At 45.2% G+C, this 144,179-nt stretch overlaps 2 protein-coding genes across 3 annotated transcripts; one reads left to right on the top strand and one right to left on the bottom strand.

The window, feature by feature from the left end:
* Positions 1-68,662: 68,662 nt before the first annotated feature.
* pane1 (proliferation associated nuclear element) lies at positions 68,663-97,979 on the bottom strand. Of its 2 annotated transcripts, XM_063063330.1 has the most exons (6): positions 97,850-97,979; positions 97,242-97,321; positions 84,391-84,489; positions 73,520-73,599; positions 70,732-70,823; positions 68,663-69,268 (listed from the first exon to the last, which is right to left on the bottom strand). In XM_063063330.1, the coding sequence occupies exons 1-6, from the start codon at positions 97,904-97,906 to the stop codon at positions 69,128-69,130; spliced, it is 549 nt and encodes a 182-aa protein (XP_062919400.1). In that variant the 5' UTR covers positions 97,907-97,979; the 3' UTR covers positions 68,663-69,127. The 2 variants fall into 2 exon arrangements, with proteins under 2 accessions (XP_062919400.1, XP_062919401.1); XM_063063331.1 differs by lacking the exon at positions 84,391-84,489.
* Positions 97,980-105,380: 7,401 nt separating this feature from the next.
* On the top strand, positions 105,381-137,386 carry LOC134354368 (small integral membrane protein 45). The gene is made up of 3 exons (XM_063063329.1): positions 105,381-105,686; positions 122,120-122,400; positions 136,393-137,386. The coding sequence occupies exon 2, from the start codon at positions 122,122-122,124 to the stop codon at positions 122,326-122,328; it is 207 nt and encodes a 68-aa protein (XP_062919399.1). The 5' UTR covers positions 105,381-105,686; positions 122,120-122,121; the 3' UTR covers positions 122,329-122,400; positions 136,393-137,386.
* The last annotated feature ends 6,793 nt before the right edge of the window (positions 137,387-144,179 follow it).

Raw genomic sequence — 144,179 nt, 5'->3', positions numbered from 1 at the left:
GGTCTTGGACTATTTTTTTTGTGGCTGTATTTTACTGATATCTTGTATGTGTTTTCCATGTTATGTGTGCTTTGTACTGTGTATGACTGTTGGTATTGAGTTTTGTACCTTGATCCCAGAGTAACATTGTTTTGTTTAGCCGTATTCATGAGTATTCCCCTATGCTTGAATGACAATTAAACTTGAACTAGTGCTAAGTTTGTAGAAGAGTATGAAATTGGAATTGGTTTATTATTGTCATAGATACCAAGATACCTTGCATACAGTTCATGCAGCTGAGATCATTACACAGTGCATTGACGTAGAACAAGGTAAAACAAGAAAAATGCAGAATAAAGTGTAACAATTACAGAGAAAGTGAAGTGCAGGTATACAATAAGGTGCAAAATCATAACGAGGTAGATTGTGAGGCTAAGAGTCTATGTTATGTCAATGGCTGAGGCAAAGCAACGTGGACAGAAGCTCATGTACAGCACAAGCATTGGTGCAAAGTAGACCAGTCCATTGGGAGGTTCCTGTCCAAAGATCACAAGGAATACCACACAGAACCTTCCAAGGTGAGTCCATGGCCAGATCTTGTTGAATGACAGAGCAGGCTCAACAGGCCAGATGGCCAACTCCTGCTCCTATTTCTTATGTTCTAGTGTTCTTTCTTATGTTCTATTTTCAGAACAAAGGCTGTGGTTAAAAATCCAAACATGTCTCTTTAAGAAACAGAACCAAGCATTCATGATAAAGCCATGAAGCTGGTTGTAAAAGAGTCAGACAGTGTGAAAGTGGGCCCATCAGGCCACCAAATCAATGGCAACCACAAATCCACACTAATCCCCCAATTAATCTCCCCATATCCCATTACCACCTCCTCCCGCGCCAGATTCTACCATTTACCTATTCACTAGGGTCACATTATAGAGGCAATTAACCTGCCGACCTGCATGCCTTTGGGGTGGGGGAGGAAACTAGAGACCTTGGGGAGACCGGCACAGTCACAGGGGGAATTCTGGTCCATTTGTGGATGTGAGCATTTGTGATTACTTGAGCCTTCAGTGAAGCCTGAGAATGTTGGATGATGCTATGACTGTCGCAAGTGGATAGACGGGAACCCGGTGAAGTCTTCCTGTGTCGAGCATTATCCCAGCCCTCCAGCCAATCCCAATTGATATATGTTTTGTGGTCCAGAAGATTGCTTCATTTGGTTGTATATATGTACAGTCAGATGACGATAAACTTGACCTTGAACTTGAAACAAGTTGTGGGCTTTTCTCTCATGTGTCTGTGTTGGCCCTTGCTGTACACAGATTGCCTCTGGAATAATGGTTCAGGATCCAGCCATGGACGTGGAGGGGTGAGGCGGCCTCTGGGTGATGATGCTGGCACCTCCTGAGTTGTCACATTTTGGGGACTGAGCCGTTTTGAAGGTGATTCAAAGACAAATTCGAAGCCGTCTTATAGTTACATACACAAGTACATCAATGCACAGGTGCAATAAAACTTACTTGCAGCAGCTTCACAGATACACAGCGACAGGTAAGCAGCAGTCAATTATGCAGAGCACCACAGACAGATTGCAGGAGGAGTGGAACTGAATTAATAGTCGACGTTTCAGGCCGGGACCATTCTTCAGGTTATAAATTATACACAGTTTTTACAGGAAACCACAATTTAAAGAGTCTATTTTAGTGCAAAGTGGTCATTGTGTTGCTAAACCTGGATTAGGGCTGTGCTTGTTAGCTCAGAGACTGAATGGTCGAAGGGAAGTAGCTGTTCTTGAACCTGGTGGTGTGGGACTTCAGGCTTCAGCAGCTCCTGCCGGATGGTGCCTGTGAGAAGATGGTATGGTGCAGATAGTGGGGATCTTTGATGATGGATGCTTGCCTTCTTGAGGCAGCACCTCCTGTAGATACCATTGGTTGTGAGGAGGGATCTGACTGAAGTGTATTGAGCAGAGTCTGCTGTTCTACCTTCCTGCATTTTTGAATTGCCGTGCCAGACCACCATGTGACCAGTCAGTGTATTTCACATCTGCAGAAATTTGTCAGACATGCAGAATCTCCTTAACCCCCTACAGAAGTGAAGATTCCTCTATGCTTTCCTCGTGACTGTTTCTATATGCTGGGCCTAGGACAACACCCAGGAATTTAAAATTTCTGACTCTCTCCACTGCCAGTTTGCAAATGGAAACTATTGAATTCTGCTGGTTTTCTGGGCTGCAGATACATGACCGCAGATGAATGTTCTGTGGGAGGTTACACAGCAGCCTGTCTCTCTGGGGACAGGGGAGGTGGATCCTGGTGCAGGCCATAGGCCTCCTGAGGGGAATAAGGTTTTTTATTTCTGAAGTGTTCTCCTGTCCCACACTGTTTGCAGTCATTGCTGGAGTTTCTCATTGTTTACCAGCGAGAGATTCTGCACAACCCTGGAGTACAGGCCATCCTTGGATTCTTCTTCTACTGCCTGTTACACCACTGGCGTTTAGAGCAGCAATGAAGATCCTCCATCTCTAGATCAGGGCTTCTTTCATCGTGTCAGTAGCCTGGATTTCACCACTGTCAATCATGCAAGCCCCAGGTGGAGACTCGGGAATATCGTCGCACTCAGGTGTAGAAGGATTCTTCATTGCTGTTTCCGTAACAATTTTGCTTGACCAGTCAGGGTTGTTAGCCCTGAGCTGAACCCCAGAACCTGGAGGACTGGTGGACCACTCCTCATCTGGCCCCTACCTTTTGACCTACTTGGCATGGGTGACCCTGCCAAGAGCCAAAGCACAAGGCCCTGACTCCACCCAACATAGCTCTCCGGGTCATTGAGGCTCGCAAGCCTCCAAACCCTATGACAAGGTTGTGGTCCTCTTGGAGGCGTCCTTGGATTACAAATTTAATAATTCAGTACTTACATCAAAGTTCTGAATTAAATAATACTTATAGGAGCTCATCTCTTAGAATGGATGAGCTCCCATAAATATTATTAAATTCAGAATTGTCCCTATAAACAGCAGAACTGGTCTCTCTCTCTCTCTCTCTCTCCATTTATAAGTAGTTCCCTTGTTCCATCTGCTCCATCCCTCTGAAGACCTTGGACTCCAATTCTTTCTTATTGGTCACACAAGTCTTTTTTAAAAAAAACTGCTTCCGTGTTAGCTCTCCACAATAATCAGACGCTACTGTCTCTAAAAGAAAGCAGATTGTCAGGTTCACCTTGGGAGGCCACTGAAGAGAGTTTCTTTGGACACTGGAAAGATTTCTAATGAAAGTTGGCAAAAGCCACTGATACTTTGAACCCATTGAAACCAGCCACTGAGCATGGGACTCTGTGACCCTGCGCCATTGTAACCAGGCAGGGGCGGACGATAAGTAAACCTTCCTGTTAATTATAGACAATAGACAATAGGTGCAGGGGTAGGCCATTCGGCCCTTCGAACCAGCACCACCATTCACTGTGATCATGGCTGATCATCCATAATCAGTATCCGGTTCCTGCCTTATCCCCATAACCTTTGATTCCTCTATCTTTAAGAGCTCTATCCATCTCTTTCTTGAAAGTATCCAGAGACTTGGCCTCCACAGCCTTCTGGGGCAAAGCATTCCATATATCCACCACTCTCTGGGGGAAAATGTTTTTCCTCAACTCCGTTCTAAATGGCCTACCCCTAATTCTTAAACTGTGGCCTCTGGTTCTGGACTCACCCATCAGCGGGAACATGCTTCCTGCCTGCAGCGTGTCCAATCCCTTAATAATCTTATATGTTTCAATAAGATCCCCTTTCAGCCTTCTAAATTCCAGAGTATACAAGCCCGGTCGCTCCAATCTTTCAACATATGACAGTCCCGCCATCCCGGGAATTAACCTCGTGAACCTACGCTGCACTCCCTCAATAGCAAGAATGTCCTTCTTCAAATTTGGAGACCAAATCTGCACACAGTACTCCAGGTGTGGTCTCACCAGGGCCCTGTACAGCTGCAGAAGGACCTCTTTGCTCATATACTCAATTCCCCTTGTTATGAAGGCCAGCATGCCATTAGCTTTCTTCACTGCCTGCTATACTTGAATGCTTGCTTTCAGTGACTGATGTACAAGCCTCCATCAACATCACTGTCCACCACACAGAGGAGGAAGGGTCATAATACCAAGTGATTTTGTGCTCGCAAAGGGGAAGGCTGAGTTCTGCGGGGGTATGCCTGCCCCCTTTCCCACATGCAGTGAGAGGGCTGCTATCCCTGGTGGTGCACAGGCGGATGAGGTTTCCCTTTTGCTTCACAGCAGCGACGCCGCCGACCAGCTGTACCCGGGGCCAGCAGGGTGCTGGGGTGGACTTGCCTCCTGCCTCTACCACAGGATGTGCTTTTGTGGTCGCCAAGGGCTGTACCTCCATCCTCCTTGGGAGCTCCACATGGTATTAAGTGAAATCGGTGTGCAGAGAGTTTCGGGCAGTTCCTCTCGCCGGTACCAGGCCAACCAGCTGTGATATTGAACTGGCAACACAAACAGGTGTCTAATCTACTCCTCTCGAGCTTGCAACCACAACCCATCGAGTCAATGCCACTACCTGGGACAGTCCCCGACCATCGTACACTTCCCAGTAAGTGATTCTTGCTCATATGCCCACCAGCTATCCCCACCCAGGGCCAGCTACAAGAGCCAGTCAGCCTACTGGCTAACACATCTTCAGGGTGGGGGAAGCACTCATTGGTGGGGGGCGGGAGATCCCACACAGTCACAGGGAGAACGTGCAAACTCAGCGCCTGAGGTCAGGATCGAACCCCGGTCTCTGACGCGGCGAGGAGCGGCTTTGCCCCGTGGCGTTGTTTTACTGTCGCCTGAGGCCGCTCAGGGAGATCGACTACTCCCCGACAAAGAAGGGGGAGAGGTTGACGGGCAGCATGTTTATCAGTAGGGTCGAAATAATTTGTTTAACTACGGACTGGGGAAACCGGTGGAAACTTACTCAGCCCCGCAGTCAAAACCTGAAAAGGTGTGAGGGTTCCAAATCTGCTCTCCAGTGACGTAAGGAAACTGTCACTTCAAACCCAGTCCTTACGTAGGCAACTACAGCTGAAAGAGTGGATTATGGGAAGCACAGATAAGGAGGGTGGTAACAGTCCTTTCCCCAGGGTAGGGGAGTCGAAAACTAGAGGTCTAGGACATAGGACATAGAACATTATAGCAGAGTACAAGCCCTTTGGCTCACGATGCTGTGCTGACATTTTAACCTACTCTAAGATCACGCTAATCCTTCCCTCCTACGTAACGCTCCACCCTCGGTTTAGGGCGAGAAGGAAGGATTTAAAAGGGACTTGAGGGGCAACTTTTCCAAGCAGAGGGTGGTGAGTGTATGGAACGAGTTGCCAGAGGGACTGGTTGAGGCAGGTATGACATGATCACTTAAGAAGCTCATCACTCGGTAGATGGAGGGGTGAGTTGTGGAGGGATATGGGCTGAACACAGGAAATTGGGACCAGCTGGGTGGGCAGCATGGCTTGTCGGGCCTAAGGGCCTGTATTGTTGCTGTATTGCTCGAGGACTCTGTGAGTCTAACAGCTCCTGTCATCTTGGTTAACAGATCTTGGTTCTGTGCTGGGTTTAGTAGTGGTTGCATAGACCCAAGGACTGAGTCACAGGTGGCTGATGTTGAAACAGTGATCTGCATGTGGGCCCCCGTTCCCTGGTTAACCGAAGAGTTAAGTTCCCACACTGCTGAGCTCTCACTACTGGTGGCTCACTAACACCAGCGGCTGTAGGTGGTGAGAAAGCTCTGCTGCGGGTCACTCTGTTTCCTGGTTGTCTGCCTGGCACTGGCCCTGGGGACCTCTGAATGAAAGCAGAGGCAACATTGTTGGTGGAGAGCTCAAACACAGAGAGCAGCAAAAGGGAGACAGCACTTTTGGAATTAGTTTCAGAGGGGCTCCACGCTCTCACAAAAGTACAGAGATGCAAATCAGCTGGTATGCAAAAGGAGACAAAAACTGAACAGGAAGCAGGTAATGACTGAGATGACCACCAGCTTCACCTTACAACCAACGTATTCAAAAATCCATTGGTCCCTGAATAACCGACTGGTGAACTCACAACCAGCAAACTGACCGAGCCAACCGGTCAACAAGATTAATGTGCAGCCGACCATGAATGAACTAGTTAACAAACTCATCTTAACTCCAGCTTCTAGCAAGAGTTGTATAAACTACCTGAGATTACAAAACGAATCAGTGCCAACAGCAATTAGGCTTCCCATCAGAAAACTCGGGCTGAGGAAACCTTATTTTGTATTCATTCCAGATCCAGCTGAAGGGTCTCGGCCCGAAACATTGACTGTTTACTCTTTTCCATAGATGCTACCTGGCCTGCTGAGTTCCTCCAGCATTTTGTGTGTTTTGCTTTGGATTTCCAGCATCTGCAGATTTTCTCTTGTCTAGATCTAGTTCATCTTTTCACTCTGATGAGCAAAAAACCATGTATGTGTACGTGTGTATACGTGTGTATGTGTTTGTGTGTGTGTGTGTATAAGTGTGTGCATATGTAAGTGTGCATTGTGTGCATGTATTTGTGTGTGCCCACGTGCGTGTGTGTGTGTACATTTCCCTGTGTTGTGTGTGTGTGTGTGTGTATGTGTGTACGTGTGTGTGCATGTGCATTTGAGTGTGTGAGTGAGTGAGTGTGTGTGTGTGTGTGTGTGTATATGTGTGTGTGTGTGTGTATGTGTACATTTCCGTGTGTGTTGTGTGTTGTGTGTGTGTGGTGTGTGTGCATTTGAGTGTGTGTGTGTGTGTGTGTGTGTGTGTGTGTGTGTGTGTATGTTTGTGTATATTCCTTCAGTCTTAGTCACCTCTGCTACGGGGAAAGGTTTCTCACCATTAACACTATCTACACCTCTCTCTAAACAAGTCCAGCTTATCCAGTCTCTGTTTCTAACTGAGAAGTTCCATCCCTGGCAACATCCCAGTGAATCCCACCTCACCCTCTCCACTGCAATCACATCCTTCCTATAGTCTGCTGACCAGAGCAGGAAGTACTATTCCAGCCATGGTCTGACCAATGTTTTGTAAGATTGCATTAAAACCTCCCTCCTCTTGCATTCTGTACAAATGAAACAGAGCATCCTATAAGCCTTTCTCACCTTTCTATCATCCAGTGCTGCCTCCTTCAGGAATCCTGATACTCGTACACCAAAATCTCTCTGTTCCTCAATGCTCCCAAGGCCTGATCATTCACAATGGACGTAGTCCTCCCAAAGGCTATCACCTCACATTTCTCAGGATTGAATTCCATCTGGCACTGCTTGGTCCAATTTACTAGATGACCAATAACATCCTGCAGTCTGTGACTAACCCCGCACCCTGTATAACTCCAATCCCTCTGGCACACCACTGGGCACAGGCTTTCATCCTTAAAAGGAACTCTCCACATCACCCTCTCTGCCCTATTTTCAATATATTATTGGCTCCAATCTTCCAATTTCGCTTGGACCCCATAGGCACTAATCCTTTGAACCAGCTTCAATATGATACCTTGTCAGAAGCCTTTCTGAAGTCTATGTAAGCCACGTCAAGTGCAAACTTCTTCATTACGGGTTCAGAAAAGTTATTAAATTACATGGTTAAGAACTCCCGCCAACAAAACCAAGTTGACTATCCCTGATTATTCACGTTTTTCCAAGTGTTGATTAATCCTGTCTGTCAGAACATTTTTTAATAATTTCTATATTACTGATTTTAAAGTAATTGGCCTACAATTACATGGTTTATCCCTTCTTGGATAAAGGTACTATATTTGATTAAAGTCCGTCATGAGCCTTGTAGCCTATCAGGCCGGTGCCGGTTTCCATGGCGTGAAGTGACTGAGAGTACGAGACCCCCACCCCCCGGATAGGACACCAGTCTATCGCGAGGTTAACCCCCAGCATTTTTGCTGGTACCCATTCTCAGCTGGGTAGACTGGAGCATTGTGTGGTTAAGTGCCTTGCACAAGGACACATACGCTGCCTCGGCCGAAGCTCGAACCCACGACCTTCAGATCGCTAGTCCAACGCCCTAACCACTTGGCCACGCGCCACACACCATATTTGATACCACATTTTATGTCCTTCAGTTATCTAGCAACTCACCTATGACTAGTGGAGATTTAAATAGTTCTATCGAATCCCAGCTATCTCCACTCTTGCTGAGGTATACCTTATCCATCTCTAACGATTTATCCATTGCTAAGGCCTCTAAGGCATCAAATGCCTCTCCTTTTTAACTTGTTCTAGAATTTCACTGTACCCAAATGAAATCTCCAACTACACTAGCACATAAAATTACGAGAGGCCTAGTAGATAGTCCTTCCTCTGGGGCGGAAATGTCAAATGCCAGAGGGCAGAGGCTGATGATGAGAGGGGTAAAGTTTAAAGAAGATTTGTGAGGCAAAGTTTCTTCTCTGGGCATGGCATGTACACAGAATATGCTGCCAGGGGAGGTGTTGGAAGCGTTTAAGAGACATTTGGACATTTGAACAAGCAGAGAATAGGGAGGTATAGACCATGTGTAGATAAGTGGAGTGAGTAAAATTGACATCATAATCAGCATAGATTTGACAAACTGAAGCGTCTGTTACCATGGTGTACCGTGCTCTGTTCTACGTAAAATCTCTTTCTCCTTAGTGAATGCAGACGGGAATTAGTCATTTAACACTTCATCCACATCTTCTGGCTTCACGCACTGATTGTCCCTTTTGTACAAACTGGGCTGCGAATTACCCTTTCTTTGATAATGTATTTTTTAAAAAAATCCCTGGGATTTTCCTCACTCTGATCTGCCAGAGTTATTTCAAGCTCCTCGATACCCTGATAATTCTTTAAGCACACACCCAAGACTCACTCTTCTCAAGACTGTTTAATGTAATTTCCAGTAGGCAAGTGTAGAGGAGAATGAAACAATTGTTACTCCAGATCTGATACTGCACAAAAAAAACACAATAAGATCAAGAACACAATAATAAAAAACACAATAAACATAAATACATAAAATAGATTGATTGTAAGTCAATAAAATAATGCTAAACACTGTATATATGGTGGTTGACAGGAAATGAATGACACTTCCCATTTTCAGTACGCTTTAACTTCTCATTGCTTCCTTTTTCCCATTATCAAGCCCTCGTTAATCCTTGACATCCAGTGTTCCTTGCCCTTGCCTTTCACCAGTTTGACTATGAGCTTCACTGTTTCACTTTTAAAGGACTCCGACAGCCTGAACACAGGTTCAGTTGTAAGTGCTCCCAGTCTCTATTTGCCAGCTCCTGTCTAACAATATTCCTACAACACATGCACTCAGCTTTTAGCTTGCCTTTATGCATTTTCATAGCCACTGTGAAATTTTCCAAGGTATGATTGCTAACCCCAAAATGCTCCCCCATTGACACTTCTTTAAATGAGATCAGGAAGGTTACCTGCGGTGGCCTGACCATTGATCAAAAACAAGTACTAGCTTTATTTGTCACGAGTACATCGAAATAGACAGTAAAATGCACCTCAGTTAACACCTCATCCACAGCTTCTGGCTTCAGGCACTGATTTGGTGCCTAATGGGCTGCGAATTACCCTTTTTCTGTTAATGTATTTTTAAAAATCCCTGGGATTTTCCTGCCGAATGGTTTCGGGCCGAAACGTCAACTGTACTTTTTCCCATAGATGCTGCCTGGCCTGCTGAGTTCCTCCAGCATTTTGTGTGTGTGTTGCTCAAAGTTCCAGCATCTGCAGGTTTTCTCTTGTTAGTGAAACGCACTGTTTTGTTTCAACGACCAACACAGTCTGACGACATACTGGGGGTAGACTGCAACTGTCGCCATGCTTCCAGCACCAACGTAGCATGCCCACAGCATAGTAACCCCTACTAATCCATACATCTTTGGAATGTGGGAGGAGACAGGAGCAGCCGGAGGAATTCCACATGGTCAAGGGGAGAATGTACAAACCTCCCACAAACTGAGGTGGGAATCTAACCCACCTCGCCTGCACAATGAAGTGATATGCTGATTGCTATGCTACCATGACGCCCATCAAATTCCATCCTTGGTCAACCCGAGCTACTTGTCGGCACCACGTCCTCCATAAAGTGACTCCGCGGCTCAGCTGGTAGAGCCGCTGCCTCACAGCCTCCAGACCGACCCCCGGGTTTAATCCTGACCTCGGGTTCTCTCTGTGTGCAGCCCTCAGCCAATACCACAGGTATCACTGCTGTTTGTGGGATCTCACGGTGCACAAATCATCCACTGCAGTTCCTACCCTCCAGGAGTGATGAGCCTTCAAAGAACACTTTAAAGCAGCCTCAATTCAGCATCAGAATCAGAATCAGGTTTAATATCACCGGCATACATCCTGAAATTTGTTAACAGCAGCAACAGAACAATGCAATACAGGATAATGTAAAAAATAGTAAATCGAATACAGTAGGTATATATATGTATATTAAATAGTTAAATTAAAAATAGCATAAAAACAGAAATAATAGAAGTGTGTTAGTATTCATGGGTTCATTTCCATTTAGGAATCGGATGGCAGAGTGGAAGTAGCTGTTCCTGAATCTCCGAGTGTGTTTCTTCAAGCTTCTGTACATCCTTCCTGAGGGTAACAACGAGAAGAGGGCATGTCCTGGGTGATGTGGGTCCTTAACAATGGATGCTGCCTTTCTGAGGCACTGTTCCTTGAAGATGTCTTGGATATTATGGAGGCTAGTACCCAAGATGGAGCTGACTAATTTTACACCTTTCTGTAGCTTCTTTTGATCCTGTGCAGTAACCACCCCCCACCCCCCACATACCAGCTGGTGATGCAGCCAGTCAGAATGCTCTCCACAGTACATCTGTAGAAGTTTCCTCAAACTCCTAATGAAATATAGCCGCTGTCTTGCCTTCTTTATAGCTGCATCGATATGCTGGGACCAGGTGAGATCCTTCGAGATCTTGACTCCCAGGAATTTGAAATTACTCACTCTCTCCACTTCTGATCCCTCTATGAGGATTGGTTCATGTTCCCTCATTCTACCCTTTCTAAAGTCTACAATCAACACCTTTGTCTTACTGACGCTGAATGCAAGGTTGTTGATTTGGGAAGAAGCTATGTAAATATAGAGGTTTTGCAATTTCAACCTGCAATACTTACACTAATGCAAAACCTGACTTTGTGCTAAAGAGACATAGGCATCTCTTGTTACATAGAGCGAGAGATCAGAGGATGAAGACTGTCCTCATTTTGCCGAGTAATTATGTTGTCACAGCACATTCGCCTTGAAACAACGTTTGGGGAAACCACACAACAACTCACCAAGATGCAACACACACAAAATGCTGGAGGAACTCAACAAGGTATGCAGCATCTGTGGAAAAGAGTAAACAGTCAACATTTCCAGCCAAGACGCTCCATCAGGACGTAGATGCTGCCTGGACTGCTGGGTTCCTCCAGCCTTTTGAAAAGTACAAAAATTCAAAGTAAAGTTTATTATTAGAGTACATACATGTCACCACATACAACCCTGAGATTCTTTTTCCTGCAGGCATACCCAGCAAATCTATAGAATAGTAACTGTAAACAGGATCAATGAACAACAAATTGTGCAAATGCAAATGTAAGTAAATAGCAATAAATAGCGAGACCATGAAATAACAAGATAGAGAGTCTTTTAAGGGAGACCATTGGTTGTGGTAAGACCAGACATAGAATGAGTGTAGTTATCCCCTTCTGTTCTGAAGCCTGGTGGTTGAGGGGCAATAACTGTTCTTGAACCTGGTGGTGTGAGTCCTGAGGCACCTGTACCTTCTACCTGATGGGTTCTGCCCAACCATTGAGCACATCTACATGAAACTTTGCAGAAGGAAAGCAGCAACCATCATCAAAGATCCTCACCACCCAGGCCATGCACATTTCTCTCTTCTACCTGATGGCAGCAGTGAGAAAAGAGCTTGGCTTGAGTAGTGAGGATCTGTGATGATGGATGCTGCTTTCCTACGGCAACGTTTCATATAGATGTGCTGAATGGTCAGGAGGGCTTTACCTGTGATGTACTGGGCTGAATCCACTACCTTTTGCTCAGAGGCATTGTGTGTGTTGATTTGGATTTCCAGCATGGGCACCATAGATGCTGTCTCGCTTGCTGAGCTCCTCCATCAGTTTGGGTGTGGTGCTTTGGATTTCCAGCATCTGCAGAATTGCTTCTGTGTTTGGGACTCATCCAAATGCATGGTAGATGCAAACAGAAAGAGAGTGCAAAGAGGTTGTCTCTAGACTGCATGCACACTGATAAAGCAGCTCTCAGACTTTCCATCTTTTGAGTGCACTTACATACTTACTTTCAGCAGCCAATGGGAATCCTCCTGTGCCCTCGAGGGCAGGGGGCAAGCTGCAAGCTGCAGGTAGCTGCAGCTAGTTACTAGTGTGTATAAGGTTCATTGTCCCAATTTAGCACCAGGCCCGACAGTCTTGTGCAGCTGTTTCCTGAGCTTGAGAGATGGACACAGCATCGGTTCAGGAGGCTCCAGTTTGCCGCTAGACAGTAATATTGAAAGACGTAAAGACACCAGCTGTGGCAGCCTCAGATGGAGTGGGAGGGGAGGGAGAGGGAAAACTGTGGGGACTCTGTGCCCTCAGTCCCTGGCACAGACAGGGAGGCAATCCTCGAGCTGGAAAGCTCATTGGTGAAATTACTTTTGTGGGCAGAGCAGCAGGGTGGCACAGTGGCACAGCTGGTAAAGCCGCTGCCTCACAGTTACAGAGACCCTGGTTTGATCCTGGCCGCAAGGGCAGTCTGTGTGGAAATTGCCTGATCTTCCCATGAACATGTGGGTATACCCCTGGGTTGTTCTCTCTTTCACCCACATCTCAAAGATGTGTCCGGGCTGGTGGGATAATTGGCCGCTGTAAATTGTCCCCACTGTGTGTAGATGACATCCAAGAGGACCACAACCTTGTCATGGTTTGGAGACTTCCATGCCTCAATGACCCAGAGTGCTATGTTGGCTGGAGTCAAGGCTTTATGCTTTGGCTCTTGGTAGGGCCATCCATGCCAAACAGGTCAAAGGGTAGAGGCCAGACTAAGAGTGGTCTACCGGTCCTCCAGGTTCGGGGGTTCAACGCAGGGCTAACAAACCTGACACATAGAACAGAATTGTTACTGAAACAGCAATGAAAAGTCCTTCTGCATCTGATTGCGAGGGTATTCCTGAGTCTCCACCCAGGACTTGCATGGCTGACAGCAGTGAAAACCAAGAGGAAGCTACTGACATGATGAAGGAAGCCCTGAATACCACCAGAGATGGAGATCCTTCATTGCTGTCCTAAACGTCAGGGGTGGAACGGTCAGTAAGTCAGTTATCTTTATATCAATGTAAGTGTACGTAACTGATGTTTGTCAGGTCTGTAAGGCACTGTACTTCTACAATAAGTGCTAATTTTCACAGCATCTATGCCCTGGGTATGTATCCCTCTGACAATAAACCTGACTGACCTTGAATCAAAAGCCAATAGAAGATGGGTCTTTGACACAAATTTCGGTAACTTTGGGTGGAGTAGATGGGAGGCTCCAAACTGCGGCTCCTGCCCCGTCTCCCTTGCTGCAGCTGGCCCCCCAACTTCAGTCTCTCCCTCAAAGCTTGTTCCAGTCCCTCGAGCAGACAGTCTGCAGTGCCCGATCGTGGATGACACCTTGCTCTGGATTGGGGGTGGGAGGGGGGACCGCCTCGATTATACCAGGGGACATCCCTGACCCTGTGATTCTGTGTGTGTTTGTGTGTGTCTGTGTGTGTATGTCTGTGTGTGTGTGTGTATGTGTGTGTCTGTTTGTGTATGTCTGTGTATGTCTCTGTGTGTGTGTGTGTGTGTGTGTGTGTGTCTCAGTGGCAGCAGCCCACACATGTCAGGGGTTCTGTAATATACAGAGCACAGACCAGTCTGTGTTTTGGTGTTCTGGGGTGAAGGGGGAAAGAGAGAGAGGAATTGTTGATGTCTTGTTTTGAGAGCCTGCATCAGAACAGATGTGTCTCCTGTATTATACAGCTGTTTGGAGTGAGCCCAGCCGACGACCTCTCCACCTTTCCCAGTTCTTTCTCACAAAGCTGCTGTCTTGAAGTAGACTGTCATCAGGATCAGGAGGCAGAGCGTGCTTTGACTGTTTTGAGCTTGGCTGATATCAGTAAGATGTGTCCATCTCGGGATATTGTTTGGCCACATCACTGGGCTCCCCACCCCCACGGTGCAGTGGATTGCTTACATGGCATGTTGTGCGTCTCTGCTAGCAGAGCGTTCCACACACTTACCACTCTGTGTGAAACACCCTGCCTCAGACATCCCCCTATATTTTACTCCAATCACCTTAAAATTACGTCCCTTCATATCAGGCATTTCTGCCCTGGGAAAATGTCTCTGGCTCTCCATTTGGTCTAGGCGTCTCATCACCTTGTAAACTCTATCAAGTCGCCTCTTACCATCCCCTCTCTCACTCTCCCATTGCTGGTCTTGGCCTGCCTTCTCTCTCTCCCCCTCCTGTGAAACCCTCCACCTCATCGGCTTGGTTTGTCTTTTAACATCTCTTCTCTCTTCGAGTGGGCTAACACCAAACTGCATCGGCACAGTCCCCAGTGCATCGTTCCTCCATGAAGGGTCTCGGCCCGAAATGTCGACTGTTTACCCTTTTCCACAGATGCTGCCTGGCCTGCTGACTTCCTCCAGCACTGCGTGTGCGTGTTGCTTGGATTTCCAGCTTCCGCAGATTTTCTCTTGTTTGTGATAGGATCCTCACATTGTAACTGGGGGAGGGTGATACCTTCAAAAGGCTGCCTTCATCATTAAGAACCCCTGTCCCCCAGGACATGATCCCCTCTCATTGCTACCACCAAGGAGGAGGTACAGGAGCCTGAAGACACACACTCCCTGTTTCCCTCAGCTATCAGATTCCTGAATGGACAATGAACCCATGAACACTACATCAGTATGTTTCCCTTTCTTCTTGCATTATGTATTTCATTTAATTTTTATATATGCTTCTTACTGTAATTTACAGTTTTAAAACTCTGTATTCCAATGTACTGCTTCAGCAAAACTACAGAATTTGCGACATATGCTGGTGATATTAAACCTGATTCTGAGTGCCCCATCTCTCTGTTACCTCAGCCATTATGCGCTTTCTCGTGTTGGCCCAGAGAGATGTGGCACCCAACTTCACCTCTGAATATCATGGGGACCCTCAACCCAAAACACTAACTGTGTTTGCCTCCCCATAGAGGCTGCCTGACCTGCTGAGTTTTTCACGGATTTTATTCCAGACTTCCAGCATCTGCAGTTTTTATGGATTTCCAGCCCATGATTCTGGTCTGACCATGTCGGTGGACTCCAGACAGCTGGCTGCCGCCTCACGGAGTGGGTTAGGGTTGGTGAGTTGTGGGCATACTCTGTTCACCTCTCACAGACTAGGGCATCTGTCAGCAGGCCACCAGTGAGTAACTATGGGCAAGAGGAAGGTTGCCCACAACTGTCATTGCTCTGTTGTGGGTACAGAGGCTGGGCAGTTCGGATTGTGATCGGGATCCCTGGTGTCAGAGATGTGTGGGTGGTTATGAAAAAGTTTATTTTATGTGGTTAAGTGTGATAATCACTATAATGGGGTCATTAACATACTAAGTGGGACACTGTACTAGATAATACTCAGATGGCTGACAACGTGTGGTTACAGTAGCCCAACTGTAAGCACAATCTCTGTCAGCGATCACAGGCTGGGGTTCAATCCTGCTACTGTCTATAGTATATGAAGGTTATACGTCTCTCCCCGCCCCCCTCCCTGTGACTATGCTTGTTTCCTCCGGTTGCTCCCGTTTCTGCCCACATTCCAAAGGTGTACAGTTAGGGTTAGGGTTGGTGAGTTGGGGGCATGCTATGTTGGCACTGGAAGTGATAGCCCCCACCCCCCAGCACAATCCTCGCTGATTTGATTTGACGCTAGCAACACATTTCACTGGGAGTTCCGATGTACCTGTGACAATATAGGTATCCGTTAGTCTGATGGGACCATGGATTTGCGCCTTGGAAGGTTTCCAGGGTGCAGGTCTGGGCAAGGTTGCAGCAGTTTCCCATGCTGCAAGTCTCCCCTCTCCACACCACCGATGTTGTCCAAGGGAAGGGCATTAGGACCCATACAGCTTGGCACCGGTGCCGTCGCAGAGCAATGTGTAGTTAAGTGCCTTGCTCAAGAACACAACACGCTGCCTCAGCCAAGGCTCAAACTAGCGACCTTCAGATCACTAGACGAACGCCTTAACCACTTGGCCATACGTCAACAAATAAAGCTCACCTAACCTTTATTTATCTTAAACGTGGAGAGTGAGACAGGACGAATGAGTGGTTTAGAGAAGGACTGCGGCCTTAGAAAGTGAAATTAGAAGGGAGGGATGATGAAGGTCAAGAAACTCAAGAAATAAGACCATAATATATAGGCAAGACACACACAATACTGAAGGAACTCAGCAGGCCAGGAAGCATCTATGGAAAAGAGTACAGTTGATGTTTTGGGCCAAGACCCTTAAGCCGTCCTGCTGAGTTCCTCCAGCATTTTGTGTGTGAAACAATCTTCAAATCTTGATTCAGAATCTCCCAGCACTTCCCACAATCTGCCCTCAGAGTTTGTGCTTCCAGCTGGAACTGGGAAACAGGACACTGGAAGCAAACTGCTTCTCTTTGATTCATTCGATCACAGGCAACGCCTGCAGGTGGTGCAATCACCCCTGGACTGAGGGATCCAATGCACTATGTCTGCAGGCAGATACTGGTCAGAGCAGAACGGCACATCAGTAATCTCCTTACTGCTTGCAAAACCAGATACAACCAAATCATCCTTTACTGACGACAGTAACACTCACATGTGGGACAGGGTCTGGTACAACAACATTGGGTAGCAGGGTGGAGATACGTCTCTACCAAAGGAGGTGTAAGGCTCTCCTTCCTTCCACTAGCCTGCAGGTTGCCCTTGGGATAGGTGTAGCACCTGCTTAGCCCCCTGATGAGAGTCACACAAAACCATGGGAGCAGGCCGTATGAGCAGCCGGTGCATATCACAGGTCCTGGTTATGCAAACACAGGCAGGCAATCTCTGAAGAGTATTGGTAATGGCTGGGGAGACCCATCTTGTAAAGGCACTGCCCAGAAGAAGGCAATGGCAAGCCACTTCTGTAGAAAAATTTTCCAAGAACAGTCATGGTCTTTGACCATGATCGCCCATGGCACAGAATGATGAGGTCATACTACATGGCACAGAATGATGATGAGGGGTGGTACAGATGATTCTCAAACCTTTATATTTAAATTCAGTTTACGGTTTCCCCTACAAAAAGAAAATGAACCCTGATGTCCAGTCCCTAATCAGTGGACACCTCCAAGTGTACAACTTTCATGTGCTAAGCACGTTGGCTGGAATGTCACTTTCCAGTGTTGCTTGACTCCAGGCTCTGATCCCCTCCTACACCACCATCACCACTTCACCTGACAGACGACCCTCATGCCCCTTCCTGCAGGGAAGGTCTGGGTGGTGACCCCATCTTGTCAGTTGTCAGTGGTATATCACCATGGCTAGGTTGCAGCTGGCTACCAACAGTGAAGTGGCCAATCCAAAGGTCATGCATTTCACCCCTGTGCAGTCTGTACACAGCAGTGAAATGTCAGCCAGAAACCTCCGAAACCACAGAGATGACATTCAGAGCCGTGTTTATCACAGAGGGTGAGTGTGCAAGAATTTACATGTTGGCCAGCTCAAAGCTGCCTGCATCGCGTGGGTGAAAACATACCCCATAACTAATGGATGAACCAGTGGTAATTGTGACAAGGTGCCATCATTCTCACTTCCAGCAAAGACACACAATATAGTTTTGTGCTGCGTGGCATATTAGCCCTCCACTGCACCTTTATGCACTGCACCGTTAGGGTGGGAAGCCCAGTGATGTGGCCAAACAATATCCCGAGATGGACACATCTTACTGATATCAGCCAAGCTCTAAACAGTCAAAGCACGCTCTGCCTCCTGATCCTGATGACAGTCTACTTCGAGACAGCAGCTTTGTGAGGAAGAACTGGGAAAGCTGGAGAGGTCGTCGGCTGGGCTCACTCCAAACAGCTGTATAATACGGGAGACACATCTGTCCTGATGCAGGCTCTCAAAACAAGACATCAACAATCCCTCTCTCTCTTTCCCCCTTCACCCCAGAACACCAAAACACAGACTGGTCTGTGCTCTGTATATTACAGAACCCTGACATGTGTGGGCTGCTGCCACTGAGACACACACACACACACACACAAACACACACAGAATCACAGGGTCAGGGATGTCCCCTGGTATAATCGAGGCGGTCCCCCCTCCCACCCCCAATCCAGAGCAAGGTGTCATCCACGATCGGGCACTGCAGACTGTCTGCTCGAGGGTCCGGAACAAGCTTTGAGGGAGAGACTGAAGTTGGGGGGCCAGCTGCAGCAAGGGAGATGGGGCAGGAGCCGCAGTTTGGAGCCTCCCATCTACTCCACCCAAAGTTACCGAAATTTGTGTCAAAGACCCATCTTCTATTGGCTTTTGATTCAAGGTCAGTCAGGTTTATTGTCAGAGGGATACATACCCAGGGCATAGATGCTGTGAAAACTAGCACTTATTGTAGAAGTACAGTGCCTTACAGACCTGACAAACATCAGTTACGTACACTTACATTGATATAAAGATAACTGACTTACTGACCGTTCCACCCCTGACGTTTAGGACAGCAATGAAGGATCTCCATCTCTGGTGGTATTCAGGGCTTCCTTCATCATGTCAGTAGCTTCCTCTTGGTTTTCACTGCTGTCAGCCATGCAAGTCCTGGGTGGAGACTCAGGAATACCCTCGCAATCAGATGCAGAAGGACTTTTCATTGCTGTTTCAGTAACAATTCTGTTCTATGCGTCAGGTTTGTTAGCCCTGCGTTGAACCCCCGAACCTGGAGGACCGGTAGACCACTCTTAGTCTGGCCTCTACCCTTTGACCTGTTTGGCATGGATGGCCCTACCAAGAGCCAAAGCATAAAGCCTTGACTCCAGCCAACATAGCACTCTGGGTCATTGAGGCATGGAAGTCTCCAAACCATGACAAGGTTGTGGTCCTCTTGGATGTCATCTACACACAGTGGGGACAATTTACAGCGGCCAATTACCCCACCAGCCCGGACACATCTTTGAGATGTGGGTGAAAGAGAGAACAACCCAGGGGTACACCCACATGTTCATGGGAAGATCAGGCAATTTCCACACAGACTGCCCTTGTGGCCAGGATCAAACCAGGGTCTCTGTAGCCGTGAGGCAGCGGCTTTACCAGCTGTGTCACTGTACCACGCTGCCACTCCGCCCACAAAAGTAATTTCACCAATGAGCTTTCCAGCCCAAGGATTGCCTCCCTGTCTGTGCCAGGGACTGAGGGCACAGAGTCCTCACAGTTTCCCCTCTCCCTCCCCTCCCACCCCCCACCCCGAACCTGGAGGACTGGTGGACCACTCTTACTCTTTGACCTGTTTGGCATGGGTGAGGAAGAAGCTGGTGTAGAACTCTGAAGTGTATGTCTTCAGGTTTCCGATGGCAGCATCGAGAAGAGGGTACAGCCTCAATCATAATGGCAATGGATGTTGCCTTCTGAGACATCATGCCCTGTGGATGGCCTCGATGGCGGGGAGAGCAGTACCCATGATGGAACTAGCAGAGCTCACCACTCTCTGTTGTAGTAGTAGTAGTAGTAGGCAGCCGTCAATCCCAGGGGATCATGGGTTTGCGCCTCTGGTGGATTGTGTCCTCTCCAGGGCACAAGCCTGGGTGGGAAGACTTGAAGAACCGGCTGTTGCCATGAAGCAGGTTCCCCCTCTCCATGTCGCTGACATAGTCCAAGGGAAGGGCAAGCGCGATTCAGGTTGGCACCAGTGTCGTTGCAGAGGTTTCCAGAGTGAAGTTCTAAACAGCATCAAACTGCCTTAGGGACGCTGGCTCCAGAGTTTTTCCTTGGGGTTTAGTCCCGAAGCCTTCCCCATTGGTGGGTATGGCTGCAAGCCAGTGGAGGTCTAAAATCAGAGTTTTCTTCTCCCAGGCAGGCTTCCATCCAAGGCTGACGAGCCCCACCAGCCCGAAGCAACTAGTTTTGAGGCGCCACTGGTCCACCTTTGACCCTTCCCTTGTCAGTAGAAACAGTTTCTTCAGGCGTAGTAGCTAAGCCACACATGCAAGCCAAGAGTTGGACAGAGGCTGTTAGAGATGCATGCCAGTTGGAGCACTTTATAGGTAGTGGGAGCTTGTTCCCAGCACCACCCCCGGCTATGACAACCTTAGGAACCCCACTCTCGTTAGCATCTTGCATCCCTCTGCATTGGAGATTCCATACCATATGATATTTCCAGTGTACATGTGTACAGGTTTCTCTGTCTTCATTTACATTCTGAATTTCTTTAAACTTCTAAGAAAGAACGAAGAATGAGAACTGATGATATACTATCGACCTTTTATGAAAATATTCATCTGAATGCCCTATATTATGTTCTGCTGAATTCTAATATGAATAAAATTTATCTGGAATTTTAAAAATAAAAGCAGACCCAGTCTTCAGAAAGAGAATCAATGATACTGCTGCTCACCCTACACCCAGACTGATGAAACACTCTTATCTAACAGGCTCCCTGATCTGTCCAAGCAACCCCATCCATTGCCTGCATGGGACTAAAACACACAAGATCCTGTGGGGTCCCAACAGGGTGGGTGTGTTTCCTCTAGTGAGAGAACGTAAAACCATAAATGTTCAATATCTGGCATTGCCCAGTTCACTCAGAGATGAGCAAATCGTTCTCTGGGGAGTGAAGATGTTGAACTTCTTAAAACAAGGATAGATGAAGTCAAAGCCCCAACTTCAGTCAACATAGCCGGCTGGGTCATTGAGGGGGTGAAAGGTTATTGTCATCCATGATATTAAGTGGCAGAGCAGGGTTCAAGGGACGAAATGGCCAGCTCCTGCTCTGGATTTGTATGTGTTGAATCACTGCTTAATTTCTGCTCCTTAGGGATCTTCCGGGAGTCAGGAATGATGAGTAGTCTTAATTCCAAGATTTCAGTTTATTTTAGTGTACAAACAAAAAGGCAAATACTCATCAAACCAAGTAAAGAGCTGAAAAACGATGCTAAGAGTGGAATTAATGTTACAGGCTTTGAGACAAAAGAATAAAAGATGGTGCTTCTGAAAAATCTATCACTTTTATAGATAAGATATTCTTTAGATACAGATAAATTAATTAATAGTCTACATAATTAAAACAGTTACATCATGTTGGTCATGTGCTAATACTCAGCCAATGAAAGATGAGAAATGATAAATTCAGCAGGCCAGATGAAGGGGTCACAAGTTCTGCTGAAGGGTCTCGGCCCAAGACATCCACTGTTTACCCTTTTCCACAGATGCTGCCTGCCTTGCTGAGTTCCTTCAGGATCCTGCGTGCGTTGCTTTGGATTTCCAACACCTGCAGATTTTCCCCTGCGGGTGATAAACCGTTAGTTTAGCTGCTATACCGCTTTCTGCCAGTGAGTGTGAAAAATACACCAGTTTGTTATAAAAGTACAAATCTTATTAAAAGTATTATTTAAAAAAGGTCAGTGGTTTCCAACACGTTAGGAGCTGAGGGGTGACTTTATAGAGACGGGTATATCAGGAGGTGGCATAGATAAAAGGGGATGGTCACAGTCTCTTCCCCAGGGTAGGGAAATCTAAACCTAGAGGGCATAAGTTTAAGGTTAGAGTGAAAAGGTGAACAGTGGGGTAGGTTTCCCCACATGGAGGGTGGTGGGTACAAGGAATGGGCTGCCGGACTACATTACGCGGAATTAATTACAGTGATAAAAATTGAGCAGGATGCTCCTGTTTTTCATGTAATGCCTGAGAAGGCAGACAGGGCTTCAGTTTAATCTGACCATAAACCCACCTTCATTGAAGAAAGTAGAGCGGTGGATGTACTGTATATGGATTTCAGTAAGGCATTTGATAAGGTTCCCCATGCAAGGGTCATTCAGAAAGTAATGAGGCATGGGATCCAAGGAGACCTTCCTTTGTGGATCCAGAACTGGCCTGCCCACAGAAGGCAAAGGGTGGTTGTGGATGGTTCGTATACTGCATGGAGGACGGTGAACAGTGGTGTTCCGCGGGGATCTGTCTGGGACACCTCCTCTTTGTGATTTTTATAAATGACCTGCATGAGGAAGTTGAATGGTGGGTTAGTAAGTTTACTAATGACACAAAAGTTGGGGGTGTTGTGGATAGTCTGGAGGGTTGTCAGAGGTTACTGTGGGACATCAATAGGATGCAGAACTGGGCTGAGAAATGGCAGATGGAGTTCAACCCAGATAAGTGTGAAGTGTTCATTTTGGTAGGTCAAATTTGAAGAAAGAATAGAACATTAGTGGCAAGACTCTTGTCAGTGTGGAGGATCAGTGAGATCTTGGGGTCCATGTCCATAGGACACTCAAAACTGCTGTGTAGGTTGACAGTGTTGTTAAGAAGGTGTATGGTGTGATGGCCTTCATCAACTGTAGGATTGAGTTCAACAGCCATGACGTAATGTTAAAGCTATATAAGACCTTAGTTAAACTCCACTTGGAGTACTGTGTTCAGTTCTGGTCACCTCACTACAGGAAGGATGTGGATACCATAGAGAGAGAGCAGAGACGATTTACAAGAATGTTGCCTGGATTGGAGGGCGTGCCTTATGAGAATAGGTTGAGTGAACGTGGCCTTTTCTCCTTAGCGCGACAGAGGATGAGAGGTGACCTGATAGAGGTGTATAAGATGATGACAGGCATTGATCGTGTGGATAGCCAGAGGCTTTTTCCCAGGGCTGAAATGGCTAACACAAGGGGCATAGTTTTAAGGTGCTTGGAACTGGGTGCTGGGGGGATGTCAGGGGTAAGTTTTTCACACAGAGAGTGGTGGGTGTGTGGAATGCACTGCCAGTGACGGTGGTAGAGGCGGATACAACAGGGTCTTTTAAAAGACTCTTGGATAGGTACATGGAGCTTAGAAAAATAGAGGGCTATGCAGTAGGGAAATTCTAGGCAGTTTCCAGAGTACATTACATGGTCGGTACAACATTGTGGGCCGAAGGGCCTGAAATGTGCTGCAGATTTCTACGTTCTATGGACTCTTCCCTCTTGCTGGGTCAGAGCAAGGGGACTGACTTTGATCATATGTTCCCAGGACCAGGGCTTGAAGGCACAACTTCTGATTCAAGAAGTAAGGGCGTCACTGAGCCGCTGTTGGCATATTCTGACCGCTGAGTTCTTGTTTACTTGGTAAAATAAAGGTTACAGTAGGATCTGTTTCCTGGTAAAGTTACAAAGCATTTTCATAATCTGTCAACTTTGTGCTGAGATCAGTCAGTGATGCAAAATCTGGCATTTTTCCAGGGGTTGAGGTTTAACAATGCTCTGCTGCCCCCCACTGCCCCAAGGACTGGACTGGGTGTATCAGGTGTAACATTACAAACAATTCCTGAGGCTTACAGACAAGCCCTGACATTTCTATAGGGGTCCAGACATGGAAAGAGTTGGGAGGAGACATGGCAGGACACTCCCACGCATCTCAAATTAGAACTGGGACCCCTATAAACATCTGGACCAAGCAGATCAGGTCCGTTTTTCCACCCCAGAACTGCAGATACACATATCATGGCATTACACATTCTGTGAGTGGGCACCCCGGGTGAGAAGGCAGTGTTCAGCAGTGTTGAGTCAGTGTCAGGGCTCAGTGTGGGGTGTTACAGTGGGGGGTCTTACAGTGCGGGGTGTTAAGGTCTGGGGTGTTACAGTGTGGGTGTTACAGTCAAGGTGTCACAGTGTAGGGTGTTTCAGTGAGGGTGTTACAGTGTGGGTATCACAGTGAGGGTGTCGCAGTGAGGGTGTCTCAGTGAGGATATTATACTGAGGGTGTCATAGTGAGTGTATTATAGTGAGGGTATCACAGTGAGGGTGTCTCAGTGAGGATATTATAGTGAGGGTGTCACAGTGAAGGTATTATAGTGAGGGTGTCACAGTGAGGGTATCACAGTGAGGATATTATAAGGGTGTCACAGTGAAGGTATTATAGTAAGGGTGTCACAGTGAGGGTATCACAGTGAGGATATTATAGTGAGGATGCTACAATGAGGAATGTAACTGTAAGCTGATACAGTGATGTGTGTTTTGCAATTCCTTTGATGAGTGAGTAGAAAAATTCTGACCTAAAGTAACCTGAATGTATAATCTTATTATTGATGTAAATGTTCAAATCAAAGTTTAATATTTTGCATCCTTACATTTAAGACACCTGTCGAGAATATTAAAAATTGCAAATATTTCGCAATTACAATGCAGAATGAAGTGGAATGTGTGATCCTTGAAAGTAATGAACGTTGGGGCATATCCCAATCAATTCTTCTTTGCATTGATCCAAGCAATATTAATAGTGAGTCCAGTAAGTATTGGCTGAGTTCGGCAGCTGTCTGCAGTCTGCGGATGATTACCGTACACAGTAAGGGGTAGGATCACATGCTGATCTGCACATTTTAAGAACGGTTGCAATCTGACAGGGAAGGATCACAGAATCTGATGAGTGTTGCCTGAAGTGGAAGCAAGATGTTTGTTACAGCTGAGCACAGTCAGTAAAGCCCACTGTAAGAGACAGTAGACAATGATGGGGTGTCTAGAACTCAATGGAGGTTATTGGGCTGGTTAGCAGGAGAGAGCAGCGACCATCAGCAAGATTTTTCAATGGAGAATAGGACTGGTGTATTGTGCAAGCTTCAGTCTTGGGGCCCTAATTGTTCACTGCGTTACTGATGACTCAATATTCAAATATCCAGTAGCCAGAGAGAAGAGGGATCACTGAAAACATCTTCATCAGCATACAGGAAGCAGACTGAAAATTTGGCTGAGTGGTGTAATAACAACAACCTCTCACTCAATGTCAATAAGATCATGGGACTGATTGTAGACTTCAGGAGAGGGAAACCCAGAGGTCCATGAGCCAGTACTCATTGGAGGATCAGTAACTTTAAATTCCTGGGTGTCACTATCTCAGAGGACCTGTCCTGGCCACATTACATAAATATAATTGCAGAGGAAGCACGGCAGAGCCTCTATTTCCTCAGGAGTCTGCAGAGGCTCAGCATGTCATCAAAAACCTTGGCAAACTTCCATAGATGTGTGGTGGAAAGTGTGCTAACTGGCTGCATTATGGCCTGGTATGGGGACACCAATGCCTTTCAGCAAAAAATCCTACAAAACGCAGTGGATTCGTCCCAGCATATCACAGATAACACCCTCCAAACCATTGAGCACATCTACATGAAACGCTGCCGTACAAAAGCAGCATCCATCATCAAAGATCCTCACTGTTGTAATGTGAGCATTAATAAAAGTAAGTTAATACTAATTAGGATAATGGGGGGGGGGGGGGGGTTTACTTCTGGTGGGCTTTGTATATAGTGTGCCTGCCATGCCGTACAGGTTGTGAAAGCCTCTGTAGATACATAACGGTTTTGAAGTTCGAGATAAAGTTGTTTCTTTGGCATGAAGTTGTCGGGTGTGCCTTTTTCAAAGTAGAAGTTACTGCACTCACCACCCAGGCCATGCTCCCTTCTCACTGCTGCCGTCAGGAAGAAAGTACAGGAGCCTCAGGACTCACACCCGCCGGGTTCAAGAACAGTTACTACCCCTCAAACATCAGGGGATAATTACACTCATTTAAGGACTCTTTTATCTTGTTACTTCATGCTCGTTATTTATTGCTATTTATTTATATTTGCATTTGCAGAGTCTGTTGTCTATTGATCCTGTTTACAGTTACCGTTCTATAGATTTGCTAAGTATGCCCGCAGAAAAAAATCTCGGGGTTGTATGTGGTAACATGTATGTACTCTGGTAATAAATTTTACTTTGAACTTTGAACTTTCATGGGCAGTATATATGATTTTGAGAGCAAATATGGGTCCCCTGTGAATTCATCTTCCCCCACATTTGCATCCACATTCCACAGATCACCCTTATCATTTCTAGCACCTCTTTTGGGTTTTCACCACCACACATATCTTCCACCCCTCTGCCTTCCAGCGTTCTGAGGCACAGTTCCCTTTACGGTGGTCTGGTCCATTTATCCAGCTCCACCAACGACTCTCCTTCTCACACCCCTTCCCTATCTATCTGCAGGAGATCCAACAGCGGCTGATTTATCACCTCTCCCATCATCAAGGGCCATCCTTTCAAGGTGAAGCAGCAGTTCACGTGAATCTCTTCCGATCGAGTGCTCATGATGTGGACCTCACCTCACTGTATCAGAGAAACCAAAGACAGATTGGAGCAGAAAGCAGCTACTCCGTCCACAGAAATGGCCCTGCAATCCCAGCTTCCTGTCACTCTAATTCTACGTCCCTTCTCCCCCTTTCAAACAATTTTAGGTAAATCCTGTGCTTAACTTCTATGTTCAATGGGATTTACAAGACGATGAGGCACAGCAGCACCTCTTTCACCTCTGATGGTTGAGGAAGTTTGGTATGGGCCCCTAAATCCTAAGAACTTTCTACAGGGGCACAATTGAGAGCATCCTGACTGGCTGCATCACTGCCTGGTATGGGAACTGTACCTCCCTTAATCGCAGGACTCTGCAGAGAGTGGTGCGGACAGCCCAGCACATCTGTAGATGCGAACCTCCCATTATTCAGGACAGTTACAAAGACAGGTGTGTAAAAAGGGTCCAAAGGGTCATTGGGGATCCAAGTCACCCCAACCACAAACCGCTCCAGCTGCTACCATCTGGGAAACGGTACCACAGCATAAAAGCCAGGACCAACAGACTCCGGGACAGCTTCTTCCACCAGGTCTTCAGACTGATTAATTCATGCTAACACAACTGTATTTCTATGTTATACTGACTGTTCATATTTAACCATCTTTCTACTGTCCTGTTGTATATACTATTTACGATAAATTACTATAAATTGCACATTGCACATTTAGACGGTGGTGTAATGTAAAGATTCTTACTCCTCGTATATATGAAGGATGTAAGTAATAAAGAGGCCAGCTGGTGGGGCAGTGACATCAGCGCCGGGCTCCGGAGCGAAGGTGCCCGAGTTCAAACCCAGTTGGGCCACCGCCGGGCACGCTTTCCATCCGTGCCAGGTTGAGTGTCGAGCTCGCAAATCGGCCTTGTAAAAATAAAACACTGCGCTGTGAGAAGGATGTGGGGGACCACTCACAGGATCTTTCCTCCAAGACAGCCACTTGAAAACGTGGTCGCCGAGGCTCTGGCAGAGTATGGCACACAAAAAAAAACTAATAAAGTCCTGCTGCCCGCACACCTCTAACAGTGCCCTTAGGTCATCAGCCATTGATGTTTTGCTCCCTTAGCCTTGGTACATCTCCTGGTGGTGGATCAGTGGTAGGGGCCCCCCTTCAGCTTCCAACGGGGTTAGTTGGGTTCCCCCCTCGCCCCAATTTCTGTCCTTCCTCCTCAGCCACAGCCAAAAGCTGCTCTTTTCTGCCTCTTCTCTGGTGACCATCTTGAGCCTCCCTCCAGTCACTGCCATTTCACAGAGTAACTCAGTCATCGATGTGTCGATGAAGCCCCAGCATCCAACCTCCACAGGGTAGATAATGGTCCTACAGCCAGCTTCCTTACACTCGGCTTCTGCATTCTAAGATTGAGTGGTTAGTCAGAGATTTTTATAAGGAGACATAACTTTAAGGTGATTGAGGAAAAATATAGAGGGATATCAGAGGTAGATTTTACACAAAGAGCGGTGGGTTTGAGGAATACTCTTCAACAAGAGCATTGGGGTAGAAGGGCATTAGATTAGGTTTTAGATTTTTAGGACACGCAGTCCTCTTTTATTGTCATTTAGAAATGCATGCATTAAGAAATGATACAATGTTCCTCCATGAATGATATTACAGAAACACAAGGCAAACCATTAATTGCCCATTAAGAGCAATTAAATAACTCTTAGGTATGCACACGGATGATAGAAAAATGGAGGACTATGTAAGAGGGAAGGGTTAGATTGATCTTAAAGTAGGTTCAAAGACTGGCACCACGTAGTGGGCCAAAGGCCCTGTACTGTGCTGTGATGTTCTATGATCTCCGATAAACAGCATTATTTTTTCCACTGATGTGCCTGCACTTTGCTTTTTCATCACTTCATTCTAAATGGGTCTTGATGGTAATTTTTACCATGACATCTTTGGCCTGCACCACAACAACTCTGTCCTCCCTTCCGCACCTCCTGTCTTCTCACTCTCCTAATTTTGAGGAAGGGCACCCCCCCAATCCAAAGCCTCCGCTGCTCCTCTGTCTGCGGGGGCCACTCAGGCTAAGAGCATCCTCTGCTTTTATTGTCCACAGAAGCGCACAGTCATGAAGAGGCATTAAACAAGTTTGGCAGATTGAGATCGGTATAGAAAGGACAGCCACTTTGGAGCTAGAAACAACAGAATGCAAACAGACGTCAAAGCAGCAGAAATCTAGCATCAAAGGCAGGTGCATGTACATCGATTATTAAAATATAAAAAATAAAAATGGCCAGAGGAATTCTGATCTTGATATCCAGGGGACTGGGTATGGGGCTTCAACCATACACAGCCCTGGGGGAACACCAAGACTGGAGAAGGGTCTAAGCCTGAAACATTGACTGTTTGTTCCTCTCTGTAGATTCTGCCTGACTTGCTGAGTTCCTCCAGCAATTTTTGTGGGTTGCTCTACAGTACCGTGCAAAAGTCTTAGACACGTGCAAAAATTATTCTGCAAGGTGAAGATGCTTTCAAATCTAATGAAAAGTTTCTAAATTTACCATCAAGAGGAGTAAACAGTAAAAAACTATATCAAATCAATAATTGGTGTGACCACCCTTTGCCTTTAAAACTGCATCAATTCTCTTAGGTACTCTGTCATGCAGTTATATAAGAAATCAGCTGGTCGGTTGTTCCAAGCATCTTGGAGAACTTGCCACAGTTCTTCTGCAGGCTTTAGCTGTCTCGCTTGCTTCTGTCCCAGACAGCCTCGATGATGTTGAGATCAGGGCCCTGTGGAGGCCATATTGCCTGAAACAATACAAAAAACCTAGGGATGCTTGAGAATTTTGCACAGTGCTGTAGGCTTCCAGCACCTGCAGAATCTCTTGTGCCCCTGATAGAACAAACCTGGAATACTGCAAGTCCCGAAGGGTTACAAGTCAGGGGAAAATAAAGTCCATCACATGAAGAGTAAGAGGCAATGGTCTGAAATCTGAGCTTGAAGATAGCGCCAATGACATGTAATATTAGATAAGTATCCCAGTAAGAATGGTTGTACCTGACTAAATAGAGCAGTGCAGCTGATTAACCTGCTGCCGTATAGCTCCAGGGGCCTGGGTTTGATCTCTGTTTGTGTGGAGTCTGCACGTTCTCCCTGAGACTGGCAGGGTTTCTCTTGGGTGCTCCTGTTTCCTCCCACATCCCGAAGATACGCAGGTTGGTGGTTTGATTAGATGCTGTAAACTCCCGCTAGGGTAACGGGCTCATGTGATCAGGGTTGATGTGGGGCAGGGGGAGTTGATGGAACATGGAAAAATAAAATGGGATTAGGGTAAGTATGTACTTGATGGTCAGTACAGAATCGGGTTTAATATCACTGGCATATGTCATGAAATTTGTTAACCTAGCAGCAGCAGCAGTACAATGCGATACACGATTATATAGAAATAAATAAATAAGTCATGTATACGTATATATTAAGGTGTGGGCACGTGGCCATGTGGTTAAGGCATTGGACTAGCGACCTGAAGGTTATGAGTTCGAGCCCCAGCCGAGGGAACGTGTTGTGTCCTTGAGCAAGGCACTTAATCACACATTGCTCTGCGACGACACTGGTGCCAAGCCCAATGGGTCCTAATGCCCTTCCCTCGGACAACATCGGTGTCCTGGAGAGGGGAGACTTGCAGCATGGGCAACTGCTGGTCTTCCATACAACCTTGCCCAGGCCTGCGCCCTGAAGAGTGAAGACTTTCCAGGCGCAGATCCATGGTCTCGCAAGCTAACGGATGCCTGAAAATATATATTAAATAGTTAGATTAAAAATAGTGCTAAAACAGAAATAATATAAATAAAAAGTGAGCTAGTGTTCATGGGTTCTGTATTCATTCAGAAATCGGATGGCAGAGGGGAAGAAGCTGTTCCTGAATCGCTGACTGTGTGCCTTCAGGCTCCTGTACTTCCTTCCTGATGGCAACAATGAGAAGAGGTGGTGGGGACCCTTAATAATGGACGCTGCCTTTCTCAGGCACAGCTCCTCGAAGAAGTCTTGGATACTACAGGGGCTAGTACCCAAGATGAATCTAACTATTTTTACAACTTTCTGTAGCTTCTTTCGATCCTGTGCAGTAGCACCCCCTCCCCACATACCAGACAGTGATGCAGCCTGTTAGAATGTTCTCCACAGTACATGTGGAGAAGTTTGAGTGTTTTAGGTGACATACCAAATCTCCTCAAACTCCTAATGTAATCTAGCTGCTGTCTTGCCTTCTTTATAGCTGCATCAATATGTTGGGACCAGGTTAGATCTTCAGAGATCTTGACACCCAGGAACTTGAAACTGCCCACCCTCTCCACTTCTGATCTCTCTATGAGGATTGGTATGTGTTCCCCCATCTTACCCTTTCTGAAGTCCACAATCAGCTCTTTGGTCTTACTGACATTCACTGCAAGGTTGTTGCTGTGGCACCACTCATCTAGCTGGTATATCTCACTCCTGTACGCCCTGTCATCACCATCTGAGATTCTCCCAATAATAGTTGTATCATCAGCCAATTTATAGAAGGAATTTGAGCTAGACATAGCCACACAGTCATGGGCACAGAGAGAGTACAGCAGTGTTGATAATCAGCGAGGAAGAGATATTAGCACCAATCTGCACAGATTGTGGTCTTCTGGTTAGAACATCAAGCAACCAATTGCAGAGGGAGGTACAGAGGCCCAGGTTCTGTAGCTTATCAATCAGGACTGTGGGAATGATGGTGTTAAATGCTGGCCTATAGACAACAAACAGCATACTGACACAGGTGTTTATATTGTCCAGGTGATCTAGGGCCATTGGAACACTTACAGTACGCTGGAGGAACTCAGCAGGTCGGGCAGCATCAGTGGAAATGATGAGTCGATGTTTCGGGCCCGAACCCTTCGTCAGGACTGAAGAATGAAGGAGGGGGAAGGATGTGAAGAATGCTTGTAGGTTCGGTTGAAAGATCAGTAATTTGAAAGACAAAGGGATGGGGTAAGGGAAGCATCGACATCATAGGGCCATTGAAGAGCCACTGAGATTGTATCTACCATAGATCTATTATGGTGATAGTCAAATTGCAGTGGGTCCAGGTACTCGCAGAGGCAGGAGTTCATTCTAGCCATGACCAACCTCTCAAAGTATTTCATCACCATAGATGTGAGTGCTACTGGACGATAGTCATTAAGGCAGCTCACCCTGCTCTTCTTGGGTACTGATATAATTGTTGCCCTTTTGAAGCAGGTGGGAGCTTCACACTGAAGCAGTAAGAGGTTGAAAATGTCCTTGAATACACCTGGCATTCGGTTAGCACAAGTTTTCAGAGCCTTACCAGGTACTCCATCAGTGCCTGCCACATTGCAAGGGATCACCCTCCTGAAAGACAGCCTGACATCATCCTCCGAGACAGAGATCACAGGGTCACCGGGTGCAGCGGGGATCTTCACAGCTGTAGTTATATTCTCCCTTTCAAAGCGGGCATAAAAGGTGCTGAGCTCATCTGGTAGTGAAGCATCGCTGCCATTCATGCCATTGGGCTTCACTTTGTAGGAAGTAATGTCCTGCAAACCCTGCCAGAATTGTTGTGCGTCCGATGTCGCCACCAACCTCACTCAGAATTGTTCCTTAGCTCTTGAAATAGCCCTCTGCAAGTCATGGGAAAAAATAGAGTCGACGTTTCGGGCCAAAACATCGACTGTTCTTTTTTCCATAGATGCTGCCTGGCCTGCTGAGCTCCTCCAGCATTTTGTGTGCGTTGCTCGGATTTCCAGCACCTGCAGATTTTCTCTTGTTTCTCCACAAGACATGTCTGGTTTCCTTATAGAGATCTAGGTCACCAGACTTAAATGCCACAGATCTAGCCCTCAGCTGACAACAAACCTCCTGGTTCATCCATAGCTTTTGGTTTGAGAATGTACAGTGAGTTTTTGTAGACACACACTCGTCCACACAGGCTTTAATGAAGTTGGTGGCAACTGTGGCATACTCATCCAGATTCAAAGATGAATCCCTGAATACAGTCCGGTCTACCAATTCAAAGTAGTCCTGTAAGCGCTCCTGTGCCTCCCTTGTCCGTACCCTCTTGGTCCTCTCTACCCTCAGGGAGTAGAAGTACAGCCAAGTGACCAGACTCTCCAAAGTGAGAGATGGCCGAATTTCCATGCTCTTATGAAATGCTACAAAATGCTACCCGATGTGCGTTTGTGGGGGAATTTGGAGGGTCAATGATAATGTGTGACTGCTGAATGTCCTAGTAGAAGGAAACAGAAATGTCAATAAAATAAAAGGGGATATGGAAAGCAAGTATTTTTAAAACATACCAGTAAGATGCTAAGCTAATTGCTAACCACCCTTCCCTAGCTGCAGTGGTTGTTGTGAAATGCAACTTCTACTCAGTCTCACAAATAATTGGACTGTTACACCTGTTTACCCTATCAGGAAACCTTGACCTGAAGCCTGTAGCTTGTCTTAAAATGGAGCATTATGGACTGTATAATTCAGAATCGCCGCTCTCTGAGAAACGATTTTCACGCGGCCATGGAAATAAAAGACAATTGAATATCTGGGTCCGAGTGTTGTTTTAAATTCCCTGACAATATCAATATTTGAGCCTGAATATTATTTGATTTGTCCTGACAGCATTCTTGAAATATTAGATTAGGGTAGTCAAATCCATTGGACAGTTCAGTGCTATTTATCTACTTACCTATCTATTTATTTACTGATTGATGGATCTACTGAGATACAATGTGGAATAGACCCTTCCAGACCTCCCAGCAAATCCCCCAGTATAACCCTAGCCTAATCACAGGACAATTTACAATGACCAACTAAGCTACCAACTTGGGCTGGGGGAGGAAACCGGAGTACCCGAATGTGACAGGGAGAATGTACAACCTCCTTGCAGGCAGTGGTGGGGAATTGAACTCTGCACTGTAAAGTGTTGTGCTAACCACTTCACCCTGGCGGGTGTAGCATCTACGTGAAAGACAAACCAAAACCACTCAGAGACTGAGTGAGGGATTTGGCACTGTTGAAAAAAGTGTGTTCAATCCTTTATCACCAAGCCAGCAAAGACGAGCAATCAAAATTGGCGATAACAACATTAGAGTAATAAGCAAAATAAGTGGTCAACAAAAAACATATTAATTCCCTGGCTCACCCACTCTCTAACCAAACTAAACTAATGACACAAAGCGAGAATATGTGACTGTACTCATTTGCTTCTACCACACTCCAATCCACATGACTAATTAAAAGGCACAACACAAAGTATAATGCAGATAGGCAGAAAATAGATACACCGCTCCTACAGCTGGCATTAAGCAGAACTTGTTGCGAGCCTGGCTCAGTTCCATTCTGTGAATTCTTCAGTACATTGAAGTACTTATCTTAACTTACTGCTTATCTTTTGATATCTCAGAGAGATTTAGGTAATACCTTTTGATATCTCAGAGAGATTCTGGTAATATCTTTCGATATCTCAGAGAGATTCTGGTAATATGGTATGAGAAGTGTTAGTCAATGTATCTGTGACATTTAGTCTCCATCACTGAAAATGAAGATAACATGAACATCTGCTGACTTGTGATTCAAATTAAATTCTTCATATTTTATTTTTACCTACAGACTGGAAAACTTCTTCACAAGAAAGGTCAGTGCAACTGAACCATAATGTCCTGATCTCTCCTTCACATTTCTTACAGAATGATGTACAATACTGTGCAAACGTTTTAGCCGCATACAGTATTTATATAGCTAAGGTCGCTACGTCGCTTTCATTGACCTTACGAAAGCCTTCGAACTCGTGAGCAGAGATGGCCTGTTCAAAATCCTCACCAGGATCGGTTGTTCCCCGAGGCTCCTCAGGATAGTTCAGTCATTCCACGCAGACATGAAGGGTGTCGTTCAGTTTGACGGCTCTTCTTCGGAGGCCTTCAACATTCGTAGCAGTGTGAAGCAGGGCTGTGTGCTTGCCCCAACCCTGTTTGGCATCTTTTACGCAGTCATGCTGAAGCACGCCTTTGGAACATCAACTGATGGTGTCTACCTCCACCCAGATCAGACGGGAGGCTGTTCAGTCTGTCCCGGCTGAGGGCGAAAACCAAGACTCGTGAAGTACTCATCAGGGACATGTTGTTTGCAGACAATGTGTCACTGGCAACACACTCTGAAGAGCAACTGCAACGCCTCATGGACAGCTTCTCAAGAGCCTGCCTGGACTTCAGCTTGACCATCAGCCTGAAGAAGACCAACGTGTTGGGCCAAGGCGTTGGGCACCCCCTCTGCCATTACCATTAACAACTATGAGCTGGAGGTAGTTCACGAGTTTACATACCTTGGCTCCACCATCACGGACAGTCTCTCCCTAGACCCCGAGATCAACAGACAGATCGAACGAGCAGCCTCAACATTCGCCAGGCTGACAAAGAGAGTCTGGGGGAACAGAAAGCTGACGACTCACACCAAAGTTGCAGTCTACAGGGCCTGCATCCTCAGCACACTGCTTTACGGCAGCGAGACCCGGAGCCTCTACTACAGACAACAGCGGCGTCTCAATGCCTTCCACCTTCGCAGCCTGAGACGCATCCTGGACATCATGTGGACTGACCAAGTCACCAACAATGAGGTCCTGGCCCGTGCCCAGATACCCAACCTCTTCACCCTGCTCCAACAACGCCGTCTCCGCTGGCTGGGCCACGTACACCGCATGTCAGATGGGAGGATCCCGAAAGACCTGCTGTACAGGGAACTGGCCTCCGGCAAGAGAGCACAAGGGCGGCCCAATCTTTGTTTCAAAGATGCCTGCAAGAGAGATATGAAGTCACTGATCATGAACGTCGAGAGGTGGGAGGACATCGCAAGCGATTGCTCTCACTGGAGGCTGGAACTACGCAGAGGTCTAAAAAGAGGAGAGGAGAAGCTGAGGCTTGCTGCTGAAGAAAAGTGCACTCGTCGGAAAAACAGCACCAAGACAACACTGAAGGACAGCGCCTTCAAGTGTGGTCACTGCAGCCAAGACTGTCACTCCCATGTGGACCTCAACAGCCACAACAGACGCTGCTCTACCAAGACAGACTGAAGCAAGACTTTCCAGGCGCAGATCCATGGTCTCGCGAGACTAACGGATGCCACAACAAAGGTGCCTAAGACGTTTGCACAGTACTGTATTTGTCAACGTGGAGTAGAGAGCAAGTCTGTTGGGAATTGCGAGGGTGGAGTGCTGCAGGAGGGGTGTGGAACAGATGGCAGAGGAGTGCCAGGGTAGCGAGGGTGGTGTGGTGCAGGTGCAGACGCACCAAGCCCTGAGACACCAGGCAATGTAATTAGTTCCAAACAATTGGTTTATTGATCATTACAGAATGTCTCTCTGATGCTTCCTGCTCCCTTCATCTTTTCCCAACTATGATTCCCCTCTCTCTGCCCCCTTCCTTCTCTCAGTCCACAATAGAGACCCATTACTGAATATCATCACTCATGTATGTCATGAAATTTGTTTTATTTTCCGGCATCAGTACAGTGCAATACATAAAATTACTACAATCCTGTGCAAAAGTCTTAGGCACCCTAGTTATATATGTGTGCCTAAGACTTGTGCACAGTACTGCATACAATTTTTCAGTGTGATCAATCATTTTCTGCATGGGGAGCATTTTGGAGGACAATACATTGGGTTTCTGCTATCTTCTTATCCTTTGGGCTCATCAGTCATCCCATCTGGTTGTGGTATGGAAGTCAACCAGTCACAGGGACTGCCTCTACTCTTGTTACTTCTCCTCTTGAAAATTACTTTGCTGAAGTGAGTTCAAATCAGTTCCCAAGCATGTTCGGTTGGGATTTTCAGCCCTTAATCCTTTATGTTCTGTGTTCTTTGATCCTCTTCTGACTCGAAGCAATTATTCAGCATGTCTACCTTTACCTCATTTTCAGGGACTGCATATTACACTCGGTCACTCACTATTTCACATAACGTATTTAAGACAATTTGGAAGTTTGGTGGATCGCCGAGCTTGGCAAAGTGTTTGCAGACATTTCAGCTCCAATTGAGAAGCCAACATCAGTGTGCAATTGAGGATGTTATCTCCTCGGAATGCCACTTTATCTACTCCTTCCGGGAACAAGTGGATATTGATTGGACGTTGTGATCTGGTTAGCTGGTTCAAAACACAGTGAACAGTTCAGCAGTAGAAGATTCTGATTGGCTAGCTTTGAAGGAGATCCATTGGAAGTGTTTCCTTCACTGTCCAGACCCTGAGATTTCTGGCGATTTGTTAATTGTTGAGGTTGTTGTTTCTCTTTTCTCCGTAAGGGTTCATATACCGGATCTATGTCGATGGGTTTGTTGATGGATCCTTCTGTACGGAACCACACTTCCAGAAATTCTCATTCTTTTCTTGTTCTTGCTGGAGTCAAGACTTTGTCGTTCAGTTGACGGCGAGAGGAGAGAGCGCGGCGCGCCGCGCGTGCACAGCGCTCCGGTGAAAAATGATATTGTATCCGGTAAATAGGGGCCGTGGACAATTCTGATTTGATGGAGATGGACATGAAAGCACAGAGGAACATCTGGAGAAATTTCTGAAACGCTCGTTTGCTGCTGTCGTTACTGCGTGGTTGGGAATCTTCCGGAGGGTAGGTCTCAAAATCCCCGGCTTTGCCTGCTGTTGGCGACCGAGATTGAGGTCAAAACGTTCAGACAGAGATGGCGCTCAGTACTCAGTGTCAGAGAGCTGATTCGGAGGCTCGAAATTTCCGGATGACTCAGAGACGGACTGTGGTCGGCATGGCAGGGAGAGTTTTTCTTCCTTCTCCTGTCTGCGTGAGATGTGGGACATTTGAGAGATTTTGAACTTTACTGTGCTCATGGACTTCTTCATCAAGTTATGGTATTGTTGCACTGTTGTAACTATATGTTATAATTATGTGGTTTTGTCAGTTTTTTCAGTCTTGGTCTGTCCTGTGTTTTGTGATATCACACCAGAGGAAATATTGTATCATTTCTTAATGCGTGCATTATTAAATGACAATAGAAGAGGACTGCGTGTCTTCATAATCTATCTAATCTAAAAAATGGTGTCTTCTTGTCTTCGTGAGCTGATACTGGCGAGAGTGGGTCGTGCCCTCTGCTCACTCGCTGATGCTCATGTTTTCTTCCTGTTTGACCAACGTAGCACTTGTTGCAGTCACTACTCCGGATTTTGCAGAGAACATTTGTTTAAGACTGTATTGACACCACTTGAAAGTTACTTTTCGTACCTACAGCACTCTGAATTTTATTAGTTTCCTTTCAATTTGACTAATTAAGTTGATGCTTATATTAAAGGTTAAAGAGTAGCTTTATTTGTTAAGTGTACATCGAAACAGAGTAAAATGTGCCGTTTGTGTCAAAGACCAACACAGATAGGCGCAGCCCACAAGTCTTGCCATGCTTCCGGCACCAATGTAGCACGCCCACATCTCACTAACCCATACGCCTTTGGAAAAATGGGAGGAAACCACAGCAGCTAGCTGGCTGGTGGCGTAGTGGCATCAGCGCCGGACTTCGGAGTGAAGGCTCCCGAGTTCGAACCCAGCCGGCTCCCCTGGCATGCTTTCCATCCGTGCTGGGCTGAGCATCAAGCTAACAACTCAACCTCATAAAAAAGAAATTGCCTGCTACAGAAACATCAACAGCAAAAAGTTGATGGCCTGTGCTCTCTCGTGAGTTTAAAGGCAATTTCTCTCTCTTCTTCTCTCTCCAGAGCATCTGGAAGAAACCCATGCGGCACGGGGAGAACATACAAACTCCTTACAGACCGTGGCAGGAATTCAACCCTAACTGCTGCACTCCTTAAAATTCTTCTTATTTAAAATTTGCTGTTCTCTATGCATTACGAAATGAACATTTCCTTATCACTTTCCAGGACATTAGGACACACCAAAGCAGCTTACAACCAGTGAAGTTATTTTAAAGTCTTGTAATCCAGGAAATTTGGAAGCTCATTTTGTGTGCAGTGAGCCCCCACAAGGGCCAGTGGAGGTGATTTGGCAACATGGTGGATGGACACTGGAACAAACTCAGATACGGCAATGGGATTTTTTATGTCCACCCACAAATAAAGAGGTGGTCTCATTGTGAACTTTCAACAAACTGTGCAGCATCTTGGAGGGTATGATTCTGCCTGGATTATATGCAAGCGTCTCTACAACGGGACTGAAACTCACAATTAATCCTGAGCCCAGAGCACTCCTCCAGCCAGTCACAGCACAACCAGGTTTGGACCATCCAATAAGAGAAAATTCTCCATTCCCTCCACTGGGGCTGTCTCTCATGTTTCCTTTTGATGTTTAAGGATACCTGTCACCCTGGACATTCCCCTTTCTCTCTTCTACCTTCTGGGAGAAGATACTGGAGCTTGAAGGTCTAGATGACCAGACACAAGAGCAGCGTCTTCCCCACTACGATCAGACTTCTGAACTTCTTTCATATCTCCTTTCCTGAAGTGCTGCCATGCTCTCGGATCTTCTTCTCTCTCTCAATTCCTTCCTTTATCAACACCTTCTACAAGGGCACCATTGAGAGTATCCTGGCTGGTAAAGGAACAGCACCAACCTTGATCACTGGGCACTGCAGAGAGTGGTACAGACAGCCCAGTGCATCTGTGGGTGTGACCTTCCCTCCATCGAAGAATTTACAGCAGCAGGTGCATAAAGAAGGCCTGGAAGATCATCAGGGACACCAGTCACCCCACCATAAACTGTTTCAGCAGCTACCGCAGCATGAAAGCCAGGACCAACAGGCTACGGGACAGCTTCTTTCTACAAGCCTTACAAATTCACATGTCTGTACATTATGATGGAGTCATAACACAAAGATTTTTACTCCCTCATGTCATGGGTCAGATGGAAGATTTAAATAAATTAATTCAATTCAATTCATTCATTCAAATCAGCATTCCTTTTTGCCCTGCTTCAGACTGCACCACAATCTTCGGAATATTTTACTGATTCATTTGTTCATTGATTGAGAGTCAGGACAGAACAGGCCCTTCCAGCTCTTCGAGCCGCACCTCCTGGCAATCTCCAATTTAACCCTAGCCTAATCACTGGACACTTTACAATGACCAATTAACCTATCAACTGGTACATCTTCAGACTGTTTTGCCTTTGTAATGATATTTACAAATGCTTACTCTGTGCGCTGCACTCAGGCAAGGAATGCCAATGCACTCTGGTGTACACATCAATAAATTAATCTGAAATCTGAGATTTAAAGTAGTTCACATCAGAAGTGATGTATGAGGTAAGGATTTTTGCACAGTTATTCCCTTCTTCCATGTCTCCATACCCTGGTGCCCCTTCTACTCCAGGCCTGCCCCTGCATTAGTTCAAAGTCTATTTATTATTAAAGTGTATACTACATCACCATTTACCACCTTGAGATTCATTTTCTTGCAGGCATTCACAATAGAACAAAGAAATATAATAGAACCAGTGAAAGACGACACACAAACTGAGGCTACATCCACACTCCACCGGATAATTTTGAAAACGCTGGTTTCGAGTAAAAACGACAGGCGTCCACACTAAGCATTTTTCAAAATATCTCTGTCCACATTAGATGGATATTTCGGCGAATCTCCTCCTACTGGGCATGCGCAGGACACACAGCAAACAAGCGAAGAGGAAACAGTCTACAATACTTAGTGCGCGTTTGTCCAATTACAGAGTAGAAAAACTTCAAAGGAATTGCTCTTGGCTCTCATGCAGGAGGACTTAAAACTAAAAAAAAACAAATACTGGAGCGTATGGAGGCAACCAACAGGGAGTTCACGGACAGTATGACCCGGCTGACGACGAACATTGGAAAACTGACTAACTCTGTTGCATTAATAAAGCACCTTGTTAAATGTATGAAACATGTCTGCCTCAGTGTTATCTTGTATTTCCATACAATGTTACATTAGGCTGTTATACATCTATTGTCAGAGAAGTACTTGCATAAATAGGTAAAGCACCTTCATACAAGCGAGGACAGAAAACAGGGCAAAGTGAGTACACTTATTTATTCAGTAAGCTATGGGTCAAAGTATTTGGTGAGTACATTTCTAACTCTTCTGGCTTCAGTCTCGTTGCCGTCTGTTCTGAAATTGTTAGGTTCTGCGAAGCGCAGAATCAAATATCGCTGTGATGATTGTACGCTCTAGTATCAATTCTTTGGCGACAATAAAGTAGTAATAAGAAGAAGAAAACAATGAAATGCCGGGCTGTTGCCATCTGTTCCGGCACGTCATGACAGCGGTTTTAAAAAGCTCCGGTTACCCCATACACACTGCAACGGATATTAGGCGTTTTCATTTATTCACTCTGGAGACCGTTTCTGAAAATCTCCGTTTTTGGGGGCTGAAAATGCCGTTTCAGTGTGGACGGAAGGTCAAAACGAAGAGAAAAAGCTTCGTTTTCAAAATTATCCGGCGTAGTGTGGACGTAGCTAAAGACTTACAAACAACCAGTGTGCAAAAGAAGACAACTCATGTAAATACAATAAAAAAAATAGAGGGAGAGTAGGGAGAGAGGGAAGGGGGAGAAAGAGAGAGAGAAAGATTGAGAGATGGAGAGAGAGAGATTGAGAGAGGGGGAGAAGGGGGAGAGAGGGAGAGAGAGGGAGAGAGGGAGGGAGAGAGATTGGAGAGAGAGAAAGAGAGAGGGAGAAAGTTGAAAGGAGAGAGAGAGAGAGGGAGAAAGAGAGAGAGAAAGATTGTGAGAGAGAGAGAGATTGAGAGCAAGAGAGAGAGAGTTTGAGAGAGATTGAGATAGAGAGAGAGAGAGAGAGAGAGAGAGAGAGAGAGAGAGAGAAACAGGGAACATGAGTTTAGAGTCCTCGAAAGTTAGTCCATAGATTGTGGAATCAGTTCACCATATTCCCCTACCCAAATCTCCATGAGAACCACTCTGATTCCCACATCTGCTGCTCTTCATTCAGTCCCCTCTCCCCAGAGCAGAGCCCATGGGTGCAGCCAGCTGCTCCCTGGGCTGGTGGGTGAGAGAGCACCTGACTGAGCTGTGGCCTCTATGGAACTCTAACAGGAAGGATCTCAGACAGGAGGAGCCCAGGTCCTTGGTGCGAAGAAAAGAGACAGGACACAGAAGGCCACACCAAGTCTGAAATGAGATCTTTCCAGTTTCAATCGGACTGCTGTATTTTTCACCATTCGCTGAAAATAGAAACAAAATTTGCACTTCAATGCCATTGGAACCTCCAGGAGTTCATCTCCCCGAGAGTTGCATGCAGATGCAGTTAGTATATTTCAGAATCACCCTAGTTAACAAAAGTTCTGGCCAAAACTAACGTGAAGGATTTCAATTTGGCACTGTTCTTCATGTCATTGTATTTACTGGCATTGGCCATGGTTCAACGGTTTTGGTGTACACAGTTTTATATTAGAAGGTCATGATGTTCCATTGCAAAGACGTAACCACAAGCTGCTGATGACACTCCTGGGCTGGGATTGAAAAAGTGATGAGATATTGTACCAAACTCCTTGACTCACCAACAAGTTAATGTGAAAAAAAGCCCCAGCGCGCCATTTCAGAATGGTAGTGCTGGTAATGTGCCAGTACTTATCCCTCAGCCAATATTATTAACATTGACGATCTGATCAGGAGGCATCCTGCTGGTTGTGGAAGTAAGCCCAATGTAAATTAGTTGCTGTTGTCCCCCTGTCACGGCAGTTATCATACAGTTTTTAAAGAAATATTTTACTGGCTATAGAGCATCGTGGCATTTCCTGGGCTCCCAGGAGGAACATAATGAGTGCATCTCTTACTCTTATTATAAAATGGCTGAGGAAAATGATCATGATGGTGCTGTGCTGTGGATCCAGGGCAGTCCTACTTCTAACCATAAGACAATAAGATACAGGAGCAGAGTTAGGCTGTTTAGCCCATTCAGTCTGTTCCGCTATTTCATCATGACTGATCCATTTTTCCTCTCAGCCCCAGTCTCCTGTCTTCTCCCCATATGACCAACCAAGAATTTAAGGCTCCGCCTTAAATACACGTAAAGACTTGGCCTCCACAGTTGCCTGTGGCAACGAATTCCACAGATTCACCACTCTCTGGCAGAAGAAATTCCTCCTCATCTCCATTCTAAAAGGATGCCTTTCTATTCGGAGGTTGTGTTCTCTGGTCTTAGACTCTCCCACCACGGGAAACATCCTCTCTACATCCATTCTATCAAGGCCTTTCGCCATCCAATAGGTTTCAATGAGGTCATCCCTCATTCTTCTGAATTCTAGTGAATACAGGCCCAGAGCCATCTAACACTCTCCAAGTAACAAGCTGTTCAATCCTGGATTCATTTTCGTGAACCTCCTTTGAACCATCTCCAGTTTCAGCATATCCTTTTGAAGGGGCATAAAACTGCACATAATACTCTAAGTGAGGCCTCATCAGTACTTTATAAAGTCTCAACATGACATCCTTGCATAACAAATGTGCTTCAGCAGGCAAGGATGGTGATTCTGAGTGACAGTACAGAAACAGGCCCTTCAGCCCAACAAGCCTGTAGCCAACATCAACCACCCATTTACACCAGTCCTAGGTTAATCCTATTTTTATTCTCCGCACATTCCCATCAGCATTTGCATGTTGATTGGCTGGTTGTTTATCAGTCTTGTTTATGTTTAGTTTTAATGAATTCCAGTCAAGTCAAATTTATTTATAAAGCACATTTAAAAACAACCCATGTTGACCAAAGTGCTGTACAAACCATAACAGGTAACTAAAATCACAAATACAAGAAGCAACAAGGCACACAGCTTATAGGCACAAAATAAACAACACATGAGCCTAGGCACAAGCCAAAAATCAGCCACATCAGGAAGATTCAAACACTAGTGAATAAAGGTAAGTTTTAAAACTGGACTTAAAACAGTCAATGGAGGGGGCAGATCTGATAGGGAGGGAAATGCTATTCCACAGTCTAGGGGCTACAACAGCAAAGGTGCAGTCACCCCTGAACTTAAGTTTAGATCGCGGGACAGCCAGGAGCCCCAAGTCAGCGGACCTAAGGGACCTAGAAGTAGAATAAGGGGTTAGAAGGTCTGTGATGTAGGAGGGGGTCAGCCCATTTAGGCCTTCTCCTGGTACATTTCCTTATTTTCTAGTAAATTCAAAACCGTAATTCCAAGCAAATTCATCTCCAAACTCCAACACTTAGGACCCAGCAACTTCCCGACTAATCCACAATATACTACAGGTGGGATTGGCTAGATGACCTGCTCATCCCCATTCTCCCCATAACCTGTGATGCTTTGACTAATCAAGAACCTTTCAACCTCCGCTTTAAATACACCCAATGACTTGGCCTCCAGAATTATCGGTGTCAATGGATTCCCCAGATTCACCACCCTCAGTCTGAAGAAATTCCTCCTTGTCTCGGTTCTAAAGAAACATACTTGTATTCTGAGGTTGTGTCCTCTGGACCTAGACTCCCCCACTATAAGAAACATCCTCTCCATGTTTTTCAATATTTGATTGGTTTCAATGAGACCCTCCCCCCCATTATTGATAGCATCAAGAAGTCTTTGCAAAGCATCCATAGAGAACACTTCGATGGTTGGAGCCTTACGTCAGCCAAAGATAGATGGTTATGTTTGTAGAAGATGAGTCATCCGTGCCCCAGGACCCCACTGCAGCAGCAGTGCAGTGCAGAGCAGGCAACCAGACCCAGCCACCTGCAGCGGCTTCTGTTCATCTTAACAGCAGAAGCGGGTCGTCCTCTGAAGCCTGCACAAAGTTAAGTTTCGTTCATGACTTTTCAGCATAACGCAGCCCAAGTCAGCAAAGCACAAGACCTGCACAACATTCAGGCAAGGCCTGATAAGTGGCCTGTAACATTTGCATCATAAAATTGCCAGGAAATAGTCATCGCTAATAAGAGAGAGTCAGTCAATAACATGATCAGTCTGGAGCCCCCAACCTCAACCATTATTAACCTGATCAACTTGATAAAAGCCATGGCTAAAAGGGCAGGTAAGAAGGTGATTAGCTGTAGTAACTGCCGTCCCACCATCAGAAGCCTGATAGAATAATCTTCTGTTGCCTGGATGAGCTCCTACAGATCTCTAAAGGCTCAACGTTAACCAGGACACGGCCCATCAACCACTCTACACAAGTCATAAACACAAGAGGTTCTGCAGATGCCGGAAATCCAGAGTGACACACACAATATGCTGGAGGAACTCAGCAGCTCAGGCAACATCTACAGAGAGGAATAAACAGTCGATGGTTCAGGCAGAGATCCTCCATCAGAACTGGAGAGGAAGGGGTAAGGAGCCAGAATGAGAAGGTGGAGGGAGGGGAAGGAGCACAAGCTGGCAGATGATAGGTGAGGGGAAGAGTAGGTGGGTGGGGGAGGGAGGATGAACTGAGAATCTAGGGGGGAATAGGTGGAAGCTGTAAACCGTAAGCATTCACTCATTCCACCAGTGCACACAGTGGTTGCTGTGGGTACCGTCCACCAACAGCACCAGTTACTCCCCTAGACCACTCTGACATCACCTCCCAAGCCTGTGAACCTGGCCACCATGGAAGGACAAGGGCAGAGAGTGCTTGGGAGCACCACCAACTTCAGGATCCCCTCCAAGTCACACAGCACCCTGTCTGGAAAATACACTGTTGTTCCTCTCTGAAGCTTCCTCCTGGAAGTGTTCCGGGATCTCCAGGAGAACAGCAGTAATCATTGGACCAGAAGGGCCTGTTCCCTGCTAAATGAAATTAATTAATAGTCCATTCCTCTCCCAAGAGTAATCTGGGATGGGCAATAGATGTTGGTCCTGCCAGCTACACCCAGGTCTAAAGCAGACTTTTAAAACAAAGGAGAAATCTTACAAATCTGGTGGGTCTAACTGGATTGCACCTCACTCACCGTTGGTTCCTATCTGATTCAGCTCTCACATGTGGCTCTGCTCCAATTTGCCTACAATCACAACAGATCAACGGCAGATGCCACTTCATTGGCTCGTCACTCAACCCTGGGACATCTGGACAGTGAAGATGCATACATCAGGATGCTCTTCAATGACTACAGCTCTACATTCAACACTATCATTCCCTCAAAACTAATCAATAAGCTCCAAAATATGTTGTTTACAATATATATTAATGACTTGGATGAGGGAATTGAATGCAGCATCTCCAAGTTTGCGGATGACACGAAGCTGGGTGGCAGTGTTAGCTGTGAGGAGGATGCTAAGAGGATGCAGGGTGACTTGGATAGGTTGGGTGAGTGGGCAAATTCATGGCAGATGCAATTTAATGTGGATAAATGTGAAGTTATCCACTTTGGTGGCAAAAATAGGAAAACAGATTATTATCTGAATGGTGGCCGATTAGGAAAAGGGGAGGTGCAACGAGACCTGGGTGTCATTATACACCAGTCATTGAAAGTGGGCATGCAGGTACAGCAGGCAGTGAAAAAGGCGAATGGTATGCTGGCATTTATAGCGAGGGGATTCGAGTACAGGAGCAGGGAGGTACTACTGCAGTTGTACAAGGCCTTGGTGAGACCACACCTGGAGTATTGTGTGCAGTTTTGGTCCCCTAATCTGAGGAAAGACATCCTTGCCATAGAGGGATTACAAAGAAGGTTCACCAGATTGATTCCTGGGATGGCAGGACTTTCATATGAAGAAAGACTGGATGAACTGGGCTTGTACTCGTTGGAATTTAGAAGATTGAGGGGGGATCTGATTGAAACGTATAAAATCCTAAAGGGATTGGACAGGCTAGATGCAGGAAGATTGTTCCCGATGTTGGGGAAGTCCAGAAAGAGGGGTCACAGTTTGAGGATAAAGGGGAAGCCTTTTAGGACCGAGATTAGGAAAAACTTCTTCACACAGAGAGTGGTGAGTCTGTGGAATTCTCTGCCACAGGAAACAGTTGAGGCCAGTTCATTGGCTATATTTAAGAGGGAGTTAGATATGGCCCTTGTGGCTACGGGGGTCAGGGGGTATGGAGGGAAGGCTGGGGTGGGGTTCTGAGTTGGATGATCAGCCATGATCATAATAAATGGCGGTGCAGGCTCGAAGGGCCGAATGGCCTACTCCTGCACCTATTTTCTATGTTTCTATGTTTCTATGTAAAACACAGGCCCGAAACCTCTTTGTGTAACTGGATCCTTGGTTTCCTCACTTGTGGACTCCAGTCAGTTTGGATTGGCAACATCTCCTCCACAGTCCCAGACAGCACAGCCGTATCTCAGGGCTGTGTGTTTAGCCCACAGCTCTACTTACTCCACACCAGGGGTCCCCAACCTTTTTTGCACCGCAGACCAGTTTAATATTGACAATATTCTCATAGACCGGCCAACCGGAGTGAGGGTCGGGGGTAGGTTTGCCGACGGACAACAGTAGCAGTCAAATTCAGGACACTTGTGTTTACCCTGAAAAAGACTACCATGACCATGAAGCCTTGCGCGGGCACCTGTGTGCGCATGCATGTATGTGCCGATTTTTTCTACAAATTGTTTTTGGCGATTCTGTTCAGTGAAACTACACTGTACATACATTATTTCTACTTTATATAGGTTGTGTATTTATCATCTCATTCCTGTTTTTACTATATGTTAGTGTTATTTTAGATTTTATGTGTTATTTGGTATGATTTGGTAGGTTATTTTTTGGGTCTGGGAACACTCAAAAATTTTTCCCATATTAATTAATGGTAATTGCTTCTTCGTTTTACGCCATTGCAGCACGAACAGTTTCATAGGAACGCTCTACCTTAGCGGGGGAAATACAGGACAAGGGCGGTCCCGTATGGGACAAACCAATTTAGCCCAATATACGGGATGTCCTGGCTAATACGGGACAGTTGGCAACCCTGGGGGGGTGGGGCGGTGTTAATCACAACCAGAATATAGCTGATAAGTCAACTATAAGTCACTTATAAGTGGCTAATATACTCAATTTCGTTTCTAAAAGGGTTTATCTAATGAATTTAATATTAAGCACACAGCGCATATTTTCCTCGCATGAATATAGTGGTAAGTCAATTATAAGTCACTTATAAGTCAATAGCATCATAACATTTTAAGTAACGTTTGGATATTAAACACACAGCACATACTTTCCTCATATGAACATATAAAATTATTGCAACACACCAATATCGCTGAATCCTGGCTGGGCTTGTTTTCCTGCAACAAGACGGTCCTATCGAGGGGTGATGGGAGACTGCGATACTCGAAGGGGGTTCCTTATGTCCAGTCTATTCCATAATTTAGTTTTCGTTGCATTCATTGCAGAAAACTCCGCTTCGCAGAGATATGTTGGAAATGGAAGCAACGTTTTTAGTGCTTTCGTGGGTATCTCAGGATATTCAGCCTTGACTTTAATCCAGAATGCCGGCAGAGATGTTATGTCAAACATACTTTTCAGCCCGCCGTCATTAGCAAGCTTGAGGAATTGATCTTCTTCCCGCGCTGACATGGATGACGTGTGCGTAATGACCTGGCGTGTGTTCAAGTTCAACAGTGGGCATGACAGGGAATGAGGAAAGGTGCAGCTGACTCATATAGCCAAATCGTATTGTTTCTTCGCAGCCTGGTAGCACATGCTTTGCGGCCCGGTATTGCTCCACGGCTCGGTGGTTGGGGACCACTGCTCTACACTTATGACTGTGAGGCTAAGTACAGCTCCAACACCATCTATAAATTTGCCAATGACACAACTCTCGTTGGCAGAATTTCAGATGGTGATGAGGAGGCATACAGGAGTGAGATAGATCAGCTGGTTGAATGGTGTCACACTTAGCATCAGTAAGCCCAAGGAACTGATTGTGGACTTCAGGAAGGCGAAGTTGAAGGAACACACACCAATCTTCACTGAGGGATCAGCAGTGAGCAGTTTCAAGTTCCTGGGTGTCAACATCTCTGAAAATCAATCCTGGGCCCAACATATCGATGCAATTACAAAGCAGTCACAACAGCAGCTATATTTCATTTGAAGTTTGAGGAGAATTAGTATATGACCAAAGATACTCAGAAATTTCTACATAGAGAGTGTTCTAACTGGTTGCATCTGGTATGGAGGGACCACTGCACAGGATCAAAGAAACTGCAGGAAGTTGTAAACTCAGCCTGCTCCATCATGGGCACTAGCCTCCCCAGAATCCAGGACATCTTCAAAAGGTGATGCCTCAAAAAGGCAGCATCCATCATTAAGGACCCTCACCACACAGGACATACCCATTTCTCATTGCTACCATCAAAGAGGAGGTACAGGAGCCTGTAGACACACAATCAATGTTTTGGGAGAAGCTTCTTTCCCTGCGCCATCCGCTTTCTGAATGGACAATGAACCCATGAACACTTCTTCACTATTTTTTCCTCAGTATTTTTTCCCACTCTGTTTGCACGACTTATTTAATTTACTTTTTATATATACTTCTTATTGTAACTTATAATTATTATTACTATGTATTGCAATGTACAAAACAACAAATTTCACAACATATGTCAGTGATTTTACACCTGAGTCTGATTCTTAATCAGCATATAGGAGGGAGATGGAAAATCTGATCAAATGATACCACAACTACAAACTCTCACTCAACGTCAGCAAAACGAAAGAGCCGATTATTGGCTACAGGAGGAAGAAACTGAAGGTCCGTGAGGCAGTCCTCTGGAGTTGGAGAGGGTCAGTAACTTTCAATTCCTTGGCATTATCATTTCAGACAACCTGTCCAGAGATCAGCATGTAAGTGCCATCACAAAAAAAGGCACAGGCAGTACCGATACTTTCTTAGAAGTTTGCACAGATTCAGCATGTCGTCTAAAACTTTGGAAAACTTCTGGAGATGCACAGTAGAGAGTATCCTGACTGGTTGTACAACAGCCTGGTATGGAAACCAATGCCCAAGAATGGAAAAGCCTACAAAAATTAGTGGATACAGTCCAGTCCGTCACGGGAAAAGCCCTCCCCACCATTGAGCTCATCTACTTTGTACAAGGAACGCTGCCATAAGAAAGCAGCATCCATCATCAGACACCCATCCCCTCCCCCAACCATCCAGGCCATGCTCACCTCTCATTGCTTACAGTGGGAAGGAGGTATGGGTGCTTTAAGTCCCTCGCCACCAGGTTCAGGAACAGTTATTAGCCTTCAGCTATCAGACTTCTGAACCAGCATGGATAACTTCACTCACCTCAGCACTGAACTGATTCCATAACCTATGGACTCATTGTCAAGGACTCTACAGCTCATGTTTGCAGCATAATCTAATTAATTAATTAATTATTAAATATTTGCTCAGTTTGACTTTTGCATATTGATTGTTTGCTCCGTCTTTCTGCCTAGTTTTTCATTGGTTCTGTTGTATTTTTTTGTTCTACTGTGAATGCCTGCAAGACACTGAATCTCAGGGTATTATCTGGTGACATATACGTACTTAGATAATTTTTTTTTGAACTTTGAAGTCTGAAGTAGGTACTTGTACATGGCAGCAGCCACATCCCATTATACTTCTTGGACAGGCGGTGTAAGTCAGGTGAGAGTAGCCGCGCTGAATAGAGACATGTCTGTCCTAGCATGTAAAGTCATCTCTGGTGCACTAGGCAGATAAGACCTACAGTGACATCCAATGGCCAGGAAGGCAGTTTTGTGGAGAGCGAAGGGCATGACAAGGGACAGAAGAAATCATGGTCATCCACTGCAACCAAAGAAGGCGCCAGCTGTGATGCCCACTTGTACCGCTGGAGCTGGACTTCTGAGGTCAAGAGAGCGGAACGGCCCAGTGCAATGGCTTTTCCACTTTAAAAACCCTCCCACGCAGGTTTCCTGTCATCGTTTGACATGACAAACAGCTAGTCAATCAGCACAGGCATTACCATCTGCGTTAGAATATTAGCGAGATATAACATGGCAACAGGCCCTTTGCCCCACTGATCATCGGCCGCTCATTTTCACACTAATCCTCTGCTAAGCCATTCCAGTCGTGCTCCCCCAGCCTGTACCACTCACCTACACACTGGGGCAACCTACAGCAGATAACTAAATGACCAAACCCCACCCCTGCAATGCGGGAGGAAACTGGAACAACGTAAGGGAAACCCAGATGGTCACAGGGTGAATGTGCCCATGCCACGCAGGCAGGGACTGATCCTGAACAGTGACTCTGCTGGCCCTGCCACTCTGCCAATGATACTGGCACAGAGAATCATGGAGAGAAATGAAATCTACGGGTGAAGAGACAGAGGGGGAGGCAAACACAAAAGAGCAGGTAGAGTAGTTCAGAAGTCTGGGTTAGGAAAATTGGTGGAATTTGGGCATTGAGAAGCCATATTCTTCTCCTGGAGCCAGTACGAAGCTCCTCTGATAGACCATCACTTAACTTCTTTGGTTATGCAACCACACACATGTGTGTAAAATCCTAAGTGAGACCTACTGTCCCAGTTAACTTCAGTCCACATCAGTAAAGGGGAACATTCTGTTCTGTATGACACTGAATCCTTGTTATGTGCAAGTTGATCACCATTCTCCACTATAGCTTCCAGTCACCCCACTGGACTCTCAAGTACACTCAGTGGCCACTTTAGTAGGTACACCTGTACACCTGCTCACTAATGCAAATCCCTACCTGATCTGCCAATCGTGTGGCAGCCAACGAATGCATAAAAGTATGCAGACATGGTCAAAAGCTTCAGTCATTCAGAACCCAGCATCAGAATGGGGAAGGAATATGACCTAAGTGACTTTGTTTGTTGGTACCAGACAAGGTGGTTTGAGTACCTCAGAAACTATTGATCTCTTGGTTGCTGGTGCCAGACAGGGTGGTTTGGGTACCTTAAAACCCACTGATCTCTTGGTTATTGGTGCCAGACAGGGTGGTTTGAATACCTCAGAAACTGTTGATCTCCTGGGATTTTCACGAACATCAGTCTCTAGAGTTTACAGAGAATGGTGAGAAATAAAGCACCCAGTGAGTGGCAGTTCAGAGGAGATTGGACAGACTGGTTCAAGCTTACAAGAAAGAGACAGTAACTCAAATAAGCACATGTTACAACAGTGGTGTTCAGAAGAGTAGCTCTGAATGCACAACACATTGAACCTTGAAGTAGATGGGCTACAGCTGCAGAGGACCATGAACATACACTCAGTGAACACTTTATTAGGAACAGGAGATACCTGCTAAACTGGTCACTGAGTGTATATTTTGGTCAGATTCATGGGAAGTTCTCCCCCCCCCACCCCGTTTTAGACAACACCAATGGTCAGGACAGTCATGGATGTGTTGTCCTGTGTTGTGGGATCATCTGCCACATTAAACTCGTACTCTGCATCCTATGCTATGGCTAACTAGACACCCCGGCCAAGCACCTTCCTCCTTCCCTCTTGAGTCTTTAGACTACTGCACATCCATTGCAGGTCACCTGCATAGACCCAAATTTATAAAATAGTTTTGAAATGAACTGGAATGTAGTAAACAGCAGCTAAAGACAAAATTAGTTCAGGAACCAAAAAAAAAACAAGTTATTTATGCATACAAGGTGGGCATCTTCAGTGGAAATGACATCAATGTGTATGCCTTTAATCAGTGACTTCTGATGTCAGACTACCTCCCACATTATACCCGCTCTACAAACACCTTCAAAAGAAACCTGCACCCACAAACCATTTGCTAACTTCAAGAATGCTTCCTCTTTCAGAGAAAAAAAAACATGTTACCACCAAGGAAGTACTTCTTCATAGAACTCAAAGGAACTCTATGGGTGCGGAGCCTCGAAGACTTCTTACCCTTCTCCTGCCCAAGGCACATCTCATCTGATACACGCCTTCTGCTTAAGCAGCCAAACACACACATACACACACATATGCACTCACACACATAGAGGACATGTGTAAATATACTCACACACCTTACACATCAGGCAGATGCACACGCACTGTCTCATAATTAGGTGTGAAATGTCCTAAATTACACCACATGCACTGACTAATATTTACCATACATCCCACATTATACCGACTGTAGGAGTTTGCACTCCACACTGTTGTTGTGTCAATGAAGTTACTGGTAGTTACGAAGCAGCTTCTTTATTTGACAAAACAAGGTACAGTAGGCATCATATGGAGACGCCTTCGGTCAAAGGGTCACGCTGGCCCAACATGGGATTCGATATTTTATGTACCAAACATCAAAGGGCAACTCCATATTTATAATGTATGGACAATGCTTTCTTTAAAACTACATACAAACTTCACACCTCCCTCTTCGCACACACACCATAGACATTGAAGTGAATTTTAATCAGGATTGTCTGGACTGACATTGATGGCTTTTGGGAATCCATTGTTCAGAGCTGCACTTCAAGTTAAATCCACAATTCATATTCAGATGTGAAGACTGGTAGCCAAAGTCATTTGCTAAATGTAAATGTGCTAGACCCAAAAATTGTTCTAACACACATATTGATTACACTGGACAACAAAGATTTTGCTTCCTGAATACCTTTAGGTGTATCTTGTGAATTTTGGGCTACTGATCATGAAAATCACTATGAAATTTCCCTATCTCGCACCATTTTTTGAAATCTCTTATGTTTATTATTTCAATTCATAATTCAAGTCAATTAAAATGTTGCCTACAATGTAAACTGGAAAATTTTCTATCTTGTCCAGGCATGCTTGGGCACGCTTAGGTGGCGCAGTTGCTGCATGGCAGGACAGATTTTCATAATAATTATTGGGTTTAGGACTGTAAGGATGGAATTTGCTATCACCAGGCACAAAAATTTCTATTAAGGATTTTGATATTTGAGACAGATGTTTCCCAGAGTAACTGGTGCCAAGATTAAGAAAAGCATTTTTGTTGGTCCATAAATCAAACAGGTAATCAATGACAGGCAATTTGAAGAATTTCTAGTGGGACCGGAGAAAATCACATTCAAGGAAATTGCTGAAATTTTTCTCGGCATCTACAGAGCACCAAACTACATGCAGCTGGTTGAAAGCATGCTTCAAGCAAATAAAACCATGAAATGCAACATGCCACTAAAGACTCATTTTCTGCATTCCCATTTAGACTTCTTCCCTGCAAATCTTGGTGCTATTAGTAATGAGCATGGTGAAAGGTTTCACCAGGACATTGCAGTCATGGAGAAAAGATACCAGGGCAACTGGAATCCATCAATGCTGGCGAATTATTGTTGGGACACTTAAGCGAGAAGCCTCAGACACTGAGTACAAATGAAAATCATTAACAAAATATTTTTAACTTAGTTGAACTATTGCAAAGCATCAGCACCATTATGCAATTAAACACATTATATTCAATAAAAGTTAATTTGTTGTTTCTCCAAATTCCTACGTGATACAAGTAGTCTGAAATTATATTTGTGTTCATCTTCAAGCAGTCTATCATAAACAAAAAAAATTCTGAGGAAGCAACACTTTTGAAAAAATTTGTTGTCCAGTGTTACTGGTCTCTCAGTATACTTTTCTATCTTCTCTCAAAGAACAGCACAACCAGGTTCTGGGAAACTGCTCTCTTTGTTCTAGCCAATATTTATTGTCCAACTAATGCCTTAACATATCATATCTGCTCACTAATATGTATATTATGCATGCTATAATGAAACTCCTGTTTAGATTCCCATATTTTAACAGAATGGATCTCTACCAAAGGAGGTGTAAGGCATTCCTTCCCTCTGCTAGCCTGCAGGTCACCCTTGGGCAAGGTGTAGCACCTGGTTCGCCCCCGATCAGGGTCACGTGAAGCCGTGGGAGCAGGTAGTGAATGGTCATACGAGCAGCTGGTGCATATCACAAGTCCTGGTTATGTGGTCACTGATGCCAGGCAGGCAATCTCTGAGGAGTATTGATAATGGCTGAGGGTCACCCATCTTGTAAAGGCACTGCCCAGAAGAAAGTCACTTCTGTAGAAGAAGCAATCATGGTCATGGAAAGACTGCGATCACCCACGTCATACAACACGGCACATGATGATGATGATTTCAACAGAGGTTAAGCTAAACATAATTATAAACATCTTTCTATGGACTGTAACATGTATTAGGATGGCAAAGGAGGGCTTCAAAAAGATTCCAGGCTTTTTAAAAACCAAATGAAGATCAAGAAAAAAACTGCAAATGCTGGAAATCTAAAATAAAAACAGAAAATGCTAAAAACACAGCAAGTCGGGCAGCACCTGTGGAAAGAGAAGTAGTTGTTCCGATGAAGGATCTCCAATTTATCTTACCACAGCTGCTGCCTGACCTGCTGAGTGATTCCAGCATTTTCTGTATTTTAAAGCCAAGTTTGATATCATTTCCAATTGCTTCTCTCCGCTCAGTCTTGAGAACATTGAAGATAAAAAAGTACAGCACAAGAACAGACCCTTCAGCCCACAATGTTGTGTCGAGCCAATTAAAATTTTGATCATGCTCATGTCCCTTCAAATTCAGTTCGTGTAGTTGTCATTCAACCATATACATGTATACAGCTAAACAAAACAACATTCTTCCAAGGCCAAGGAGCAAACACAGTAAATATCATTACACACAGCACATATTGTTACAGTCCAGCACAGACAGTCACAAAACAATATTAGCACAAGTCCCTGAGTAGCATGGTCGGAAGGTTGATGGTGCATGGGATGTTGTCCTGGAGCCAATTTTCTGCAAGGACAAGGACGCAACAGTTCCTCATCTTACTCTGGGTCAGCCCCAGATTAAGGCAATCCTGCTTGTCTCCCAGGGAGCGAACACTGGAGAGCAGCAGCAGCAGGAGTGCTGGCCTGCAGGAGCCAGCCTACAACCCAGCGCACTCACCGCGCCTCTGACGCCTTCTCCCATGGGTGGCTGTAAAAGACGACGCCGCGGCCTGAGGGTTAACAACTGAGATCACATGGTCTTGCCAATGAGGCAATGAACCATACTTGCAGTATTGTGTATTACCAATATCCAACAGGGTCTTGAAAAATTTTTTGAAACAAACATTTGCTCCATTTGTCAGACATGGAGAAGCCACTGCGACCAAGCACGCCACTACATTACCGGAAAACAGAAAACGCCCAATTTTGAATATGTAGTAGGCATAGCACCTTTGACAGTAAAAAGTCAGTTTATTATTCGTATTTGTATTTTAAAACACATGCATTAATTCTCAGTATTTATTATCTATTGTGAGTATTTTATATTGTGTTTTATATATGTATTTTATATATGTAGTGTGGTGATGTGTATCTTAAGCACTTACCACTGAACAAATGAAGTTCCTCACGGAAAATAAAGTGAATTGAATTGAATTGAATCTGTGGAATGTACTGTCACTGGCAGCTGTGGAGGCCAAGTCATATTTAAGGCAGAGGTTGATAGGTTCGCAATTAGTCAGGGCGTGAGGGGATACAGGGAAAAGGCGGGAGACTGAGGCGGAGAGGGAACTGGATCAGCCATAATGAAAGCAGAACAGACTCAATGGGTTGAATGGCCTAATTCTGCTCCTATATCTTACGGTCTTAAGGTTTATAGTCTAATCTCTGATCAATAGCCTCCCATGCACCAGATTACCTGCTTTACCACAACTGGTTGAGGGCTAAGTATTGGTGAGGAGAGGGTGAGGGGTCATCGGCCTGAAACATGCAGCACTGCGAGAATTGTTATGTCAACCTCCTTTTGTCGGGGCTGTAGGGACTCCTTAATTTCATTAGGCAGAATTCATCCAGACTGTTAAGGGTTAAGTTTGCCGTGTATGTTAGGTGTTACGTTGTACATTATGATGTTTTGGATGTAGGTTTTTTTCATATACACACACACACACACACACACACACATCGCCATTTGTTGGCGGTGGGAATAAACAACCATGACTGCAAACGCCATTGGTCTCAAGCTCCCTGAATTCTGGCAGGAACATGCCGCCATTTGGTTCGCCTAGGTCGCAGTGTGGGGAGTCTCTCAAGGTGACACGAAACATTACTATGCTGTTGCAGCATTAGACAGCTCTACAACGACTAGGGTGATGAGTGTCCTGCCCCCTCCCCCCCAGAAGTCGGCAGGTATGGGCCTCTTAAGCAACTCCTTCCAGAGACTTTTGAACTTTCTGAATCTGAGTGCAGCCGTCAGCTCTTCTCACTGCCCAGCCTGGGCGACTCTTAAGTCGTCGGAGTTGATGGACCACATGTTGTCCCTCCTGGGCGGACATCAGCCGTGTTTCATCTTCAGAGAGCTTTTCCCTGAAGCAGCTACCAGGCAAGGTGCAATTGGCTCTGACTGGCCCCTCAGAGACCTCCGGGCTCCAGGGAGAGAGGCTAACAAGCTGTTGTCCGTCACTAAGAAGCCCTGTGTGACCTTGTGGCTGGACAACTTCGCCGCCTCGCCACCACCTGAACATGAGACAATCGCCGTGGCTCAACGATGGGCTCCTACCCTGTGTTTTTACCACACACAAGATTTGGGCCGACAGATAAGAAGTGGCGCCCACCCTGCGGGTTCAAGGAGTCAGGAAACTGGATCTGCTATGGGCTTCGGCAGGTCAGGCAGTTTGTTGTTCATTACAGACTCTGTTTCCTGGCGCCATTTTCTCCGTGATTTGGGTGCTCAGGTGAGAATCCTGCCCGCGTCTAAATTGGACATATGGACTGGGAAATATGGACCATCTCTCGAAGCCGTGAACAGCAGTGTCATCCGGACTTTTGGTAAGCGTGAGATGGCATTGTCCTTCGGCAGGCAGAAGATCCGCCGGAATTTGGTGTTGGGAGCCGACTTCCTCTGCACCAACAGCCTTCTCGCTGATATCCAGAACCGGCTCCTCGTCAACGCAGAGACTTTCTACTCCCTCTCCGGCACACTCAGCTCTACTGGCACTTCAAAGTTATCCAGCGCTCTTTCTGCCTCCGACAACTTCCTCCGCCACTGGGTGGGGCACCACTTCCTCACCACTGGCCCACACGTTCACGCCTCCACCAGGCGCCTCGACCCAGAGAAGCTAGCCATCACCAGGGCTGAGTTTGATGCCATGGGGAGCCTGGGCTTCATCAGGCAGTCCCGCAGTCCATGGGCTTCCCTTCTCCACGTCATGCAAAAACCACGGGGGTGGAAGGCGTCCACGTGTTGATTACCACTGCCCCAACGACGTCACAATCCCTGACCGATACCCGATCCCGCACATCCAGAATTTCTCTGCCCGTCTGGCAGGGAAAATTGTTTTCTCAAAGGTGGACCTCATTCGCAATTATCACCAAGTGACAGCCCTAAAACCGCTGTTATTACACCGTTTGGTTTGTTTGAGTTCCTTCAAATGCCATTCGGGCTGAAGAACGCAGCCCAGACCTTTCAGCACCTCATGGACAGCGTTCTCAGGGATGTGCCATTCCTGTTTGCTTACCTAAAGGACACTTAGGTAGCCAGTTCTTCTAGAACCCTTTTTGAATGCCTTAGTCAGTACGTCTTATCGTCAACCCGGTCAAGTACCAGTTTGGACTATCTGTGGTCGATTTCTTTGGACACCGTGTCAATGCAGCAGGGGCAATTCCACTGCCAGCTAAAGTTGAGGCCGTTAAGCACTTCCCTTGGCCAGTCACTGTTCAGGCCCTGCAGGAGTTTTTGGGCATGGTCAACGTTTATCACCGTTTTGTCCCCAAAGTGGCTCAGCTCAGGTGCCCCCTCTACGAGGCCCTTGGGGGCAAAGCGGCTGAGCGCACCATAGACTGGACGGAGGGAAGGTCCAAGGTGTTCCCGGACACTCAGCAGGCATTACCTAATGCGACGTTGCTGATGCACACCCTCCCAGACACGCCGATCACTCTCACCACAGACGAGTCTGATTGCGTGGTCGGCGCAGTGTACGAGCAAGTTGGTTCTTGGCGTTTGACAGCCTCTCGCCTTTTTTTAACCATCAGCTTCTTCCCTGCGAGCACAAGTACAGCATTTTGATTGTGAGCTTCTTGGCTTGTACTTGTCAGTACGGCATTTTCATATTTTCCTAGAGGACTGTCCATTTATGGTTTTTGTGGCTCATAAAGTCCCTAACATTCGTCATGGCTAAGGTCTCTGAACTTTGGTTTGCTCGACAGCAGCGCCATCTTTCTTTTATTTCAGAGTTCACCATGAACATCCAGGATGTCGCGGGGAAGCGTAATCTCGTGGCTGACTGCCTTTCCTGGTCCTTCCTTGGTGCTGTTCCTTTGGGCATGGACTACACTCAGATGGTGTCATGGTCCGGATCGGGATCCCTTTAAATTTAGCTTGTTTATGTTACGATCCGGACCGTTGATTCCCTGTTTTCCCGTGTCCCTTGACTTCGGTGATTACAGGCAATTAACGCTTGGCTGAACCGGTAGTTATAGTCTCTGGCTTTCAGCCATTCGGCGCGGGAGCGTCTGCAAAGTCACGGCATGCCAATGTCATCTGGCCGGAGCAAGCCTTGTCTCTGCCCAAAGCGAGTGCCGGTAATTCGCCTTTCCTCACCGAAGCAACCCTGTCCAGTTATTTCGCTGAAGCGAGCCTGCAAAGTTTCCTCATCGAGGTGGGTCCGTCAGTTAACCCGCCGGAGAGAATCAAGAGCCGCTGTCTACTGTTCCCGGGCCGAGTCGAAAGCTCGGCACTACCCGGAGGTCCCAAGCACCACGTCCTGGCTCCGGCGGCATCCAAGTACCATGTCCACGTCCCAGCTCCAGCGGCATCCAAGTACCATGTCCACGTCCCAGCTCCAGCGGCATCCAAGTACCATGTCCATGTCCTGGCTCCGGCAGCATTCAAGTACCACGTTCATGTCCATGCCCTGGCGGCGTTCAAGTACCATGTCAAGTCCTGGCCCTGGCGGCGTTCAAGTACCATGTCAAGTCCTGGCCCTGGCGGCTTCCAGTTCTGAGTCTAGTCCTGGCCCTGGCGGTCTGTGATTCCTGTCCTACCCCCTTATCTGAATCCCTCCTCTGCCCCTCTCACCTCTAGCCCTCATCTGCAGCCCCCGCCTGCACTTCGGTCTAGTTCCATCACCGGAGCTAGATAGGTACTGTCTGGTGTTCATTCATGATGGTCTTGTCTTGTCTCGTCCTCGCCTCCTTGGGATAAGTCAGGCCATTTTGCCGTTGCCCCACGGAGAGTTGTGCCTTGTCTTGTCTTGTCCTTGCCTCCGTGGGGTAAGTCAGGCTGACTTGCCATTGCCCCGCGGGGGCTCATGTCTTGTCGTGTCTTGTCCTCACCTGCGTGGGGTAAGTCAGGCCGTCTTGCCGTTGCCCCACGGAGGGTCATGAGTCCCGGCCCTATGTCCTGTACCCAAGGAGGGGTCCCGGCTCTCTGTTCTGTGTGCGAGTCCCAGCCCTATGTCCTGTACCCAAGGAGGGGTCCCGACTCTGTGTTCTGTGTATGTGTCCATGGTTCCATGTACCTGTTCTCCTGAGACCGAGGCTCTGTGTTCCCATGTTCCTCCTCTCCCTAGCCCATGTCATGTCCATGCCTGGTTCTGGGGTCCGAGCCCGAGGCAAGACCCAGGTACTGGGTCCTTGCCCAGTCTTGGGCTTGGAGTCCATACCCTAGCCTCTTCATGTCTCCTCTAGTTCTGGGAGCCAATTCCGAGTCCAAGCCCAGACCCTTCGTTCCAGCCTAGTCATAGTCCTCAGTCCTTGTCCAGTTCACTATTCCTACTCCTGCCTTGCTCTCCTGGTTTCGAACAATAAACTAAATTTAAGTAACCTCACAAGATGTGTCTTGCATTTGGGTCCACCCTTGCTCCCAAAGCCCCCGTCATTGTGACAGATGGCAGCAGACCAGATTTCGGGCCTGAGTGTGTAGGCGCTGCGTTCAGCTGACGAAGGGTTGAAATTGGTGGACGTTGCTTTCTGTGACAGCGGCGTTTCACTACTGTGTGATGCGTCAACGGGGCGACCAAGGCTGGTTGTGCCAGTGAGCTGGCAGCAGCGCATTTTCATTGTGGTCCGCAGGCTTTCTCACCCGGGCTGGAGGGCCTCACAGAAGCTGGTAACAGAGAAGTTTGTATGGCATGGGCTTAAGAAGGATGTCAGGGACTGGGCCAGTGCTTGTTTGGCGTGTCAACATGCCAAGGTGTATTGACATGTGTGACAATGACAATATCCTGACTTATTCATTAGGGACTGTGCTTTTAAAAAGAGAGAGAGAGCGCGCAGCTGTACAGCACAAACAACTTGTTACAGAGAGAGAGAGAGGGTGAAGACTGCTCACAGTTTGTTTGGGATTTCTGCAAGGTCACTGCCAGCTTCTGAGTTCCTACAGAGAGAGAAGGGAGGAGCTACTTGATGGACAGGTGGTGTTCAGTACAACAGCATTTAAACCAGCGTAATTGCCTGTTTCACAGGACACGCAGACGCACTAGGGTGTGGTGAAGTTACCACTATCCTTTTCAGGTGCCCATGAGTGTGGGACTGAGGATCAATAACAAGGTATTGATCTGTGATTATTAGTGTGTGAAAGAGCGACCCTGTGGAGTCTAATCAGTATGTCTAACCTTTGCCTGGGTTGGTAGACTATCACTTGAAGACGGTGCTCTTAAGTTGGTCAAGTTTGGCTAACTTGGAAGTTTCGGAGGACAACGGGAAGAATCGACGGCATCGGCTTACTCAGACAACCACAACACCTCTCTCTGTCCATCACTACTCAACTCAATACCACAAACTGAACTGATTTCATTTACCCATCACCGTAAGACAGTATCCATTTACTTGAAGAAGCTTGCTTTTATATTTCCACACTTATATGTATAATCATTGCTAACCCGTTTGATACATCTGAATTTATATTACTGTATTGCGTCGTTACTAATAAACGAGCCTTAGTTAACAGCAATACCAGACGCCAAGGTGTTTTCCATTTCTGCTGGTTCTTTAACCCGTCACGGGGTACATGACACACGCCAAGGCTCCTTTTATCTCCTTTCACAGTCCCTGAGCAGCGCTTCGACCACCTGAATGTGGGTTTGGTTGTCTGGTTGGCCCTGTCCCCCGGGTTTACTCACCTCCTCGCTCTCACTGATAAGACCACACGTTGGCCAGAGGCAGCGCCGCTGTCGTGCATTTCAGGCGCGGAGACGGCGCGCGCGTTCCCTGGCTCGTGGGCCGCGCGGGCTTGGGCACGTGGTGCGCGGGCTTGGGCACGTGGTGCCCGCCCATGCACTGCATGACGATGCCGAAGCGCTCCACGGCGTCGAGATCAGCCTTGGCGACGCCCAAGCTTTGGTGTGCGGTCGCCCGTAATGGGGGAGGTGGGGGGCGGGTGTCAAACGGCACTGGACCACGGCTCACCCTCAAGCCGACGGTCTGTGCGAGCGGTTCCACCGTTCAATGAAAGCCGCGCTCCGTGCATGCCTCCGTGGCGGTTGTTGGGTGGACGGACTGCCGTGGGTCATGTTGGGCCTGGGGACCTTCAGTCCCCTTCTGCAGAGCTCGTTTTCGGGCAACCGCTGCCGGTGCCGGGAGAGTTTCTCCCAACATCCACGCTCCCCTGGTCTGCTTCACAGCAGCGGGCGCCTTGTATGAACTGCGCCGAAACTTTCACTCCGTGCCCACGACGCAGCATGGCATGCCGCGGTCACACCTGTTCTTCCTGCCGGTGAAGGCAGGAGTAGGTTCGGACCCATTTTGCGGGCCCCTGCTCGTTTGACTTTGTCTGCTAGGGTGAATTCTGGCGGGGTGGGGGGGGCGCATGTGTAGGGACTCCATAATTTCATTAGACAGAATTCACCCAGACTGTTTAGGATTAAGTTCGTCGTTATAAGTTACGTGTTATGTTGTACATTATTAAGTTTTGGGGGTGGGGTTTTTCCTTATATTCGTGTATATATAAAATGTCACCATTTGTTGACGATTTAAAGAAAGTGTACCTTAGAAGTAATTACACTCGTGTCATTTTTTGTCACCACTCCTACAGGGCCTCTAATTTCTTCTGAAGGTGACACCTTTTTGATGCAGTGATCTCTCAGTACACTCTGCAGTGTCAATGTATTCAATTGACTTTATTTCTTACATCCTTCACATACACGAGGAGTAAAACTCTTTACGTTATGTCTGCATTTAAATGTGCAATGTGCAATTTATAGTAATCTGTAATAAATAGTATGTACAACAGGACAGTCAATATGGCATAGAAATACAATTTTATCAACGTGAATGAATCAGATTGTGGTTGGGGTGACTCGGTCCCCAATGGTCTTTCAGACCCTTTTTATACAACGGTCTTTGTAAATGTCCTGAATAGTGCGCTGGGTTGACTGCACCACTCTCAGCAGGGCTTGAGTCCATGGTCTTGTAAGACCTGGGATGGTCATTTCCACTAGAGGAAAGATTTACTCATAGTGATTCTGATCTTGGAATGACTGGGTAAAATGAGAGCAACTGCTCAGTGTTTCATAAGATGGGCTCAGTGCAGAGCCAAAACAGGAAACCACAAGGACAACAAAGGTGGAAAGCTGCTATGAATTTGCTTCAATTAGGGTAACAGTCAAAACCAAACTGCGATGACTACATGAACTATCATTGATTGCTGGAAAAGGTCCAAAAACCTGGCAGGGGAATCTCGGTCTCAAGTTCCCAATCTGATTTAACTACGTCTAGGGTGGGAACACTCCAAGGATATCAGTATTGTGAGGAATTTCAAACAAGAACGGAGGTAGACCTAGTCGCGGCAAACAAAGCAGCCCCTTTATTGGGTGACACAAGGGAAGTGATCACCACCTCCTGGGGTTGGCCCCATCGCATAGTCAATATGATCTTTTCCAAGAAGCCCCGAGAGAAACTGGCCCATTGTTTTAGTTTGTTCTCATCTCACTGAACATCCTAGCTTATCCTTGACTCTATCCCATCCAGTCCCTTCCTGCCTCCCTTGTGGGCGGCGCGGCAATGTAGCAGTTAGCGTAACACTATCACAGCGCCAGCGACCTGAGTTCCATGAGGAGATTGTACACTCTCATCACTGTCGTGCGGGTTTCCTCCGGAGGCTGCGGTTTCTTCCCACTCTCTCAGTAGGTTAATTGGTCCCACGGGTGCAATTGGGCAGAAGTGTACTGGTAAGTGGGAGCCTTCAAAAGTGAAAATTTGAGAGTAGAGTTTGTATGTTCTTGTCAGAATAAAAGGCAGGGATAACAGATTTAGGGAACCTTCGATTTTGAGAGATATTGAGGCTCTGGTTAGGAAAAACGAGGTGCACATCAAGCATAAGCAGTTAGGGACAAATGAGGTACTTGAGGAGTATAAGAAATGCAAGAGAACACTTTAGAGAGAAATCAGAAGGGCTAAAAGAAGGCATGAGGTTGCACTAGCGGTCAAGGTGTAGAAAAATCCTAAGGTCTTCCACAGATATATTAAGGGCAAGACAAGAACAAGGGGCAAAATTGGTCCACTGGAAGATCAGTGCGGTAACCTATGCATGGAGCTGAAATAAATGGGGGAGATCTTAAATGGATTTCTTGCATCTGTATTTACTCAGGGGACAGACACAGGGTCTATAGAAGTGAGGCAAAGCAACAGGGAGGTCATGGACCTTATACAGATTACAGAGGAGGAAGTGTTTCCTGTCTTGAGGCAAATTAGGATGGATAAATCCCAGTGCCTGACAAGGTGTTCCCACAGATCTTGAGGGAGATTAATGCAGAAATTACAGAGGCCCTAGCTGAGGTATTTAAATCATCCTTAGCTACAGGTGAGGTGCCAGAAGATTGAAGAATAGATAATTTATTTATTGATTTGATTTTTTTATTTAGAGATACAGCGCAGAACAGGACCTTCTGGTCCTTTGAGTCACACCACCCAGCAACCCACCGCTTAACTCAAGCCTAATCAACGGACAATTTATAATGAAAAATTAACCTACTAACTGGTACACTTTTGGACCTTGGGAGGAAACTGGAGCAACCAGAGGAAACCCAAGCACACACAGGAAGGAACATACAAACCTGCTTACAGAGGACACTGGAATTGAACTCGGAGCTCCGACATACCAATCTGTAATAGCGTTGTGCTAACCGCTATGTACCATGGCGCCCCAATGTTGTTGAGTTCTTTAAGAAAGGCTCTAAAGAAAAGCCAGCAAATTATAGGCCAGTGGGCCTGACATCAGTAGTGGGCAGTTTATTGGAAGGTATTCTAAGGGACCAAATATATAAGAATTTGGGACTGATTAGAGATAGTCAACATGGCTTTGTGTGTGGTAGGTTGTGTTTAACTAATCTTACAGAGCTTTTCAAAAAAAGTTACTAAAAAAATTGATGAAGGAAAGGAAGTGGATGTTGCCTTCAAAGTCTTTGACAAGGTCCCACATTGGAAGTTGGTCAAGAGGATTCAATCATTCGGCATTCATGATGAGATAGTAAATTGGATTAGATACTGGTTTTGTGGGAGAAGCCAGAGAGTGATAGTAGACGGTAGCCTCTCTGATGGAGGCCTGTGACTAGTGGTATGCCACAGGAGTCGGTGCTGGGTTCTTTGATGTTTGTCATCTATATCAATGATCTGGATGATAATGTGGTAAACTGGATCACCAGATTTGTGTATGATACCAAGAACAGGGGCGTAGTGTACAGCGAGGAAGGTTGTCAGTAGGCCTGCAAAGAGGTTGGGAGTACAGGTCCACCGTTCCTTGGAAGTGCCATTGCAGGTGAACAGGGCCTTAAAATTGCTCTCTATAAATCAAAGTACTGAGAAACAATGGTTGGGATGTTATGTTGAAGTTGTAAAAGATGTTGGTGAGGTCTAATTTGGAATATTGTGTGCAGTTCTGGTCGCCTACCTGCAGGAAAGGTATCAGTAAGTTCAAGAGAGTATAGAGAAAATTGACAAGGATGTTGTCGGGAATTGAGGGCTCAAGTTATAGTGAAAGGCTGAATAGGTTTGGACTTTATTCCCTGGAGCGTAGGAAAATTAGGGAAGATTTGATAGAGCTATTCAAAATATAAGGAGTATATAGATAGGGTAAATGTAAGCAGGCTTTTTCCACTAGGGTTAGATGAGACTATAAGAGGTCATGGGTTAAGGGTGAAAGGTGAAATGCTTAAAAGGAACATGAGGGGAAATTTCTTCACTCAGAGGGTGTTAAGAGTGTAGAATGATCGGCCAGCAGAAAATAATGTATGCCGGTTAAAGTTCAAAATTTAAGAGAAGTTTGGATAAGTTCATGGATGGGAGGGATATAGTCTATTCAAGTCAATGGGAATAGGCAGAATAATAGTTCGGCACAGACCAGATGGGCCAAAAGGCCTGTTTCTGTTCTGTAGTGTTCTATGACTAAGACTGATAAACTATACATAGCCCTCAGTTTTCATGCATTTAGCCATATAAATCAGGATATATTAATGAACAGAGTGTATTTGAACTTTTGTAGGGAAACTGTGGAAGAGCTCATCCCCTATATAGAACCAAGAAACAAATGTGGTTGCAGTTTGATCAATGATTTGTGATTTATGGGGTTTTTGAAGATCATTTAAATGGCATTGAACAGACTGTGCTGGACAGCGCTTACTTTGATCTTGCACTCACCCTCAGAAGAGAACAAAGTGCAACACTGCCACCCTCTGACAACCTGTCCTTACTGCAGCTATTTCAAATGGAAACATACAGGAGAGAGTAATTATAATGATCTATGTGGCTTTTAAGATGGAAGTGTGGGTTTTCTTGAGAACAGGATAGAGCATTGCTCTACAAACTGAAATAATAACACTGTCAGATTGTAATCTTTGCTGCTCTGTTCTGTCAACTTATTGCCTGCTCCATTCTAGTCCTGTGATGTTTCCCATAGACCTTTTTAGTCTAATATTGCTGATCAGTAGGTAGAGCTTTGAGATATTATAATGTATAATGCATACTATAATGCACTGATGTAAAGAAATGGTAGAAAAAGGTCAAGGGGCTGAATGGCCTCTTTCAGTCCCAATACTCTATCCTATGTTTACTAGATTATGGATTTCACACTGAATTCTGTTCCATATCCTCTCATTAACACAGGGTGGGTTTCAGTTCCCTTGCTTTGCTGAAAATGCAACCATTGTTGGCAGAATGTCAGATGGTGACAAAAGGGTGTACAAGAGCGAAATATACCAGCTGGTTGAGTGGCATCGCAGCAATGACCTTGCATTTAATGTAAGACCTAAGAACTGATTGTAGACTTCGGAATGGGTAAGACAAGGGGACACACACCAATCCTCATAGAGGAATCAGAAGTGGAGCGAGCAAACAAGCAATTTCAAGTTCCTAGGTGTCAATATCTCTGAGGAACTAACCTGGACCCAACATGTCGATGCAACTATAAAGGTTATTCAGGTGTATTTCATTAGGAGTTTAAGATTTGGTATGTCACCAAAAATACTTGCAAACTTCTACTTGCAAATTCCTACTGCACTATACTGTAAACACGAAACCACTTTTTATAATGCTGTTTACATTTTAAGTACATAGTTTTATTTATGCATTTTTGTTTATATCTGCACTTCTATCTTTATGGTGAAAAAAATTAATCCTTGACTTAAGTCCGCCACCCAACCTGCGATAAAAATTGTTGTCATTCAGAGTTGTGGTTTCGCCAAAGAAATAGGTTTAAAACACGCCAACCAGGAAATCAAAATGAAATCCAGGAACTTCGAAACAATCTCAAATTGCATGCTACATTACGTTAGTCCCAATGTTGTAAGTCAGGAAAGGACAATGTGGAAAACAAGCAGTTGACATGGAAATCCCATTGATAAATGATATGAGAACCCAACAAATGATGTTCAATATGGGTTGTTTGTGTTGCAATTTCTATTATGTGATGGGTGTAGCGAGGGCGAAACCACTACTGGCTATGGCCTTAGACCAACAATTGGACTAGTGATATTCAGAATGGTACTGCATCACAATGTAAACCGTGCAGTCCATTTGGGACAATAAATCTATCCAAAGTCGCAAAACTGATTTAGTCGAAACTCGAAATGACTTGATAGCTTTAGGATCTAGTAGGGTTCAGAGTTAAAATTATCTACAGAAAGTTGTATGTAAAATGTGATAGGTGTGAAATGCAGAGTTTAAATCAAAGCTTTTCCTTTACAAGATCGTTATGTAATTAAGTCATATTAATGGATTGATTAAACAATCAGCAAAAACAAACACCTTAAGGGCATACAAACCAATTATTTGTGAAATATATGGGTCTCAACAAGTGGAGGCCTTGTTGAAGATGGGGAATATAAAAGTAAATCGGGAAATAATTTGCTACTTGCTTTTTATTTTAAAACCGACATAATGCCAGTGTGGCCTCATTCAGGACTAATACCCACCACTAACCAAGCATTTAGTTCAGTTAATGAACCACATTAACCAACCTCAGTCTCCAACAGATCCTGACATCTTCATTTATAGGATTGTACAATTTCATATAAAATCCTGAGTTTTGACACACTAATTTATAAAGAGCCAATCCTACCCTATCCAATTTAAACACCAAGTTCATTTTTTGATAGGAATAATCAGGTCCCAGTGGGGCTCTGGTTGCGTACCCAGGGTCTAGATAAGCCATTTTGGAATGTTTCATGTAAACTCATGATGTTATTGAAGAATCCCTAACTGTCTTTTAAAAATCCCTCCAAAGTTTATCCATTGATTATGCAGCCATTAACCAATGACTGAAATAAAATAGAAAATGCTGAAAACACACAACAGATCAGGCAGCACCTATGAAGACAAACCATTAATGTTTCAACTTAAAGACCCTCCATCAGAATTGAGAGAGAAAACGAATTTTGCTTTAGTTGCCTTTTGTAGAGATGTATAAGATAGGGAATCCAAGTGTGTTTCTCCCACATATCACAACAATTTGATTTACATTTGGGGCTTGGGAAATATAAAAATAACGGATGGGGTACGAGGGGGAGGTGGGGCATTAGCGGAAGTTAGAGAAGTCTATAAAAATAAGTAACAGATGGGGTACCCCTTGCCCATCCTCTGGGTTCCCCCTCCCCCTTTTCTTTCTTCCCGGACCTCCTGTCCCATGATCCTCTCATATCCCCTTTGCCTATCACCTGTCCAGCTCTTGGCTCCATCCCTCCCCCTCCTGTCTTCTCCTATCATTTTGGATCTCCCCCTCCCCCTCCAACTTTCAAATCCCTTACTCACTCTTCCTTCAGTTAGTCCTGACGAAGGGTCTCGGCCTGAAACATCGACTGCACCTCTTCCTATAAATGCTGCCTGGCCTGCTGCGTTCACCAGCAACTTTTATGTGTGTTACTATAATCGCCCACATCATCTGACATGATACATAACAAACAAATGATAGAGCAAATAGCTACTCCAGCTATTTCCCTAAATGTACATTACTTCACAATTAGAAAAAACCCAGAGACAAACAAGTTGAAACCAACAAAATGGTTAATTTATACTTTATTTATATTACACATTGCATTATTTACAAGCATCATTGAACTAATAGGAAGAAACCATTTCCTTAAAATCCCAAGACTGAAAATCCATATTCTTTGTTGAATTCTAGCTCAAACTTTCTCTATTCTGAATTTGTTTTCTATTCTCAGTCCAATCCCCACTCCCAAATACTAATTGTTCATTGACAGACCAGTGTTGCTCCAAAAATGTTTTATATTACATCCAAACCTGCACTTCAACTGACTCCATACAGTGAAAACACCAAGTCAGCCACATACACAATAATTACCCAACATCTCAATTGTATTTAAGGAAAACTAAATTGAGATGATTGCTTCCACAATACATTTGGGTAGGACACTGAATTGAAGTTCAAGATATTATACGAGTTACATTAAGAAATATCATGGAATGCTTTGCAATTGTAAGTTGGAAATGTCCATAATACAACAGGCTGTTTAGCATTTCTCCACTTCGGTCTTGAAGGAAGGCCTTATCAAAGAACTGAGAGCAAGGGCTGAGATACCTGGGACCAGGCCAGCCGCCACCTTCAACATCTGAAGGAGCCTCTTGGCTATCACTGCTCTTCTTTCTGTGGACTGATAAATAAAGTAAATGTCACTCAGACCCAATTGGCATAAAGAAATATAAAATTAGAAATTCCACAACTGTAAGACAGATTCTAGTGCTTCTCACGTATCACATGGCTGGTGTATTTGTTTGGCCACATTTCGTGACATTTAACCCTTTCACCCTTGTTTCATCTCGTCACATCATCTGCAAAGATTGTTACTCATTTTCATTTCATTTTAATTATCATCTGATCAAACAGTGATCTGTTCCAAAGGTGTAAGTGACAAACTCAGGTTGGAGTTCAATTAGTTTAAAATTAAAGTTCTTGCTCTGGTGCTAATCTCATCACCACCACCCCAGTGTAGGAGGGCATCTCTACACAACCCTTGTTTTCCCTCTAATTCACATCTTTGTTCCTCCAAGAGGACCACAACCTTGTCATAAGGTTTGGAGGCTGGAACACCTCAATAACCTGGAGAGCTATGTTGGCTGGAGTCAGGGCCTTCTGCTTTGGCTCTTGGTAGGGTCACCCATGCCAAACAGGTCAAAGGGTAGAGGACAGACTAACAGCATTCCACCAGTCCTCCAGGTTCAGGGGGTTCAGGTGGTTCAGGTCAGGGCTAACAACCGTGACTGGTCAAGACAGTCATTGCTGCCCTAAATGATAGTGGCATAACGGGTAGTAAGTCATATGTTTGTTCAGCAGCTGGAAAAACCTTTATAGTCTTGAAACAAGACTTGATTAAAATATTCAAGTTTTCACAAAAGAGCCAGGTCTTAACATGAAAAGTAAATATAACTTATTGGACCTTACAAACTTTTTCATTACTGGATGCAGACCTAAGTTTCAGCTGTTAATTCCTGATACCTTTTAAGCGTAACTTTACATTGCATTAATGTGAACATTAGAACCCTTTACAATCAAAATTTGAGAACAACGCTTTTGCAATCTCAGATAACACTTATTCCAGGGAGATTCTTTATGCAGCTTTCCCTAGACCTGTTGGAAATGATTGTTCTCTTCTGGAGGTATCTCTGCAGCAGTGCAACTGATGGCTGAGGCTCTCCCTGAAAAACCATGGAAACCAGCCTCCCAGGACAGAGCTGGACATCCGTCCCACCAGATATGGCAAAACATTTTGGGAAAGATTTTGGTTTGCCATAGATCAAAACAAATACTCTCAAAATAGTGCCTCATTTTTCTCACACAGGCAGCAACTAGGAGGCACAGTTTCTCTGCAGCTGTCAACACCTCCCCCCACCCACCCCACAACATCAGTCATATGGAACTAAGATGGGAATGGAAATTTTTCTTCCCCATCTAAAACTGAACACTACACTTCCATACAGACCTCCCAACTTGAGCCATCAGACCCATTGAATGGATAAAAATCAAATAAAACAGATAGTGACAGATGACTCTCCCAAAGGAGAAATCATACCATGCATATAACACCTTACCATGAGTCATCCTCACAATTATTCATACCTCAAGTTCAACAGGTATCAAGGGGCTCAAGTAGGAATCTGCCAGTTGCTTCAGCGTATACATGTCCACTGACTGGTGTTTAACAGATTTGTCTAAAACAAACAGAAAAATGTCTGAATTGCAAGCCAATGAATATTTGCCCTTATAGATTTAGGGATTTAACTTGTGATAGACTGTGGAGCTCCCAATTCAGTTAGCAGTGAACACAACCTTACAGATGCCATAATTCTACTGCAATACAACACAGAACACTACAACCCAAGAACAGGCACTTCAGCACACAATGTTGTGTCAATCCAATTAAATTAGTAATCAAGCATGCCTTGTTAATCACCCATCACCCCGTGTAGCCCCTTTCGAGGAGCTATGAACTTGGACCCCAACCTCACTGCTCATCAACACTAAGGGTGTTGAGGGTCTTTCCCTTAACTTTGTATTGTCTCTTTATATTTGACCTACCAAGGTGCAACACTTCAGATACAGTCAGGTTAAACTCCATTTGCCATTTTTCCACCCATACCTGCAACTGATCTACATCTCACTGTATTCCTTGCCAGTCTTCTACACTACCCACAACACCATCAATCTTCATATCATTGGCATACTTACCATCTACATTTTCATCCAGGTCTTTCATAGACATCACAACAGCAGAGGTCGCAGTACAGATTCCTGTGGAACACCATTAATCATAGACCTCTATCTAGAATAACTCCCTTCAACCACCACCCCTAACTTCTATGGGCAGGCCAGTTCTGAATCCAATCGGCCAGATCATCATGGATCCCGTGCATCCTCATCTTCTGGATGAGCCTCCCATGGGGGACCTTGTCAAATGCTTTACTAAAATCTATGCAGACAATATCCACAACTCCACCTTCATCAATCACCCCTATCACCTCGTTAAAAAACTCAGTCATGTTAGTGACTTACTCTGTATAAAGCCATGCTGGCTCTCCCTAATTAGACCCTGGTTTTTCAAATGGATAAATCCTATCCCGAGCAATTCTCTTCAGTAACTTCCCTACCACTGACGTGAGACGTGCCAGTCTAGTTTCCAGTATTATCCCTGGTTCCCTTCTTGAATTATGGAACAACATTAGCAACTCACCAGTCCTCTAGGACCTCGCCTGTGGCCTAAGAGGACATGATATTGGTCAAGTCCCAGCAATCTCATCTCTTGCCTCTCTCAGTAACCTGGGAAATATCCCATCAGGCCCTGGGAACTTGAGTTCTAATAGACACAACACTACCTCCACCTCTAGCTCGAAATGCCCTTTTCCATGGTAAATACTGATGTAAAGTACACACTAATGTCCAAAGCCACATCCTCCACATCCAGCAAATATTCTCCTTTTATCATTGAGTGGTCCCATCCTCTTCCTAGTTATCCTCTTGCTCTTGATATATACACAGAATGCCTTGGGATTCTCTATTTCCTACTTGCCAAGGACTTTTAATGGCTTTTCTAATTCTTTTCGAGTTCTTTTCTGGCTTCTTTGTAAGCCTCAAAGGCAGTTTGATTCAGGTTTCCTACACTTCACATACTTTTCCTTTTTTTTTCCTTGACTAAATTCATCACCTCTCTCAATATCCAAGGTTCTCTAACTTTGCCATCCTTGTCCTTCCTACTGACCAGAATATACCTGTCCTATACTGTGTAATTGGTCTTTCAACACCCTCCACATGTCAGATGTGAAACTTGCCCAAAAACAGCTGTTCCCAACTCTCCCTAGTTCCTACTCAATGCTTTCACAACTTGCCCTGCTCCAATTTAATAATCTCTCACAAGGTCATACTTATTCTCATCTATCACTATCTTAAAACTTAAGGAGTTATAGTCATCGTTCCCTAACTGTTCACACACTGAAAGGTCAATCACCTGACCAGGCTCATTACCCAACACCAGGTTCAATACAGCCCTTCCTCTTGTTGGACTCTCTATGTATTGATTTGAGAAGCCCTCCTGGATACGTCTAACAAATTCTGCCCCATGTGAAGCTCTTGCACTATGGTCCCTGTTTATATTAGGGAAGTTGAAGTCCCCATGACAACAACAATATTGTTTTTACACCTTTCCTTAATCTACCTGCATATCTGTTCCTCAATACCTCAGTGGCTATTGGGGTGGAGTCTGTAGTATAATCTCAGAGAGATTACACCCTTCCTAGTTTTGAGTCTTACCCATAGACTCAGTGGACTAGCCTTTCATTCTGTCCCGAGTGCAGCTGTGATATTGTCTCTGATTAACCACCCCCCCCCCCTTTTACCTTCCTATCTTTTTTAAAACTTGGTAACTCTGGGACATTAAGGATCCATTCATGTCCCTCTCTCAAAACCAAGTTTCTGTAATGGTCACAACATAGTTCCATGTAGTGATCCATTCTAAGTTTATCACCTATACCCATAATACTTCTAGTACTAAAATCCATACACTCCAAAATATCGCTGCTTGTCTATTTCCACTCCATTCTGTAGAATCTGACCTTCATCGTGGGGTTTCATCACTCCATGCTTTCATTCATTTTCTCACCAAGCTTGACTAATCTAGATTTGATTTTAAGCCACTGATGGATTTCAAGATTAGATTTCAATTGATTAAATTTTCAAAACTGAACTGCAACTAAACAAAACAGCACTATCAAAGGTTGAAAGGAAATTGAGAAAGCAAGAGTCAAAAAAGTCCCAGTGGGGTAATTATGTAAAATTTGACTTGAGGGATGCAAGAGAAAAGGGCAAGTGAGGTTGCACATTTTGAAAGTGGTTGAAAAGAATTAACTGAACTTACCCCCAACTGCCATAAAGCAAACTTTTCCAAGAAAGAAGTTCACATCGACATAGGCCAATGATGACCTCACAGTTTCTACACTGAAATTAAAAACAAAGCTTAATGTGTTTACAGGTGCAGAACCACATCAAGATTCCACTCCCCAACCCCAATGTTGAGTTATTCTCAATTTTTAATCACAAAGGCCAGAAACGACCAACAGTTGTTTGATGTGGCAAGTCCCAATGACAACACTAGCACCTTTTCAGTCACTTTGGCCAAATACTTAATTCAAATATTTGTACAGATCTGCTGCCCTATCATTGGCAATTGCACTGTGGGAATCACAAATGAAAATTTGCTCTTGCTCTCAACTTGCATAATCCAATAGGGTAAAACCCAGTGTAATGCCCTGGTTAAGAATTTTACTGTGAATGCTGTAGGGTATTTCATTTAATAGCTTTCTGTAGAATCAGCGTGTTCTGCTGCTAGTGTTTGGGTTTCAGGTAAAGATAAGGGGCTGTAATATTCAATTTCGGAATGTTCAGTCACCCAAACAAAATGGTGGAATTGGGTGAAGGTTCTAGAGAAAGCCGGGCAGAGAGAGTTTTGTGATAAGACACTGGTGGGGGTTGTGGTCTTTTAGTGGGAGATGGAGAGAAAAGAAGATCAGGAGAGATGGCTGTAGGATTTGATTCAACTGGAATGCAGATTCGATGGAGTCCAAGATGGGAAGTTCTACCAGTGATCGGTGCTGAGGAGTCAGTGCCATAAGGAACACATCCAGATTTTGGAAGATATGAGCTCAAACCTTATGCACATTTAGACTCGTTCAATTATAGTGGGACCTTTTTCTTTTTCTTCTTTTAATAACTGTTTGATTAAGCCGACACAAGTAAATATACCTTCTTTATAATTGTATGTCATGTACGATCTGTTATTTCTTACCAATGGATAATTGTACGTGGGCAGTATTTACATAGTACCCGCTCAAATTGGAGTTCGGGTGGTCGAAACCTTCCAACATTCCAGCTTGGTGGAACCCAAGTTATACCAACCCTGGATGTAGAGTTTGAGAAAGGTAGTCTTCTCTCTGCTGAGTCTAGTGGCTGTTAGCAGAGTGGCTAATAAGCCAAGTTTCTATAGAAGCCCAGTAAAAGCCGGGGGGGGGGGGAGAAGAAGGGTGGTAGGGGGATTTAATTCTGTGGGCTCATCCAGGATTAATTCACTGAATATTGTGTAATTGCGGTAAGAATTGACTTAAATGGTCTGTGTTTAAACTAGTGTCGGGGAAAGCGAGTAAGGTACTTGATCATGGACGCCCCAGGGATTGAGCTTTGTTGTGATTCAAAGTGATTACCCACAACTAATGCTTGTGTTCTGAGCGGAGCGGATATCCACAGCCCAGATGAATTGCTGATTAGAGTTTTAAATTCAGTTCCAGTACTAGGGAAAGTTACACTCATCGAACAGCAGTTTGACCAAATGACAGGCAAAGACGTCTTTTTAGTTCAGACTAACAGTGACGTGACTGGAGTGGTGCTGTCTGGTATGACTGGGCACCTGCAGAGGCAGGGCTATAAGTCATCTATACTTTTGGGGTGGGGGTGGGGGGGAAGAGGAGATAGAGATAGAGGTAGAGAGGTAGAGAGGTAGAGAGAGAGATAGAGAGAGAGATAGAGAGAGAGAGAGAGAGATTGATTGAATCCAAGGGTGACGAATTTGAAGCCAATTTTCTTGTAGCTGAGGGCAAATACTTTAAAGACAAGTAGCTATCGTTTCTGCAAAGTGAGGGGAAGGAGTTGTCTGATGTGAAAGGTCTAATAGGTCCCTCAGCGAGTGCTGAAAAGTCCGAGTTGGTTTCGGCAATTACGACTGGCAGAGTCAGAATTATTGTAGGCTGAGAATGTTCTCGGGAGTGAAGCCCACCCCCAAGTGGGAGGGGGAATATGAGACTTGGGTAGAGCAGACATCTTAGTTACTGGATGAGTGGCAGTGCTCAGACAATATGAAAAGACAGCGACTGGTAGAGAGTCTAAAAACTCCAGTTGCTGAGGGGAGGTCCTTAAAGAGAACCCATTTACCGCGCCAGCGAGCTACATGCAAGCGTTATTTAATGCCCTGGTTAAGATTTTTACTGCTATGCTGTAGGAATTTTATTTTAGCAGTTCTGTAAGAGCACTCTGTTCTGCTTTCAGCCTGTTTGAGTTTGAGCTAAAGATAAGGTGCTATGATATTCAACTTAGAGATGTTGTGTCAGCCAATCAGGATAGTGGAATTGGGAGAAGGTTCTAGAGAACGCTGGGCAGAGAGCTTTTTGTGATGGACACTTGTGTGGGTCAAGGTCTTTTTGGCGGGAGCTGGGAAAAGACAGGAGGGAAAATGGCCGAGGACACTGTTCCTGTTGCACAAGGTGCTTTGCACAAATGAATGGCTTCAAGGAGGAAGGACCAATACACCTGTGGGGGAGCCCGTTTGTTCAAGATGGATTTTGAACAACATTCAGAAGGTGGTGTGTACTTTCACGCAGACAGAGGGTCCAGCGCTTGAGTTAAAGACAACTTCAAGATGAGCTCCATCTTATGTGCATATTTGGAATGGGTTAACTGTAATGGGCTCTTTTTATTTTTTTTCATTTTCCTATTAACTGTTTGATAAAGCTGACATTTGTAAATATACTTTATCATTGTATGCCATGTACGATCTGTTATTTCTTGCCGACAGCTAATTGCATGGGGACAGTGGTATTCACACAGATTGGGGTTCAGGTGGGTGAGACATCGCAACTTCCCTGTTTTGCTGGGACAAAAGACGTACGGAATCAGAGAAAGGTGGTTATCTCACCGCTGAGTCCAGTGGCTGTTAGTGAGGGGTGAACGAGCCATATTTCTAGAAACGCCCGGTAAAAAGGGGTTTCAGTTAGGAAGTGTTTTTGGTACAACAGACAGACCTGATGAGGTTTAGGCACACATTCCAGGAGAAAGGGGAGAAACTTTCTACCTACATTTTCCAGGTAGAGAGACAGCTGCATTGCTTGTGCCGTAAAGGGGATATTCAACCGGCTGAGATAAATCAATCAAGGATGGAGCAAGTGGTGAAGGGCGCACAGTCACTCTACATGATTGCATTGAGCCTCTGAATGACCTGTATGACGTATCCCCCCTCTCATTTTTTGAGCTGATCAGAGAAAAAAAGAGGTGGAAAACCTAATGGAGGAGTGGGAAGCCTCCATCAACAGGGCAGAATCCTCAGTACTAGCCTCTGTTGCTGAAGCGACCCGATGACACACAAGCGAGGGCTTTGCAGGATGTAGTTAAAGACCTGCAAGCTGAGGTATCTCGGTTGATATTGGCTAGTGCTGCCACCAAGCACGACAAGGCCAATAGGAAGCCGGACCCACCACTAGGACGTACTAAGCAGAGGGCTGCTACAAAGCAGGGTCTTTTAACCAGGGAAATGACCGGTATTTTTTGCACAACTGTGGGGAAGATGGACATTTCAATCAGGAGTGTGAAGGTCAAGATAACTTTTAGAACGTAAACTAACAGTTACTTAAACAGAAAAGGAAGTTGGGAAACTTTGGACAGACCAGCAAGGGAATAGCCTGGCGTCTCAGAGGGGAAACACACTCCAATCAATGCATCAAGAAATACACTAAAGAGCAAAATCCAATTTCTGAAGGCTTACTGGAGCTGAGCTTCATTGTATCCACACAGATTGAGGGTATTTATGCTGGAGCCATACTTGACTGGTTCCAAGGTTACTATACTGTACGGATCCTTCTACAACTGGTATTTGACGCATTAGAGGTTTGGGGCCTCAGTACTGATGATTTTGCATATGTTAGTTACTTGTCTTTGAAGCTGGAGTTTTCAGAAGCAGGTGCTGGAGTAGCTGAGGGCCTTGATACATTAGTGAGAAAGGTAAAGCTTCCATTATTGTGGGAACAAATACTTCCCTTGTGAGAAGGCTTGTGGGAGCCAGCAAGGAGAGAAATGGAGAGAATTTCTTGAGAACCTTGTCAATTCACCAAGTGTTCAGGAGGCGTTTTTGAGAAGGTGCAAGTTCCTCCAAGTTCTGAGAAGGCGCAAGATGATGAGCACAAACAAGGAACTGTCTGGTACACCCAGCCCAAACTCATCGTGTTACATCTTGGGGAAGTAGCTAGAGTGACAGGACACCCCAAATTCCCCAGAATCCTTGATGCTGAGGCCCTCCTGGTGGATGCTCTGGAGGATCACGAAGAAGAGTCACGTTTACCTGCTGGAGAGGCCTGAACTTCAGAAACTGTCAGCTGTACATGCAAACAGAATGACAGTGATTGTCAGGAACACCACAGTGACAGGGGTCACCCTCAGATGCGGGATGCCGATGGCACATCTTTTCCCAGTGAACATAATCTCTAGTTTTCAGATGAGAAAACTAGAAGAGAGACAATCTCCTGGACTGAGGAAGGTAACAGCAAAGTCATTCAATTTTGGTGACTCCCTGGTACCCGAGAGATGGAAAAGGAGACTGACGGAAAAGATGTTAAAGTTCGAAGAAGTCTTTTCTACTGATGAGTGATGTGGGTTGTTCCAAGAATACCCCTTTCAGATAACGGTCTCAGCAGTTAGCTCCTGTGGAGGTGGAAGATGTTCAGCAGCATCTGCTGAAACTGAAGGAAACTGGAATTATCACCGAGTCAAGAAGTCCCTATGCACAGTGGTGAGGAAGAAGAATGGGAAGGTATGAATGTGTATTGACTATCGGACACTGAACTGCCTATAGTCCCTGACCAATATACTGTTCCACAGATCGCAGGTGCGCTGGCATGCCTGAGTGGAGCAAAACGATTCAGTGTGCTGGACCTAAGGAGTGGGTAATATCAGATACCCATGAGTGAAGTTGACAAGGAGAAGATGGCACTCATGTGTCCAGTGGGATTCTTTCGGTTTGAAAGAATGCTCCAGGGCATATCAGGGGCACTGACTATGTTCCAACATGTCATGGAGAAGACTGTTGCGGAGATGAACCTGCTTGAGGAACTGGTGTACTTGGATGATCTCATAGTGCTTGGGTCCACTCTGGAAGAATACGAGACAAAGCTACTGAAGGTGCGAGACCTCCTGAAATCTGAAGGGTTAAAACTGTCACTGGACAAGTGCCAGTTCTGCAAGACATCAGTCAACTGTGTCTGGCACATAGCCTCACAGGATGGAGTAGCTACAAATCTGTCCAAAATAGAGGCAGTGACCACATGGCCAAGGCCCAAGAATGTGAGTGCTCTACACTCCTTCCTTGGATTCTGTGGGTACTACCGGAAATTCATGAAGGATTACTCCAAAGTAAGCCACCCTTTGAATCAGCTTCTGGGTGGGTACCCTCTCCTAGGGAAGAAAGGGAGGAGAACAAAAGGACAAGGCAACATTTATTCTAGTCTTTCAGAGAAAGATGGGATGCAAAATGTGAAGAAGCCTTCCACCTGCTGACTAAAGCACCTGTATTGGCCTTTGCAAACCACCAGTTGCCATACATGTATGCCCTGCACACCAGTGCCAGCCATGAGGGTCTAGGGCAGTGTTCTATATCAGGACCAGGGCAAAAGGTTGAGACTTGTTGCTTTCATCAGCCAGAGTCTGTCACCTTCCGAATGAAACTATCCGATGCACAAATTGGAGTTCCTGGCATTGAAATGGGCTGTGGTAGATAAGTGACTATCTATTTCGTACCAAGTTCAAGGTGAGGACTGACAACAGTCTACTGACTTATATCTTGACCTCAGCGAAGTTGGATGCCACAGGTCACCGATGGTTGGCAGAGTTGTCAGCTCATGAGTTCAGCTTGAAATATAGACCAAGGAGCTGGAACACTGATGTGGATGTGTTGTCCCAATGTTCGCATGAGGTGCTGGAAATGGGCAGAGTGGGAGAGCGTTCCTGACTTTGGTGTTAAGGGAATGTGCCAGTTATCCGCCACAGGGAAACCAATGGCAAGGCTATGGCAGAGTAGAGCTGGGGATCATTCGGGAGCTTCGGGTTGGGCTACTCCACAAGGTTATTGCAACTTGACGACTCTGAACACAAGGCAGTTCCTTGCCTTGAGTCCTGCGGAATTGACGATCACCCAGCAAGGCGACCCCTGCATAGGTGCCATTTGGGCATCTGTTACTGAAGGGGATATGGCCCAAGCTGAAAAGACGAAACACCCTACCCTACTCTACCGATGAGGGAATGGAGAAAACTGGAGCTGAGGAACCTGGTTTTATACAGGGTCACATCTCCTCCGGACAGGCCTTGGCATTCCAAGTTGGTTTTGCCTGAGAAGCATTGAGGATTGTGCTGAAGTCACTTCATGATGATTCGGGTCATTTGGGGTTTGACAAGACCAAATGATTGGTCCAAGATCGGTTCTATTGGCCCCGAATGAAGCCTGAGGTTGAACAGCACTATAAGTCGTGCATTCGATGTATTCGGAGGAAGACACTGCCTACAAGGGTTGCTCCATTATCTAATTTATAGAGTGGGGTGTCACTTGATTTAGTGTGTATGGACTTCCTCTCCACAGAGCCTGATACCCGCATCACGACAAATGTCTTGGTCATTACTGATCACTATATCAGATCTCCTCAAGCCTTCCCCACAAAGGATCAAATGGCATCCATAGTCACCAAAGTATTATGGGAAAGTATTTTGTTCATTATGGCCTCCCAAGATGGATACACTGATCAGGGAAGGGATTTTGAGAGTAGGCTCATACGTGTTACTGAGCATGCTTGGAGTTGTGAAGTCGAGGACCACACCCTATCATCCTCAGGGTGATCCCCAGCCTGAAAGGTTCAATCAGATAATGCTAGACAGACTTGGAACTTTGGATATCAGCAAAAAGAGCAAGTCGGGTCAGCATATTGGGTATTTGGTTCACTGCTATAACTGTACAATGAAGGAACTATAAAATGAAGCTACTAGACACTTGCCACACTACTTGATGTTCAGGCACGAAGCCAGATTGCCAGTAGATCTCTGTTTTGGGACTGGTGGTGAAGACTTGCCACAGAAGACTTATCTTAAGTATATGTCTGACATGAGGAAAGAACTGCAAATGCTTATGCTCTGCTAACAAGCAAAATCAAGGAAACGAAAGGAGATGTGATCAAAAGATTAGATTCTCTCAACTGATGTCTGGTGACAGAGTTTTAATAAAGAACTTGGGGCTACCAGGGAAGCACAAGTTGACTGACCGCTGGATGTCTACACCTTATGTAGTAGAGAGTCAGATGCTGAATGTGCCAGGTTTCAAGGTGAAGCCAGAGGATGGGAATGGTCCCGTCAGAATTCTCCACCGGAATCACCTTTTACCTCTACGGCAGGAGGTACGTGTTGACCCAGAGCCCAACATGGACCCTACACCTAGCAGGAAAACTCTGCGCAGGACGAGGGGAAAAGACGATTAGTGGAAAGACCCAAAAAGGACCTACCCACTGCAAGCTGTATGGCCTCTGAGGAAATGGGGGTGTGGTATACATTACCCTTAGATTCTCTCAACTGATGCCTGGTAACAGAGTTTTAATAAGGAACTTGGGGCTACCAGGGAAGCACAAGTTGGCTGACCGCAGGATGTCTATGGCTTATATAGTAGAGAGCTAGATGCTGAACGTGCAAATTCCCCAAGAATTGATGGAGATTCCTGAATCTCTTCCCACTGACTTCGAGATAGTGGGGGGAACTAGCAGAGGGCAGGCAGACACAATGCTAGACAGATTAGGGAAGCTGGGCTCCAGTGCAATTGGGGATGAAGCTGAGCTCAGGTGATAGGGGGATCTGAGTTGTCAGAAGGCACAAGTAATGGACTGGGGAGGCATCCCCAAGCAGACAGGAAAGGTCCCAAGGAATAATGGATGCTAAAGAAGCTGAAAATGGGATAAGAAGGCCTCAAAGAGTCAGGAAACCCCCAAATAAACTGGCATATGACGTACCGAAGGAATAAAGTGTTGCATCTATCGCCCGCATGAGATATGTCACTGCCATTTATAAATGGATTGGAGGCCTTCACATCACAAAATTTCTTTGGAAAACTGTTATTAATGATGGGTTGATAAAATTCAAAGTCATGAGGATATGACTACCTTTGGTAGGGGAGAATGTTAAGATTTTTACTGTGAATGCTGTAGGGTATTTCAGTCCTGACGAAGGGTCTCGGCCTGAAACGTCGACTGTACCTCTTCCTAGAGATGCTGCCTGGCCTGCTGCATTCACCAGCAACTTTGATGTGTGTTGAGGGTATTTCAGTTAATAGCTTTCTGTAGAATCAGTGTGTTCTGCTCTTAGTGTTTGGGTTTCAGGTAAAGATAAGGGGCTGTAATGTTCAACTTAGGAATGTTGGATCAGCCAATCAAGATGGTGGATTTAGGAGGAGGTTCTAGAGAAGGTTCTAGAGAAAGCTGAGTGGAGAGGATTTTGTGACGGACACTGGTGGGAGATGGAAAAAGATCATCAGGATAGATAGCTGTAAGTTTCGATTCAACTGGAGAGCGGATTTGATGGAGTTCAAGACGGGAAGTTCTACTGGTGATCAGTGCTGAGGAGTCAGTGCCGTGAGTAAGGGACTTATCCAGATTTTGTAAGGTATGAGCTCAAACTTTGTGCTCATTTAGACTGGTTTAATTATAATAGGCCCTTTTTTTTTCTTTTTCTTCTTTTTCTTCTCTTAATAACTGTTTAATTAAGCTGACATTAGTAAATACAGCTTCTTTATAATTGTATATGGTGTATGATCTGTTATTTTTTGCTGACAGATAATTGCATGTGGGCAGTATTTATGCAGTATTTGCTCAGCTCGGGGTTCAGGCGGTCGAAACTTAACCTTCCAGTTTGGTAAAACCCAAGGCATACCAACCCTAGACTTAGAGTTCGAGAAAGGAAGCTTTCTCACCTCTGAGTCCAGTGGCTGCAAGCAGAGTGCTAACTAGCCAACTTTCTATAGAAGCCCGATAAAAGGGTGGGGGTGGGGTGTTTCCAACAAGACAAACATTCAAGCACATTGCAAATGAGACAACTATACCACCTACACTCAGATAATCCTAGCACCACAAAAAGAGTGACTCTTTCAACAGTTCAGTGTACTGGGCCTGATTATACTGAAGTAGAAGTATCATACCACATTCACCACCTTATTGATGCAATGTGTTTCATTGTAAACAACAGGAATTCTGCAGATGCTGGAAATTCAAGCAACACACATAGAAGTTGCTGGTGAACGCAGCAGGCCAGGCAGCATCTCTAGGAAGAGGTGCAGTCGACGTTTCAGGCCGAGACCCTTCGTCAGGACTCAGCAGGCCAGGCAGCATCTCTAGGAAAAGGTGCAGTCAACATTTCAGGCCGAGACCCTTCGTCAGTTTCATTGTATCTGCCTTGGCTCAATGATAGAACTAATGTGGTAAATCAAAAGAACAGGGAATCAAGGTCTCAAAGCAAGAGTATGTAATTTAAACTGACAGCAGTGAACTATGAGGATATAAATACACAGCACTAATTAGACACAAACAGTACTCTCCTGGCTGACATTCACCACCAACTAGTTATTTAGCTCAATATTACCTGTGCTGGAAAAAGTGACAACAAAAAACAGTTCAAAAGCATTTAATTGAACAAATAGCATTTTGGACTAAGGCCATGAAATTTACTCTAAAATACAAACTTGATTTTTATATTAATAATAATTGTGCGAGTCTGAGATTGTTACTTAGAACGTTTATTTAGAAGCTAGGAGTAAAGCTAAAATAACATTCAAATAGTAAAGGAAATGAAAATCAGAACAAATAAATAAAAATAACAATTCAGTGGGGAGGTTTATTCTGACAATGTGTAGTTAATATAACACGAATGCATCACAGCTTTGTATAGCAATTGCTTTGCCCATGACCACAAGAAATTATAGAGTTGAAGGCAGCCCAGTCGATCATGCAAACCAGCCTCTCCTCCACTGATTTCTCCTCACACTTTCCATTACCTTGGGGAAAGATCAAGGCCCTTCAAACTGAGTCTGTCTCTCTCCTCCCACTGGGCAGAAGATACAAACTCTTTAGAGGACATACCACAAAACTCAAGGTCAGCTTCTATCCTGCTGTTATCAGACACTTGAGCAGATCTCTCAAATGCTAAAAGATGAACTCTTGATCTCCAAAACTACCACATTGTGGCCCTGGTCCTTTATTTACCTACCTACTCTATACTTTTCTCTGTAACTAACATTACATTCTGCTTTTCCTTTTCACTACCACGATGTACTTATGTATGGAATTACCTGGCTGGCTGGTACACAAAAGACAACAATAAAATGAAGAATAAACCAATATGTTATGACTTCAGTATGCTACATCTTGTTCCAACAAAAAGGTTGCAGAAACATTTCAAAATAATCCAAGTTAAGGCATAAACTGAAGAAACCCTAGTTCCCATTTCCTCTGTTAGCAACATAATTGATGTAAACTGTGCTCGACCAATGTCTATTGAGTTAGATTAGGAGGTTTGGATCCCTCTTCAGCTTACAAGTGTTTGATTAAAAATGGTGATACTGTCAAGGAATAACAGTTTGAGACACAGTAACTGCAGATACTGGAATCTGGAACAGAAAACAAGATGCCAGAAGAACTCTGAGTCAGGCAGCATCTGTGCAGGGAAATGTTCAGTCACCGTTTCGGGTCAGAAGCCTTCATCTGAACTAAACAAGTACAGGAGAAATGGTCTGTTTAAAGAGGTGAGGGGGGCGAGAAGAAGCAAGAGGTGGCAAGTGATAGACAAGCCAGGAAAGGAGGACTGAGTCTCTGTGAATCATGCTCTCTAGGAACGGTACCCCTATCAGATATACATAAATGGATCAAAGATGTTCTGGTTTCAAGAATCATTCCAACTCACCTATGCTGACTGCGCATATCCATTAGGAATACAATGAGGTCTATCCGAGGCCGGGTGTGCTCATTTTCCACTGGTAATGGCAGACGTTTTGCTAAATGGCTAAAATAAAAGTAATATTTTACGTTATCTAATGAAACTGTAGGCAGGGGTTAGGTAATATCCTCAATGAAAAGAACCATGAATACTGAATTACTGAAGGAAAATCTACAGTTACTGTTAACTCTTAGTTGTTAGCACCAACTGACTAGTACAGTAAATATACTGTACTTCAAGCCATCTGCCTGGGCTAAACAACACTACACAGGTGAAGAGATGAAAGATTTTTGCAATTATCTAATATTTAGTTAATCAGTTATACTGCTAGCATCTCAATATCAAAATGAGAAAATATCACACAGAAAGCTGCCCTCATTTTTTGAAAAGTGATGACAAAAGGCTGATTCAAAGCCACAGTCATGAAGAACTAGGACACTTGTTCCTCCAGTCTGACCCATATTCAGTATTATGAGTGATCAACATCTAACTTCATGTAATGTCTGTCTGTATAATGATACCTTGCTGAGCTCCCAGCATGCAGTGAAAGAGTCATTATGTCTACAAACACACTTTACTGACAGTAATGTTGATCTGGAACCTGATATAAACCCGTCCTTACTGCAGATGGCGCAAATTCATAAATTGCTTGCAACTGCTGTTGAAGGTTCGTGTGGCCAAGCTGGGATGAGCAGTATGGCCACTGAGGTGTGAAAGTGACGGCTGCATCCTAGTCAGCAGAGGCTATTGCTAAGGAATAGCAGCATTCACTAGGCTGTCGACATACCATCCGGGATTGTTTATTAGCAAGATGTCATACTAAACAACAGAACATAATGAAGCTAACTGGTCCCTCAAGTCTGTCTTGCCATTCAATATGGCCATGGCTGATCTTCCCCAGGTCTCAACTGCTCCCCACAGCCCTCAATTTTCTAATTTTTAATGTTTTATGTGTCCTTGTGGAAGCTAGATCATTGGGGGTACTTAACAACACTCCCGGATAAAGAATTTTAGAGTCACAATCCTCTGAGAAAAGAATTTTTGCACTCGTTTTAAATGAATCTAATTTAATCTTGTAATGATGTTTTAGTGCAAGATTCTCCATTAGTGGAAATATCTTGACACCCAGCCATGAGATGCCACTAGATAAAATATCCCTGATCTTTCTATACACTAAAGAATATACAGGAGGTCTATTTAACTGCTTAGGATAGAATAATCTTCTCAGCACAAATTTAAGTAAAACTGCTAAACAAACTTGACAGGGTGAGCAACATCTGTGGAAGCACTCCAGTTCCTCACTTTATTTTTTGCTACAAATTTGAGCATCTGCAGTCTCTTGTGCCTCTGTCCTAGGAAGTAACCTGTTTAAGAATTCCTCCAATGTCAGTATATCCTTACTTAAATAAGGGAACCAAAACTTTACTGCACATTATACTCCAGGTATGGTTTCACTAACACCCATTTCTAAATCTAACGCTCTTGCAATAAAGGTCAATGTGCCAAACTGCAATACCACTTGTAGTATTTTCCCAATTTATGCACAAGAGCACCCAGCTCCCTCTGTACTTCACTTTTCTGCACATCTCAATTTAGATGACAAGCTGCTTTTAGATTGCTCTTACCAAAATACATGAACCACTGGCATACATTGTGTTGTTTTGCCATAGCAGTACATTGCAATATATAATTTAAACTATAAATTACAATAAGTATATATTAAAAGAAAATTAAATTAGTACAAAAAGAGGAAAACAATACTGAGGAAATCTGATGACAGAGGAGAAAAAGCTATGTCTAAAACATTGACAGTATGCCTTCGGGCTCCTGTACCTCCTCCTTGATGGTAGCAATGAGAAGAGGGCATGTCTTGGGTGATGGGGAGCCTTAATGATGAATGCCACTTTTTTGAGGCATTGCCTTTTGAAGATGTCCTGAATGTTGGGCAGGCTAATGCCCATGATGGAGCTGGCAGAGTTTATAACTTTCTGCAGCTTTTTCCGATCCTGTACAATAGACCCTCCCCACCTCATACCAGAAGATGATGCAACCAGTTAGAATGTTCTCCATGGTACATCTGTAGAAATTTGCGAGTGTCTTTGGTGACATACCAATTCTCCTAAAACTCCTAATGAAATAGTGAGGCACTGTCATGCCTTCTTTGTAATTCAATCAATATGTTGGGCCCAGGATAGATCCTCAGAGACACTGACACCTAGGAACTTGAAACCGTTCACCCTATCCACTTCTGATCCCTTGATGAGGACTGGTGTGTATTCCCTGGACTTTCCCATCCTGAAGTCAACAATCAATTCTTTGGTATTACTGATGTTGAATGCAAGGTTGTTGCTGGGACACCACTTAAACCAGCTGTTCTATCTCATGCCTGTATGCCTTTGTCACCATCTGAAATTCTGCCAACAATAGTTGTGTTATCGGCAAATTTATAGATAGCGTTTAAGCTGTGCCGACCTACACAGCTGTGAGTGTAGAGAGAGTAGAGCAGTGGGCTAATCAAACATCCTTCAGATGTGCCAGTGAGAAGATATTATTTCCAATCCACAGAGACTGTGGTCTGCCAGTGAGGAAGGCAAGGATCAAGTTGCAGGGAGAGGTACAGAGGCCCAGGTTTTGTAGCTTGTTGATTGGAACTAAGGGTAAGATTGTGCTCACACTTCCCCACCCCACATTAAACTTCACTTGCCAAGGTTTTGCCCACTCACTCAAACTATCCATATCCGGTTGATTATAGACTCCAGCATCCTTCCAATAGATATTAACCTAATAGGCCAATGGTTACCCATTTTTGGTCTTCTTTGCTTACGCAATAGTAAGTTTTCCAGTCTGTTGGTATCTTCCCAGAACTTGGCAAATTTTGTAAAATCTCATCCAATAGCTCCAGTATCTCTGCAGCCACTTCCTTTAAAACAGTCAGGTGCAGACCCTGGGGACAAGGTGACTTGTCTACTTTTAGTCCAATTACCTTCTCTATTGTTATCCCACATGGTAATAATTGCTGCAAGTTCTTCTACTGTGATTGAAATCAGCTCATCAGAAACCTTTGGAATGTCTGCAGTGTCCTCTATCATGATGACTGACACAGAGTATTGATTCAGCTTATCTGCCATTTCTTGTTATTAATTCTCTGTAAAAGATTACTAAATTAGGCAAATTCCCTGGGCACAGCTACAATTAAGTCATATGTGACTGCCAATCTAAGTAAGCCAAAGAGACCAAAAGTATATTCCCAAGCTCCGCCCTGGACTGACTCACAACATGGCCAGGAATATACATCAGGGACAGCAATGGTAGATGGCAGTTAATCCTGATGAGTGCAAGATGATGCATTCAGCTAGGATATACATAATGAAAGCTTGGTTCCTAAAGCTGTAATTGAGGAGCAGAGGAGCCTTGATGCCAATTATTTCTAAATGCACCAGCAAAGTCGAAGACTGGCCCTTCAGCTCACCATATCCATCCTGTTTTTGCTCAACCACACTAATCAATCCCTATTTGACTTGGAGTCAATCAGCATGGAAACAGGCCTTTCAACCCACCACAATCTCATCAACCAGTGAGCACTCATCTGTATTAATCCTATCTTCCATTGACTTGTAGCCTTCTGTACAAGTATTTGTCTCGAAATGTAAATGCTGTACAGTTCTGTTTCCACCATTCATCAGATTAGTATGTTCCAGGTACATGCCACTCGCTGGGTAAAAATGAAGGCGGAGCTTAGGAGGGTTAATGGCATCCAACGGCAACTCCTCTGCTTGCATCTTTGGAAACAGCTCTATTTCCATCTTTAATATCTCTATTTTTCCCTTTCAGGGTTCTTTTGACGACCCTGATCCAGAATTACAGGTTGATTACGGCTCCTTGCAGGAATGGGACCCGCTCTCGGGGTTCCATAACTGGCCGTCGTTTGGCAGGCCAAAGGCTCAGCCTAAGAGTCCAGCTCGAATTCGGATGCATAGAATCTTGGAGCTCTGGAGACGGGCGGATCGAGGGTCAGTGTCACAATAGGAGACCCATGTGTTGTCGGGAGAGTCGGGATATCTGCCGTGTGCCTGGAGACCCAAGATTTTTGCAATCTTCAGGCACAGAGTTCGAAAAAAGCGAAGTAACGGACTTTTAACATCATAAACCAGCGAGTTGTTTGTTACGTCTCCCTGCTTATTAAGAAAATGAAGACATCTCTTTCTCCCATATTAGGGAGAAAAAGAACCTGCAGTATGTCGAATACCAGATGAAATGCGAAGTCTTTGGGGTAACTGCAAGTCTGTGTCTTTGGTATTGCTTTGCTCATGCTTGAGTACTCGGTGGCAGTGCCAATGCTTTTTCTTTGCCAGTGGGGGAGAGGGAATTGTTGCTCGCTGCCACTATGCATGGGAGGGGGAAGCTGTGGGGGGGGGGACTTTGGGGTTCTAACATTTAACTGTCATTCATTGGGGCACTCCTCTTTTCTCATGGATGCCTGAGAAGAAAAAACATTTCAGGATGTATATTGTATACATTTCTCTGACATTAAATTGTACCTTCAAAACACCTCTTATCCTTTATCCTAGATCTTTGTCCTTTAGTTTCGTTCACCTGTGAGAGGGAGAAAAGTTGTCCATCTATTCCATACCCTTCATAACTTGTCATGTCCCATTTACAGTCCTAACGAAGGGTCCCGGCCCGAAACGTCGACTGTACCTCTTCCTATAGACGCTGTCTGGCCTACTGCGTTCACCAGCATTTTTTGTGTGTGTTGTCCCATTTTAATCTCCCTGATCTGAGACCATTTTCCTATCGTTTTTTAAGTGTTGGTTTAAATTTCCTTTAAATGTAGTAATTTTATCTGCTGCCACCACCTCCCCTGCAGCACATTTTAGATATCGGTATCTTGGTTAAAAAAAAATTGTTGTCCCTTCGGTCACATTGAAAACTCCTTCCACTCACCTTAAACCTATGGCCTCTAGATTTTGATAAGGTGAAAAAGGCAGATAGGATATTAGCATTCATAAACTGATGAAGAGAATATGACAACAGAGAGGTTATGGAGCAACTGTATAAAACATTGGTTACTCCACAAATGTGTTCGGGTCTGGTCACTATACTGTAGGAAGAATGCAACATGGTGCAAACAACATTCACCAGATTGTTGTCCGGAACAGAGCATTCCAGCTATACAAACAGAATCAATAGGCTGGGTTGCTGTCTTCTCTTCTGTTCCAAAGAAAAAGGGGCACAGAGAGTACAAGTTTATGGTATTGAAACAAATTCAGAGTTGTACAGCATGGTAATGGGCCCTTCAACCCAATTCATCCATGCAACCAAGATCCTGTTTTCTCCATATCCCCTTAAAGCTTTCTTATTCATGTACTTGCCTTTTAAACATTGTAACTGCACCCGCCTCTACTGGCAGTTCATTCTATATATCCACCACCCTCTGTATGAAAATCTTGCCCCTCAGATCCCCTTTAAAGTTTTTCCATCACTCAAACCCATTCCCTATAGATTAAGGCGCCTCCTACCCTGGGAAAAAAAACTAACCATTGACTCACTATCCCCAATTTTTTAAACCACATCACCTCTGAGCCTTGTTCATTCCAGGGAAAACAATCCCAACCTGTCCAGTCTCTCCCTATAACTCTATCAATGTAACATTACTGTGAATTTTCTCTATACGGTTTGTAGCTAAATCACATCCTTCCAACTAGAACTACACACAGTACTGTAAGTGTTGCCTCATTGTTACATTGTGTCTCACCACTGTAAGATGACATCCCAACTCTTATGCTCAAGCTTCAGCTAATGACGGCAAACATACCATACACCATCACCACTCTGTCTACCTTTGCTTCTTTTGAGGAACTATGTACTTGCACCCCCTTACTCTCAATGTTCAGTACCCACTCTCCAGATTCAGAAAGATCTGAGGAAGAACTATTTTCACCTCACAACATTAAATAAAATATTGGTGGCACAGCTGCTGCCTCAAGGCCAGAAACCAGATTTTAATCCCAACCTAACACGCATGGAGATTGCACATTCTACTTGTGACTGTGCTGGCTTCCTCACACTTCTCAAAGACAGGCAGATTGGAATTGGTTTATAACAGTCACATTTACAGTGAAAAGACTGTCTTGCATATTGTACAGATCAAATCATTACACAGTGCATCGAGGTAAAATAATAACAGAATTCAGAAAGAAGTGCAACAGCTAGAGAAAATGCAGTGCAAACAAACAATAAGATACAAGAAAATAAGGTAGATTTGGAGGTCAAGCGATTGTCTAATTGTACTAGTGAACTATTCAGTCTAACAACAGTGGGTAGGTGAATTGGCCAGTGTAAATTGCCCATGATGAGTAGGAATGATACCAGACTAACAGCAAATTTACCCTCAGGTCTGAACGGCTGAGCACAAGTCTAATCCAAGTGCTCTTACTACATGGTCCATCTGAGATTTCTCCTTTCCCTTTCTGGATCCCTCTGTCTCAGGGGAGCAGCTAGCCACAACATCTATTACATTTAGACTCATTCAGCTGTCCTGTACCCTTTCGCCCATTTCCTACCCGGCATGCAGGAATTCAAAACAGTCTCAGTGAAGCACTGATTCACTTGTACCTCTACAAATCTAGTGTACTTCAGTAGGTGTAGGTGTTCAGAAAGTGGTGTTCACCCCCCCCCACACACACACACTACAGAAAACAAATGTGGATAAGACGATTGGTTTGCGTAGTAACAGTGTTCAGTCCTCAGAGTAACTGAGCTTCTAGTTGCTCTCCAGTGTAATTTCCCATTTCACTCTGACCTCCTGCACTAATACAAGGTCCAAGACAAGCCCAATTCATCCTCCATCTAGGAACATTGCAGCCTTCCGGAATTAATATCAAATTTCCCAAAGGAGAGACAAAAGACTGCAGATGCTGGATTCTGGCTCAAAAAAAAAGTCTGCTGCAGAACACAGCAGGTCAGGCAGCATCTGTGGTGGGAAATGGACAGATAATGCTTCAGGTTGAAACCAGATGAGATGCACCAAAACATCAACTGTTTATTTCCCTCCACAGATGCTGTCTCACCTGCTGACTTCCTCCAGCATTTTATCTGTTGCATCAAATTATGGCCATTTGTGATCTTGGCCTAGTTCTACTTCATGAGAATTGTCCAGTCAGCTGCTCACATCTCACAGTTCTGCTATTAGCTACACATACCACAAAGCAGAATACAACTGTCACAGTGAATTATCAAGCCTCATCCTAACAGATAATTCTCTTTATCACAGCACAGCAATGCAATGGTTACCACAATGCTTTATAGTACCAGCGACCCAGGTTCAATTCCCACCACTGCCCATAAGGAGCTTGTTCGTTCTTCCCAAGACAGCGTGGGTTTCCTCCAAGTGCTCTAGTCTTCTCCCACAGTCCAAAGACCATAATATACAGGAGCAGAATTTTGGCCCATCAAATCTGCTCTGCCATTTCATCATGGTTGATCTAATTTTCTCTCAGTCCAATCTCTTACCTTCTGCTCATATCCCTTCATGCCCTGACCAACAAGTATCCATCAACCTCTGCCTTAAATATACATAAAGACTTGGCCTCCACAGCTGCCTGTGGCAAAGAATTCCACAGATTCACCATCATAGCTAAAGAAACTTCTCACCTCCATTCTCAAAGGACATCCCTCTATTCTAAGGCTGTGTCCTTTGGTCTTAGACTCTCCCACCATATGAAACATCCTCTCCACATCCACTCTTTTTAAGGCCTTCCACCATTCCATAGGTTTAAATGAGGTCACTCCTCTTTCTTCAGAATTCCAGCGAATACAGGCCCAGTCATCAGACTATCTTCATATGACAAGCCATTCAATCCTGAAATCATTTTTGTGAACCTCCTTTGAACCCTCTCTGGTTTCAGCACATTCTTTCTAAGATAAGGGGCCAAAAACTGCTCACAGTACTCTGTGAGGCCTCAACAGTGCTTTGTAAAGTCTCAACATTACACCCTTGCTTTTATATTCTAGTCCCCTTGAAATGAATGCCAGCATTACATTTGCCCTCCTCACCACAGATGCAACCGTGCAAATTAACCTTCAGGGAAAGCTGCACAAGGACTTCCAAATCCCTTTGCACCCCATTTATTTTTTTAATTTTCCCTCCATATAGAAAATAGTCACCCCTTTCACTTATTCTACCAAAGTGCATGACCATACACTTCCCAACACTATTTCATCTGAACACTCACATTGCGCTGGAGGAACTCAGCAGGTCAGTCAGCATCAGTTGACTATTTCTACTATTTCTGCTATTTCTTTGCCAATTCTCCTAATCCAAGTCCTTCTGTAGCCTCTCTACTTCCTCAAAACTACCTGCCTTCCATCTATCTTCATATCATCTGTAAACTTTACAACAAAGCTATCAATTCCATCATCCAAATCACTGACATACAAGATAAAAAGAATTGGTCCCAACACATACCCCTGTGGAACACCACTAGTCACCAGCAGCTAGCCAGAAAGGCTCCCTTTATTCCCACTCTTTGCCTCCTGCCAATTAGCCACTGCTTTATCCATGCTGGAATCTTTCCTGTAATTCCACAGGCTCATAGCTTGTTAAGCAGTCTCATGTGTGGCACCTTGTCAAAGACATTCTGAAAATCCAAGTACATATCAACCGATTCTCCTTTGTCTATCCTGCTTGTTACTTCTTCAAAGAATTCCAACAGATTTATCAGGCAACATTTTCCCTTGAGGAAACCATGCCTGACTACAGCCAATTTTATCATGTGCCTCCAATGAGACCTCATTCTTAACAATCGACTCCAACATCTTCCTGACCACTGAAGTCAGACTAACTGGCCTATAGTTTCCTTTATTCTGCCTCCCTTCTTGAACAGTGAAGTGACATTTGCAATTTTACAGTCTTCTGGAACCATTCCATAACCTAGTGATTCTTGAAAGATCACTACAAACACCCCCACAATCTATTCAGCCACCTTCCACAGAACTCTGGGATGCACATCATCTGGTCCAGGTAACTTATCTACCGTCAGAACTTTCAGTTTCCCCAAGAACCTTTTCTCTAGTTATAGTAACTTCACACACTTCACGCCTCTGACACGTAGAACTTCCACCATACTGCTAGTGTCTTCCACAGTGAAGTTTTCCATTGTTACCTCTCCAACATAGTTTTCCAGTGGTCCAATACACTTTATGTGTAAGTGTCTTTTACACTTTATGTATATGTATCTGAAGAAACTTTAGGTATCCTCTTTAATTTTAGTCAAAGTCTGTCCCGAGCCTTTGTGGCCCATCAGGCCAGTGCTTATGCCGGTTTCTGTGGCGTGAAATGACTGAGTACGAGACTTCCCCCGCCCCCCCCCCGGGATAGGACGTCAGTTAACCCCCAGCATTCGCCAGTACCCATTTTCAGCTGGGTGGACTGGAGCGGTGTGTGGTTATGTGCCTTGCTCAAAGACACAACACGCTGCCCTGGCCAAGAGTCGAACCCACGACCTTCAGATCGTGACCCCAACACCCTAACCACTTGGCCACGCGCCACACTCTTTAATATTATTAAGTGTCTTATTCTCGTGCTCCATCTTTACCTTCTTAATGATTTTTTTTTTAGTTGCCTTCTGTTGGTTTTTAAGTTTCCCAATCCTCTAACTTGCACCTAATTTTTGCTCCATTATATGCCCTCATTTCCCCTTTTATGTTGGCTTTGACTTCTCTTGTTAGTCAGTTATGTCACCTTTCCTTTAGACTACTTCCTCTTTGGAATGTATATATCCTGTGCCTGCCAAATTACTTCCAGAAATTCCAACCTCTGCTGCTCTGCCATCATCCCTGCCAGTGTTCTTTTCCAATCAATTCTGGCCAACTCCTCTCTCATGCCTCTGTAATTCCCTTTACTCCACTGTAACACTGATACATCTGACTTTAGTTTCCCCTTCTCAGATTTCGGGGTGAATTCAATCATATTATGACCACTTTCCCCTGAGGGTTCTTTTACCTTAAGCTCTCTAATCAATTCTGGTTCATTACACAACACCCAGTCCACAATAGCTGGGCTCAACCATAAACTGCTTGAAAAAGCCATCTCGTAGGCACTCTAGAAATTCCCCCTCCTGTAATCCAGCACCAACCTGATTTTCCCCAATCAACATGCATATTAAAGTCCACCAAGACTATTGCAACATTGCCTTTTTGGCATGCATTTTCAACCTCCTGTTGTAATTTATAGGCCACATCCTTACTATTGTTTGGGGGTCTGTATACAGTTCACATCAGTGTCTTTTTACCCTTGAAGTTCCTTAGCTCTATCCACAATGATTCAACATCTTGTGACCCTATATCACCTCTTTTTTTCCCCGATTTCATCTTTTATTAACAGAGCAATGCCGCGCCCCCTGCCTTCCTGCCTATCCTTTTGATACAATGTGTATCCTTGGACATTAAGCTCCCAGCTATAATCTTTCTGCCATGATTCAGTGATGCCAATATCATACCTGTCAATCTGCAACTGTGCTGCAAGTTCATCTACCAATCCAACACCTTCAGTCCTATATTCACCCTTTTCGATTTTGTCCACTTTAATGTTGCAACTCCTTCAATTGTCTCCAATTTTGTCCTATCAACAGCCTCTCCTCACTACGGGTTGCCCATTTGTAAACCAGCTACCCCATCTTCAGCACTATTATTCATGTTTCCTACAATACTTCTTGCAGCTCAGGACACTAGTTGGTCCATGCTGAACCTTTTGCTTCCTTACTTTGTCTGAGATCTTACCAACATCTGCCTCCACAAACTCCCCACTGATTGCTCTGGCACTCTGGCTCCCATTCCGCTGGAACTCCAGGTTAAACCCCACCATGCAGCAGTAACAAACCTTCCTGCAAGGATATTAGTCCCCCTCCAGTTCAGGTACAAACTGGCCCTCTGTATCCCTGGAAGAGAACACAATGATCCAAAAATCTTATGCCCTCCCTCGTACACCAACTACTTATTTATAGGCATCCGTTAGTCTCATGAGACCATGGATTTGTGCCTTGGAAGGTTTCCAGGGCGCAGGCCTGGGCAAGGTTGTATGGAAGACCAGCAGTTGCCCATGCTGCAAGTCTCCCCTCTCCACGCCACCGATGTTGTCCAAGGGAAAGACATTCAGACCCATACAGCTTGGCACCGGTGTCATCGCAGAGCAATGTGTAGTTAAGTGCCTTGCTCAAGGACACACATGCTGCCTCAGCCAAGGCTCAAACTAGCGACCTTCAAATCACTAGACGAATGCCTTAACCACTTGGCCACGCACCAACATATTAGCCAGATATTAAACTGTATAATCTTCCTAGTTCTAGCCTCACTAGCACGTGGCATGAGTGAAATCACAACCATGGAAGTCCTGCCTTTTATCTTAGCACCTAACTCCATGAACTCCCTATCCTAACTACATGGACCACAACTCCTGGCTGTTCACCTTCCTAATTAAGAATCCTGAGGACTCGACCATCCGGGAACCTTGTTCTCGCCCACAGAACCTCTTGCTCATTCCCCTAATGAATCCCTGATCACCCAGCATGCCTTTTCTCCCCACTTCCCTCTGAATTACTGAGACATGCTTAGTGGTAGAGACCCAACCATTGTGACTTTCCTCTGGTTAGGTCATCACCCCTCAACAGTATCTAAAGTGATATACTTATTGCTGAGGGGGACGACCACAAGGGTACTGTACACTAGCTCCTTAACCCCTTTCCCCTTCACAACTGTCACCTTGGGTGTAACTACCTCTCTATATGGCCTATCTATCACCTCCTCAGACTCCTGAATAATCCAGCTCTAGCTCCAACTCCTTAATGCGGTTTGCTAGAAGCTGCAGCTGGATGCACTTCTCACAGTTGTAATCGTCAGGGACTGGCGGTATCCCTGCCTTCCAACATCCTGCAAGAACAACATTTCACTGCCCTGGCTGTCATTTCTACTATCCTAGCTCAGCAGATATACAGAAGGGAAAAAAATTGAGGTTTTCTTTACTTTGCTTTCTCTAAGTGAAGCCACTCTTAACTGAAACCTTGAAGAGCTAACACCTTAAGATCACCACTCTGGCAGTCCAGACAACGGCCGTTGCATTTGCCTCTGCCTTCCTTTTATTTGCTCTTACTAATCAATCCCAAACACCGCTGGTCGCTGGTCAAAGCACTATTACACTGTCATGACCTATCCCTGCCTTTTATTCTCAGGCAGTGGACCTGATTGAAGTATCCAACTTCCAATATCCAGATTGGCCGCTGGTCAAAGACATACTGTTTGGTAAGTTAATTGGTCATTGTAAATTGATCTGTGGTAACTTAGAATCAGAGGTTGCTGGGTGGCATGGCTGAAAGGGCCTGTTCCATGCTGTATCTCAATAAATAAATGTTACTGAAAACAAAAAATGTCTTCTTAGTTCCAGTTCTGACAAAGAACCTGAACTGTTACCTCGTCTAGCATATCCTGTTTTACTTCCAACACTTGCAGTTTTTACTTTGGAAACCTAATCAACTTGTTTAAGTGTCAAAAGAATTACATAAGGTAAGAGGCACTGATATGCTGAAAAGTCCAGAACAAGAGTACAAAGTCCTAAATAGCTGGGCCACTTCAAATGAAATCAGGAAATACTTAAATGAATGAGAACAAACACATTGGAGAAAGTTTTGAAGCCATTGTCACAAATACAACAGTTTTGAAATAAAGGCAATTCATTGACCAACCCATTACTCTATCATGGTTCCCTGATTACCAGGGTACCACTCAGCCCAACTGATTTCAATGTATCTGTAATCAGCAGAACTTACACATTCACTTCAAACGACCTGTTCTCCTTCAGAATCGCCGCCGCAAGTTGTTCTAGAGGAAGAGCTTCAGCTCCAACTAACTGCAAAGACAGAAATATTTTTAAGAGACTTGTAAATTTAACTTAAATTTAACATACATCAGCCCCCATGCAAGATAAAGACTTCCAAATTGAAGACATTCCCGATTGCGCTTTCAGTAAGATTTTGTAATGGCTCAGAGATATTCAACCAGGCTGCTGAAAGAGGGCATTCACAGTCTGAGCTCTCCCCCAACTTAAGGGGGGATGGGGAGAGGGGGAATGGGGAGGGGTGGGGGGGAGGGGGGATGGGGAGGGGTGGGGGGAGGGGTGGGGGGAGGGAGGGGTGGGGGGAGGGAGGTGGGGGGGAGGGGTGTGGGGGGAAGGAGTTCTGTGAGCGTGTTGGACATGGGGTTCGGTGAGGGTGGAGGTTAGTTCAGTGAGAGTGGAGGGGGAGGAAGGGTCGGTGATGGTGGAGGGGAGGGGGTAGGTTAGGATGAAGGAAGGTTCAGTGAGGGTGGAGGGGTCGGGAGGGCGAGGGGGAGTCGGTGAGGGATGAGGAAGGGAAGGGTGACGGGGGAGGGTCCGCACCAGCACAGTGGCCGTGTTGAGGTCCGGGTGTTTGCTAAACGGCCTCAACGTCGCCATCTCCCACCGCCCGCGCGCGCCATCCGCTTTGAAAAAAACCTCTCCCCTCTTGCGTTGTCACGCAGCGTGCTAATCGCATGACGTCATGCCAAAACGACTTGTCATGCGCAGCCATTAGATTCGGCAGTGCTGCTGTTTAGTGTTGCAGCGACTGCTGCGGATGGGAGGACCATGGACTCCCGGAATTAATATCGTGGACTTTGTTGCTTTACGGCAGCAGTCTATTTCAGTTCATAATATTAAAAACTATAATTTACAATAAGTATATATAAACAAAGGAAATTAAATATGTAGAGCAAAGGAAGAGGATAAAATACTGAGGTAGTGTTCATGGGTTCAATGTCTCTTCAGAAATCTGATGGTAGAGGGGATGAAGCTGTTCCTGAATCGCTGTGTGTCTTCAGGCTCCTGTACCTCCTTGATGGTAGCAATGAGAGGATGGTAGTCTTAGGGTGATGAGGGTCCTTAATGATGGATGCTGCCTTTTTGAGTCATCGCCTATTGAAGGTGTCCTGCAATGCTGGGGATGCTAGTACCCATGGTGGAGCTGGAAGTTTCTGCTGCTTTTTTCCAATACACTGCAGTGACCCCTCCATACCAGACAGTGATGCAACCAGTAAAAATGCTCCCATGGTACCCATGTAGAAATTTGCAAGCGTCTTTAGTGACACACTAAATCTCCTCAAGTCCTAACGATATATAGCTACCGTTGTGCCTTCTTTGTAATTGTGTCGATATATTGGGCCTAGGATGGGACATCAAAGATATTATCACCCAGGAGCATGAAACTACTCACATTTTCCACTGCTAATTCCTCAATGAGGACTGGTGTGTTCCCTCGACTTCCCCTTCCTGATGTCCACAATCAATTTCTTGGTCTTAATGACACTGAATGTAAGGCTGTTGTTGTCACACCACACAACTAGCTGATCTATCTCACTCCTTTACGCCTCCTCGTCACCATCTGAAACCCTGCCAACAATATTCGTGTTGTCCGCAAATTTATAGATGGCATTTGAGCTGTGCCTAGCCACAGAGTTGTGGATGTAGGGAGAGTAGGTGTTAATTTCCAATTAACACAGACTGTGGGCTCCTGGTGAGGAAGTGAAGGATCCAGTTGCAGAGGGAGGTACAGAGGTCCAGGTTTCGGATCCCAGTGATCCGAACTGGGAGTATGATTGCGTTGAACGCTGAGCTGTAGTCAATAAACATCAGCCTCACGTAGGTATTGCTATTGTCCAGGTGATCCAAGGCCGCGTGGAGAGCCAGTAAATTTGTATCCATCGCAGAACGATTGTGGCAATAAGCCAATTACAGTGGATCCAATTCTTGCTTAGTCCGGAGTCCGTGCTAGCCAGGACCAAACTCTGAAAGCACTTCGTCACAGTGGATGTGAATGCCACTGGGTGACAGTCATTGAGGCAGCTCATCCTGCTCTTCTGGGGCACTGGCAAGATTGCCACCCTTTTGAATCAGGTGGGACCCTCCGACAACAGCAGTGAGAGATTGAAGATGTCCTTGAACACTCCCATCAGTTGGTGCAGGACTCGCACCACCAAGTTCAAGAACCGTCACCTACCCCTCAACCATCAGGGTCTTGAATGAAAGGTCATTACTACACTCACCTGTCCATTCTTGGTTCCCACGCCAAAGATCTAACTTTAAAGACTCTTTATTTTGTCATTTCATGTTCTCATTATTTATTGGCATTTATTTATATTTGCATTTGCACAGTTTGTTGACTTCTGCACTCTTCTTGATCTTTCATTGATCCTGTTTACAGTTACCATTCTATAGATTTGCTGAGTATGCCCACAGGAAAAAGGAATCTCAGGGTTTTATGCGGTGGCACGTATGTACTCTGATAATAAAATTTACTTTGAACTTGGTTTTCAGTTCCCACCAGGTACACATCAGGGCCTTACGCCTTGCATGGATTCACCCTCTTGAATAAAGTTCTGACTTTGGCCTCCAAAACTGAGATCACAGGGTGACCAGATGCTGCAGGGATTCTCGCTGGTAGTTTTATTCTCCATTTCAAGGCAATTGTAAAAGGCGTTGAGCTCATCTGGGAGTGAAGTATCACAGCTTTGTAGGAGATAATGGCCCGCAAACCCAGCCAGAGCTGTTGTACATCCAATTCCGTCTCAATCAAAATTGTTTTTTTTTGCCCTTAAAATAGCCTTCAGTAGATTGTACTTGGACTTCTTGTATAGTTCTGCATCACCAGTCTTGAATGCCACAGATCTAGCCCTCAGCAGACCACAAATTTCCTGGTTCATCCACAGCTTTTGGTTTGTATATGTCTGATATGTTCTCGGAACACACTCACCTACACAGATCTTGTTGAAATCAGTGAGAACTGTGACAAATTCATTCAGACTTGTAGATGGATTCCTGAATATTGTCCAGACCACTGACTTAAAGCACTCCTGTAAGCGTTCCTCTGCCTCCCTTGACCATACCTTCTTGGTCCTCACCACTGATGTTACAGCCTTTAGCCTCTACCTATTACTGGGTGTAGAAGTACAGCCAGACGATCAGACTTCCAAAAGTGTGGGGTGGGATGGTATAGTACATGTACTTGATGGGGGTATAACAGTGGTCAAGTGTGTTGGCTCCTCTGGTTCCATAGGTGATATGTTGGTGGTAGTTGTTCAGAGACTTCTTCGAGCTGACCTGGTTGAAATCTCCCGTAATGATAGGGTGCACAGTTTTGTGCCTACTGTTTACATTGCTCAGTTCCTCCAGTGCCTGTCTGACTTTGGAATGTACACTGCTACCAGGATGATGGTGGAAAATCCCCTCGGCAGACAAAATGATGACATTTGACTGCTAGATGTACCAGGTTATGTGAGCAAGACTGAGACAGAATAGCTACATTTGGTCACTACGATGAGTTAATCATAAAGCATTCTCCACCAACTCTGCCTTTAAAAATCTCAGCTTTCCTATCCTTGCAGAGAACCATGAAGCCATCGAGCTGCAGTGCTGCATCTGAAATGGATGAAGATAGCCACGTTTCCATGAAGCAAAGTACACACCAGTCCTTAATATCTCTCTGGTTCAGCAATCTTGCTCTGAGGACTTCCATTTTATTTTCTAGAGACTGTACATTCACCAACAGGATAGTCAGGATTGGGGATCTAAAGCCACTGCATTTCAATTGTATTTACAGACCGGCACGTCATCCCTATTTATGTTTTCTTAACGGTGAACACCATTCGCAGCCCGAGTCTGCCATTTCAAGGTTCATTGATTTTGGGTATCCATAGAATTTCTTAAACATCTTAAAACAGTGTTGCTTATTGCAGTACCCATGGCCGTGACAATGGATTTCAGCTACAGTAATCCCAAATGGGAATACTTGATGATTCCCATTGGAGATGCACACAGTTTCCCCTTAATGTCAACATGGTGTTGCAGACCCGGACCACTGGATTCTATCTGCAAAGATGTTGCTTATTCTGCTGCTTCCAAAAGTTTCACGGTCCTTCCTGCATTTAATCTCCTCCCTCTATCTTTTTAGTCTTTCACTCCAATGCCCAAACTGTTCTCTTTGTCTTCTAAACCATGAACTTTTGAATAATATTGGTGAAGTGTGGGCAAAATTGGTGACAACGAGATGCATCGGAGTTGGACATATGTTACATTCCCCTTAGGCAGACCCCTGGAATCAATGGCGTCTTGCTTCCTGATGAAGGGTCTCAGCCTGAAACGTTTATTCATTTCTATAGAAGCTGCCTGACCTGCTCTAGCTTTGTGTGTGTGTTACCCTGGATTTCCAGCATCTGCAAAATCTCTTGTGTTTATGATGTGTTTCCTCTGTGAGATGTGGGATTGAGGTTGTGGGAGCTGCAGGTAGGGCAGACGGTGGCTGGTTGCTTTATGAGCTGAAGCCCTCCTTCTCTTTGCTCCCAGCACATGGCCTCAAGGCTTTCAAGGCCATCCCACCCAAAGAGGTTGAGATCCAGTGGCGATTTTCTTCACAGAAACTTATTTTAGGTCATCCTTGAATCGCTTTCTTAGTCTGCCTGGTAACCTCCCAAAACAGAGGTAGAAGACAGTGCTTATTTCAAGGGACTGGTATCAGATTAGTACCTTCCCAACACACTCTTTCCAATTCAGATTTCCAAAATTTGTAATTATTTCATCACCAGTTACTTCATTGGTGCAATATCATTATCATAATTATGTCCTGTGTCATATGATGTGAGCGATCATGGTCTTTGACCATGATGGTTCTTGGCAAATTTTTCTACAGAAATGGTTTGCCATTGCCTTCTTCTGGGCAGTGTCCTTACAAGATGGGTGACCCCAGCCATTATCAATAATCTTCAGAGATTGTCTGCTGGCGTCAGCGGTCACACAACCCAGGACTTGTATTATGCACCAGCAGCTCGTAAGACCATGTACCACCTTCTCGCATGGCTTCTCGTGACCCTGATCGGAGGGCTAAGCAGGTGCTACATCTTGCCTAAGGGTGACCTGAAGGGTCCGTTGGTGGAGACCTATCTTCACCCTACCATCCAAGTACATTACACTTAGTAATTTTAGCATGCCTGGTTAACGCTATGATTATTACTTCCTGTCTAATTTTTCCCAATCCCCTGGCCACATTGCTAGTTTAAGAACTTGTAAAAAAAAATTTCTGCCCGAAACAACCTTCCAGATATACGGCGGTGAAAGGCGACCGCTGCATCATCAGTTACTTCTTGTGTTCCATATGTCATTTCAAAGAAAAGCAAAGATCTACAGATGCTGTAAATCTGAAATAGAAACAGAAAAAAGGTGGAAATACTCAGCATGTCAGGCAGCATCTGTGGGGAGAGGGATGTTATCATCATCATCGTGTGCCGTGTCGTATGACATAGGTGATCATGGTCACATAACCATGATTGTTCTTGGCAAATTTTGCTACAGAAGTGGTTTGCCATTGCCTTCTTCTGGACAGTGTCTTTACAAGATGGGTGACCTCAGCCAAGATCAATACTCTTCAGAGATTGTCTGCCTGGCATCAGTGGTTGCATAACCAGGACTTGCGATATGTACCGGCTGCTCATACGGCCATCCACCACCGGCTCCCATGGCTTCATGGAACCCTGATCCGGGGGGATAAGCAGGTGCTACACCTTGCCCAGGGTGACCTGCAGGCACTTTACACCTCCTTTGGTATCTCCACCCTGCCACCCAGGGAGGGATATAGCTATGATGTATTGAGCTGATTCCACTACTCTCTGCAGCTTCTTGCACAATTGAATTGTCACACCAAACCATGATGCAACCAGTCACAATTGGTGAGACAAGATTTCACATGATTATCTCCACTCCAAGCTGATTATCTCCACTCTTTGTGTGCCTTTTCAAGTGTAAATAAATCCTGTTCTTGGGAATTTTTTTCCAGTTATTTCCTTACCACTGATTGAAGACTCACTGGTCTGTCAATACCTGGCTTGTTCCCACTGCCCTTCGTAAATAATGGGACAACATTAACTATTCTCCAGTCTTCTGGTCCCTTGAGACCAGAGAAGATGCACAAATCTCTTTCACTGCCCCAGCTATCTCCTCTGTTCCTTCCCATAGCAGCATAGGATGCATTTCATCAGGTCCTAAGTATCTGTCCACTTTTATGTACTTCAAGTACAGGAACCCCAACTCTTCACAAAGCACATCACTGACTCAGACAAGGGGAACGTGCTAAATACAGTATATTCAAGTTTAGGTGACAATATGGGCTGTGTGGATATACAGTGGGGCTTAAGGGAGATATGGACAGGTTATGTGTAAGGGCAAGGACATGGCAGATAGAATATGATGTGGAAAAACAGGAGGTCATCCACCTTAGTCGAGTTTCTTTTATAAAGTGGAGTATTTACTGGAGTTTCTACAGGAAAGATATAAATAAGGTTGAAAGGATACAGGGAAAATTTACAACAATGTTGCTGGGTCTGGAGGACCTAAGTTATAAGGAAAGATTGAATAGGTTAGGACTTTATTCCTTGGAATGCAGAAAATTGAGAGGAGGTTTGATAGAGGTATACAAAATGATGAACGTATGGATAGGGTAAATGCAAGCAGGCTTTTTCCACTGAGATTAGGTGGGGCTACAACCAGAGGTCATGGGCTGAAGTGAAAAGTGAAAAGTTTTAAGGGGAACATGAGGAGAATTCTATTCACTGAGGGTCGTAGAGTGTGGACTGAGCTGCCAGCAGAAGTGGTGCGTGCGAGCTCGACTTCAATGTTTAAGAGGAGTTTGGATAGGAACATGGATGGTAGGGATATGGAGGCCTATGGTCCTGGTGCAGGTTGATGGGAGTAGGCAGTTTAAATGGTTTCAGCATGGACTAGATGGGCCAAAGGGCGCATTGCTCTGCTGTACTTTTCTGTGACTCTATGACTTTTTTTTAAAGGAGCGAGATTAGAAAGTGTTGATGTTCACAGAGACACGGGTGCCCTTGCCCGCAAATCATTTGGAAGTTAACATCCAGGTACAGCAAGCAGTCAAGAAGGAAAATGGGGTGTTAGTGTTTATTGCAAGAGAAGTCAGTACAAGTGTAGAGACAGTTGTCTGTAAGGCGCTGACAAGGCCAGATCCGTATGCTGAAAGGTGAACCCTTGATCTCCCAATCTACCTTGTGGTGGCCCTTTTGCATCTTATTTTCCTACCTGTATTGCAGTTATACAAACTGCTGCATTCTGTTTTTACTGTCTTAGTTTATTTATGTATAGAATCTGACTGGATGGGATGCAAACAAAAGCTTTTCACTGTATCTCGGTACATTAACAATAATAAACATCTCCCAATTCCAGTTCCAACTGCAGGGAAGTGATACTGAGGTAGATCAATCAGGGAATGTCAGGTGGCGGAAGAGCAGTGAGGGAAGAATAACTTACTTCCATTGTTTTCTCTCCACTCATCCACCCAGACATCCCCTTTTGGGGCTTTGGCATCGAATTCTGGGGCATAATGCTGTGGGCGTTCTGCAGTATTAGACAAACATGATCACTGGAAGTGGTGGAGAACCCCCCCCCCCATTACCTGGGCGCATAGCTGATGTGACGGTATATCATTGCAGTGAGCTTGACGCTAGGCTGCTTACGAATTTTAAATTTCTAGGCCGCAACCAATCTCCGCCGAATGCAATCAGCTGCTGACTGTATGTAAATAAGAGACCTTGCCAGGAATGATGTGAAGTTTGGCAGAAGATAGAATTGTTCAGCTTTATCAATGTTTCTGTGTACTGTGCCTCAGGGAGTTCATAGGTCGCTGTCTAATGTGATGCTTCATCTCTCTCTCTCTCTCTCTTTCCTCAGTACCACATGGAGCAGCTCAGCAGGCTGGTTACCATGGCAACAGATGGATTTTAAAAAAAAATCGTCCTGCCAAAAAAAGAAGGCGCAGATTGGTTGACAAGTATTCGGGGAGGGATTTCTCAGGCTGGAGGGCTGCCAGATTGGCGGTGTGTTGGGAAAGGACAGAGAGAGACAGAGATATAGAGAAGGAATATAGAGAACCCGGCACGGGCTTTGGAAAGAGAGGGAGAGAAAGAGAGAGATAGAGAGAGCGAGCACGAGAGCAAGGGGGTTGGGGGGAGAGAGAGAAAGCCAGAGAGAAGTTGCTAGCAGGTCGCAGAGCGGAAAGAACAGACTCCTTCAGCTGATCACTGTCAGGCTCCAGCTGATCCAGAGCGCAACTGAAAAATGGGACCTTGAAGAGGACACAGGAAGTGGCCGTTCTTGTGCGACCTCCCTCCCTCTAATCCCGTGGGCTCCACAAAGAGTAAGTCCGGTTACTTGTAGTGCATGTATTCTGTGCCGTCCTGACACGATTGTTCGCTCCTGGCAGGCAGTTCAGCTGCCGGAGCCCGAACCCCATGGAAGCGCTGTCCAGCCCCATACTGGGTGAGCGACGACAAGGCCAAGCATAGAGCAACCCTGCTGATCACCGGGAACCTGGCCCTGCACACACTTAGCATAGGGAAGAGTCCAAAAGGTGAGAAGAATGCATTAATTCCAAGGAGGAAAATTTGTATTTGTTTGGCTGTAGTCATGTGTGGTTGAATAACAATTAAACTTGAACTTGAAATCTCTCAGAGGAAACACTTTACAGCAACAAAATACAGTTGACGCAGAGTCACTGGTTAGCATAGGAAACTACAGGGCATAAAAAACTCCTACAAACAGCGTGGTGACCACAGCATCTGCTTTAGTGGTGGGGGCAGAGGGATAATGACTCATATTAGAATGAACACCCTTACTTTAACACGGAGTTTTGCTATTTTACCCAGTTACTGGACTGTTGTGCTGATACCTACAACATTCAAACAGAGAAATGTGTTTGATTTAATGAAGTAACTTTGATAGTTTGGGAATAAACTAGTAAGAGGAGTTTTAGCTAAGTCACTAAAATCAGTTGGTCCACGAATGGAGCAAGCAGGAAGATGGTCCAGTTAGCTTCCTGGTCGGTACAGAGCCCTGGGCTGTGGATTCAGAAATGCTGTTGATATTTGCTAATAGAATGGCAACTATCATTCTTTACTGAATCTGGCTGCCTTGTGACTTCAATCTAACTAACATGATCGAGTTTAACTGCCCTCCGAGCGGCATTCTCAAATCGGAGGAATACAGGGGTGGGTGATAAATCAAATTGTAAAAATTGTATATAATTAATGTTTTCCCAGTGAATGCTGTTTATCTGATGCTCTGTGTCGGTGATGCTGCTGCAAGTAACTTTTTCTTTGCACCCGTGCACATACACACATTGGCCACTTTAATTGGTACCTCTTTTACCTAATAAAATGGCCACTGAGTGTATGTTGGTGGGCTTCGATGTGTTGTGCATTTGGAGATGCGCTTCTTCACAGCACTGATGTAACGTGTGGTTATTTGAGTTACTGCCGCCCTCCTGTCAGATTGAACCATTCCAGCCATTCTCCTCTGACTTCTCCCATTAACAAGGCATTCTCGCCATTCTCTGCAAGATCTAGAGACTGCTGTGCGTGAAAAATGTCGGGCACCACGGCGGTGTGGCATTAGTGTGATGCTATTACAGCTCAGAGCGTTCCGGAGTTCAATCCCGGTGATGTTCTGTAAGGAGTCTCTGTACGTCGTTGCTGTGGAATCTGTGGGGTTTCCCCAGGTGCTCTGGTTTCCTCCCACAGTCCAGGTTCTTGCCGGATAGAATACAATGATCAATTAAATAGTCCTGTGAGAAGGTTAGGGTTAATTGGGGTTGTGGGGTTGCTGGGGTAGATTGGTACAAAAGGTTGGGAGGACCTTCTCTGCACTGTATCACTAAATAAATAAATAAATTCCCCAGGAGATCAGCAGTTTCTGAGATACTCAAACCACCCTGTCTGGCACCAGCAATCATTCCACGGTCAAAGTCACTTCAATCACATTTCTTCCCCATCCTGTTGTTTGGTCTGAACAACTGAGCCTCTTGACCATGTCAGCATGCTTTTATGCATCGAGTTGCTGCCACACGATTGGCTGATTAGATATCAATTAACAAGCAGGTGTACCTAATAAAGTGGCCTCTGAGTGCATGTACTTGTGCCTCTGACAACGAACTCAACTTTGATTGTGAATGATAACTATTGTTTATTTCTCTGTGGGGAGTCACATCTTGGCAGTAAAAGTGTTGTTGATATGCAGCATTCCTTCTGTGATCTTCTCAGGTTGTTCTATCTGCCTGATAAGTGAGGGTACTCCTTGTAGCTGCCTTTCAGAATACCAGATGCTATGCTTCAGCGCAGAAGTCTGGTCCTCCATCTACTGAATGCTGCTGTAAGCTTTTCACTCCACCTAGTGTACATGACAATAAATTCCTTTGACTTTGACTCTGAATTCTTTTTGAAGAAGGTCACCCCCTAAGGATGAGCAACACACATCAAAGTTGCTGGTGAACGCAGCAGGCCAGGCAGCATCTCTAGGAAGAGGTACAGTGGACGTTTCAGGCTGGGACCCTTCGTCAGGACTAACTGAAGGAAGAGTTAGTAAGAGATTTGAAAGTGGGAGGAGGAGGGGGAGATCCGAAATGATAGGAGAAGACAGGAGGGGGAGGGATGGAGCCAAGAGCTGGACAGGTGATTGGCAAAGGGGGTATGAGAGGATCATGGGACAGGAGGTCCGGGAAGAAAGAAAAGTGTGCTGCCTGGCCTGCTGCGTTCACCAGCAACTTTGATGTGTGTTGCTTGAATTTCCAGCATCTGCAGAATTCCTGTTGTTTGCGTCCCTAAAGATGAACTCACTGGGTGGAATAGCCTGGATACAGTGAAGATTGGAAGGCAAACAGGGTCAGGATGGCTCTTTAAAGAAAACTGGGATGCGGGGGCAGGGGAGTCACTGCTTCAGTTAGTCATGGGATGTTAAAAAACAGGTTGCCAAAGTTGTCCTGATGAATGGACTCAGCCCGAATGTCAACCGTTTACCCTTTCCCATAGATGCTGCCTAGCCTGCCGAGTTCCTCCAGCATTATGTGTGTGCTGCCAAAATTAACCTTACTTGCAGTTTGACCCCACTCAGATGAGGCAGAGCAAACACGAGCTGGGCTGAAAAACAAGCTGACCCACCTGCGCAGGGATGTGTGACGGAGAAGTATGCAGGGAATGTAATTTTCATTCAGGGTCTGAATGCATCTACAATTAGATTTATAGCTAGCTAGATAGATATTATCAGGTAGTGTGGGTGAATCACTCGATGAAAGAGAGTTTGGAAGCCACTGCTTTAAAAGCTGCCTGTCATCTTCCTGTTTAGTGTGGACGAATTAGCTGGCTTCCTTCATGGAAACATTTCATCGTCACCCTGATCGAGCAATCTGATAGAGGTGGGTACAGACGCAGCAAATCTCCACTTGGAAAAGAGACCCTGATAACATGGGCCAGCGGGCTTCTCCAACACTGTTTCTGCCTGTTTGTCCACACTTGCAAGCAATGGCTTACTGCTGCAGTATTCTCCATGGTTGCCCCGTGGCCACTAGCCACAGAGAGCCTTAGCAAGCATTAGAAATGATAGTCCAAGCTGAGAAAGCGGTGAATGAGACAGGCACAATATTGGGCATGGAGTACCAAATTAAGGAAGTCATGCTGAAACTCAAAAGATTTCAAAAGGTACATTTAATGTCATAGAAATGTATACAATACACATCCTGAAATGCTTTCTCTTTACAACCTCCAAGAAAACAGAGAGTCCCCAAAGAATTAATGACAGTCAAATGTTAGAACCCCAAAGTACCCCCCCCAGCTCCCCTCCCTCCCGCGCGTAAGCGGCAGCAAGCAACAATTCCCCCTCCCCCCGCCGGCAAAAAAAAGCATTGGCACCCGCCACAGAGTACTCAACCGTGAGCAAGGCAGCAGCAAAGACACAGACTTGCAGTACTCCAAAGACCACATTGTTCACCCAGCATTTGACATACCACAGGCTCTCTCTCTCCCTAATAAGGGAGAAAGAGGTGTCTCCATCTCACAGTGAGTGGGGAGACATAACAAACAACTCGCTGGTTTACAACGTTAAAAGTCCATTGCGTCACTTTTTCCGACCTCTGTGCCCAAAGATCTCTGGTCTCTTCCATCTCCCATGACACACCAGTCTTCTGCTCGAACACCGATTTCCGATCCCCGCCCCCCCCACCCCCCGAAAACTCGGTCCTCCGAAAGCAAGCAAAGCTCTTAGGCCAAGCCCTTGGTGTGCCGAACAACGTCCAGTTATGAAACCCCATGAGCAGGTCCCATTTCCACAAAGAACCATAGTCAGCATGCAAATCTAAGTCAGGGTCTTCAAAAGAACCCTGAAAGGGAAAAATAGGGATATTAAAGATGGAAATAGAACTGTTTCCAAAGATGCAAACAAAGGAGTCGCTATTAATCTTACAACATAACATGACGCCAAAAACTTGGACAAACTTCTATAGATATGCAGGTGGTGGAGAGCATATTGATTGGCTACATCACAGCCTGGTATGGAAACATCAATGCCTTTGAATTGAAAATCCTACAAAAGGTAGTGGATTCGGCCTAGTACATACACTGGTAAAGCCCTCCCAACCATTGAGCACATCTACATGAAACAGTGTAGGAAAGCAGCATCCATCATCAGAGATCCTCACCACCCAGACCATGCTCTTTTCTTACTACTGCCATCAGGTAGACAGTACAAGAGCATCATCGGGAGTCAGAGAGTACCACAACAGAGAAACATGCTCTTCAGCCCACCTCATCCATGTTGAACTGTTATCCTGCCTAGACCCACCTACCTGCACCAGGACCATAGCCCTCCCATCTATGCACTTATCCAAACTTCTCTTAAATGTTGCGATCGAACCTGCATTGACCACTTGTGCTGGCAGCTCCATCCACAGTTGCACTACCCTCTGAGTGAAGAAGTTCCCCCTCAGCTTCCCCTTAAATATTTCACCTTTCATCCTTAACCTATGACCTCTAGTTCTAGCCTCACCCAACCTCAGTGGAAAAAGCCACTTTACCCTATTTATACCCCTCATCATTCTGTATACCTCAATCAAGTCTCCCCTCATTCTCCTACACTGCAGGGTATAAAGTCCGAATCTCTATATCGCAAGTCCTAAAGTCTCGGCCACATCCTTGTAAATTTTCTCCTCACTCTTTCAATCCTATTGTGTTCAATTCAGGTTGCATATAACAGGAAGAGTGTGAAGTTATTGAAGAGTATTTATTGAGATACAGCGCAGAATAGGCTCTTCCAGCCCTTAGCACTGTGCTGCACGGCAATCCCCCAGTTTAATCCTAGCCTAATCACAGGATAATTTACGATGACCAACTAACCACCCAGGAATGGAGAATACATCCTGACATGAAAGGGTACGTTGCATCAGAGAGGCTTTGGACTGGACAACTGAGGGGGGATCTGGCCATATTAAATGAAGAGATATCTGGATGCAAGGGATCACAGGAGATCTTCCCCTTTGGTGGACAATGAAGATGAGAGATTCTGCATGTACAGAAAATCCAGAGCAATGCAAACACAGTGCTGGAGGAATTCAGCAAGTCTGGCAGCATCTATGGAGGGGGATAAACAGTCGATGTTTCTGGCCAAGACCCTTCCTCAGGATTGGAAAGGATGGGTGGGGAGAGAAGGTCAGAATTAGGTGGAGGGGAGGGGAAGGTATACAAACTGGCAGGTGAGAGGTGAAACCAGGTTAAAGGGAAGGTGGGTGGGTGGGGGGAGGGGAGATGAGATGAGAAGATGGGAGGGGATGGGCAGAAACGATAAAGGGCTGGAGGACGAAACTGATAAGAGAGTATAGTGGAACATGGAAGGAAGGGAAGGAGGAGGGGAACCAGAGAGAGGTAATGGGCAGGTAAGGAGACAAGAAGGAGCAAGACGGTAATTAGAATGGATAATGGAAGAAGAAAGACTGGGGGAGGGGCGTGGAGAAGGGGGAGAAATTACAAGCTAGAGAAATCAAAGTCATGCCGTCAGGTTGAAGGCTACCCAGACAGAAAATGAGGTGTTGTTCCTCCAGCCTGAGAGTGAGCTCATTATTGTAGTTGGCTTCCATTTGCAGGAATCAAGGCCATGGATTTACACAAGGCAAGGTCCACCTGAGGCAACGTGACAAAGACAAGATCATCCTGTCTTTAAGAGTGACATTTGTTGCAGGCAAATGTTGGTGAGGGCACTGAGGAAGTTCAAATCCAAGTTTATTGTCATGGGCATACATACCCATGGAAAGTATGGCCTGAAAACTAGCTTTTTGCAGCAGCAGCAAACATGAAAAACTTGTGTTAACATAAACTTAGATGAATATAGAAGCAGCAGTCCTCTTTGTAGCTGTCCCTGTGACCATTTGCTTCTATCCAAACCTCACTCTAACATCACGCCCAGAAGTCTGGGGCAGGAGGCCCAGTGATCCTCCCAACACACTCCGCCATTCCGGATGGTCACAGCTGATCCTCCACTTCAGTGCGGCCTTCCTTCCCTATCCCCACGTCCATGATTCCCATAATATCCAGAAACGCACCCGTCTCCGTTCTGAATGAACTCACTGGCTGAGCCTCCCCAATCCAACTGGGGAGAGAATTCCAAAGGTCCAGCACACTGTGTGTGATGACGTTTCTCCTCATCTCAGTCCTAAATGGCCTCTCCTTGTTTGCACATAGAACAGCACAGGAACAGGTGCTTCGCCCACAATGTTGTGCCGAACCACTAACACTAGTAATCAAATGCCCAATTAATCCCTTCTGCCTATCATTCCTGCATAATATTTGCCCATCTTGAATGCCTCTGTCAAATTTGCCCCCACCAACACCTCTGGCAGCACATTCCAGAGAGCCATCACTCTCTCTGTGTGAAAAACATCGTCACACATACATCTCCTTTGTACTTACCTCCTCTCATCTTAACTGCAATGCCCTCTGGGTGCTACACCTTTCAACCCTGGGAAAAAGATACTGGCTACCTCCTCTCTCTACACTTCTCAACCTTATAAGTCTCCATCAGGGGCCAGCTGGTGGTGCAGCGACATTGGCACCGGACCCAGGAGCAGAGGTTCCCGGGTTCGAAACCAGTCGGGTCCACCCCTGAGTACGCTTTCCATCCGTGCTGGGTTGAGTGTCGAGACCACAACTCGACCTCGTAAAATAAAGGGAAAATACTGAAAAATGTGTGTGAGGAGTGGCCATCCACACAGTGTCAGAGTCTCAGTCTCTTTCTCTCTCTCTCTCTCTATATACACTGAGCCAGAGGCACCCCTTGTCCAGGGGAACTTCCACCTGCTTTGAATCTGTTGAACCCTCTCACAATTATGCCCATTTCAATGAGACCTTCTCTCATCGCCCAAACCCAGAGAATACAGTTTTTCTTCACATGGTAAACCCACCATCCCCAGGAACCTCTTTGCGCTGGAAAATAATTGTTTTAATGTTCAGCAGTACTTGCACAAACAGCTGGGCCTGGATTGCACGCTCCAGTCTCTGAAATGAACTGAACATCGTCCCCAGACCAGGCCAACATCCCCCTGAGAGCTGAGGATTCGCCTCACCCTGGGCTTTGGGGGGTGCTTGGGGCGGACAACCCATTTAGCACTCGATATCCAGACCCTGTGACTGGAGGTGGGAATGACGGGGGGCCGGGGGCAGTCACAATAGGCTGGATTCACCTCAATGTTCTATCGGACACCTTAGCAGATGACCACCAGTTATAGAACATAGAACTGCACAGCACCATACAGACCCCTGTTCACCTCATGTTAAAGGAGGCTCTGATTTGTCTGACGAACACAGTTATTCATGACGACCACCAACTCACAGGTAGTTTGGCTTGGTCCTGGGCCTCCTCAGATGGCCTGATGTTAATTATGACTGTTCCATTTCAGTAACAGTATCTTTAATTCCATGAATTTTACCTGAGGGCTCTGAGAACTGTAACGATGTTTCACTGGACCAGCTATTAGCAACCCTGGGGGCTCAACAAGGCTCTGAGTTACTACTGATGGTGAGGACGTGGATGTGGGAGGACCTACAAGTATCTGGGGCTGCATCTGAATGACAGACTCCCTGTTACTATTGATGGTGAGGACGTGGATGTGGTGAGGGCCTACAAGTACCTGAGGGTGCAACTGGATGGCAGACTTGAGTGCTACGCCAACACAGAGGCTGTGTACAAGAAGGGCCAGACTCGCCTCTACCTCCTGAGGAGACCGAAGTCCCTTGGAGTATGCAGACCTCACCTTCACATATTCTACCAGTCTGTGGTCTATGTGGTGGTGTGCTGGGGCAATGGCATCAACACAGGTGATGCCAACAGGCTCAATAAACTGATTAGAAAGGCTGGCTCTGTTATAGGAGTCAAACTGAAAACACTGGAGGCTGTGGTGGAACAAAGGACCCTACGGAAAATCCTGGCAATTCTAGACAATGTTTCTCACCCTCTGCGTGCCACCTTGGCTGAACAGAGGAGCACTTTTAGTAATAGACCAAGATGACTGCTGCTTCAAAGAGCGTGACATGAGGTCATTCTTACCTTTGCCCGTTAGGCTCTGTAATGAGTCAATCTATAGCCGGGGGAAGTGATGACACCCTCCTGATAGACTTTTTGAGGTAACACTGTTCATTCTTTCTCACTTCTCTTCTAATATTTGTGTATCTGTGCACTTGTAATGCTACTGTGACACTGCAAGTTCCTTCAGAATCAACAAAGTATCCATCTATCTACATAAATGATGCTGTGTCAATGAGATGATTAAAAATCACCCGTCCCAAGTCCTTGGCTGTTCTTGAACAGAGAGGCCCAGTAAGTATTTCAAGGTCATTTAAGTACTTTGAATTGTTCACGTCAGTGAGAATAAATTTGTTAATTTTGATTATTACATCAGACAGAGCAGATGCTGTGCTGATGAGAAAATGCAAGAAGAATGGATTGTGTTTAATATTTGCTCAAATGGTTATTTGCAAATAGTCATACAGCATAGAAAAAAGCCCTTCGGCTCACCTGTTCAGCATTGAACTATTCTGCCTATTCCCATCGACTGACACCCAGACCATAGCTCTCCACATTCCTCCCATTTGTGTACTTACCCAAACCTCTCTTAAATGTTAAAAATCAAACCCATCTCATCACTTCTGCTGCAAACTCATTCCATGCTCGAAGGTGAAGCTCAAATCAAGAACTGCACACATTGTTTTATTTCTCTGTTTATTTTCAGACACAGTGTGGTATGAGTCCTTCTGGCTCAATGAGTTTCACTGCCCCAATCAACCCCAATTTTAATTCCTAGCCTAATCATGGGACAATTTACAATGAGCAATTAACTTACTAACCAGTAGGTCTTTGAACTGTGCAAGGAAACCAGAGTACTCTAGAAAACCCACCTGTTCCACGGGGAGGATGTACAGACACCTTACAGATGATGTCGGGATTGAACTCTGATGCCCCCGGCTGTAATAGCATGGCGCTAACTGCTACGCTACCGCCGCGTCCACGGGTTTAACGGTGTTCACTGGACACTTCCCAAAACAGGGTCCCACATTGCCACAAGTGGGCGCAGAGGACGAACAGGTTGGGGATTGTCCGTCAGGCGACCTGGTAGTGCAGCGCGTGACGCGGCTGAACTCAGGTGCTGTCTGTGTGGAGTTTGCACGTTCTCTATGCTTTCCTCCCACGTCCCAGTGAACCCGTGGCTCGGTGAGGTAATTGGCCGCTGTGAATTGCTCCAGTATAGGTGCTGGCAGAAGGATCAGGGACGGCTGATGGTAACAGATTATAACTGCTGCACAGGGTACTCTGGCAATAACACTTTGGTGAGTCAACTTTGCAGAAGTTCTCATGAGCTTCAGTTTTGTGGTGAACTTATACTTTGTGGGTTTTTCTGATGTCTGTATTGTGCACGCTCATATCTGCAGATCAAACCACTAGATGCTGGGCTCTCTGTAGCAAGCACCACACTCCAAATGTCTTAGGGGCAGCGTGGCCTGATCTGTACATGCAAATTTATATCTCATCCTCAACCTGGGAAAATTAAGCTCAATTAATTATATAATCCTAGACCAAAATGTTTTAATGTCATGTACTTGTAGTGTACGAAGAACGGTCCTTCAGCCCATCTCACCCATGCTGACCAAGTTGCCTGCCTGCGCTATTCCCATTTGTCTGTGTTTGTGTGATGAGAGACCTTAACGAGAATGGCTAGAACCCAGATGCTGAGTATCTGAGGCTGGGATCGAGACACGGTATGAAACTGAAACGAGAACTCAGCACTGAACAAGACCATAGGAGATAACCCAAGTTGATTTGAACACTGAACCTCCATTCAGGCAGTCCTTAAAAATTAAAATCCTGATGCCAAAACATGGTAGACAATTAGCAGGACTGTTCTGGATCATTAAAGGGGCTATGCCAGTTATCCATACTCTGGAGAATTAGAGCGTTGGAATTGCGGAATGGGCGCGGTTGGGTGTGCATCGTAACAGCTTGGTCAATATCCTTCTAAACGTTTTTTTATCTGCAATCCTGTGCAAATGTTCTAATTATAGACGACCTCCACCACTTCCTCTGGTCCTTACTCCTTTCTTTAAAAAAGTTGGAACTAGTGTTAGTAACAGTCAATAATTTGTTAATATGTTAGTAATAGTAGATTTCTACAAAACCCATCCTGACCACTCACATCTTCACAGGAAAGAAATTTTCTCCAGCCCCACAGCAAAGCAGTAGAATCTGAAAAAGCCAATGAGCCCTCACGGGAAGGCAATCAACACCCCACCACCGCTGACTCACTAACTGCCAACTTGAGAGTGATGTCTACTTCCTGAAAGGGATTGAACTAAAGGTATAATAGAGAGGGCAAAGGAGGTGCCAGAGGACCTGCTTTGGTTTGCGGATCTTATTGTAGACTTAAGGAGCACATTCAACCAAAGTTATGGAGAATGGGGTAGTAGACTCGATGGGCTGAATGGTCTAATTCTGCTCCTATGTCTCAAGGTCTTAAGTGTTGGTACAAACTCCCAGTACAGAGTTCAGGATTTTTAATTCTTGCTCAAGTCCAGAGAGCATGGAAACCAGGTATCAGTTTACGGGGCATGACGTTGTCCGGTTTGATATTACCCAGAGGAGATGACGCTGGGCGGACTTGGACTGGATTGGCACCTCGTGGGGATTAGTCATTGCTCCCTTTGTTCATACAGTGGCTCTCAGAACTGCACGCAGAATCAGATTTAATATCACCAGCATGTGTCCTGAAATTTGTGGCAGCAGTACAACACAATAGATGATATTATAGAAAAAACTATATATAAAAAAGTATATATACATATATCAAACAGTTAAATAAGTAGTGCAAAAGCTGAAATAAAAACATAGTGAGGTCGTGTTCATGGGTTCTGTGCCAATTTAGAAATCTGATGGCAGAGGGGAAGAAGCTGTTCCTGAATCGCTGAGTGTGAGCCTTCAGGCTTCTGTACCTCCTTCATGATGGTAGCAATGAGAAGAGGGCATGTCCTTTGTAGTGGGGGGGGGCCTTAACGATGGACACCACCTTCCTAAGACGCCTCTCCTTGAAGATGTCTTGGATACTATTGAGGCTGGTACCCATAATGGAGCTGACTAATTTTACAGTTTTCTGCAACTTACTTCGATCCTGTGCAGTAGCAGCCCCCGCCCCCCCCCCCGCCTCCCCAAACCATAAGGTGATGCAACCAGTCAAAATGGTCTTCATAGTACGTTTGTAGAAATCTGAGTGTTTTAGGTGACAAGCAAGGTGGGCAATTGCTTGCTCTCCATATCGTACTGCTATTGCTGGTTTTGCAGTAGCAGTACTTTCTAATTACATAATAAAAATATAATTTACAATAATATGAATTTCTTATTGCAAGTTATAATTTTAATTATATATTAATTTAGATAAGTAGTGCAAAAAAGAGCAAATAAAGAAAAAAAAGTGAGGTAGTGTACAAGGATTCATTGTCCTTTCAGAAATCTGATGGCAGAGATTAAGAAGCTGTGCCTAAAACATGGTGTCTTCAGGCTCCTGTAGCTTCTCCTTGATGGTAGCAATGAGAAGAGGGCATGTCCTGGGTGATGGGATTCCTTAATGACGGCTGCTGTCTTTAAAGGCACCACGTTTTGAAGGTGTCCTCGATGCTGGGGAGGTCAGTGCCCATGATGGACCTGGCTGAGTTTACAACTTTCTGCAGCTTTTTCCGATCCTGTGCAGTGGCCCCTCCGTACCAGACAGTGATGCAACCTGTTAGAATGCCCTCCATGGTACATCTGTAGAAATTTGTGAGAATCTTTGGTGACATATTAAGTCTTTTTTTTTCCTCTATTTCTTTTTGCACAGTTTGCTGTCTTTTGCATATCGGTTGAACGTCCAAGTTGGCACGGTCTTTCACTGTTTCTGTTATGGTTATTATTTTATTATCGATCTATTATGCCCGCAAGAAAATGAATCACAGGGTTGAATAGGTGACATTATGTACTGTAATAATAAAGTTACTTTGAACTTTGAGGCATGATGCGCTGAGCTGTATTCATAATGCTCTGCAGTTTCTTGTAGTTGCGTATAGTTGAGCTGCCAAGCCATGATGCATCTGGATAGGATATTTCTATGGAAAATAGGGCCTGATGTGACCTGGGCAGGTATCTCAGCCAATCAGACTCTGAGCGAAGGTTGGTATGGCTTCAACTAGAGTACTATGGCCTCACAATTGCACTACATGTACCATACTCGCCCTCTGTCGGTCTGGGTTGACCACGGATATTGCAGCCTAGCTGTCAAGATACACAGGCTAGGGCAGTACAATAAGGAGAGCAAGCTATTGCCCACGCAGCTAACTCCCTCCCTCCACACACATCTGATGAACCCAAAGTAATGGCAGAGACCGATACAGTTGGGTACCAGCAGCATCTCAGGAGTTACCAATCAACGTTAAACTCAATGCCCGAGGGACTCCAGCTCCGGATGTTTCCGCCTCAGGGGTTTAGTCCCGAAGCCACCTCCACAAGTGGGCGTAGCCACAAACCAGCGGAGGTTTGAGATCAGAGTTCTCCTTATCCTAGATGAGCTGCCAACCACAGCTGACCAAAGCAAATGACGGAACAGACTCAATGGGCCGAATGGCCTACTCCTGCTCCTATATCTTATGGTCTTTAAGGTGCCGGCATCCCGCCTTTGCCCCTTCTCCTGTAAACAGAAGCAGTTCCTCAGGGTCTAGTGGCTAAGCCACGTGTGAAGGCCAGGGGCTGGACTTGGTTGTCAGAGGCGATCTGAATTGCACACCATTGGGAGCGTTTAATAGGGTGTGGGAGCTTGTCTCCACTTCCGCCCCTAGCTATGACAAGTAAATTACGGAGGAGTCTGATAGAATAGAAGCAACTATGTAGAATTAATCACTGTGGATGAATAGTCAACATTAGTTAGTTCACCTTCCTGGAAGATGACAAATCTAACCCTTAAAAGGAAACTGAGTGACTGCAGTACAATCCCCACATGTGACATTTGAGAAAGGTCATTTCTTACAGAGGGAACAGTTGCACAACTTGCGAGAACTGAGGCAGTGGGCCTGGGGAAACTACTACTCCTGGGGTCACTGCGGCAGAGGGAGAATGACAGAACTCTTTAATGTTAACAAGATTGATGTTTGCAGAGAGCTGGCCAAATCAGCTTCACTCTAACAAGCCAAGTCCAGCAGTTTGCTGCCATACTGCTGAAGGGGAGGGGCTGAGTGGCGGGACAGTTCTTCACTTGAACGCTGGAGTTCAGAGGGATGTTCCCCCCACCCACCCACCATCCCCACCACCCCCACCCTTCCCCTCGCCTAATTTTGCCCTCAATTCACGTCAGCAGCCGCTAACTGGTAAGCAAGTCCCTGACCCCCGACCTGTCTGTGTCCGCGTGCATCGCTAGATGTTCACATTCAGATCGGTGTGGGCCGACCTCCACCTGACCCAGCTCAGTGATGAAAATCGCAACAACCACGGATGCTGGAAATCTGAAATGAAGACAGAAAATTCTAGAACCCCCCAGCAAGTCAGGTAGCATCCGCGGGGAGATAAACAAGAGTTAATGGTTTGCAGATGAGGCATCTTTGCCATAGGGACGTGTACGGGGTCTAAGATTAGAATCAGGTTCGGTATTGCTGATGCCTGTCGTGAAATTTGTTGTTTTGTGGCAGCAGGACCATACACGACATTAAGTATACTACGTTAAAATAAAAATTTAAATACATAGATAGTGCAAAAGAGGAATAGTGAGATGGTCACGAGTTCAGAAAGCTGATGGCGAAGGGGAAGAAGCTCTGGCTATAACATAAAGTTCATCTTCTGGCTCCTGTACTTTCCCTGATGTCGGTGATGAGAAGAGGGCATGAATGATTCTGCCGGCTCCTCCCTGATGTCGGTGATGAGAAGAGGGCATGAATGATTCTGCCCTGTGGAACTGTGCTCAGCGGGTTCTGGGAGAGGATGGCTGAGCACAGGGCCATTTAGGGTAAATCCTGCACAAAGCTTTGCCTTTTGAATCTTCTGGTGACTCTCAGGCAAGGTAGAAATTGGAAGTGCAAGGAATGGACAATGTCTAACTGATGCGTTTATATTTCCATTCCCCCCCCCACCTCACACAAGACCATTCAACCTATCATCTCTATGCTAGCTCACAGAACAGCCCATTTTCCATTTAACATGTTCTTCCCATAGTCCCATCAAACCCAGGTCCATCATTTTACATGTTGATGGTCATGGATTTTGCACCTAGAAACCCACGTACACTTACCAGTCTACCGAGGGTTTGTGCAGGACACGTTTTTATTGACACAGAGAGTGGCAGCTGCCAGGAGCGGTGATGGAAACGGAAGAATTCAAGAGATTTTTCAATAGAGACATGAATATGCAGGGAATATTTATTTTTAATGTCGAGGTACAGCAAGGAATAGGCCCTTCCAGTTCAATGTGCCGCCCAGCGACCCACCTACTTAACACTAGTCTAATTGCAGGACCAGTTACAGTGACAATTTAACCTACTAACCATGTCTTTTGAAACTAGAGCACCCGGAGGAAACCCACACGGTCATAGGGAGAACATACAAACTCCTTACAGACAGCACTGGAACGCAAGTTCACGTTCAAGTTTAAGTACAGCTGAATGAAACAGTGTTCCTCTGGAGGTACACAGTACCAACAGTCTTACACAGTACAAGACACCTACTGCGCACAAGAGAACAAACATGTACAAGATATTTAATTTAACTCCCGACTCTGATGACAGAGCTGTAATTAGATCACAAGACCATAAGACCATAAGACAAAGGAGCAGAAGTCGGCCATTCAGCCCATCGAGTCTGCTCCGCCATTTTATCATGAGCTGATCCTCCTCCCATTTAGTCCCACTCCCCCACCTTCTCACCATAACCTTTGATGCCCTGGCTACTCAGATACCCATCAATCTCTGCCTTAAATACACCCAATGACTTGGCCTCCACTGCCGCCCGTGGCAACAAATTCCATAGATTCACCACCCTCTGGCTAAAATTGCCTCACAATAACCACTACGCTACCATAGCACCCAGAATACAGGGTTATACTGTAGGTTTTGTGCAAGCACAAGAGATTGATTTAATTTGGCATCATGGTCAGTATAGATATTGTGGACTTAAGGGCCTCTTAAGTACTGGCAGACCACAGTACGTGTGCTTGCAACACTGTGTGTCCGACAGAGTGATCAGCAGCACTGGGGCTCCACAGGGGACTGTCTTGTCTCCCTTTCTCTTCACCATTTACACCTCGGACTTCAGCTACTGCACAGAGTCTTGTCATCTTCAGAAGTTTTCTGATGACTCTGCCATAGTTGGATGCATCAGCAAGGGAGATGAGGCTGAGTACAGGGCTATGGTGGGAAACTTTGTCACATGGTGTGAGCAGAATTATCTGCAGCTTAATGTGAAAAAGACTAAGGAGCTGGTGGTAGACCTGAGGAGAGTTAAGGTACCCGTGACCCCTGTTTCCATTCAGGGGGTCAGTGTGGACATGGTGGAGGATTACAAATACCTGGGGATACGAATTGACAATAAACTGGACTGGTCAAAGAACACTGAGGCTGTCTACAGGAAGGGTCAGAGGAGTCTCTATTTCCTGAGGAGACTGAGGTCCTTTAACATCTGCTGGACGGTGCTGAGGATGTTCTACGAGTCTGTGGTGGCCAGTGCGATCATATTTGCTGTTGTGTGCTGGGACAGCAGGCTGAGGGTAGCAGACACCAACAGAATCAACAAACTCATTCGCAAGGCCAGTGATGTTGTGGGGATGGAACTGGACTCTCTGATGGTGGTGTCTGAAAAGAGGGTGCTGTCCAAGTTGCATGCCATCTTGGACAATGTCTCCCATCCACTACATAATGTACTGGTTGGGCACAGGAGTACATTCAGCCAGAGACTCATTCCACTGAGATGCAACACAGAGCGTCATAGGAAGTCATTCCTGCCTGTGGCCATCAAACTTTACAACTCCTCCCTTGGAGGGTCAGACACCCTGAGCCAATAGGCTGGTCCTGGACTTATTTCCTGGCATAATTTACATATTACTATTCAACTATTTATGGTTTATTACTATTTATTATTTATGGTGTAACTGTAACGAACACCAATTTCCCCCGGGATCAATAAAGTATGACTATGACTCTTCCTGTACTGTCCCGTGCTCTCTGTTCCATTATACAACAAACAGAGATGTCTTCTGTCCTCTTCCTTTCAGACATGCCTCACTTCCTGGACTGGTTCGTTCCTGTCTACTTGATGATTTCCATCCTGATCCTGGTGGGGTTTGGCGCCTGCATCTACTACTTCGAGCCGGGCCTCCAGGAAGCCCACAAGTGGCGGACCCAGCGGCCCATCACGGAGAGGGAAGTTCGGAAGACCTTGATGATCCGAGACAACTTGGGCTTCAGGCCGCCTGAAGTCTGAGCCTCCCAGTGAGACCGCCACGTCTGCCCAACAGATAATCACCGTGTTCTCAACTGGCAGTGCACTTCATGGGTAAAGCAACCCCTACACCTGTTAATCACAACCAAATCCTTTAAATTGTCCTTCTTGTCATCACATGGGGGTTACAATTCATTTTTCATTTGGAATCTAAAGTTGAAATGCAGGTGAATGGTATGATTGCCTTAATAACTAATGGTGCCATTACAGCAATGTAGCATAATTATACATGTAGAAATAGTGCCAAAAATGTGATCGTATTGGGTCCACCGTCTGCAAAGCCCCAAACTCAATAAGAGATCTTAAGCCTCTGATACAGACATCTATGGAAACCCTCACTATAGGGGAGGTTATACTGTATCCACCTACTCTCCAAGGACTAGCCGACTTCCCTGTCTAGTCTCTGTGGTGAGGTCTAGTTTCCAATACCCAATGGTTGTTTGGTAGGTCCCCCTCCCTACCAAAGAGTTACCTCCGGCTAACAAAGGCGTTTAAACACAGTTTATTGCATTTTTACTGATACCCGTTTAAATTTAGACAAATAGTTATTTACACACATTTAAAACTTGCAAAGGATTTCTGATTCAAACAAAAATTTCTGAATTCCAAACGATTTATGAACGACAAAGGATTTCCAAGCACAGGTCCAATTGTTACAAACTAAAAGAACATACCAACACAGAAACCAAAGGTTGAGGAGTGAATTCCAGTTCTTCTTTCTGTCACCTTGTCTTTCGGTCATTCCTAACAATCCCCAATACTTTCCAATATTTATACTGTTTTGCTACTAGTTGACAGTTTTTACATGTGATGGTTCTCAGATACCTTTGCTGGGACAAAGTAATTCACATAGATAGTCTAAAAGCTTCTGGGGACAGAGATCCCAGGCACCCGCAATTAGTGCAGCGAGGGCCGACTCTCTGAGTACACAAATATCCTAACTATATATTGATCATACTGCGACCATGCTTGATGTGCTAAGTGACAACATAATCCCATCTGGAACCTTCCTCATCCTATCACAATGATGCAAAAGAAAACTTAGCTGTAGTTGTCTCCTTTGATGTAGACCACTTAACATAACCCCATTGGCTCAGATTTAGCCGGTGCAGACCAGAATGTCTCATGGTCACTTCACTTTGTAAATCATAATTCTTGAGTAGCCAGTCACCTGCTGTGGACCAGTTTCCTGTGCTCTACAGACAGTGCAGTTTGTTTACAATGCTGACTTTTTTAAACTCAAGACTGATTATTGCTTGCAATTTACATTAAGACTGAAGATTGGTTCTCACTTAGAAACCATAGAAACCATAGAAAAACTACAGCACAGAAACAGGCCTTTTGGCCCTTCTTGGCTGTGCCGAACCATTTTCTGCCTAGTCCCACTGACCTGCACACGGACCATATCCCTCCATACACCTCCTATCCATGTATCTGTCCAATTTATTCTTAAATGTTAAAAAAAACCGCATTTACCACCTCGTCTGGCAGCTCATTCCATACTCCCACCACTCTCTGTGTGAAGAAGTCCCCCCAATGTTCCCTTTAAACTTTTCCCCCCTCACCCTTAACCCATGTCCTCTGGTTTTTTTCTCCCCTTGCCTCAGTGGAAAAAGCCTGCTTGCATTCACTCTATCTATACCCATCATATTTTAAATACCTGTATCAAATCTCCCCTCATTCTTCTACGCTCCAGGGAATAAAGTCCTAACCTATTCAACCTTTCTCTGTAACTGAGTTTCTCAAGTCCCGGCAACATCCTTGTAAACCTTCTCTGCACTCTTTCAACCTTATTTATATCCTTCCTGTAATTTGGTGACCAAAACTGAATACAACACTCCAGATTCGGCCTCACCAATGCCTTTTACAACCTCATCATAACATTCCAGCTCTTATACTCAATACTTTGGTTAATAAAGGCCAATGTACCAAAAGCTCTCTTTATGACCCTATCTACCTGTGACGCCACTTTTAGGGAATTTTGTATCTGTATTCCCAGATCCCTCTGTTCCACTGCACTCCTCAGTGCCTTACCATTAACTCTGTATGTTCTACCTTGGTTTATCCTTCCAACGTGCAATACCTCACACTCGTCTGTATTAAATTCCATCTGCCATTTTTCAGCCCATTTTTCCAGCTGGTCCAAGTCCCTCTGGAGGCTCTGAAAACCTTCCTCACTGTCTACTACACCTCCAATCTTTGTATCATCAGCAAACTTGCTGATCCAATTTACCACATTATCATCCAGATCATTGATATAGATGACAAGTAACAATGGACCCAGCACTGATCCCTGTGGCACACCACTAGTCACAGGCCTCCACTCTGAGAAGCAATTCTCTACTACCACTCTTTGGCTTCTTCCATTGAGCCAATGTCTAATCCAATTTACCACCTCTCCATGTATACCTAGCGACTGAACTTTCCTAACTAACCTCCCATGCGGGACCTTGTCAAAGGCCTTACTGAAGTCCATGTAGACAACATCCACTGCCTTCCCTTCATCCACTTTCCTGGTAACCTCCTCGAAAAACTCCAGTAGATTGGTCAAACATGACCTACCATGCACAAAGCCATGTTGACTCTCCCTAATAAGTCCCAGTCTATCCAAACGCTTGTAGATTCTGTCTCTTAGTACTCCCTCCAATAACTTACCCACCACCGATGTTAAACTTATCGGCCTATAATTTCCCGGATTACTTTTCGATCCTTTTTTAAACAACGGTACAACATGAGCCACTCTCCAATCCTCCAGCACCTCACCTGTAGACAGCGACATTTTAAATATTTCTGCCAGGGCCCCTGCAATTTCAACACTAGTCTCCTTCAAGGTCCGAGGGAACACCCTGTCAGGTCCCGGGGATTTATCCACTTTAATTTTCCTCAAGACAGCAAGCACCTCCTCCTTTTCAATCTGTACAGTTTCCATGATCTCACTACTTGTTTCCCTTAATTCCATAGATTTCATGCCAGTTTCCTTAGTAAATACAGACGCAAAAAACCTATTTAAGATCTCCCCCATTTCCTTTGGTTCCACACATAGCCGACCACTCTGATCTTCAAGAGGACCAAGTTTATCCCTTACAATCCTTTTGCTCTTAATATACCTGTAAAAGCTCTTTGGATTATCCTTCACTTTGACTGCCAAGGCAACCTCATGTCTTCTTTTAGCCCTCCTGATTTCTTTCTTAAGTATTTTCTTGCACTTCTTATACTCCTCAAGCACCTTATTTACTCCCTGTTTCCTATACATGTCATACAACTCTCTCTTCTTCTTTATCAGAGTTGCAATCTCCCTTGAGAACCAAGGTTCCTTATTCCTATTCACTTTGCCTTTAATCCTGACAGGAACATACAAACTCGGCACTCTCAAAATGTCTCCTTTGAAGGCTTCCCACCTACCAATCACATCTTTGCCAGAGAACAACCTGTCCCAATCCACGCTTTTTAGATCCTTTCTCATTTCTTCAAATTTGGCCTTCTTCCAGTTCAGAACCTCAACCCTAGGACCAGATCTATCCTTGTCCATGATCAAGTTGAAACTAATGGTGTTATGATCACTGGAACCAAAGTGCTCCCCTACACAGACTTCCATCACTTGTCCTGACTCGTTTCCTAATAGGAGATCTAATATTGCATCCCCTCTAGTTGGTCCCTCTATATATTGATTTAGAAAACTTCCCTGAACACATTTTACAAACTCTAAACCATCTAGACCCCTAACAGTATGGGAGTCCCAATCAATATATGGAAAATTAAAATCCCCTACCGCCACAACTTCATGTTTCCTGCAGTTGCCTGCTATCTCTCTGCAGATTTGCTCTTCCAATTCTCGTTGACTATTGGGTGGTCTGTAATACAACCCCACTAATGTGGCCATACCTTTCCTGTTTCTCAGCTCCAGCCATAAGGACTCAGTAGACAAGCCCTCTAATCTGTCCTGCCTGAGCACTGCTGTAATATTTTCCCTAACAAGCAATGCTCCCCCCCCCCCACCTTTCATTCCTCTGCCTCTATCACATCTGAAACATCGGAACCCTGGAATATTAAGCTGCCAGTCCTGCCCCTTCTGTAGCCAAGTTTCACTAATTGCTATAACGTCATAATTCCACATGTCAATCCACACCCTCAACTCATCCGCCTTCCCCGCAATACTCCTCGCATTGAAATATATACACCTCAGAAGATTTTTACCACCACTCACAACCTTTCTATTAGCGGATTTGCTTGAACTTTTAACATCATTTATTTTCACCCCAGCCACACTGTCAGCTCTGGCACTCTGGTTCCCATCCCCCTGCAAATCTAGTTTAAAGCCTCCCCAATAGCACTAACAAACCTCCCTGAAAGGATATTGGTCCCCCTGTAGTTCAAGTGTAACCCATCTCTCTTGTACAGGTCCCACCTGCCCCAGAAGAGGTCCCAATGATCCTGAAATCTGAAACCCTGCCCCCTACACCAGTTCCTCAGCCACTTGTTCATCCTCCAGAGCATCCTATTCTTACCCTCACTGGCACGTAGCACAGGTAGCAATCCTGAGATTACCACCCCCGAGGTCCTGCTTTTCAACTTCCTACCAAGCTCTCTATACTCATTCTCCAGGACCTCCTCACTCTTCCTTGCTATGTCATTGGTACCGATGTGCACCACGACATCTGGCTGATCACCCTCCCACTTCAGAATGTCATGCAAGCGCTCAGAGACATCCTTGACCCTGGCACCCGGGAGGCAACAAACCATCCTGGATTCTCTGTCACGACCACAGAACCTCTAACTATCAAGTCCCCTATCACTACCGCTCTCCTCTTTTTCCACCCTCCCTTCTGCACTGCAGAGCCAGACTCAGTACCAGAGATCCGGCTACTGCAGCTTGTCCCAGGTAAGTCATCCCCCGCAACAGTATCCAATGCGGTATACTTGTTGTTGAGGGGAATGGCCACAGGGGAACCCTGCTCTGCCTGCCCTTTCCTCTTCCCTCGCCTGACAGTGACCCAATTTCCTGTCCTCTGCTCCTTTAGCGTAACTGTCTCCCTGTAGCTACTATCTATAATCTCTTCATTCTCCCGAATGATCTGCAGGTCATCCAGCTCCTGCTCCGGTTCCCTAACGCGGTTTGTTAGGAGCTGCAGCTGGATGTACTTCCTGCAGGAGTCGTTGTCAGGGACACCGGAGGGCTCCCTGACTTCCCATATCCTGCAAAAGGAGCATTCCAACATCCTGCCTGGCATTCTCTCAACTCTAAACAATCTGAACAAAAAACTTACCGGAACCTACCCTGACCTCTGCCTGTTCTCGACGAAGCCTGTTGAGCCAAAGCCGTCCCACTCTAACTCAGTCCACTCCGACGATGGCCGCTACAATGATGGTCGCTGTATATGGTGGTCTGCTTTTAAACCTTGGCACGCTACGTCACGCGCCTGCGCAGTGCAGACCCTTCTCCCCGAGCAGTGTTTAAAAAAAATGACTTTTTCTACCCGATTTCTTCACTCCCTTCTTCTCAGCTGCTTGCTTCGACTGAAACAAGAACCGTTGAAAATTTCTCTTTTTAAACCTTGGCGCGCTACATCACGCGCCTGCGCAGTGCAGACCCTTCGCCCCGAGCAGTGTTTAAAAAAAAATTTTTCTACCCAATTTCTTCACTCCCCTCTTTTCAGCTGCTTGCTTCGACTGAAGTTGGGCAAAGATATTGGTTAGAAATTTAAGACCATAAGACATTGGAGCAGAATTAGGTCATTCGGCCCATCGAGTCTGCTCCGCCATTTGATCATGGCTGATCCATTTCACCCTCAACCCTATTCTCCTGCTTTCTCCCGGTAACTTTTCAAAAATTTATCAACTTCCAGTTTAAATACACTCAATGACCTAGCTTTCAAAGCCAGCTGTGGCAATGAATTCCACAAATTCATCATCCTCTGGCTAAAGAAATTCCTCCTCACCTCCGTTCTAAACTGACGTTCCACCATTCTGAGGTTGTGCCTCCTGGCCCTAGGCTTGCCCACTATAGGAAGCATCCTCTCCGCATTCACTCTCACTCGGCCTTTCAACATTTGATAGGGTCCATTGAGATCCTTTTATCTTTGACATAAACAATGCTGACCCTCTGGAGGGTCACACTGCCGGGCTAGAAAGCTGAGGTTGGCAATAAGCTTCTCAATCCCTAGAAAGTAAATTTCTGTCACAAAAAAGTAGGTAGTTTTACTAGCAAATAACTATACTCCTGTGGCTGCCATTATCATCACTCAGAGAGGAACGAGCCCAGTCAATGATGGACTCCACAAGAATTGTTCTCACCTTTAAATTCACTAAAGTCTCTACCGAGGACCAAGGATCTAATTGATACAAGTGGCATAGGAAACACTCCACTGGGACCTGGCTTCTCCATCGATCAAGCAGCGGTGATGGATCAAGAGTAGCTAGAGAGAAAGTCCTGGCATTTGGAATTTTACTTAGCAGATGACAAACCATTGGACCAAATAATGCCGGATTTGGCAGGGGTGGTCGGCAGTTTCCCTAGGCAGCCACTAGTGCACCGATGCAGAGGCTGAGCCAGCCGACCTTTGGCCCTCTGTGCCAATTGGTCTTCAGCTGAAATGCCACCCTGAGGTTTCACCCCACCGTTCCGCGAGAACCTCAGGGGGGTCTGACTGGTAAAGGCTAGGATGGAGGGCATTCTTAAATATCTTTGATAGTGATTTAAAAACTTAATGGAATTGACTTAAATAATTTTTAAATCTTTTTAACTTTCAAACTTTTTGAAGATTAAGACAACACATTAAGAAATTATTAAAACAATTTTAAAAATAAGTGAGAAGTTACCTTGTGCTGCAGCCCCTGTCAAGCGCTGAGGGTTCTAGGCTCTGCCTTTGAACCATATGGAGCCCAGTGGTGAAGAAAGGAATGGATGACAGGCATCTGTCATCAGGCTTGGAGGTCTGGATAAATTCAGACCATGCTGACCAGGCAGCAGCTGAGTCCAGGCTGTTCTGTTTGGAAGCAGCATCGTGCCAACTCATTTTGCCCATTAACAGAGGCACTCGAGTTTCTTTGATGAGTTTTTTAATCCCATGAAACACTTTTTTTTTTAAAAGCTGGCCAGTTAAAAATTGGGAGTGTGGGGATGGGGGTTCCCAAGTTAGCTAACAGAAATAATTACAGCACTGTTGGATTAAGGAAACTAGATCCCTGTTCAGAGTCTCTCGTCTGGTTTTCATGAACAAGACAAAATCGCTTCCAACTTCTGAAAACCAAAACAACTGCAGATGCTGGAAATCTAAGATTAAAAACAGAGAATGCTGGAAACACTCAGAACAGAGTAAGAAGAGAAATAGGGTTACATTTTCAGGTCAAAGACCTCTCACCAAAAGCCAGAATGAGACAATAGAAGGGTGTTAAAATGCAGGGAAGGTGGGACGGGAGTTTGACCCTGATGGGGTGAAAATGAGGTAATCAAGTTTACCTATTCAATGAGTGAAGGGAGCAGTTGGAGAGTGAGAACAGAGGCAATGGTGGGAGTTGCAAAATGTTGAGCAGGAGGACATGCCTGGTAGGTCAGACTGGGAATGTCCTCCACTCCCTGATGAAAACAAAAAGAAAACTTCTCCAAGCATCACAATTTTGTCATGATGGAGAGGTTTATGACATCCTGAGCGTGATAGCATCTGGAGCTTAGTTCCTGGTAAGGCCACCCAAGGCAGTAAGGTCAAAGAGGAGGTTCTACACAAAGAGCAATCCAACCAAGACCTCAACAGTGGAGCTGGCAGTAGGTGATGATGCGTCACAATGACAGCGAAGAGTCCCCAGCCATCTTGCATTCCACCCTACTGGACTCTGGTCCTGATTGTCAAAGACCATGTGGTGGCTGCCGTGCATCAGATTCCCCATATTAAACAAAGTCCACGCACAGGTGTTTGCCATTCAGGAAATAATCCCGTGGGAGAAATTTATACTCGATTCAAGTGATCGCCTTACTATTACTACAAAAATTTTAAAAAATACCAACAAGTTGAGCCCATCGAATAGGTGGAGAAATCAAGTTCACACATATCATTAAAGTAAGGAAGATTGCTACATTTCCTGTTCCACACCAGCCAGCTGGTCAGCCCAGGCCTTCAGTACTTGGCCAGGTACTCCGTCTGGACTGGATGCTTTCCTTGGATTCATTATCTTGAAGGCAGCCCGCACATCATCTTCAGATACTGAGACCAAAGGACCATCAGGAGACATGGGGCACGCAATGTTTCCTCCCTGTTCTGATGGTCAAGGTGAGCATAGAAGGAATTGAGCTCATCTGGAACTGAAGCTCTGCTGTCCCCTATGTCACAAGTTTGAACTTTGTAGGAGTTTATTGCATTCAAACCCTGCCACAGCTGTTGAGCATCCCTCATTGATTCCAGTCTAGTCCAGAATCTCCACTTCGCCCAAGAGATGGCTTTCCGGAGATCATACCTGCACCTCTTGTGGTGTTCTTGATCTCCAGGCTTGAATGCCTCTGATCTGGATCTCAGCAAATTCCAGATTCCATGGTTCATCCAGAGCTTCTGATTGGGGTAGGCTCTGAACAACTTTGTGGGGACACACTCATCCACATCTGTTGTAATAAAGTACGAACAACCCTCATTCAGGTCCTCAGATCAGGTCTCCAACACAGCCCAGTCCACTGACTCAAGGCAATCCTGTACCGGTTCCTCTGCCTTAGTTGTCTTGATTTCTGAAGGCTTGCTCTTTTGACTCTGTCTGTATGCAGGTAGCAGGAGTACAGCTAGATGATCTGACTTGCCAAAATGTGGTCTCAGGAAGGAATGATAGGCATTCCTTATCGTAGTGTAGCAGTGGTCACAATGTCACAACGAGGTAGTTTGTGAGGTCAAGAGCCCATCTTATCATACTAGGGACTATTCAGTAGTCTTAAAACAGTGGTCATTTGATTCCAATCAATTGGTTTATAGAAACATAGAAACATAGAAAATAGGTGCAGGAGTAGGCCATTCGGCCCTTCGAGCCTGCACCGCCATTTATTATGATCATGGCTGATCATCCAACTCAGAACCCCACCCCAGCCTTCCCTCCATACCCCCTGACCCCCGTAGCCACAAGGGCCATATCTAACTCCCTCTTAAATATAGCCAATGAACTGGCCTCAACTGTTTCCTGTGGCAGAGAATTCCACAGATTCACCACTCTCTGTGTGAAGAAGTTTTTCCTAATCTCGGTCCTAAAAGGCTTCCCCTCTATCCTCAAACTGTGGCCCCTCATTCTGGACTTCCCCAACATCGGGAACAATCTTCCTGCATCTAGCCTGTCCAATCCCTTTAGGATTTTATACGTTTCAATCAGATCCCCCCTCAATCTTCTAAATTCCAACGAGTACAAGCCCAGTTCATCCAGTCTTTCTTCATATGAAAGTCCTGCCATCCCAGGAATCAATCTGGTGAACCTTCTTTGTACTCCCTCTATGGCAAGGATGTCTTTCCTCAGATTAGGGGACCAAAACTGCACACAATACTCCAGGTGTGGTCTCACCAAGGCCTTGTACAACTGCAGTAGTACCTCCCTGCTCCTGTACTCGAATCCTCTCGCTATAAATGCCAGCATACCATTCACCTTTTTCACCGCCTGCTGTACCTGCATGCCCACTTTCAATGACTGGTGTATAATGACACCCAGGTCTCGTTGCACCTCCCCTTTTCCTAATCGGCCACCATTCAGATAATAATCTGTTTTCCTATTTTTGCCACCAAAGTGGATAACTTCACATTTATCCACATTAAATTGCACCTGCCATGAATTTGCCCACTCATCCAACCTATCCAAGTCACCCTGCATCCTCTTAGCATCCTCCTCACAGCTAACACTGCCACCCAGCTTCGTGTCATCCACAAACTTGGAGATGCTGCATTCAATTCCCTCATCCAAGTCATTAATATATATTGTAAACAACTGGGGTCCCAGCACTGAGCCTTGCGGTATCCCACTAGTCACCGCCTGCCATTCTGAAAAGGTCCCGTTTATTCCCACTCTTTGCTTCCTGTCTGCTAACCAATTCTCCACCCACACCAATACCTTACCCCCAATACCGTGTGCTTTAAGTTTGCACACTAATCTCCTGTGTGGGACCTTGTCAAAAGCCTTTTGAAAATCCAAATATACCACATCCACTGGTTCTCCCCTATCCATTCTACTAGTTACATCCTCAAAAAATTCTATGAGATTCGTCAGACATGATTTTCCTTTCACAAATCCATGCTGACTTTGTCCGATCATTTCACCGCTTTCCAAATGTGCTGTTATCACATCCTTGATAACTGACTCCAGCAGTTTCCCCACCACCGACGTTAGGCTAACCGGTCTATAATTCCCCGGTTTCTCTCTCCCTCCTTTTTTAAAAAGTGGGGTTACATTAGCCACCCTTCAATCCTCAGGAACTAGTCCAGAATCTAACGAGTTTTGAAAAATTATCACTAATGCATCCACTATTTCTTGGGCTACTTCTTTAAGCACTCTAGGATGCAGACCATCTGGCCCTGGGGATTTATCTGCCTTCAATCCCTTCAATTTACCCAACACCACTTCCCTACTAACATGTATTTCGCTCAGTTCCTCCATCTCACTGGACCCTCTGTCCCTTACTATTTCTGGAAGATTATTTATGTCCTCCTTAGTGAAGACAGAACCAAAGTAGTTATTCAATTGGTCTGCCATGTCCTTGCTCCCCATAATCAATTCACCTGTTTCTGTCTGCAGGGGACCTACATTTGTCTTTACCAGTCTTTTCCTTTTTACATATCTATAAAAGCTTTTACAGTCTGTTTTTATGTTCCCTGCCAGTTTTCCCTCATAATCTTTTTTCCCCTTCCTAATTAAGCCCTTTGTCCTCCTCTGCTGAACTCTGAATTTCTCCCAGTCCTCAGGTGAGCCACTTTCTCTGGCTAATTTGTATGCTTCTTCTTTGGAATTGATACTATCCCTAATTTCTGTTGTCAGCCACGGGTGCACTACCTTCCTTGATTTATTCTTTTGCCAAACTGGGATGAACAATTGTTGTAGTTCATCCATGCAACCTTTAAATGCTTGCCATTGCATATCCACCGTCAATCCTTTAAGTGTCATTTGCCAGTCTATCTTAGCTAATTCACGTTTCATACCTTCAAAGTTACCCCACTTTAAGTTCAGAACCTTTGTTTCTGAATTAATTATGTCACTCTCCATCTTAATGAAGAATTCCACCATATTATGGTCACTCTTACCCAAGGGGCCTCTCATGACAAGATCGCTAATTAACCCTTCCTCATTGCTCAAAACCCAGTCCAGAATAGCCTGCTCTCCAGTTGGTTCCTCGATATGTTGGTTTAAAAAACCATCCCGCATACATTCCAAGAAATCCTCTTCCTCAGCACCTTTACCAATTTGGTTCACCCAATCTACATGTAGATTGAAGTCACCCATTATAACTGCTATTCCTTTATTGCACACATTTCTAATTTCCTGTTTAATACCATCTCCGACCTCACTACTACTGTTAGGTGGCCTGTACACAACTCCCACCAGCGTCTTCTGCCCCTTAGTGTTACGCAGCTCTACCCATATCGATTCCACATCTTCCCGGCTTATGTCCTTCCTTTCTATTGCGCTAATCTCTTCTTTAACCAGCAACGCCACCCCACCTCCCCTTCCTTCATGTCTATCCCTCCTGAATATTGAATATCCCTGAATGTTGAGCTCCCATCCCTGGTCACCCTGGAGCCATTACAGAATGTCTCTCTGGTGCTTCCCACTCCCTCCCCTCTCCCTTCCCAACCATGAATCCCCTCTCCCTGCCCCCTTCCCACTCTCAGTCCACAATACAGACCCAAATCAGAATCAGATTTATCATCACTCACATCTTGAAATTTGTTTTTTTTTTGCTACAGCCGTAGTGCAGTACATAAAATTAAGACTTCTACTGTGCAAAAGTCTTAGGCACCCTCGCTATATACTGTATATGTGTCTAAGAGTGTCGCACAGTACTTTAGCAACAGAATTAGGCCATTTGGCCCATCAGGTGTGCTCCACCAGTGAAGATGGGATTTCCAGGGGCTGAACAGACAAATGTTTGTGGTGATACCTAAAGCAGAACTGGACCCTGTGGAAGAGAAAGAAATCTAAAAGAAAGAAAAGAACATCATCTCTTATTTTGTTGGGAAATAATTTTCAGAAAATTCAGGGATAAGGAGAAAGCTCAGGTAGAATATAATATCCTGCAATAAGTGAGATTACAATTCTGTAGGATACTTCGACTCTTGGGCCAGTGCCCTAAGATTAACACGGTAGCTAGTGGTTAGCACAACGCTTTACAGTACAGGCAACAAGGGCTCAACTCCCACCGCTGCCTGCAAGGAGTTTGCATATTCTCACCGTGACTGCGTGGGTTTCCTCCGGGTGCTCCAGCAGGCTGATTGGTCATTGTAAATTGTCCTGTGATTAGGCCAGGGTTAAATCGGGGGATTGCTCGGTGGCACGGCTCAAAGGAAGTCAGGAGGGCCTATTTCACGCTGTGTCTCAATAAATAAATTAATTAACAAAAATCCAATTTTGAGTCATAAGAGGTGATCGATCTGAAATACTTCTTTTCCCGAAAAATGAAAATTAAAAGAACTCTTAATGTTCCAATATTTTTAAAAATTACAGTCTTAACAAATCAATTTGCTATTCATTAATGGACTTGGCAGATGATTCAACACTAAAGTAAGAATAGAGTTCATATGACTTCATTGTGGAAGTGGGGGCGGGGAAGTTTCAATTTGATTGAATTTATGAAGCAGAGGTGGATTATACACAGTATTTGTGAATGGAATTAGCTCAAGTTCTTTTTGGGGGAGAACAGGCTTGATGAGTATAACCTGAAAAGCCTTTATGTACACTATCCTTCCAGAGTCTACTGAGAGCCGACTGAAGTTCAAATTGGGCTCAGGCTCAGGAAGATCACATTCCGCGCTGCACCCACCTAGAGTCCGATAACATAGAAATCTACAGCACATTACAGGTTCTTCGGCCCATAATGTTGTGCCGGCCATGGAACCTACTCTAGAACTACCTAGAATTTCCCTACCGCATAGCCCTATACAATATTTTTCTAAGCTCCATGTACCTACCTAAGAGTCTCTTAAAAGACCCTATTGTATCCGCCTGTACCACCTTCGCTGGCAGTGCATTCCACTCTAGTTCACGCAGACCATGGCTCTCCTACAGACTCCGTAATAAATCCTCTGAATGACTAGCAGCTAATGGTATTGCTTTTAACAACTCAGCCTCTCTACAAATATCGATAGGAATAATTCAAAGGAGGTCAAAGCCATTCAGCGTAAAATTGCTGGGGTTAAAAGCTGTCTCATGCACAGGGGGTGACTGCTGCACAAAAAAAAATCCTTGTTTTAATGTTGTTTTCCATGAAGTAATAACGAACTGAGAGAATCTTCTGCCACATCGTCATTGTAGGATTTGTGCTGATATTCTGACGGTGGGAACCCTTCCTTTCATCACTCAGTGGCCCTGCTACAAAATACTATCTCTGACATAGATTTTGTTTGGGGGGGGGGCGCTTTGTCGAGCACTTTCACTCCATCCGCAACAAGCAGGATCTCTCGGAGACCAACCTCTTCCAATCCCCATTCCAGCACATTGCTCCGAGGCCTCCTCTACTGCCACCATGAGGCCACTCTCATGTTGGAGGAGCAACACCTCATATTCCATCTGGGTAGCCCCAAAACCGATGGCACAACCATCAATTTCTTTAACTCTTCCCCCCCCCCCGCCCCGCCCCGCCATCAAGTTATTCTGGTCTCCTTCCCAGTCCTGAAGAACAGTCGCAGCCCGAAACGTCGACTGTTTATTCCTCTCCATAGATGCTGCCTGGCCCGCTGAGTTCCTCCGGAATTTGGTGCACGTTACTCTTCATTTCCCGCATCTGCGGAATCTCTCGTGTTTACAAAATGCCACCGTTTTCAAAGTGAATCCAGATTTACTTGATACCAACTCCACTGACTCAAGGTGCTGCCGGGTTTTGTTTTGCAGGTCTGAGTAGGTGATCCGGATCTATTGTGGATTCCTCTTGGTTTAAATACTTCTATCCGGACGCCAAATTCTACTGACCATGAACTTTGCGGAGCTTCCCGACGCTTAGTCTGGAGCTCATAATCCTCACGTTTGAGGTTCACTGCGAGACACCAACCGGTGCACGTCAATCGTATAAGTTTGCTTGCGTAAAATTAACTGAAGTAGCCGTGTTACAAATATATAAATGAACCTAGAATGCTTTTGGTCGTCTTCGGAATGTAATGAAATACCTTTCCTCACTTGAAAGCCATATTTACCACTGATGGCGTGCAATGGTTTGTAAAGCTTAATTAGGTAGAAACCTGCCATTCCGCCAAATGATCAATACCCACATTGTGTGTACAATACTGCAGTCCCCCGATAAGGTTCCTACCACAGATCTGTTTGTGGAAGCAATATAACCCTGACCATTTAGATGTTGACAACCCAATTGTACCTCTATTCGAGAATCCAAAATAAACCTATCCATTCTGACAATTGCAGTCCAGAATTCACCCCTGTGTATAATCCAAACTCAAAGCAAACCATTCAGTGTAATCCAACCAATTCATCTGTTTGAAAAAAAATCGCAATTGCCATCCGCACGAGGTTAAATCAGCAGCTACCCATTCAGCGAGATCAAAAGGGTAAGAGAATTACGATATTTGACTAGTTCTGCTCTCAGTCGCATCGTTCAGTGAATTCAATTCAATCAAGCCTCTCCCACGGTTCCATCATCCACACAACCCCATTGGGGCTGATGTATTTTACCACCCTAAGCTTTAATACCCTGGCAAGTGCAATATTGAATCCACATCATCTGTCTATGCAGTAGTAAACACCCAAATGTGTAAAAGATTCGCTCAGTCTGAGTTGATTCATAAATTGTGAGAAGATATCTTTATGTTTGCAAAGATAACCTGTCTACAGGTTGTCAGGCAGCATTTGAGCATGTCTTAAATAAAAATATCGTGGTCAACTGATTTGTCTTTCGGTCTAATTCGTTAAAAGCCACAGAAGCACGAAGTGGTCAATACTATGTAGCAAGACACACAAAACGAACAGTAAAGCCAAAGCAGGCTAAGGTTCAGCCGGATATAGAGAGCATCACCCATTTCTTTGCAAAGAGTAGCGTAATTTATTGACCTTCTGGGATATAAAGGCAGCGGGTCAGCTGCCCACAGACTCATTCAGCTAAATTTCCCACGCCTTAGAGAGGATCATGAAGAAAAATGGGATAATAAGATTTACATCCTTACCCTTGTCCAAAGAAATCCCTCCGTGAATGGGGTAGTTGTCAATCAGTGTCTATCATTTTAGCTTTAAGAGCGTCAAAAATCCAGATGTTAGATTTGGAAGTATTTAAATTCCAGTGGATCGCAAACTGTTATTGCGCCCCAATCAGCATGATTCTTAAAGGTCTATTATCTTTTCTAAAGGAATAAGAGGATTTGGCAGAAGAGTTAAACTCTTTAACAGCTATTTCCCTTTAACACAGCAGAAAATTGCTTGTTACACGGCACGTGTTCCCATAGTAACCTTGTTGCCACCAATCAAAGCAGGACGGAGAAACAATGGCAGTGGCTGTCTGCTGGGAGCCAGTAGTTCTCTCTCTCTCTCACACACAACAGATAACATAGCTTCATCTCCAGCCCGGTACAAAATTAGATCACTTATTTTTACTCATGGGATAGTAGGTTGGTAATGTAACATAGTCGTAGCAGAGCCAGCAAGGAGAGGTGAGTCCAGCTGCAGTTTTTGGGCATAATTGGTCTCATCCATTCCTTCATTGGATCCAGGTGCCCTATTTTCCAAGGAACCAGATTTACCCTGAGCTGAGATTTCTTGGTTTCAGAGTTTAAATCATATTGAAGACGTTAAGAGGTTATTGAGTCAGAGAGTTAGAGAAGACTACAGCACATAAATAGGCTCTTTGGCACATCCAGTCTGTGCCAACCTGTTTTCTGCCGATTCCCGATGAGCCCATTCATATACTGATCCAAACTTCTCTTATTTCCTTATGTGTTCCACACTTCCACCACCCTCTCAGTGAAGAAATTCCTCCTCAGTTTCCCCTTAAACATTTCACCATTCACCCTCATCCTATGACTCACCCAACGTCAGGGGGAAAAGCCTGCACGTAGGTACCCTACCTATACCTCTCTAAGATCTCCCCTCGTTCTCCTATACTCCAGAGTACAAAGCCCAAACCTATTCAATCTTTTATAAATCCCGAGTCCTGGCAACATCCTTGTAAAATTTTTTTCTGCACTCTTTCAACTTTTTAACATGTTTCCTGTAGGTAGTTAACCATAACTGTGTGCAATTCTCCAAATTTGGCCTCGCCAACATCTCGTACAATTTAAACATTACACCTGCACTGTGCTTTGATTTATGAAGACCAATTTGCCAAAAGCTCTCTTTATGAAATATAACATCGAAACATAGAAATCTATGGCGCATTACAGGCCCTTCAGCCCACAATGTTGTGCCGACCATGTAACCTACTCTAGAAACTGCCTAGAATTTCCCTATCCCACTTTCAAAGAATTCTAGATCAGTATTTCCAGATCCCTTTTCACTGAGTTAGACCATAAGATAGAGGAGCAGAATTCAGCCATTTGCCCCATCGAGGCTACTCCACCATTTCATCATGGCTGATCCAATTTTCCTCTCAGCCCCAATCTCCTGCCTAGAGTATTGTGTGCAGTTTTGGTCCCCTAATCTGAGGAAAGACATCCTTGCCATAGAAGGAGTACAAAGAAGGTTCACCAGATTGATTCCTGGGATGGCAGGACTTTCATATGATGAAAGACTGGATCGGCTAGGCTTATACTCGCTGGAATTTAGAAGATTGAGGGGGGATCTTATTGAAACATATAAAATTCTAAAGGGATTGGACAGGCTAGATGTAGGAAGATTGTTCCCGATGTTTGGGAAGTCCAGAACGAGGGGTCACAGTTTGAGGATAAAGGGGAAGCCTTTTAGGACCGAGATGAGGAAAAACTTCTTCACACAGAGAGTGATGAATCTGTGGAATTTTCCGCCACAGGAAACAGTGGAGGCCAGTTCATTGGCTATATTTAAGAGGGAGTTAGATATGGCCCCTGTGGCTAAAGGGATCGGGGGTATGGAGAGAAGGCAGGTAGAGGGTTCTGAGTTGGATGATCAGCCATGATCGTACTGAATGGCGGTGCAGGCTCGAAGGGCCGAATGACCTACCCCTGCACCTACTTTCTATGTTTCTATGTTTCTCCCCGTATCCCTTCATGCCCTGACTAATCAAGAATCTATCAGCCTCTGCTTTATATATACGTAAAGACTTGGCCGTTGCAAAGAATCCCACAGATTCACCACTCTCCGGCTAAAGAAATTCCTCCTCATCTCCGTTCTCAAAGGACACCCCTCTATTCTGAAGCTGTGTCCTGTGGTCTTAGACTCTCCCACCATAGGAAACATCCTCTCCACATCCACTCTATCAAGGCCTTTCACCATTTGATAGGTCTCAATGAGGTCACCCCTCATTCTTCTGAATTCTAGTGAATAGAGGCCAAGAGCCATTAAACACTCTTCATATGATAAGCCGTTCAATCCTGGGAAAATTTTTGTGAACCTCCCTTGAACCCTCTCTAGTTTCAGCACATCCTTTCTCAGATAAGGGACCCAAAACTGCTCACAGTGTTCCAGGTGAAGCCTCACTAGTGTTTTACAAAGTCTCAACATTACATTCTTGCTTTTATATTCTACTCCTCTTGAAATGAAGTCCTACCCTGGTTTGTCCTCCCAAAGTGCAACACCTCACTGTCTGCATTAAATTCCACCTGGCATTTTTCATTCCATTTTCCCAGCTGGTCCAGATCCTGCTGCAAGCTTTGATAGCCTTCCTTGTTGTCACTACATTCCAGTCTTCGTGTCATCTGCAAATTTACTAACACAATTTGCCACAGCTCAGGCTCCCTGTTTCGGGGTCAACCACGGATTCTGCCTCCTAACTGTCCACGTTGTTGGTGCAGTGCCACTATTATGCAAGCCAGGTCAGTAGGATATGGAGAGCAAGCTGTTGCCCATGTAGCAAGCTCCCCCTCTCTACACAGTTGTTGAGTCCAGAGGAACGGCAGAGACCGATGCAGTTTGGCACCAGCGCCATTGCAGGAGGTGTCAGTCAGCCCTGAACTCAATGTTGGACTGCCTTAGGGACTCCTGCTCCAGATTTTCTCCTCAGGGTTTACTCCCAAAGCCTTCCTCACGAGTGGGTATACCCACAAAACAGCACAGTTTTGAGATCAGAGTTTTCCTTCTCCTAGATGAGCTGCCAACCACAGCTGATGAGCCCCATCTCCCCAGAGCGATAAGTTTTAAGGCACCAGTAACCCAGCTTCTTCTCCTGTCAGTAGAAATGGTTCCTCCAAGCTTCGTAGTTAAGCCACGTGTGAAGGCCAGGAGCTAGACTTGGTTGTCAGAAGCTATTTGATATGCACGCCATTGGGAGGATTTAGTAGGTAGTGGGAGCTTATCCACATGACCCACCACAACCCCCTTCCAGCTATACCAACCTTAAGGAATTTACCACATTATTAATTAAGTCAATATCATTAAATCATTAATACAGATGCAAAACAATAAGGTCAAGTGAAGTATTCTTCTCATTGTCATGACAATCCAAGAAAGGTCCAAGGTCTGGAGGTGCAAGATATTGTAGATGCTGGAACCAGGAACAACAAATAATCAGCTGGAGAAACTCAGTGGGCCGAGCAGCATGTGTGGAGGAAGGAAATTCTCAACATTTTGGAGGGCAGAGAGAGCAGTAGCACCTTCAGACAAAACCACTCAGTGGGTCAGGGTCTGGCCCCAGCCATCAGGGGGATGAGATGTTACACCTAAGGTCCCGCACATCCCTTCTGGTGAGTATTACAGATCCCCAGCACTTCTTTTGCAATAAGCCAGGGCAAGGGTAGGGATTTTGGGGGGGTGGGGGAATCCTTGTGTCAAGACTGTATTTATACCTTCACCAATGTCACTGCCATAATAAATTATCTGCACGCCGTCATTTTACTGATAACCTGAACTTCGTGCGCATGACTGGCGGCTATGCTTTCTACAATACACGTGCGTCTCTTCAAAATAACCTCACCGGGTACAAAGTGCCATCTGCCTTCTCGAAGCTTCTCCATCACTACTCCTTCAAAGCTTCCTTCAATGGGGGAAAACTTCCTTCTTTTCTTCCTTTCCTGATCCTTCTCACCGATCTGCACCGCGACCCCTTTAGCACCGTTAGTTCAGTCTCTCTTTCCTTACTGCCTGCTCCTCCATCTCTGGCAGTGTTCAGGTCTTCCTTCATCATGTCAGTAGCTTTCTCTTGGGTTTCATTCCTGTCAGTCATGCAAGTCCCGGGCGGAGACTCAGCAATACCGTCACACTCGGATGTAGAAGGATTCTTCATTGCTGTTTCCGTAACAGTTTTGTTTTACCACTCAGGGTTGTAAGCCATAGGCTGAACCTCCGAACTTAGAGGATTGGTGGTGTCACGTACCCCGTGACGGGAATAAAGAACCAGCAGAGATGGAAAACGCTTTGGAGTCGGGTATTGCTATTAAATAATGATATTTAGTAGTAACCACGCAATACAATAATATAAATGCAGATAAATCAAACAGATTAGCAATGATTATATATAAGTACGCATATCAGTAAGTGTGGAAATATATGAAAATCAAGCTTCTTCAAGTCTAGGGGTAAAAAGATACGGTCTTACAATGATGAGTAAATTTCAGTTCAGTTCAGTTTGTGGTATTGAGTTGAGTAGTGATGGAGAGAGAGAGGGAGCGATTTGAGACTTCAGGTGAGCTGACACCATCGATCTTCTCATTGTCCTCCGAAATCCTTTAAAAGTCACCGACTGTGACCACGACAAAGAGGACCAGTTTTCTGTGGTGGAGCTATCACCCAGGCAAGGGTTGTCACATGGACAACCCCCCACCAGTCAACCCCTTTCCTTTTCACTGCAAGAGCCACTGATCGATCTGCCTGATTGATCCTCCAAAAACCCACTTTTTCTGCAGGCACAACAAAGCTCATTCAGTGTCCAAAACATGTGCCTGAGGTCTATCATCTGACCTCCTATTTTATCTTCCCGTGCTGAGCATCAACTGTCACTCAAATAACTCCTCCTTCCTCTCTCTGTGTAAGAAATGTACAAGCAGGCAAACATCCTTGAAAAAAGTATAAACAACCTGTGAGCAGTCTTCATCTCTCTCTCTCTCTCTTTTAAAAACAAGTTGTTGGTGTTAAGTAACTTTCTCTCTCTCTCTCTCTTTTCCAAAAGCACAGTTCATAGGGGTAATCGAGCACAGTTTATAGGGGTAATTCAGGAGCCCGTCACAGTGGAGCACTCTTCATCTGGCCTCTGCCCTCTGACCTGTTTGGCATGGGTAACCCTACCAACAGGCAAAACATAAAGCCCTGGCTCCAGCCAATGTAGCTCTCCGGGTTATTGAGGCACGCAAGCCTCCAAACCCAACGACGAGGTTGAGGTCCTCCTGGGGTAGTCACTCCTAGGCCTGGCAGAGCATGATCAATCGCATGACAAAAGCTTACGTTTGAGCCTGTGTGTGTTCGTGGGAGGGTCCCGCCAACTTTCCCCATGTCGTTCCTCTTTGGCCAGCCTCTGTCATTGAGCTGGGGACACAGGAGAATGCAGGTACTGGAACCCCGAGCAACAGACGAAGGGCTGGACAAATCGATCAGCATCTGTGGGAGGAAATGGAAATGACGATGTTTCAGGTCATCTGAACTGAAAGATAGAGGGGAGATAGCCGATGTTAATTTATGAACATTGGGGTGGAGTAAGAGATGGCAGGTGATACGTAGATCCAAGTGAGGAAGCCAGATGGAGAAGGGGAGAGTGGAGACAGGGGTAGAGGCAGGGAGGTGATATGGAGGCAATAAGGGGCTGCAGATAGGATAGGAAGGTGGAACATGGAGCCCAACTCTCCAGCTTCAGATAGCCAACAACACCCCCTCTGTCTCCTTTCTCTCTCCTCCTGATCTACCCAATTCTTCCTACACCCATTCCAGCCCCCATCTCCTGTTTCTTTCCCCTCCACCTCCCAATTCATCTGCCATCACACACGCACTCCTTCCGGGTCTGTTTCCATCTTCTGCTTCCCCCCATCTCCCTCCAGTATTCGATTCCATGTTCCACCTTTCAGATTCCACTACCTGCAGCTTGCCTCCACCCATCTCCTCCCAGCAATGGTTGCTATTTTCACTCTTGCCTTCTCCATCCGCTGATCAGCCCCCCTCACCTGGATCCACCTATCACCCGCCAGCTCTTGCCTCACCGCTTCCCCTCACCTCTTTATACTGGTTATCCCCCGTTCAGTCCAGACGAAGGGTCTGGACCTTGGGTTTGGCCGGTTCCTCCACAGACGCCAGACGCTGTCTGACTCCAGCACTTGGCTTGTTACTCTCTCACTGGGCCTGTTGTCTGGGCACCTTCCAACTGAGGGGAGAATTCTCTTCTTGTCCGTCCATTCCTTATCAATTTAATAGGTCAGCTTTGATTTAAGGGTACATCCCCAGAAATCGGGCCTTTGTAATTTAACTCCTGTGTGTGTGTGTGTGTGTGTGTGTGTGTGTGTGTGTGTGTGTGTGTGTGTGTGTCTACAGTATATACAACTATGGAAAAGTACAGAGTAGAACCGTGCGTGCTTGACAAGGTCATCAACCCAATGTCATAATTCAGTTTTCCTGTCCCCATCTGACCT

This window comes from Mobula hypostoma, chromosome 11 (assembly GCF_963921235.1).
Source record: "Mobula hypostoma chromosome 11, sMobHyp1.1, whole genome shotgun sequence".
Taxonomy (NCBI): Eukaryota; Metazoa; Chordata; class Chondrichthyes; order Myliobatiformes; family Myliobatidae; genus Mobula; species Mobula hypostoma.
The sequence above is the reverse complement of the archived record's forward strand: the minus strand, read 5'-3'. Positions and strand labels throughout refer to the sequence as shown.

Coding starts and splice junctions, on each gene's coding strand:
- pane1 (XM_063063330.1), bottom strand. CDS start 97,906: ATGGCGACGTTGAGGCCGTTTAGCAAACACCCGGACCTCAACACGGCC. Junction 97,322..97,849: donor TCAACACGGCCACTGTGCTG/GTGCGGACCCTC, acceptor CTGTCTTTGCAG/TTAGTTGGAGCTGAAGCTCT. Junction 69,269..70,731: donor TGATACCTGTTGAACTTGAG/GTATGAATAATT, acceptor TTTATTTATCAG/TCCACAGAAAGAAGAGCAGT.
- LOC134354368 (XM_063063329.1), top strand. CDS start 122,122: ATGCCTCACTTCCTGGACTGGTTCGTTCCTGTCTACTTGATGATTTCC.